Genomic DNA, 144,179 nt, shown 5'->3' with positions numbered 1-144,179 from the left:
GCTCTCGATTGTGCATCTGTAAAAGTTTGTGAGTGTTTTTGGTGACAAGCCGAATTTCTACAGCCTCCTGAGGTTGAAGAGGCGCTGCTGCGCCTTCTTCACCACGCTGTCTGTGTGGGTTGACCATTTCAGTTTGTCTGTGATGTGTACACCGAGGAACTTAAAACTCTCCACCCTCTCCACCACTGTCCCGTCAATGTAGATAGGGGGCTGCTCCCTCTGCTGTTTCCTGAAGTCCACGATCATCTCCTTTGTTTTGTTGACATTGACTGTGAGGTTATTTTCCTGACACCACACTCCGAGGGCCCTCACCTCCTCCCTGTAGGTCTCGTCGTTGTTGGTAATCAAGCCTACCACTGTAGTGTCGTCTGCAAACTTGATGATTGAGTTGGAGGCGTGCATAGCCACGCAGTCATGGGTGAACAGGGAGTACAGGAGGGGGCTGAGAATGCACCCTTGTGGGGACCCAGTGTTGAGGATCAGCGGGGTGGAGATGTTGTTACCTACCCTCACCACCTGGGGGCGGCCCGTCAGGAAGTCCAGGACCCAGTTGCACAGGGCGGGGTCGAGACCCAGGGTCTTGAGCTTAATGACGAGTTTGGAGGGTACTACGGTGTTAAATGCTGAGCTGTAATCGATGAACAGCATTCTTACATAGGTATTCCTCTTGTCCAGATGGGTTAGGGCAGTGTGCAGTGTGATGGTGATTGCGTCGTCTGTGGACCTATTGTGGCAGTAAGCAAATTGGAGTGGGTCTAGGGTGTCAGGTAGGGTGGAGGTGATATGGTCCTTGAATAGTCTCTCAAAGCACTTCATGATGACGTAAGTGAGTGCTACAGGGTGGTAGTCATTTAGCTCAGTTACCTTAGCTTTCTTGGGAACAGGAACAATGGTGGCCCTCTTGAAGCATGTGGGGACAGCAGACTGGGATAAGGATTGATTGAATATGTCTGTAAACACACCAGCCAGCTGGTCTGCGCATGCTCTGAGGACGCGGCCGGGGATGCTGTCTGGGCCTGCAGCCTTGCGAGGGTTAACACGTTTAAATGTTTTAATATAGGTTATAGGTTCCACTTTCAGAGGTACATCTTTTGCAGTTAGGATAAATGTCTCTTTTCATTCTATGGAGTCTCATTGGGGTGTAATAACATTTGTAAAAAAAATTGTAATTAGATTCTTTCATCTTTACATTAGTAGAGGAGCAGTATACCCTGACGTAAACCTCTGCCCATAACTCATCACTGATAGTCAGACAAAGATCCTTTTCCCAGATTATTTTCAAAGGAGTAAAGGAGAAGCCCCCTTTCTCAGAAAGGAGTCTATAGATATGAGATTTAGCCTTTAATGGATTGTGCTGTAGCAAGAGGGGTTTCAACTTCATTCAGCTGAGCTCTAAACCTCCTCTTGGAAGTAAATGAGGAAATGATGTCTCTAATTTGAAGATATTTAAATAAAAATTGGATCTTGGCACATTGAATTCACTGCAGAGCTCTTGAAAGGATTTCAGTGTAGTGGTTTTCTGATGAAATAGGTCTGAAAAGGTCCTGATTCCTAGAGTATGCCAAAGATTACAGTTGGCATCACTCAGGGCTTTTGGCAAGTCTGGGTTGCATACTATAGGCGAGTGAGAACATATTTGGGAGCAAATGCCCAGATATTTCTTACAGTCCCTCCACGCTAGTAGGGTGCTGTAAATCACAAAGGTTTTGGCTATGTTGCCCACTTCACTAAAGTTATTAATGAATATAATTGAGCTTAGGGGCAATGAAGCACAGGATTGGGCTATCTGAATCCACGTTGAGTCTTGTCTCTTTGTGATCCATGTTAGCATGTTGCGGATTTGGGCAGACCAGTAGTACAATTGAAGGGAAGGAAGGGCAAGACCACCCTTAGATTCAGGTTTCGATAGAGTAGAGAACTTGATGCTAGGTTTTTTATTGCCCCATATAAATTTGGTGATGCTTTGGTTAGTTTTTTTGAAAAAGGAAACTGGGAGATAGCATGGGAGCATCTGAAATAAATAGTTCAATCTAGGGAGGATGTTCATATGGATGACATTAATTCTTCCGAATAAGCTAATTGGGAGGGAGATCCAGGTTTGGAGATCGTTCTTGATTCGATCCAAGAGTGGGAGATCATTTTCCTTGAAAAGGCAATTCAGATCTGGTGTTACGAAGATCCCAAGGTATTGAAACCCTTGTGTCTTCCATTGGAACGGACAGAGTGTCTTCATAGAGCTGGTGAGTGTAAGATTGAGAGGGCAAACAGGGGATTTGTTAAAATTTATGTTATATCCTGAAAACTTGCCATACTGAGCAATCGTGTCTAAAATGGGAGGGATTTCTAAGGGTTGGATATGTAGAGCAAGACATCATCCGCGTAGAGCAAAATCTTGTGCTGCAGGCCGCCTGCAGAAACACCCATAATACTTGGATTGCTCCTTATCAACTCTGCCAGAGGCTCCGCCCCCAACAAGTAGAGCAGGGGAGACAGAGAGCACCGTTGTCTTGTGCCCCATCCCAAAGGGAATCTGTCAGAGTTCACCATGGCATTTGGGTGAGAGTATAGGGACTTAACCCATTTAATAAAGTTTGGGCTCAAATTCAACTTTTCTAAGACTGAGAACAGAAAGCTCCACTCCATCCTGTCGAACGCCTTCTCAGCATCCAGTGAAGCCAGCAGGACAGGGGTCTTCTGTGAGTTTACTTGATCATTAATATCAAAGAGACGGCGAATGTTAACAGAAGAGTACCTGTCTCTTATAAATCCAGTTTGGTCCGCTTTTATAATTTTGGGAAGAAGAGTGTTTAGTCTTTTGGCGAGCAATTTGGTAATTATTTTGTAGTCGAAATCCAACAAGCTTATGGGCCGGAAGGACGAGCAGGATAGAGTGTCCTTGTCTTTTTTGAGTAACACTGTAATGCGAGCTGTGTACATAGAGTCTGGGAGAGCTCCGTTTTTGCAAAAATCATCCAGCATTGGCATGAAAATAGGGTTAAAACCTCTTATGGATACGGGGCAGTATTTTCACGTCCGGATGAAAAGCGTGCCCAGAATAAACTGCCTGCAATTCAGGCCCAGAAGGTAGGATATGCATATTATTAGTAGATTTGGATAGAAAACACTCTGAAGTTTCTAAAACTGTTTGAATGATGTTTGTGAGTATAACAGAACTCATAGGGGCAAAAACCTGAGAAAAATCCAACCAGGAAGTGGGAAATCTGAGGCTTGTAGTTTTTCAAGTGATTGCCTATCCAAACTACAGTGTCTGTGGGGTCATATTGCACTTCCCAAGGCTTCCACTAGATGTCAACAGTCTTTTGAATGTTGTTTCAGGCTTCTACAGTGAATGGGGAGTGAATAAGAGCTGATGGAACTAGGTCTCTGAAAAAAGGCATGAGCTCACTAACGCGCGCTACCTTGGGAGCGAGCTGAGTTCATCTTCATTCCTAAAGAGAAAGGAATTGTCCGGTTGGAATTTTATTGAAGATTTATGATAAAAACATCCTAAAGATTGATTCTATACATCGTTTGACATGTTTCTACAAACTGTAGTATAACTTTTTTGACTTTTCCTCTGGACTTGGTAAGCGCGCGCCTTACATTTGGAATAGTGAACCTAACACGCAAACAAAATGGAGGTATTTGACATAAAGATGAGCTTTATCGAACAAAACGAACATTTACTGTGGAACTGGGATTCCTGGGAGTGCATTCTGATGAAGATCATCAAAGGTAAGTGAATATTTATAATGTAATTACTGACTTCTGTTGACTCTACAATATGGCAGGTATCTGTATAGCTTCTTTTGGTTTCTGAGTGCTGTACTCAGATTATTGCAAATTTTGCTTTCGCCGTGAAGCTTTTTTGAGATGTGACACAGCGGTTGCATTAAGGAGAAGTGTATCTTTAATTCTGTGCATAACACTTGTATATTCTGTCAAAGTTTATGATAAGTATTTCTGTAAATTGATGTGGCTCTCTGCAAAGTCACCGGAGGTTTTGGAGGCAAAACATTACTGAACATAACACGCCAACGTAAACTGAGATTTTTGGATATAAATATGAACTTTATCGAACAAAACATACATGTATTGTGTAACATGAAGTCCTATGAGTGCCATCTGATGAAGATCATCAAAGGTTAGTGATTAATTTGAGCTGTATTTCTGTTTTTTGTGATGGCTCTCCTTGCTTGGAAAATGGCTGTGTGGTTTTTCTTGTCTTGGTGCTGTCCTAACATAATCTAATGCTATGCTTTCGTCATAAAGCCTTTTTGAAATCAGACATTGTGGTTGGATTAATGAGAATCTTATCTTCAAAATGGTGTATAATACTTGTATGTTTGAGGAATTTGAATTATGAGATTTTTGCTGTTTTGAATTTGGCGCCCTGCACTTTCACTGGCTGTTGTCAAATCGATCCCACTAAAGGGATTTGATCCGTAAGAAGCTGGGGCCAAAAAGCTTTGTAGAACTCTCTGGGGAATCGATCTGGGCCTGGGGACTTATTAGGTGGCATGGAGGTAATTGCCTCCAGGACCTCCTCAGGAGTGAAATGGGAGTTGAGGTCTTCTTGGTCGGTCTCTGATAGTTTAGGTAGCGAGATTCCCTCTAGGGAGGAATGAAGTTCTGCATCCGTATGGTTTCTCTCAGAAGTATATAGTTTGCAGTAAAAATCATGAAAAGTTAAATTCGCTTTTTTGGGTCATGTGTGACCTCGTCCTCTGCTGTTCGGATGGCCATGATTGTATGCTCTGACTGCTCTTTTTTTAATTGGTAAGGCCTATTGCTATACTCATAGTATTTCTGTTTAGTAAAGAAGAAAAAAAAGTTCTCTCCCGAGTATATTCCAAGTTCAGTTTGGCATTGGCTGCTTTAAGTTGACTCCAGGAGGTACTGTATGGGGATTGTTTATATTACTTTTTCACAGCGTTCCAGCTCCCTCTCAAGATCTAGCCTGTGTGCTTCCATTGCTTTTTTCTTAGAGGAAACATATGCAATTAGATGACCTCTTAGTGTGGCTTTGGCAGCGTCCCACATTGTGGTCGGAGAAACAGGAGAGTCTTTGTTGTCTTGTTTGTAGTTGTCTATCCATGTAGTTACCAATATATGGAACGCTTCGTTTGATAACATGGAGGTGTTGAATTTCCAGCTCTTTGACCTCGGAATGTTTTTGCAGAGGTCAAAACGGAGGTGGACAAAGGCGTGATCTGAAAGTGCTATAGGTCCGATTGTACACGTGGCTGAATTTATGAAAATCTTTGGGATAAAAATGTAGTCTATATGGGAGTAGGTGTTATGGACATTAGAGTAGTATGTATAGTCCATAGACAAGCTATTAGTCTCTCTCCAGATATCTATCAGTCCCATCTCTTTAGTAAGAGACTTCAACATTTTTGCAGATCTAGGATTTGTGATGGGGACTTGATTTGTCTAGGGTTGGGTTGAGGGTACAATTAAAATCTCCAGCCAGCACGCCAAAGGAAACACAATGGTCATTGAACATGGTTATAATTTTTGACATGAAAGCAGGAGTATCTGTGTTAGGGGCATATATGTTTAAGATAGTAATTGGTTGCCCATACAGTGACCCAGTTATCAAAATAAATCTCCCCTCTGGGTCAGATGTATTTTTGTCAATTATGAATGGAACATTCTTTTGGATAAGTATGGCTGTACCTCTACTGCTTGATTTGAAAGATGGGAAATACACCTGTCCCACCCAAGCTCTGCGGAGGTGGCATGTTTGGCATCACAGAGGTGGGTCTCTTGTAATAGCACAATGTCTGCTTTTTCCTTTTTTAGAGCACATAGTATCTTTTTCTGTTTTATTGCATGACTTAGACCATGTCAGTTCCATGTAAATATATTTAAAGGTACTAGTCAATGTCATTGAACAGTAATCGAACTCTAGTGCACGTCATCTCTGGGTAAAAGGTGGATAATAGTTACAGCTGTGATCACATAAAAGAAAAATACATGGTTTACATAAAAGAACAATGTCTGAACACCCCAGCCGAGTTCCCAAACAACTCAACATATCCCGTTGGATCTATTACCCCCACGCTCGGTCTCAATTCTGTGTTCCGAAAAAAAAAGAAAACCGGGAACAGTTAGCGACGCACAACGTCTCCCCCTCCCCACCAAAGAAATGCCTCATCCTCTCCATCCCGCATTGAGTAAGTGACAATGTAGCCCCCGACAAGACCACATTAAAAAAGAGGGGGAAAATAAAATCAATAGCCCAGCCTACATATACCTCCCCCAAAGGACGTAGGGATAATCGTTTGGACCAAATAAAACAGAAATGTTGGGGCAAGTCCTTAAGAGGGATCTACAGGATAAGCTGTTTGTTTTTATTAAAACATAATATCAACAGGATAAGGCCATAGGCATGAAATTGACACATTGAGCTTCTCATTAGGTCTGTAAATGTGTCGTATTCAACAGCCTATAAATGGTGGAGGCCTATGTGAAAATTATTTCTACAAATAATAATAATAATAATAAAAAAGGGAGAAATAAAAGTAGGCTGAAATGTTAGTAAGCTTAGGTTAGGCTATAGAGCCTATCCCTCTCTCAGCTAAAAGAAAATAAATATAAATTAGACGGTTATAACGACATTTAGCGGGGTGGGTGGGTCTTTGGATGGCCGCTAGATGTTGTCTTACCTCCATTAGTAATAACAGTAATCGCTTTTAGTCATTGGTCCATTTCTCAGTGACTAGAATTGTCCTTCAAAAAACGTTTTGCCTCTTTGGGAGTTTTGAAGTGTCGCAGGGCTCCTTGGTGAAGAATCCTGAGCTTGTTTGGGTATTTCAATCCCGTAAAGATGCCTCGGTCAATGGAGTACTTCTTCACCTTGTCAAACCCTCGGCGCTTTCGGCGTATTCCAGCTGACAGGTCCTGGTGTAAAGTGAGTTTGGCATTTCCCACTGTAATGGTGATTGGGTGCAGTGGTTGTCTGGCTGCTGGTGGGGGCCTCAGTGCTCGGTGAGCTCTCTCGGGTTCTATGGGCCTGTCGGTGGACAGGTGGAGCCACTCGGGAATTTGTCTTGCAGGTAACGGATCAGTGGCATGTTCCCCTCTTCTTTTTCGCCCAGATTTAATAGAACACAATTATTCCTTCGCCCCCTGTTTTCCAGGTCCTCTGTTTTCTCTTCCAGATGCTCTATTTTCTTTTTAGTATATGCTATTGCTTCCATGGCGTCTGTCAGTGAGTTTTCCATGGATAGGATTCACCCCTCTGCCTCATCCAGGCGCCCTGCGTTAATGGTTATCTTGTTGTTGATGTCAGGCAAAGCATTTTCCAGGGTTGTCACCTTGCCCCCATCGCACTGAGCTGAGAGTTAATGCCATCTAATTTGATGTTGAGTTCTGTACGTTGGGATCTCAGCTCAGAAAGGATGTCTTCGACAGAGTTACAGGTTGGCATTTGTTGGGGGACGGGTCCTCTTGCTCCTGGATAATGGCGCTAGCTTTTTCTGAAGCTAGCTATTTCTTAGAGGCTTTTTCCGTGGCTAATGCTCGAGTCCGGGTAAAAATGTCACCTGTAATGGTCGCCTTTTGTAGCCGCCATGACTTTTTGACTAAAGCTAAATGAGTTTTAATTTGAAGTGGAGGTAAGATTAAGAATTGGAAACTACTTGTGCGGAGCTCTTAGTTCATGATCCTAGATTTGTCACATTTTCAAATGTTACATCTTCTACTATACTTGATTTTCTTAGTCAAAGTAAAGTGAAACAGGATGGTCATAATGCTTCATGACACAGTGTCAGAGACACAGTCACACTCCCAATAAACCCTGCTCCTATTTTCTAACCATCATCTGTGCATGTGGCCAATTTATGTTTAGAGGTAGGGCATGTTAATATTTTAATATTTTAATATTCAGCTCCCCTACTTCTTAATACATTTTAACACTTAATTTACCTACAACCTCTGGGTGACTGCTTGTTCTCGGATAGAGCAGTACCACAAGATGTCCCTACTGATTCACACAGAGATAAGGGATGTGTGCACTTCACATTTCTAGCTGGCTTGTTTGCAATTTGGACAGCAGCAAGTGTGTCTGAGCTGGGCTGTTTTACTTCGAGAAGAGACACCTCATAGTTTGTCTTTTATCACAAGTATATCACAAAAGTGAGTACACCCCTCACATCTTTGTAAATATTTGAGTATATCTTTTCATGTGACAACACTGAAGAAATGACACTTTGCTACAATGTAAAGTAGTGTGTACAGCTTGTATAACAGTGTAAATTTGCTGTCCCCTCAAAATAACACAACACAGCCATTAATGTCTAAACCGCTGGCAACAAAAGTGAGTACACCTCTAAGTGAAAATATCCAAATTGGGCCTAAAGTGTCAATATTTTGTGTGGCCACCATCATTTTCCAGCACTGCCTTAACCCTCTTGGGCATGGAGTTCACAGGTTGCCACTGGAGTCCTTTTCCAGTCCTCCATGATGACATCACGGAGCTGGTGGATGTTAGAGACCTTGCACTCCTCCACCTTCCGTTTGAGGATGCCCTACAGATGCTCAATAGGGTTTAGGTCTGGAGACATGCTTGGCCAGTCCATCACCTTTACCCTCAGCTTCTTTAGCAAGGCAGTGGTCGTCTTGGAGGTGTGTTTGGGGTCGTTATCATGTTGGAATACAGCCCTGCAGCCCAGTCTCCGAAGGGAGGGGATCATGCTCTGCTTCAGTATGTCACAGTACATGTTGGCATTCATGGTTCCCTCAATGAACTGTAGCTCCCCAGTGCCGGCAGCACTCATGCAGCCCCAGACCATGACACTCCCACCACCATGCTTGACTGTAGGCAAGACACACTTGTCTTTGTACTGCTCACCTCACACGCTTGACACCATCTGAACCAAATAAGTTTATCTTGGTCTCATCAGACCACAGGACATGGTTCCAGTAATCCATGTCCTTAGTCTGCTTGTCTTCAGTTTGCGGGCTTTCTTGTGCATCATCTTTAGAAGAGGCTTCCTTCTGGGACGACAGCCATGCAGACCAATTTGATGCAGTGTGCGGCGTATGGTCTGAGCACTGACAGGCTGACCCCCCACCCCTTCAACCTCTGCAGCAATGCTGGCAGCACTCATACATCTATTTCCCAAAGACAACCTCTGGATATGACGCTGAGCACGTGCACTCAACTTCTTTAGTCGACCATGGCGAGGCCTGTTCTGAGTCGAACCTGTCCTGTTAAACCGCTGTATGGTCTTGGCCACCGTGCTGCAGCTCAGTTTCAGGGTCTTGGCAATCTTCTTATAGCCCAGGCCATCTTTATGTAGAGCAACAATTCTTTTTTTCAGATCCTCAGAGAGTTTTTGCCATGAGGTGCCATGTTGAACTTCCAGTGACCAGTCAGTATGAGGGAGTGTGAGAGCGATGATACCAAATTTAACACACCTGCTCCCCATTCACACCTGAGACCTTGTAACACTAACGAGTCACATGACACCGGGGAGGGAAAATGGCTAATTGGGCCCAATTTGGACATTTTCACTTAGGGGTGTACTCACTTTTGCTGCCAGCGGTTTAGACATTAACCTCTATGGGACCCCTTCCCGTTCTCATCCCGGTAACGGGATTGCTTGACAAGATAGCAAAAATCGAATAATTTCAATTTCTCAAACAATCAACTATTTTACAACCTTTGAAAGATAAACACCTCCTTAATCTAACCACGTTGTCCGATTTCAAAGAGGCTTTACGGCAAAATAATAAAGTTAGATTATGTTAGGACAGTACAATGACAGAACATTACACAAAGCTATTTTCAATGCAAAGACAGGCGCCACCAAAAGCAGAAAACCAGCTAAAATTATGCACTAACCTTTGACAATCTTCATCAGATGACACTCCTAGGACATCATGTTACACAATACATGCATTCTTTTGTTCGATAAAGTTCATATTTATATATAAAAACAGCATTTTACATCGGCGCGTGATGTTCAGAAAATATTTTCCCTCAAATGCTTCCGGTGAATGAGCGCTACAATTTACAAAATTACTATTCGAAAACATTGGTAAAATCTAATATTGTCATTCAAAGAATTATAGATTAACATCTCGTGAATGCAACCGCATTGCCAGATTTAAAAATAACTTTACTGGGAAATCACACTTTGCAATAAACGAGGTGCTATGCTCAGAAAAATAGGCTAGGCGATACAGGTTAGCGCCATCTTGGAACCATCAACCATCAAATATACTATTGTAAATATTCCCTTACCTTTGATTATCTTCATCAGAAGGCACTTCCAGGAATCCCAGGTCCACAACAAATGTAGTTTTGTTCGAAAAAGTTAATAATTTATGTCCCAATAGCTCCTTCTTGTTAGCGCGTTCCGAAGGCTACTCAAAATGTACTGTAGCGCGCAGGACTTGTCGTCACGAATGTGCAAAAAAAATGTATTTACGTTCGTTCAAACATGTCAAACGTTGTATAACATAAATCTTTAGGGCCTTTTTCAATCAGACCTTCAATAATATTCAAGGTGGACGATTGCATTGTCTTACTAAACGTTTCGGAAGGAGAGGGTACCCACGGGCGCCCGCGTCATAGTAGTAATGGCCCTCCCTCTATGACCAACTTTCCAGGCCTCTCGTTCGGTCAGTTTCTACCGGCGAAGACTCAAACCACTTTGTAAAGACTGTTGACATCTAGTGGAAGCCTTAGGAAGTGCTAAATGAATCCTAACTCACGGTGTGTTTCATAGGCAAAGTGTTGAAGGTGATTCCACAAATCAGATTTCCACTTCCTGCATGGAATCTTCTCAGGTTTTGGCCTGCCATATGAGTTCTGTTATACTCACAGACGCCATTCAAACAGTTCTAGAAACTTTAGAGTGTTTTCTATCCAAATCTACTAATTATATGCATATTCTAGTTTCTGGGCAGGAGTAATAACCAGATTAAATCGGGTACGTTTTTTATCCGGCCGTGAAAATACTGCCCCCTAGCCCCAACAGGTTTTAATGGCTGTCTGTTGAGTTATTTTGAGAGGACAGCAAATTTACACTGTTATACAAGCTGTACACTCACTACTTTACATTGTAGGATAGTGTCATTTCTTCAGTGTTGTCACATGAAAAGATATACTTAACCTGTTAGGGCTAGGGGGCAGTATTGACATGGCTGGATAAAAAACGTACCCGATTTAATCTGGTTACCACTCCTACCCAGTAACTAGAATATGCATATACTTATTACATATGGATAGAAAACACCCTAAAGTTTCTAAAACTGTTTGAATGGTGTCTGTGAGTATAACAGAACTCATTTGGCAGGCAAAAATCTGAGAAGGTTTCATTCAGGAAGTGGCCTGTCTGACAAGGTGTCGTTCTTCTTGTCTCTGTTTATTGAAGAGTGAGGATCTTAGCTGTCCCGTGACACTTCCTACGGCTGCCATAGGGTCTCAGAAGGCGGTAAAAAGCTGAATCGTGGCTTTGCAGGCTCTGGCTGAAAAAAAGTAGCGCGTTTGGGTAGTGGCTGGTTACAGTACTGTGAGACTCAGGCCCGTGCCCGCGTCGACCAAAAGCTTTGTTTACTTTCCTCTGTTTAGCTAAATGGACATTCCCGGTCGGAATATTATCGCATTTTTACGAGAAAAATGGCATAAAAATGGATTTTAAACAGCGGTTGACATGCTTCGAAGTACGGTAATGGAATATTTAGATTTTTTTTGTCACGAATTGCGCCATGCGCACGACCCTGATTTACCATTTCAGATAGTGTCTGGGACGCATGAACAAAACGCCGCTATTCGGATATAACGATGGATTATTTTGGACCAAACCAACATTTGTTATTGAAGTAGCAGTCCTGGGAGTGCATTCTGACGAAGACAACAAAAGGTAATCAAACTTTTATAATAGTAAAGCTGATATTGGTGAGTGCTAAACTTGCCGGGTGTCTTAATAGCTAGCCCGTGATGCCTGGGCTATGTACTTAGAATATTGCAAAATGTGCTTTCACCAAAAAGCTATTTTAAAATCGGACATATCGAGTGCATAGAGGAGTTCTGTATCTATAATTCTTAACCTGTTGGGGCTAGGGGGCAGTATTTGCACGGCCGGATAAAAAACGTACCCGATTTAAACCGGTTACTACTCTTGCCCAGAAACGAGAATATGCATATAATCAGTAGATTGGTGGGTGTCAAATTAGCTAGCCTGTGATGGCCGAGCTATCTACTCAGAATATTGCAAAATGTGCTTTCGCCGAAAAGCTATTTTAAAATCTGACACCGCGATTGCATAAAGGAGTTCTGTATCTATAATTCTTAAAATAATTGTTATGTATTTTGTGAACGTTTATCGTGAGTAATTTAGTAAATTCACCGGAAGTTTGCGGTGGGTATGCTAGTTCTGAACATCACATGCTAATGTAAAAAGCTGTTTTTTGATATAAATATGAACTTGATTGAACAAAACATGCATGTATTGTATAACATAATGTCCTAGGAGTGTCATCAGATGAAGATCATCAAAGGTTAGTGCTGCATTTAGCTGTGGTTTTGTTTTTTGTGACATTATATGCTAGCTTGAAAAATGGGTGTCTGATTATTTCTGTCTGGGTACTCTGCTGACATAATCTAATGTTTTGCTTTCGCTGTAAAGCCTTTTTGAAATCGGACAGTGTGGTTAGATAAAGGAGAGTCTTGTCTTTAAAATGGTGTAAAATAGTCATATGTTTGAAAAATGGAAGTTTTCGGATTTCCGAGGACTTTGTATTTTGCGCCACGCCCATCATTGGATATTGGAGCAGGTGGTCCGCTAGCGTAACGTCTAGATGTAAGAGGTTAAAATAATTGTTATGCTTTTTGTGAACGTTTATCGTGAGTAATTTAGTAAATTCACCGGCAGTGTTCGGTGGGAATGCTAGTCACATGCTAGTCACATGCTAATGTAAAAAGCTGGTTTTTGATATAAATATGAACTTGATTGAACAAAACATGCATGTATTGTATAACATAATGTCCTAGGGTTGTCATCTGATGAAGATCATCAAAGGTTAGTGCTGCATTTAGCTGTCTTCTGGGTTTTTGTGACATTATATGCTAGCTTGAAAAATGGGTGTCTGATTATTTCTGGCTTGGTACTCTGCCGACATAATCTAATGTTTTGCTTTCGTTGTAAAGCCTTTTTGAAATCAGACAGTGTGGTTAGATTAACGAGAGTCTTGTCTTTAAATAGCTGTAAAATAGTCATATGTTTAAGAAATTGAAGTAATAGCATTTCAAACGTTTTGAAAATCGCGCCACAGGATTCAACTGGCTGTTACGTAGGTGGGACGAATTCGTCCCGCCTAGCCCAGAGAGGTTAAATATTTACAAAAATGTGAGGGGTGTACTCACTTTTGTGATATACTGTAAGTGCAGAAGCACAGTAGAGCAGAGGTCACTAGTGCCTTGTCAGAAGGAGATTATGCTTGTCATCCCAGAGCCATAAAGAGCCTTCAAGATTTAAGGAACAGAATAATAAAGCTCAGTATCTCTGTTAGTTTATGGGTAAAGTGCAGTGCACTAGAGCTGGGTACCATCTCCAGTTATGTTTGATTATGTCAACACATTCATACTGCATCATACTTTATCACTCTGTCTAAAAATGAACACTTCCATCACTGTAGCAATTATCTGATATGACAATCATTTATAAATACATTTCTAAATGCAGTGATTGCACTGATTTGTAAACCATTTACCATTTCGTGCTATTTGCAGGAATATAAAACAATATTCATAGAACTATATTCACATAAAACTGTGCCTTGCCCACAGTGGTGGAAAAAGTACCCAATAGTCCTACTTGAGTAAAAGTAAAGATACCTTCAAAGAAATTGACTCAAGTAAAATTAAAAGCCACCCAGTAAAATACTACTTGAGTAAAAGTCTAAAAGTATTTGGTTTTAAATATTCTTAAGTATCAAAAGTAAAAGTAAAAATAATTTCTAATTCCTTATATTAAGCAAAGCAGATGGCCACATTTTCTAGTTTTTATTTATTTACAGACAGCCAGAGGCTCAAGCCAATACTCCGACATAATTTACAAACAAAGCATGTGTTTTGTGCGTCTACCAGAACAGAGGCAGTAGGAATGACCAGAGATGTTCTCTTTAAGTGTGTGAATTAGACCATTTTCCTGTCCTTCAAAATATAACGAGTACTTTTGGGTGTCAAGGCAAAATGTATGGAGTAAAAAGTACATCATTTTCTTTAGGAATTTAGTGAAGTAAAAGTTGTCAAAAATATAAATAGCAAAGTAAAGTACAGATACCCCAAAAAACTTCTTAAGTAGTACTTGAAAGTATTTTAAGTATTTTTTGAAAGTATCTTCGTTAAGAAGGCACGACAACACCTTTTCCCCCTCAGGAGACTGAAAAGATTTGGCATGGGTCCTCAGATCCTCCAAAAGTTCTAGAGCTGAACTATCGAGAGCATCCTGACAGGTTGCATCACCGCCTGGTATGGCAACTGCTCGGCCTCCAACCGCAAAGCACTACAGAGGGTAGTGCGTATGGCTCAGTACATCACTGGGGCCAAGCTTCCTGCCACCCAGGACCTCTATACCAGGCATTGTCAGATGAAGGCCCAAAATAATTGCCAAAGACTCCAGCCACCCTAGTCATAGACGGTTCTCTCTGCTACCGCATGGCAAGTGGTACCGGAGGGTCAAGTCTAGGTCAAAAAGGCTTCTTAACAGCTTCTACCCTCAAGCCATAAGACTCTTGAACAGTTAATCAAATGGCTACCCTGACTATTTGTATGGTCCCCACCCCCCATTTTTACACTGCTGCTACTCTGTTTATTATCAAGGCATTATCAAGACTTTCCCTCTTCCTACATGTACAGTACATATTACCTCAACTAACCGATGCCCCCGCACATTGACTCTGTACCAGAACCCCCTTTATATGGCCTCGCTACTGTTATTTTATTGTTGCTTCTAATGATTTGTTATATTTCTATTAATTTTTTTCTTAAAACGGCATTGTTGGTTAATGGCTTGTAAGTAAGCATTTCACTATAAGGTCTATACTTGTTGTATTCGGCGCATGTGACAAATATAATTGGATCTGATTTGAATTGATGCCATTTCAGGCTATTTTAGTTTTTATTGAACCTTTAACTAGACAAGTCAGTTAAGAACAAATTCTTATTTACAATAATGGCCTACCAAAAGGCCTCCTGCGGGGACGGGGGCTGGGATTAAAAATCAAATAAAAATACAGGACAAAACACATAACAACAAGAGAGACACCACAACACTACATAAAGAGAGACCTAAGACAACATAGCATGGCAGCAACACATGAAAACACAGCATGGCAGCAGCAAAAAACATGGTACAAACATTATTGGGCACAGACAACAGAACAATCAATTAAGTTAAAGTAGATTGTCTAACGATCTTAGCTAGCATGCCTACTGGCAAGGTTGCTAGAAAAGCAAGCAATTACAAAATGTACTGAATAAGATTGAAAAGATTTTTAATCTTTTACCCAGATTTTAGCAGAGCTGAAAAAAAGAACCACTGGTCAGGAGGATACAGACAACTCAAGAGGTATGTTTGGGTATGCCGAAGAATACTTTATGATATAATATCATGATATTTTTGTATTAATTAGGATTTTATTTTTTATTTAGCTTTTATTTAGTCAGGGGAAACCCATGTTCAAATATGCCCTGAGCACAGCACAGCTATACAATACATCAGTACTAAATTATCTCTAACAAAGATACGGTCACATTTCAGGTATGACCCAGATGCAGACAGTGTCAAGGAAACAAACATTTCTTTCTAATACAGGGGCAGGCAAAGGACAGGTCAAAGGCAGGCAGGGGTCAATAATCCAGAGAGGGTGCAAAGGGTCCAGAACGGCAGGCAGTCTCAGGGCAGGCAGAACGGTCAAAACCGAGAAGGACTAGAAAAACAGGAGCAAGAAACAGGCAGGGGCAGGGAAACAGACCCATGTACAAACTGCAAACAAGGCAGCTAGAAATGAGAAGTGCAAACATCCCTTATCTCTATGTGAATCAGTAGTGACATCTAGTGGTACTGCTCGATCAAAGAACAAGCAGTCACTCTAGACGTTGTAAGAAAATGAAGTGGTGTTAAAATGTAGTAAGAAGTAGGGGAGTATAATATTAATATTGAAGGTGCTATACGCAGAAATCGCGTAGCAATTTCCTGGTTGCTAAAATTCTAATAGTTCGCCTAATTTCAGTGTGTGAAAACAAGCAACAAGTGTAGATAATCATTGTACCATCTAAACCACTGTGAAATATATTTTAAAATGCAAAAATATTGTATTTTTCAGCTGTTTTAAACTAGTGTACAAAACCGAAAATAAAAGACGCAAAAACAAACTTAAGAATGGGAAGCACCTGAAACAGCTTTTCTGCATATCGAATCATACCGCTTGAGATGTCTGTACCCTCCTGACCAGTGTTTTTTTTATAAACTAAATGGTGTTTCTCTGCTAAAATCTGGGTAAAAGATTTAAAGGAATGCAAGTCTTATTCAAAACATGTAGTTATTGCTTGCTTTTCTAAAGTCTAGCAACCTTGCCAGCAGGCTTGCCAGCTATGATAGTTATACAAGCTACTCTAACTTGATTGATAGCCTGAAATTACTTGCTAGTCATGAGGTTGGTTGATTGGGAATTTATCTAGCTGGTTACCTAAAGCCAACTTTATAAAATTGCTAGGTGACTCTTTTTACAGAGAAACAAAACATTGTTTAATTTCTTCATCAAGAAGGAATGAATAGGCTAAATAGCTTAATCAAATTAATTTGCAAACATACCTCCTGCCCATCACCAGGAGCTAAAATCAAATTGGACACTGAGTGTCTATTTGTCTGTTTATTGCAATCCCCATTAGCTCTTCCAGAAGCAGCAGCTACTCTTGCTTGGGTCCACCAAAAAAAAACATGACTAGCAACAAAACACTGATAGACAAGGAAAGTCACACAAATTTAAAAATACAACAATATTATTTTTTTAGTTGTGTTGTTTGTATGTTTGTTAAAATGTCTGTGTGTGTGTCCCTGCCATTAAATGGGTTGTTTTTTAATTAATGTTTTAAAGGTAATTTTGCTCTTTGCTTGAGTAATTAAAGATGGAAGGGAGTTCCATGTGATCATGGCTCTGTATAAAACTGTGCGTTTCCGTGAGTTCGTTCTGTACTTGGGGACTGTGAAGAGACCCCTGGTGGCATGTCTTGTGGGGTATGTATGGGAGTCTGAGCTGTATGTTACTTGATTATTCAGAAAATCTGGAATTTTCAACACAGTAATATTTCTCATAAAAACCAGGAGAAGCAGTTAATCTCTCGTCAACTCTCAACCAGGAAGACTGGCATGTATGCTGTTGATATTAGTTCTGTATTGGCAGTTAAGGGCAAGGCGTGCTGCTATGTTTTGTCACTCTCTCTCCTCCTTCACTGACGTTACTGCATGCACTAGAGTATCTAGCGTCCTGCCTAGGCATCTCTTTGCTCAGTGCATGGTCCAGGTTGGATCATACAGCTACCTGGATCAAATCAAATTGTATTTGTCACATGCTCCGAATACAACAGGTGTAGACCTTATCGTGAAATGATTACTTACAAGCCCTTAACCAACAATGCAGTTCAAGAAAGAGTGAAGAAAATATTTACTGAATAAACTAAAAGTAAAAAATTATAGAAAGTAACACAATAAAATAACAATAACGAGGGTATATACAGTGGGTACTGGTACCAAGTCAATGTCCGGGGCTACCAATCGGATTCCACGCTTCAGGATTGCTTCAATCACGTGGACTGGGATATGTTCCGGATAGCCTCAGACAACAACATTGATGTATACGCTGAGTCGGTGAGCGAGTTTATTAGCAAGTGCATCGGAGATGTCGTACCCACTGACTATTAAAACATTTCCTAACTAGAAACCGTGGATTGATGGCATCGCTTTTAATCATGGCAAGGCGACTGGAAACACGATCAAATACAAACAGTGGAGCTATTCCCTCGCAAGGCAATCAAACAAGCAAAGCGTCAGAATCGATACAAAGTAGAGTCGCAATTCAACGGCTCAAAACACGAGACATATGTGGCAGGGTCTACAGTCAATCACGGATGACTTAAAGAAAACCAGCCCCGTCGCAGACATCGACGTCTTGCTCCCAAACAAACGAAACAACTTCTTTGCTCGCTTTGAGGACAATACAGTGCCACTGACACGGCCTGCTACCAAAGCCTGTGGGCTCTCCTTCTCTGTGGCCAACGTGAGTAAAACCCACGCAAGGCTGCCGGACCAGGCGGCATCCCTAGCCGCATCCTCAGAGCATGTGCATACCAGCTGGTGTGTTTACGGACATATTCAATCAATCCCTATCCCAGACGGTTGTCCCCACATGCTTCAATATGGCCACCATTGTTCCTGTTCCCAAGAAAGCTAAGGTAATTGAACTAAATGACTATCGCCCCGTTAAACTCACTTCTGTCATCATGAAGTGCTTTGAGAGACTAGTCAAGGAGCTTATCACCTCCATCCTACCTGATACCCTAGACCCACTCCAATTTGCTTACTGCCCCAATAGGTCCACTGGCGATACAATCGCCATCACACTGCCCTATCCCATCTGTTCATTGACTACAGCTCAGCATTTAATACCATAGTACCCTCCAAACTCGTCATTAAGCTCGAGACCCTGGGTCTCAACCCGCCCTGTGCAACTGGGTCCTGGACTTTGACGGGCTGCCCCCAGGTGGTGAAGGTAGGAAACAGCTCCACTCCGCTGATCCTCAACACTGGGGCTCCACAAGGATGCGTTCTCAGCCCTCTCCTGTACTCCCTGTTCACCCATGACTGCGTGGCCATGCACGCTTCCAACTCAATCATCAAGTTTGCAGACGACACTACAGTGGTAGGCTTGATTACCAACAACGACGAGACGGCCTACAGGGAGGAGGGGTGGGCCCTCGGAGTGTGGTGTCAGGAAAATAACCTCTCGCTCAACGTCAACAAAGCAAATGAGATGATCGTGGTCTTCAGAAAACAGCAGAGGGAGCACCCCCCCACCCACATCCATGGGACAGTAGTGGAGAAGGTGGAAAGTTAAGTTCCTCGGCGCACACATCACGGACAAACTGAAATGGTCCACCCACACAGACAGCGTGGTGAAGGCGCAACAGCGCCTCTTCAACCTCAGGTGGATGAAGAAATGTGACTTATCACCTAAAACCCTGACAAACCTTTACAGATCCACAATCGAGATCATCCTGCTGGGCTGCATCACCGCCTGGTACGGCAACTGCACCGCCCTCAACCACAAGGCTCTCCAGAGGGTAGTGCGGTCTGCACAACGCATCCCCGGGGGCAAACTACCTGCCCTTCAGGACACCCACAGCACCCTATAGCACCAGAAGGGCAAAATTGCTCATCAAGGTCAACAACCACCAGAGCCACTGCCTGTTCACCCTGCTATCATCCAGAAGGCGATGTCAGTACAGGTGCATCAAAACTGGGACCGAGAGACTGAAAAACAGCTTCTGTCTTTAGGCCATCAGACTGGTAAAACCTCTCTGGGGTATGTGGGACGAAACCCGCGGGACACACTATTCAACAGCCAGTGAAAGTGCAGGGCGACAAATTCAAAACAACAAAAATCTCATAATTCAAATTTCTCAAACATACAACTATTATATCCCATTTTAAAGATACACTTCTCGTTAATCCAACCACATTGTCCGATTTCAAAAAGGCTTTACGGCGAAAGCATAACATTAGATTAATGTTAGGACAGCGCCGAGACAAGAAAAACCACACAGCCATTTTTGAAGCAAGGAGAGGCGTCACAAAAACCAGAAATACAGCTAAAATTAATCACTAACCTTTGATGATCTTCATCAGATGGCACTCATAGGACTTCATTTTACACAATACATGTATGTTTTGCTCGATAAAGTTCATATTTATATCCAAAAACCCCATTTTACATTGGCGTGTAATGTTCAGAAATGTTGTGCCTCCCAAAACTTCTGGTGAATGAGCACATCAATTTACAGAAATACTCATCATAAACGTTGATAAAATATTCAACAGTTATTCAAAGAATTATAGATACACTTCTCCTTAATGCAACCGCTGTGTCAAATTTCAAAAAAGCTTTACGGCGAAAGCAAATTTTGCAATAATCTGAGTACAGTGCTCAGATATCAAAACAAGCCATACAGATACCCGCCATTTTGGAGTCAACAGAAATGACAAAAATTACATTAAAAATATTCACTTACCTTTGATGATCTTCATCAGAATGCACTCCCAGGAATCCCAGGTCCACAATAAATGTTTGTTTTGTTCGATAAAGTCCATCATTTATGTCCAAATACCTCCTTTTTGTTCGCGCGTTCAGTACACGACTCCAAATGAAGGAAGCACGCGCAAATGTCACGACGACATTTCAAAAACAAGGACATTTCTAAGTGACCCCAAACTTTTGAATGGTAGTGTAGGTATGGGTAAAGTGACTATGCATAGATAGAGCACATAGCAGCAGTGTAAAAACAAATGGGGGGGGTGGTGGTCAATGTAAATTGTCTGGGTGGCTATTTGATTAATTGTTCAGCAGTCTTATGGCTTGGGAGAGAGAGCAGCCTATGACTTGGGTGATTGGAGTCGTTGACAATTTTCCGGGCCTTCCTCTGACACCATCTAGTATATAGGTCCTGGATGGAAGGAAGCTTGGCTCCAGTGATGTACTGGGCCGTTCACACTACCCTCTGTACTGTCAGATGCCAAGCAGTTGCCATACCAGGCGGTGATGCAACCGGTCTGGATGCTCTTGATGGTGCAGCTGTATAACTTTGAGGATCTGGGGACCCATGCCAAATCTTTTCAGTCTCCTGAGGGGGAAAAGGTGTTGTCGTGCCCTCTTCATGACTGTCTTGGTGTGGTTGGACCATGATACTTTGTTGGTGATGTAGACACTCAAAACTCTCGTCCCACTCCACTACAGCCCATCGATGTTAATGGGGGCCTCTTCGGCCTGCCTTTTCCTGAAGTCCATGATCATCTCCTTTGTCTTGCTCACATTGAGGGAGAGGTTGTTGTCTTGGCACTACACTGCCAGGTCTCGAACTTCTCACTATATGCTGTCTCATCGTTGTTGGTTATCAGGCCTACCATTGTTGTCATCAGCAAACTTATTGGTGTTTGAGTCGTGTTTGACCACGCAGTCATGGGTGAACAGGGAGTACAGGAGGGGACTAAGCACGCACCCCGGAGGGGCCCCAGTGTTGAGGATCAGCGTGGCAGATGGGTTGTTGCCTACCCTTACCCCCTGGGGGCGGCCCGTCAGGAAGTCCAGGATCCATGTACAGAGGGAAGTGTTTAGTCCCAGGGTCCTTAGTTTAGTGATGAGCTTTGTGGGAGCTATGGTGCTGAACGCTGAGCTGAAGTCAATGAACAGCATTCTCACATAGGTGTTCCTTTTGTCCAAGTGGGAACGGACAGTTTGGAGTGCGATTGTGTCGTCTGTGGATCTGTTGGTGCGGTTTGCGAATTGGAGTTGATCTAGGTTTTCTGGGATGATGGTGTTGATGCGATCCATTACCAGCCTTTCAAAGCACTTCATGGCTACCAACGTGAGTTCTGCGGGGCGGTAATAATTTAGGCAGGCAGGTTGCAGGATCGCATGGAAGACAGAGGCGTCATAACCATAAGGGGCACGTGCCCCCTCAGATTTGTCCAGTTTTTTTTATTTTTCAGATGTTAAATTAATTACTAAACAGAATTTCTAAGCCCACGTTTTGTCATAATTATTTATAAAAAAAGACCTGTCAGCTATATTTCGCGGTGGGGCCACACCAACTGGACCAGTCAGGAGGATACAGATAGCTCAAGAGGTATGTGTCAATATGCAGAATAATACTTGGCTTAAATGTAATCTAGCACCTTATTATAATATCATATATCTGTATTATGATTTTATTTAATTATTTAGTTACCCCGCCAACTACCCCACCATGGTGCTTGCCTACGGAGCTGTGAGGGGAACGGCACCTCCGTACCTTCAGGCTCTGATCAGTCCCTACACCCAAAGAAGGGCACTGCGTTCATCCACCTCTGGCCTGCTGGCCCCCCTACCTCTACGGAAGCACAGTTCCCACTCAGCCCAGTCAAAACTGTTTGCTGCTCTGGCACCCCAATGGTGGAACAAGCTCCCTCACAATGCCAGGACAGCTGAGTCAATCACCACCTTCCGGAGACACCTGAAACCCCACCTCTTTAAGGATTACCTGAGATAGGATTAAGTAATCCTTCTAACCCCCTCCCCATCCTCCCCCACAACAAAATTATAGATGTACTATTGTAAAGTGGTTGTTCCACTGGATATCATAGGTGAATGCACCAATTTGTAAAAACCCACCTATAAACAGAAAACCCAAAACCACCCAACACAACCATCTGTCACGCCCTGACCGCTCTACTATGGCAAATGACCTCTTACAAGGGTCAGGACATGACAGTACCCCCCCAAAGTTGCAGACCACGACTGCACCCAAACAAAAACCCAACAAAAACAACCCCAAACACAAAGGGAGGGAAGGGAGGCTGACAAACGTCTATGGCGGCTCATGCGCTACACCCAGACCCTTCTTCTGCCTCCAATCCTCCAGCAACGGAGGTGGCTTCGGATCAGGGCGTAACCCCCGTTCCGCCCGCAGATCCCTCCACTTCTGTAACCCTTGCCTGTGGATCGGACTGTAGATCCTTACCGGACGCTCTGTGCTGTAGACCACAGCTGGAGGACCTGGGCTGCAAGCCGCCGCTGGAGGCCCCGGGCTGAGGGGCGCCGCTGGAGGCCCCGGGCTGAGGGGCGCCGCTGGAGGCCCCGGGCTGAGGGGCGCCGCTGGAGGCCCCGGGCTGAGGGGCGCCGCTGGAGGTCCCGGGCTGAGGGGCGCCGCTGGAGGTCCCGGGCTGAGGGGCGCCGCTGGAGGTCCCAGGCTGAGGGGCGTCGCTGGAGGCCCCGGGCTGAGGAGCGTCGCTGGAGGCTCCGGGCTGAGGAGCGTCGCTGGAGGCTGGAGGTTCCGGGCTGAGGAGCGTCGCTGGAGGCTGGAGGCTCCGGGCTGAGGAGCGTCGCTGGAGGCTGGAGGCTCCGGGCTGAGGAGCGTCGCTGGAGGTTCCGGACTGGGGACCTTCGCTGCAGGCTCCGTGCCATGGATCATCACTACTGGTTCCGCGCTCCAGGCTTCATGCCATGGATTATCACTGGAGGCTTCGTACCATTGATCATCACTAGAGGCTTCCTACAGGGAGCTGGAACTGGTCTCACCAGACTGGGGAGACGCACTGAAGAACGAGTGCTCAAAGCAGGCACCGGCCGTACTGGGCTATAGAGGCGTACTGGAGGAAGAGTGCGAGAAGCAGGCACAGGACGTGCTGGGCTGTGGTGGCGCACTGGAGGGAGAGTGCGCGGAGCAGGCACAGGGTACACTGGGCATTGGAGGCACACTGGAGGTCTGGCGCTTAGGGCTGGCACAACCCGTCCTGGCTCGATGTTGATTATAGCCCGGCAAGGGCGGGGCGCCCCCCCCAAAAAAAATGTTTTTGCCGCTGCCTCTCGGCCTCTTCTTACCTGCCTAGCCGTTCCTCCCAGTACCGTCGTTCCGCCTTCGCTGCCTCTATCTCCCACTGCGGAAGGCGATACTCCCCAGGGCTTGTCCAGGGTCCTGCCCCATCTAAGATCTCCTCCCAGGTCCACTCCTCTGAACCATACTGCTTGGTCTTGCTCTTCCTCCTCGAGAATGCACGCTGCTTGGTCCGTTGGTGGTGGGTAGTTCTGTCACAGGGGTCGTCGAAAGGGGACGTAGGCACAGCGTGTAAAGTGCTCATTTCTTTTATTAATGATAACACTTCAACAAAATAACAAAAAACGACAGCCAACAGTTCCATCAGGTACGTAGACAAAACGGAAAACAACTACCCACACACCCCAAAGGAAAACAGGCTGCCTAAGTATGGCTTCCAATCAGAGACAATGAAAGACACCTGCCTCTGATTGGAAACCATACCCGGCCAAAACCTGGAAAACAAAACATAGATATAGAATACTAGAAAAAACCCACCTATAAACAGAAAACCCAAAACCACCCAACACAACCACCTGTCACGCCCTGACCGCTCTACTATGGCAAATGACCTCTTACAAGGGTCAGGACGTGACACCCAATTTAAATCTTAGCTTTTTAACTAGCTCTTCTGTATATATCTTTGTCAATCCAAACATCCGGATATTTATGGCAGGAACCCGCTCGATGAGAGAACGATCCAATGAGTAAACATGTAGTCATGTAGTAGAGAACATACAGTATATATAGTTTTCCCGCATTAAGTACACGTTTTAAATCAACAAGGGCATTCCGTAATGTAACAAAATCAGATTGCATCTCTAACATAGCTTGGTAAACAGTTGGTGCAATGATATACAAAAACGTATCGCCTGCATACGGATGAATATTACATTGGTCTATCTATATTGATATATAGACCAATATTATTCATAGAAATAGTAAAGAGAACAGGTCCCAAAACCGACCCCTGCAGTATCATGATGCCATGATATGTGCCTGTGTTGATGATGTGTGGTATTATCCCATGTACTGTTGTAATTTGGATGTAATATCCTAGACATGTTTGTGCAGTATGAGATAAAATGCAATTGAACATATACCACCACCCCCATCCATCCATCCTCACATACTTTGTGCTCCCTCTAAAACAATGGGTGCATGACGCGCTTGGAAAGCATGGTCGGTCTGTAGCCTTTTTCTTCCTCACAAATATCGTATTTAATTCACCAGAATATGTTACGTCTTCATCCCATCAATATTGAAGGCAGTACAATGTTACTGGCTATATGTCTAAAGATAGCTGTAGGCCTACCCACCACTGAGGTATATAATTAACCCACCCAAACTAGGCCTATCTGAAATATGAAAATTATCGAAAGACATCACCACCTATTGTTCTGTGAAAGATGCCTTCGTAACAGATTGCTAAACTGTATTTTATATGGATAATATCAACAGTTTTGCCAGGCAAAACCGGAGAAAATGAAACAAGCACCTTCTGGTAACTAATCTGGATATGTGCACCTGCCTTTGCACGCCAATAGTCAAGCTGTTTTTGAGACAATAATTTGGTGCAAAGCCGTAGGCCTATGTTAGTGGCCAGATCGAATAGGCAAAAGTATAACTATATTTCTTCCCCATTTAATTTTGTAATGGTGCGTCTTAATACATGTCTACAGTGGGTGCATTGATATGTGTACTACCATGCTTGGGGGAGGGGGAGGGGGGGTACTGTAATAAAGCATGGGTTAACTAAAGCCACGGTTGCCAGGGCAAGAGGAGACGGGGACAGAAGTGAGGGAGAGGCTGAAAGCTGTGAATGGGTCAGAGAGGGTGATGAAGAAAAAAAATGAAGCAAGTATGGAGCATAGTGGTACAAATAAAGGGGGGAGTTACAGGCTGACTATACCGCGAGTGTATCGTGCGCGAGTGTTGCAAAATAAATTTTGACATACATGTTATTCAATTATTGCACCCACAATGCTCACGCGCGCCAACGAGTGTCTGCGTTGCCAAGGGTTAGAATAGATGTCAGTTCTATTTCTGACACAGATCGTACTGCAAGTCCTGCCTCTCCCATCTCCTCATTGGTTTATAGAAGCAGTAACCCACGTGCCATCTCCTCATTGGTTATACCCACGTGGGTGACTGAAAGACGAACAAGGTCAGTGGCGGTTAATGCACCTAATTTATGAAAGTTGCCAATCGAAATACAAAGTCAAGAGAAGAAAAAGCCTGGAAGGAGAAAAGATGACTAGAAACGAGTCGGTTGACCATTTTATGTGTGGATTAATTGGCGGAGTAGAGGACCTTGTGCATTTCAGGTAAAATAACAACTCAATGTTTATATCCCAGGACAAATTAGCTAGCAACAGCAAGCTAGCTAAATATGTCAAATTAGCTAGCAAGTACAAGCTAGCTAGCTAAATTGCCATAAATGTTTAATGCTTTTCGACCTGTCCCCAAGTTAATATAATTGGTTCAGAGTTTGTTTTGATATTTTCACCTGCGTGTCGTGATCGCGTTTGGTGTGGGAGGGACAAAATGCATTTATGCACGATGGCGCACGCACGCAGCCGGTTTGGGTTCCGTGACAAAAGACAAAAAGAAAGCGGGAGAGAAAGGGAGTAAGGGTTTGAAGGGGAGTGAGAGGTCTATAGAAGCAGAAATGGTAGTTTGAGGAGAGCAACAGTTTCCAATGCTAGCAGCAGTTCGGAGGTGGAGAGTGCTGATGAAGGGCAAGTCGCAAGGGTAGTATGGAGGTGAGGAGGAGCATTAAGTGATTCTGAAGTTTAGGGAAGAAGGGGGAGTTGGGGCGATGAGTCCGATAAGGTGGACGGCTGTGATATAAAAAAAAAAGAGTTGATTGGGGAAGTTGTCAATGCTAAATTGTTAAGACATGGGAGCTTGTTGGTGTTCTGTTAGGACATGGCATGGACAGGACATGGTCCAGGTCATGGGAGATAAAAACGAGAGATGGGTAGGTACATCTAGACCGGGATTACGGGGCAGGTGGGCGGCGATATGGTATACATAGATAAGAGAAAGCTGGTGACGTTAATAGCAGGAGCTATCAATAGCACTGGTAAAGTAGAGTCTAGAACAGAGGAAACCTGATGGGAGACATCAGTATACAGTGGGGGAAAAAAGTATTTGATCCCCTGCTGATTTTGTACATTTGCCCACTTACAAAGAAATGATCAGTCTATAATTTTAATGGTAGGTTTATTTGAACAGTGAGAGAAAGAATAACAACAAAAAATCCAGAAAAACGCATGTCAAAAATGTTATAAAATGATTTGCATTTTAATGAGGAAAATAAGTATTTGACCCCTCTGCAAAACATGACTTAGTACTTGGTGGCAAAACCCTTGTAGGCAATCACAGAGGTCAGACGTTTCCTGTAGTTGGCCACCAGGTTTGCACACATCTCAGGAGGGATTTTGTCCCACTCCTCTTTGCAGATCTTCTCCAAGTCATTAAGGTTTTGAGGCTGACGTTTGGCAACTCGAACCTTCAGCTCCCTCCACAGATTTTCTATGGGATTAAGGTCTGGAGACTGGCCAGGACCTTAATGTGCTTCTTCTTGAGCCACTCCTTTGTTGCCTTGGCCGTGTGTTTTGGGTCATTGTCATGCTGGAATAGCCATCCACGACCCATTTTCAATGCCCTGGCTGAGGGAAGGAGGTTCTCACCCAAGATTTGACATGACATGGCCCCGTCAAATGATGCAGTGAAGTTGTCCTGTCCCCTTAGCAGAAAAACACCCCCAAAGCATAATGTTTCCACCTCCATGTTTGACGGTGGAGATGGTGTTCTTGGGGTCATAGGCAGCATTCCTCCTCCAGCATTCCTCGTCCTCCAAACACGGCGAGTTGAGTTGATGCCAAAGAGCTCCATTTTGGTCTCATCTGACCACAACACTTTCACCAGTTATCCTCTGAATCATTCAGATGTTCATTGGCAAACTTTAGACGGGCATGTATATGTATTCTTGAGCAGGGGGACTTTGCGGGCGCTGCAGGATTTCAGTCCTTCACGGCGTAGTGTGTTACCAATTGTTTTCTTGGTGACTATGGTCCCAGCTGCCTTGAGATCATTGACAAGATTCTCCCGTGTAGTTCTGGGCTGATTCCTAACCGTTCTCATGATCATTGCAACCCCACGAGGTGAGATCTTGCATGGAGCCCCAGGCCGAGGGATATTGACAGTTCTTTTGTGTTTCTTCCATTTGCGAATAATCGCACCAAATGTTGTCACCTTCTCACCAAGCTGCTTGGCGATGGTCTTGTAGCCCATTCCAGCCTTGTGTAGGTCTACAATCTTGTCCCTGACATCCTTGGAGAGCTCTTTGGTCTTGGCCATGGTGGAGAGTTTGGAATCTGATTGATTGATTGCTTCTGTGGACAGGTGTCTTTTTTTTTTTTACAGATAACAAGCTGCGGTTAGGAGCACTCCCTTATAGAGTGTGCTCCTAATCTCAGCTCGTTACGTGTATAAAAGACCGGGGAGCCAGAAATCTTTCTGATTGAGAGGGGGTCAAATACTTATTTCCCTCATTAAAATGCTAATCAATTTATAACATTTTTGACATGTGTTTTTCTGGATATTTTTGTTATTCTGTCTCTCACTGTTCAAATAAACCTACCATTAAAATTATAGACTGATCATTTCTTTATCAGTGGGCAAACGTACAAAATCAGCAGGGGATCAAATACTTTTCCCCCCCACTGTAACAGGGTTGCCATGGGAAGAGGTTTGAGATGACCTCAATCAGCCGAGAGTGGAGTCAGGTATTATTGGATCGTAGTTATGGTGGTAGTACTAGTTTATTTTATTTAAATAAAAGGTTAACTAGGCATGTTACTACAATGGAATGCTCGAAGCCTGTTGGCTAATGGGCAGGAGTTCAAGCAATTCATTGTGGATATGCCAGCTAAGCCCGATGTGATTTGTGTGCAGGAAACATGGTGGTTGAGAGGAGGGGTTCTAGTGGTAGTTAACTACATTAATCCATGTCAGTTTAAGGATTCTTTGAAGATTAGTTCAAATGGGGACTAAAAGAGATCCAAATAAAAATCAAAAATCAAATCAGTTATTGGACCTGGGAAGTGCTGGAGAGGGTGGAGGGCCAGGATAGAAGTAAAGTAATGTGGTGTGGGGATTTTAATACCCACAATACGCTCTAGTGAGGGGGGAAACGGATGGATGGAAATTGCCAAGTGATGGAAAATCTGATAGAAATTAAAGATCTGGTGTTTCTGAATGATGGCCAAGAGACCGGGATTGATGTAGCCACAGGGAAAGAGTCTGCCTTGGACCTCACTCTAGTATCGAGTGCGATGGCAGGAATCTGTGAGTAGGAGGTATGGAAGGAGTCGACAGTAGGGAGTGATCATTACCCCATAGTATGCACAGTAGGCCCGGAGGGAGGAGGCGTCAGTGGATGGAGTAGGCAGGTGGGTGTTTGGAAGGGCAAAGTGGGATCAGTTTCAGGAGCAGGCGATGGCTCGGGTGGACATGAGAGGGGATGTGGATAGTATACCTAAGAGTTCAGGGAGGAGGAAAGCAGTCCCATGGTGGACGGAAGAGTGTGGGCAAATGGTGAGGAGAAGGAATAGGGCATTTAGAGTACTGAAAAGGACAAATATCTTTCAACATCTGATTCAGTATAAGCCCAGGCCCTGGTGAGGAGAACTATCCGTCAGGCAAAGAGGTCACGTTGGCGTCGGTTCTGTGACACCATTGGAAGGGCGACACTTATGGGAGAAACGTGGGAGATGATTAAGAGGACGAGTGGGGTCAGAAGGGAGTGGGATCATCCAGTGTTGACGAGTGGGAAGGATGTGGCAGTAACAGATGAGGAGAAGGCAGATATGATGGCCAATGCGTTTGTCCAAGTGCATAGCTCTGCAAATTTATCAGAGGGGCAGAGAGAGAACGAGAGAGGAGCATTCTGGAGTGCTAGATAGGAGGGAGGATGTAAATGATACGTTGAATGCACCATTTACCATGGCAGAGGTGAAAAGCGCAATAGGTGAGGATGGGTTAACTTCACCTGGTAAAGATGAGGTGTGCTATGTTATGTTGGCCCATCTTATTGACGAAGCACTGGATAAGGTATTAGTGGTGTACAACAGAGTGTGGGAGGAGGGGAAGCTACCAGGCAGCTGGATGGAGGCAGTAGTGGTACCAATCCGGGAGCCAAGGAAGGACCCAACGAGGCCAACAAGCTACCGGCCGATAGCTTTAACATCACATGTATGTAAGATTATGGAACGTATGATTACGGAGAGGCTAAATTACTTCCTGGAGAGCAGGGGGGCTAGTATCAGGAAGGGTATGTGAACTATGGACCCAGTGCTCTGCTTAAAAGCAGAGATCATGAAGGCTCAGGTGAGCAAGGAGACAGTTATAGCTGTCTTTTTTATGTGGAGAAGGCTTATGATATGATGTGGATGGAGGGGTTGTTAATCAAGCTTGATAATATGGGGGTATGAGGAAGAGCGTACAACTGGATAAAGGATTTCCTGTTTGGAAGGTCCATCCAGGTGAGGAAGTCTATATCAGGCAGTTACCTGGTGGATAACGGTACACCACAGTAGAGCCTGATTAGTCCTCTGTTGTTCTCAATCATGATCTATGATGTTTACTCTCAGGTACGAAAATATATTGGGAGGCCGTTATTTGCAGATGGGGCCTTAAGGAAGAGGGGAAGAAATGTGCCATTCCTAGTCAGGAAGGTACAGGAAGCAGTTGATGAGGTAGAGCGGTGGGCATTCAGGTTCTCTGTATAGAAAACTCAAGATAGTGTTCTTTACCAGGAGAAAGATGGGAGATGAGGTATACCTGATGTTATATAGGAGAAACTTGGAGAGGGTGGGGCCCTTCAGGTTCCTTGGTGTATACTTTGACACTATACTGACCTGGGCAGAACACATTGAGAGAGTGGTGCTAAAGTGTAAGAAGGTGCTAAATGTGATGCGCAGTCTGACTGTGAAGGAGTGGGGGGCTGGGCGTTCCTCATTGAGGACCATGTATGTTGCATTGATCCGATCTGTAATAGACTATGGCAGTATAGCGTATGGTTTGGCATCCCGGACCTCATTGGAAAGGCTAGATCTCAGAATATGTAGTGGGGCATTTTGGACCTCCCCAGTGGCTGCACTACAGGTGGAGATGGGGGATATGCCATTGCAGATTAGAAGACAGCAGCTGGCAATTAATTATTGGGTAAACCTACAGGGACAAAGGGGTGTCTCATCCTGCGAAAGGGATTTTACAGGCATGCCGGTAACATGAGCGAAGACAGACATGAGCTTTGGGTGGGTGGTTAATACCCAGGTGAAGGGACTGTATGGAAGGGAGTTTAGTCCAACGGTAGATATTCCTTTAGATCCACCATGGCTAATCCTGCCTCCAGTAGTTGATCTAGAACAGTTGGAGAGACTACAGAAAGATAGGGTGTTGATCCATCTGATTTCTTTTAAGAGACGTCTGGATACTGTGTATCAAAATTTTGTGGCCATTTACAGAGATGGCGCAAAAGATCCAAGGACAGGACGTATTGGGTTAGCATTTGTAGTGCAGGAATGTGGGGTGGCTGTCAGGAAACATATTACAGATCATCTGGCTGTATATACGGTGGAGCTGATGGCCATACTGTTAGCCTTGCAATGGGTGGAGGAAGTCAAGCCAAGGCAGAGCAGTTGTTTGCTCTAATTCATGTGCAGTGTTGAGTCTCTAGTCCTTTAGCTCACGTAGCAGACAAGACCTGCTTTATGAGGTGCTACAACCCATGGCAGGATTAGACAGATGGTATACAGATAAGATTTACTTGGGTCCCAGCCAATTTGGGGGTGAAGGGGAATGAGGCAGTTGATGTACTGGCTAAACAGGCACTTAGTAGTGGGGATGTTGATGTTGTAGTTTCAATGAGCAAAGCAAAAAGCCTGATATGGACAGTGATGGTGCAGAGGTGGCAGGAGCAGTGAAATAGAGATACTAAGGGCAGGCATTTATTTCAAGTAGAGAGAAAAAGTCGGGGAGGGGCCAAACTCCCCTAACCACGATGCGCCGCCCTATGGGACTCCCGATCACGGCAGGTTGTGATACAACCCGGGATCAAACCAGGATCTGTAGTGACACTGCTAGCACTGTGATTTCCCACTCGGGAAAGTGAGAGGCTGAGATCTAGTATTAGTTTAAAGAGTATATTGAGTAGAACGTCATTAGATATAGTCTCAAATATTTTATATTTTTTAAGAGCAGCAGGGCTGGCAGGTAGGATTTAGTTTCTCCCAGTCTCTGGCCCACACTCCAGTACAGTAGGTGGCGGTAATGCACCATAACGTTGAATGCCAACCGCCGATAAACCCCACCGAAGAAGCCACAGTTGCCTGTGTCTCTGTTCAGTCCTCACATCTTAACATGGTGTCAGAAATGAACAAACCTCGCCAAGTATTGAATTGGAACAACGTTGGAGTTGAGTGGAATGTTTATTTTGCAGAAAATAATTATGTAAAGTGAGTTTAGAGAGTTTAAAGCTAGCTAACAGCAGCAAATGATATCCCTCTCGTCATGGTAGATTTCCACATAACACGATAATTCGGAGAGCCACTCTAGCTTCGCCCTCATGTTGGTGCTAGGAAGCAGGCTAGGTATCAACAGCCAACCCACTAGGGTCTGGAAGCTATATTGAGCTTCGATTGGTCAACAGCGTTGCGATGTCCCAGAGAATTTGCATACTCAGCTTTCCCCAACTTTTGTCTTGCCCTGTTCATGCTCCCTCACCCATGGAAGTTAGGATTTGCCATTTAGTGCTACAGTCGTGCACCCACGACTGTGTGGCTGCACGACTCCAACACCATCATTAAGTTTGCTGACGACATGACGGTGGTAGGCCTGATCACCGACGACGATGAGACTATAATAGGCAGGAGGACAACAACCTCTCCCTCAATGTCAGCAAGACAAAGGAGCTGATCGTGGACTACAGGAAACGGAGGGCCGGGCACACCACCATCCACATCGACAGGGCTGTAGTGGAGCTGGTCGAGAGCTTCAAGTTCCTCGGTGTTCACAACACTAAGGAATTAACATGGTCCACACACACCAACACAGTCATGAAGAAGAAGCGGCAACGCCTCTTCCCGCTTAGGAGTGTGAAAAGATTTGGCACGGGCCCTCAGATCCTCAAAAAGTTATACATCTGCACCATTGAGACCATTTTGACTGGCTGCACCACAGCCCTGGTAAGGCAACTGCTTGGCATCTGACCACAAGGCGCTACAGAGGGTAGTGAGTACGGCCCAGTACATCACTGGGGCCGAGCTCCCTGCCATCCAGGACCACTATACCAGGCTGTGCCAGAAGGCCTGAAAAATTGTCTCGACTCCAGCCACCAAAATCATAGACTTCTCTCTGCTACCGCACGGCAAGCGGTACCAATGCACCAAGTATGAAACTAATAGGACCCTGAACAACTTCTACCCCCAAGCCATAAGACTGCTAAATAGTTAACCAAATAGCTACCCAGACTATCTGCATTGACCTGTTCTGGAGACAAAGGGGGTCTGACCGGGTACCTAATAAACTGGTCACTGAGTGCAGGTAGGGGTAAAGTGACAAGGCAACAGGTAGATAATAAACAGTAGCAGCAGCATATTTAATGAGGTAAAATAATTATTGCAAAAAAGGTCAATGCAGATAGTCTGGGTAGCTATTTGGTTAACTATTTAGCAGTCTTATGGCTTGGGGGTAGAAGTTGTTCAGGGTCCTATTAGTTTCATACTTGGTGCATTGGTACTGGTGCATTAGCAGTATGCTTAGCGTCATTGTCCTGCTGGAAAGTGAACCTCCGTCCCAGTCTCAAGTCTCTGGAAGACTGAAACAGGTTTCCCTCAAGAATATCCTTGTATTTATCACCATCCAACATTCCTTCAATTCTGACCAGTGTTTCAGTCCTTGCCGAGGAAAAACATCCCCACAGCATGATGCTGGGATGGTGCTCTCGGGGTGATGTGAGGTGTTGGGTTTGCACCAGTGTTTTCCTTGATGGCCAAAAAGCTCAATTGTAGTCTCATCTGAGCAGAGTACTTTCTACCATATATTTGGGGAGTCTCCCAGATGCTTTTTGGCGAACACCAAACGTGTTTATTTATTTCTTTAAGCAATGGCTTTTTTTCTGGCCACTCTTCCATAAAGCCCAGCTCCGCGGAGTATATGGCTTAAAGTGGTCCTACGGACAGATACTCCAATCTCCGCTGTGGAGCTTTGCAGCTCATTCAGGGTTATCTTTGGCCTCTTTGTTGCCTCTCTGATTAATGCCCTCCTTGCCTGGTCCGTGAGTTTTGGTGGGCGGCCATCTCTTGGCAGGTTTGTTGTGGTGCCATAGTCTTTCCATTTTTAAATAATGGATTTAATGGCACTCCGTGGGATGTTTAAAGTTTCTGATATTTTTTTATAACCCAACCCTCACCTGTTTGGAGAGCTCCTTGATCTTCATGGTGCCACTTGCTTAGTGGTGTTGCAGACTCTGGGGCCTTTCAGAACAGGTGTATATATACTGAGATCATGTGACACTTAGATTGCACACAGGTGGACTTTATCTAACTAATTATGTGACTTCTGAAGGTAATTGGTTGCACCAGATCTTATTTAGGGGCCTCATAGCAAAGGTGGTGAATACATATGAACGCACCACTTTTCACATTTTTATTTATTATTTGAAACAAGTAATTTATTTCATTTAATTTCACCAATTTGGACTTTTTTGTGTATGTCCATTACATGAAACCAAAATAAAAATATATTTAATATTACAGGTTGTAATGCAACAAAATAGGAAAAACACATAGGGGATGAATACTTTTGCAAGGCACTGTAACCAAGTTATCATTACTCATTGTGTATTTATTCCTTGTTAGAATTTTATTCTATTATTAAAAAAAAAAAAATCTGCATTGTTGGGAAGAGCCATTAAGTAAGCATTTCACTGTTAGTTTACACCTGTAGTTTACGAAGCAAGTGACAAATGTATTTGTTTTTGTTGATTTTAACTCCAATTGTTATTTTGTGGAATTCAAACAGCAGCGTTCTATATGTATTAATCAATCATTATTTTGGTTTATCTAAAAAGTTTATCTAAAAATTTCTAAAACAAGAGAACCAGTAAAACAGCCTCATAGAAGTCTGGTGCACTTTTTATTGGTTCAGAGACAAAACATTTGCTGTGTGTGAAAATCTTTAGGGCACTTGTTCCTCCTTGTACCATATCCAATCTTAAAGAGACCTTCTTGTCCATCTCCATTTCAAGTCGTGAGAACATTATGAAAAAGACAGACAAAAAAAGATTGCATCTTTTTTTCCTCCAAAAATATAAAGTAAAAGAACTTAAACAATAATTACTTTCATAGTTTAACAAAATAATAAATATGGAGCACTTCTCCGTACATTGACATTACATTGACAAATCTTTTTTTATAAAAAAATATGACTTCAGTGCATTTTCTTTGCAAAGCGCTCACTGTTCCTCCAATATACCACCTCATATACCATATTTAAAATACCCTGACCTCAATGCAATGGCCTTAAAGGGATAGTTTGGGGTTTTGGAAATTCATTTTTATGTCTCTGCATCCAGTATGAATGAAGGTAGAGGTACTGTAGTTTCGCAAGCCAATGCTAACTAGCTAAGTGCAAAGACTGGAAGTCTTCGGGTACAGCTAGTTAGCATTGGCTCGCGAAACTACCTCTAACCCTTAACTATCCCTTTAAGGATACAAACAGTCATCACGCCACACAGGAACCCCCTTCCTGGAAACACAGAGTGCATATCAAAACTTCACAGCCTTTTATCTTTGTCGTCATCTCAAGACACAAACCCAGACAGAAAAGGCACAAGTAACTACAGTTTGAGTAATACTGGACAAAGAGACAAAACAACATGTGCATTTATTGTTGATTAAAGATTTTGGTAATTTACAAATGTATTCATATTTATTTTACATATATATTCAAATATATATTAAGATAGCAGTATCAATAGAGATACAGAAGGTAAGATCGAGAGATTTAAAGAAATCTTCAAAAAGAAAAAAGTGCATTTTATAACAAACCTGAATATTGCAGAAGAACTAACATTTAAGTTAACAATTGTATTGAAAACGGTATAAAAACAAAGCAATACAAAACCCAAAAACAAGAGTAGCAACAAAAAACGTAAAGGACGCATGACGTATCAAAGGGTGGCTAAGTGCTCTGGCCTTGATTGGTTGAGTCTCCGCCTTTAGCTCCTCCCTCTACCAATTCTGAACCAGTCGCTCTGAACCGCAACCCTGGTGGCTCCTGCCTCTCAAACAGCTGTCCAATCCTGTGTGTGGGAGGGGGGGGGGGGGGGGGGGACTGGCTGACTAGGTGGATGGTCCTGCCTGGCCATGTGAGGGCCATCGTTCTCTGGTCTCTGCCTCAGACCTGTGTGAGTGGGAGGAGCTGTCATATTGCTTTGTGTTTATCATCCCTGGGTCGATCCTACCCTGCTGCGAGATGGAGGGTTTGGAACGTATGGGTGGGGTAAAACTGGGAATGCACAGCCCTGATTGGCTGGCTCCTACTACTTCCTGGCTGTCTGACCAGTGGTCCCCAGGAGTTCTGAGCCCTTGAGTTCTGGGGGTCCTGCACCAGGGGGCTTCCCTCCTGGTCTGGCCCAGTAGAAGCCTCTCCATCGGGGGAGAGGAGGCCGAGGTGGGGGTAGTGGGGTGGGAGTGGGGACGAGCCTGCACCATCTGAATGCCCCCAATGGGAATCATCAGGTAGGTCACCCTGGCCTGCTGGGAGTGCAGAGGCAGGTGGCTGAAGATGCAGTCCCTGGACTGGGACTGGGCTTTAGGGCTGTCACTAGGGGACAGACGGAAAGCTGGGGGGAATGACAGGCAGGGCTCTGGACCAATCTGCCCTTCACTTGGTGTTCCTATCCTCTCCTGTTGGGGGAGCAAGGACCTCATCATTACTTCACACAGTAGAACAAAACACTGAACTTGTTTTCACATTGCCTTTGGCTAAACTGGGCTTCCAATGCAGGTTTTAAAACACAGGGGAGGGATGCAAGCAAGATGCAACCACAGGCATTAAACATCATCAGCCATCAAAAGTAAATTTACAAAGTATAGTATAGTTACGTATTTAGGCCTCTGCTATTCTCATATAGTAAGTGTTAGCTTAGTACCAAAAAGGAAATTACTCTGCAATGAGATGTGTTTACTACTGACCATTACTGACAATGTAGTTATGTGGAGGGATGGCTAATTACATCTCATTTTGTAACTGACAAGAATAACTGTGGATTAAAATAACATGAAAAACTACAGGATCAGAAAGTGAATTAAATACATAACTTACCATTGAACCCACCTGTATGCGATCGCTGTCCCATGGCAAACGACTGGGTGAGCTGCAAGGTCTATGCTGCACCCCCAGGGGCGAGGGAGAGGCAGGAGCCCACAACATCCGATACTGGCTAGGGGACATCGGCCGGAGAGGGGAGAGAGGCCGCATGGAGTACAGGGGGGATAGAGCTCTGATGGGGGATGGTCCTCTCTTGGGGGAGGGCGAGAGGTGTCGGTTGTGGGAGTCCAGCTCCCGTCTGGGGGAAAGGCTTTGGATGGGAGAGCTCTCACTGCTAGGGGAGAAGGCCCTGAGGGAGGTGTCCCAGCCCCGGCGGGAGAACAGTGCCCTCCGGCTTTCTGGAGAGGAAGCATGCCCGCTGTGCCACAGTCTACGGGTGGGAGAGAGCTCCTGGCTGGGCCAGGGGCTGGGATCTAGCTGGGGTTCTGGGGCTGAGGGGTCAGGCGTGCCCTGCTGGGACCGTCTTCCGCTGCTGGAATGCCCCCTTGTTGACAGACTGCGGTCGGAGGAGCAGGATGAGGGCGGCTCGTCGTGAGATGAGGACTCTTCCTCATCATCGTCCTCCTCTGAATCATCCACGTCAGAGCACTGGTGCTCATCCTGGTCCTCGAACCCAGACAAATGCTCTTCAATACCTCCTGATGAGAAGAGGGGGAAACTTACACTAAGCCTAATTCTCCAAACTCCAGTCCCCCAGGCTACACCTAAATTAACACAGTTGTGTTCAATAGTCACAAAATGGAAGAAAGCAGTCAGAAACGGGGAGGTACTATCAGAACTTGTCCAATACGAAACGCTTGGTCTAAACTAGTTCCAGATTGAAAGGCAAGACTGAAAACCAGCAGACAATGCAGCTCTCGAGATACAGAGTTCACCTAAGTCACTCTGGACTTACAGTGAGCTCTAAAAGTATTGGGACACTGACATTTGTTGTTGTTTTGGCTCTGTACTCCAGCACTTTGGATTTGACTATGAGCTTCAATAAAAATAGAATATGTTTCTAAACACTTTTACATTAATGTGGACGCTACCATGATTACAGATAGTCCTGAATGAATCGTGAATAATGATGAGTGAGAAAGTGAGACGCACAAATACGCTAACCTCCCCTTCTATTGTAATGGTGAGAGTTTAGCATGTCTTGGGGGTATAACATTTGTGTCTAGCTTTCTCACTCATCATTATTCACGATTCATTCAGGACTATCCATAATCATGGTAGAATCCACATTAACGTAGAAGTGTTTAGAAAACATTTTTCTTATTGACAATAAAAGTGACTCCAAAATGACACAATACATTATTTACCATTCATTACTCTTGGGCAAAAACATTTCTGAACACAATCAAAAACAGAAACTGCATCCAACAAGTTTGTAGAGTCACAAGCCTGATGTAATCATTGCATGCTAGGAATATGGGACCAAATTCTAAACTTTGACTACTTTAAAAACACATAACAAAATTTGTCCCAATACTTATGGTCCCTGAAAATGAGGGGACTACGTACAGAAAGTGCTGGAATTTCTAAACGGTTCACCAGATTTGGATGAAATGACCCTCAAATTAAAGCTGATAGTCTGCACTTTAACCTCATAGTCATTGTATCATTTCAAACCCAAAGTGATGGAGTGCAGAGCCAAAACATAAAAAATTGGGCACTACCACAATACTTGGAGCTCACTGTATATAAACACACATTCATACACACAAACACATGAAATGGGCACAAGGACCAGGACAGGCTGGCTTCCTATCCAACATAACATTCTATCAACCTGATGTTATAAATAGCAAGCAGACGGACAAGGTTTGATTTAATGGGATCGTGCTGCTGTTTCCATTCATGAAGTCTAACAGCTGGCTTTTGAATGGAAGGGTTATTTGAATGGGCTGTCCTTGGCTCAGTGTTGAGTGCAGTCTGCTACCGGGAGGGATTGAGAGAGAGATGGGAGGCATTGAGCCTGCACAGAGAGGGGGTGGATGTGAATGTCTGGCATTCTGTTTTTTAAAGGCCAGGACTGCAGCCTTGAAAACAACACTGTACATCTCTCCCATCCTGCACCAGAAACAGACTCTATATAATGTATTTGGCCATGTATTCTTTATAAATTAATTTTATATTTTTTTTATTTCTCTTTAGCGCGACAGAGGAATGAGAATAGCAACATATTGCCTTACATATCCAACATACATGTCATGCCCAGTTCCAGTTTCTTTAGAGGAGCAGATATAGCTACAAGGCCAGCTATCGAGTCAAGTTTGAGGAAAGATGTTTGATGGGTGAAGTTTCCTCTCTATGGTATTGTACCTGCTTCCTCGGTCTCTGGCTCGTCCAGTGAAGACCCAGACGTTCCCATTGACTGGCACTTCTTCCCATGAGCCTTGGACTTCATGTGCTTGGTAAGGTTCCCTATGAAGACAAGGAAAACAAGAACAGCAAAGCCACATTAGACTGAACTGGGGCAGGGTAGATGAGGAATAATTGATTGTGCGGGGAGAGACCAGAGTACAAACAAATAGTCAAGCATTCTGGGAATTTAATAAATTCCCAGTTTTTTCCCAAAATCCCAGTTGGATGATTCACGGAATCAGGAGGGAATCCAGAAACCTCCAACCAGGATTTCTGTAAAACCAGGGAATTTATTTAAAAGTTCCCTGAATTTTGCAACCCTAAGCATAGTCCAAGTAATTTTTAGATGGAATGTCACAGCCCGCCCGTGAGGAAAACCACCCGTTGTTACCTAGGTTACCCCATTGGCTCACAGCAAAAACGTGACCTTTTTAAAACTGAATTTTCTTGTCTGCTTGTTTTACTCAACTACAAAATTACATTTAAGTACAACATGTCTAAAGATTACTTTTCAACATTGCCTACTCCCAAGCATTCTCATTACTAAAAGTAATATTGTAGGGCTTCCCTCATGCCCCTTTTTATGACGCAGGAGGCCTTTTGTCTTCTGGTAGGCCATCATTGTAAATAAGAATTTGTTCTTAACTGACTTGCCTAGTTAAATAAAAAATAAATAAAATGACGGTGCTAGCAGCCACGTAAGTGAGTGCTAGCTACCTACCGACTGGAATATTATAAGCTAACCAAAACCAAAACCAACAACATAAACAAACAGACTATACAGTTACAAATAGTGAGTGGAGTTATAAATGGACTACACTAAACAAGTTAAATGTCTTACCTGTGATGAAAAGTTTAACACACACATAGCTACAGTGCATTCGGAAAGTATTCAGAACCCTTGCCTTTTCCCACATTTTATTACATTACAGCCTTATCCTAAAATTGATTAAAAAAATTCCCTCATCAATCTACACACAATACCCAATAATGAAAAAGCGAAAATATGTTTTTATACATTTGCAAAAAAAATTTAAACCTATGAACCTTATTTAAAGACCATTAGCTATGAGACTTGAAACTGAGCTCAGGTGCATTCTGTTTCCGTTCATCATTCTTGAGATGTTTCTACAACTTGAACTTGAATTAAATTGATTGGAAATGATTTGGAAAGGCACACACCTGTCTATATAATCTCCCACAGTTGACAGTGCATGTCAGAGCAAAAACCAAGCCACAAGGTTGAAGGAATTGTCCGTAGAGCTCCGAGACAGGATTGTGTTGAGGCACAGATCTGGGGAAGGGTACCAAAACATTTCTGCAGCATTGAAGATCTCCAAGAACACAGTGGCCTCCATCATTCTTAAATGGAAGAAGTTTGGAACCACCAAGACTCTTTCTAGAGCTGGCCACCCAGCCAAACTGAGCAATCGGGAGAGAAGGGCTTTGGTCAGGGAGGTGACCAAAAACCCGATGGTTACTCTGACAGAGCTCCAGAGTTCCTCTGTCGAGATGGGAGAATCTTCCAGAAAGACAACCATGCAGCACTCCACCAATAAGGCCTTTATCATAGAGTGGCCAGACGGAAGACACTGCTCAGTAAAAGGCACATTACAGCCCGCTTGGAGTTAGCCAAAAGAAACCTAAAGGCCTCTCAGACCATAAGAAACAAGATTTTCTGGTCTGATGAAACCAAGAATGAACTCTTTAGCCTGAATGCCAAGTGTCACATCTGGAGGAAACCTGGCACCATCCCTACGGTAAAGCATGGTGGTGGCAGCATCATGCTGTGGGGATGTTTTTCAGCGGACAACGCAGGAGTAGCTTCGAGACAAGTCTTTGAATGTCCTTGAGTGGCCCAGCCAAAGCCCAGACTTGAACCAAAGAAGGCTACGTCCCTTCCGTCTTCAAGGGAGCGAGAGTTGCACCCCTTCTGAAAAAACCTACACTCGATCCCTCCGATGTCAACAACTACAGACCAGTATCTCTTCTTTCTTTTCTCTCCAAAACTCTTGAACGTGCCGTCCTTGGCCAGCTCTCCTGCTATCTCTCTCAGAATGACCTTCTTGATCCTAATCAGTCAGGTTTCAAGACTGGCCATTCAACTGAGACTGCTCTTCTCTGTGTCACGGAGGCTCTCCGCACTGCTAAAGCTAACTCTCTCTCCTCTGCTCTCATCCTTCTAGACCTATCTGCTGCCTTTGATACTGTGAACCATCAGATCCTCCTCTCCACCCTCTCCGAGTTGGGCATCTCCGGCGCGGCCCACGCTTGGATTGCGTCCTACCTGACAGGTCACTCCTACCAGGTGGCGTGGCGAGAATCTGTCTCCGCACCACGCGCTCTCACCACTGGTGTCCCCCAGGGCTCTGTTCTAGGCCCTCTCCTATTCTCGCTATACACCAAGTCACTTGGCTCTGTCATATCCTCACATGGTCTCTCCTATCATTGCCATGCAGACGACACACAATTAATCTTCTCCTTTCCCCCTTCTGATAACCAGGCGGCGAATCGCATCTCTGCATGTCTGTCAGACATATCAGTGTGGATGACGGATCACCACCTCAAGCTGAACCTCGGCAAGACGGAGCTGCTCTTCCTCCCGGGGAAGGACTGCCCGTTCCATGATCTCGCCATCACGGTTGACAACTCCCTTGTGTCCTCCTCCCAGAGTGCTAAGAACCTTGGCGTGATCCTGGACAACACCCTGTCGTTCTCCACTAACATCAAGGCGGTGACCCGATCCTGTAGGTTCATGCTCTACAACATTCGCAGAGTACGACCCTGCCTCACACAGGAAGCGGCGCAGGTCCTAATCCAGGCACTTGTCATCTCCCGTCTGGATTACTGCAACTCGCTGTTGGCTGGGCTCCCTGCCTGTGCCATTAAACCCCTACAACTCATCCAGAACGCCGCAGCCCGTCTGGTGTTTAACCTTCCCAAGTTCTCTCACGTCACCCCGCTCCTCCGCTCTCTCCACTGGCTTCCAGTTGAAGCTCGCATCCGCTACAAGACCATGGTGCTTGCCTACGGAGCTGTGAAGGGAACGGCACCTCCATACCTTCAGGCTCTGATCAGGCCCTACACCCAAACAAGGGCACTGCGTTCATCCACCTCTGGCCTGCTGGCCCCCTACCTCTGAGGAAGCACAGTTCCCGCTCAGCCCAGTCAAAACTGTTCGCTGCTCTGGCACCCCAATGGTGGAACAAGCTCCCTCACGACGCCAGGACAGCGGAGTCAATCACCACCTTCCGGAGACGCCTGAAACCCCACCTCTTTAAGGAATACCTGGGATAGGATAAAGTAATCCTTCTAACCCCCCCCCCCCTTAAAAGATTTAGATGCACTATTGTAAAGTGGTTGTTCCACTGGATATCATAAGGTGAATGCACCAATTTGTAAGTCGCTCTGGATAAGAGCGTCTGCTAAATGACTTAAATGTAATGTAAATGTAAGACTTAAGGCTATAATCGCTGCCAAAGGTGCTTCAACCAAGTACTGAGTAAAGGTTCTGAATACTTATGCAAATGTGATGTCAGTTTTTATTTTTATTTTATACATTTGCAACAATTTCTAAAAACCTGTTTTTGCTTTGTCATAATGGGGTATTGTGGGTAGATTGAGGGGAATAAAAAAAAAAATCCATTTTAGAATTCATTTTAGAATAAGTAAAAAAGTGTGGAAAAAGTCAAAAGGGTGTGAATATTTTCTGAATGCACTTTACGTGTAGCCTACTTGGGAACCGGATCCCATATTTTTCATGTCGAATAGCCTGAGGCCACATGGCTCTTCTCGCAGGCTCTATTTCCTTATGTTGTTTATACCTGGTTATATGTTCATTGAACAACACAGCAGTTTGTCGGCATGTTTTGTAATTTCTGTATAATAAGAAAATTGACGAAGTTGGCTCTTTAACAATGGGGGTCAATGGGAAAGAATGTTTGTTTTCTCCAATTTGTGGTCGAGGGGAATTCCTTCTTATGACGTGAATATCGACTTGGAGTATAGCTAATCGTTAAAGAAACTGCTCAACCATATACGAAGGCAGAGCGACACTGAATGCCGTATTATGATTTGGGGGCCTATTTAGGAAGGTCACACCTCCTCTTCCTCACCTTTGGTTTTGAAGGCGAAGTTGCAGTGTTTGCAGATGTAGGGCCGGAGATCCGTGTGTGTTCGAATGTGCTTCCTTAGCATGCTGGGCTTCTTACAGCGGATCCTGCACTCTCCGCAGACATACTTTCCTCTGCCGCGACCCCGCACATACACATATTCCTCATTAGACTTGTACCTGATGGGAAAGAGGAGGAGAGGGAGAGAGAGAGGAAGTGGGGGGAGAGGGAGTGAGAGGGAGTGAGAAAAGAAAAACAAAATACATAGTAAGTTAAAAGTAGGTAAAGATAGCTCCCTGGGCCTACTCTACACAAGGCACTCTTTACATCAGAACGGGGTAGCCCCACTAAACCCCGGCTTCCTCTAAGTCCCCCTGTAGTTCACTCTCTCCAGCCTGTCTACGCCCGTAGCAGGCAGGCAGGCAGGTAGACAGAGAACCCAACCTTTATCCTCAGCTTGGTTGGCTCGGCCAACAACAGCAGCAGCTACAGAGAGGGAAGCCTGGCTTTAGCCAACTGCCCCAAAGCTACAATACATACAAAATCCAACTGTACATTTAGCCCTACTCTATAAAAGACTAGTTTATATGTTACGGAAATACTATGCACTACCCAACTCGATGTACACTCATCTTTAAATACAGAATTTGTCATACAGTATACTAGATCAACATGAATAAAGATCAGTATTCGCATTGAGCTTTCCAATGAGGCAACAACAGTACTTTGAAGTGCAGGCACACGGCATACACCCAGCAGGAGAAACAGGACAAAATAAGTGAAAAATTACATCACACTGACAATTTCAATCTGTTTCTGGCTGTGATGAGGCTGGGCATGAATGTGACTGTGAATTATGGTAAACCCTGCATCCTGTTGAACTTCATACAATATGATAAACACACTGATCATGACCTCACAGGTTAACAGTGGAATGAGCTAAGCTGACTATGTTACCAAGCCAATGAGAAAATATGACAATGTATTTACGCCATAAAAATGTATGTCTGGCTGTGTTAAGAGCAACTAGACAGTTGCAGCTGCACTAAATGCAGATTAAGGAGATTAAATCCAATGTTCCGCTGTCACAGAGGACGCCCACGGCTCCTTTAGTTTATGAGAAAAGCGACAGTGAGGAAAAAGCCTGCCATGTTACAGCATCGGTTTCTCCAACTGAATAATGTTAATGTTCTCCAGAGAGCCCCCCAGTCAGTCCCTCCTCTCTCACAGACGTGACTTAATTGGATCAGGATGAAAACATACAAGTCATTAAAACCACAAAACAGAGCTGAGCTGCCTGCATGCCGTGTATTTATAGAAAGTAGTGATGTGTGTTGTGTTCCGATGACGGCAGTCGTGGTTGAGAACACAGAGAAGAGAGGTAGAATGAATGACACACTGTTTCTAGAGTGCTACATGCATTGTGTGTGTGTGTTTGTGTGTTCCCCAATATTTTACGCCTGCTTCGTTAGGTTAATCTGTTGGCTACGGAACCGAGAGAGAAGTCAGCTGTAGCATAGGCTTGGAGTCAGCTGTAGCATATTGTATTTTTTGCTGTGCAACCTGGAAATTGGATTTGTGCACAGTGCTTCTAGAAAAATCTACCAGATGTCTAAATTCTGTTTATGTTATTGTGTTGTTTCCTGACGAGCAGCAGCTGTTCCCCATTCCCCAAGTCAATCTTCCCCGTTTAGCATGTATCACATTTCATGCTCAAATCACCTCTTAAATTGATTGCGTTACTCAATGAATTGGTAAAAAATTATTTTGAGATTTGGGCATCCCAAAATGCTAATGGTGTAAAATCTTTGCAATGGTTAGTTTTAGAAAGCCAAAGTGTGGATTGCAGTCACTCCTTTTCCATAGACTGATTTCAATTTAAACAAATATTTACATATGTAAAATCACTAAACTGTCCCTTTAAGGTCAAAACTTTATGGTTTGTAAATTGTAAACCCCTGTTAGAAACCACTGATGATAGTTATAGATGTGGGGGGGACATAACCTGTCGGTGGGCCATCTATAGCTAAATTCCTGCATTTCTACACAATCCAATATGACGTCTATATTTAGAACAAAAATGCCCACAGTCTTCAAGCTTGGTAAGAGATCATTATTAAATATGTTTAAGTGATTGATAAGACTGAACTAGATCAAAAGAAATTCAATAATCAATGTTGTCTTGCACCTTTAACCAATAACATAACAAATTAACAAAAATACAAAGACTTGATTGTCTTTATTTAGACATCATCTATATAACATTTCTGCCAGACTGCCCAGCCAGCCCGAGCCGCCTGCACCCCTGACCCCCACCAGTCTAGTACATAACTTAACTTTCTCCCAACACAATACACATTAACACAAAGAAACAGCAAATCCTCCATAAAATTAATCTCATAGGCCTAATAGTACTGTAGAGCTCCTTTTACTTGCACACAAAATAGCTGGGTCGCCCCATCCTGTTCCTAGGGGTCCAACACCCTACAGCGCCCCAACCCAACACACCCCACTCAGCTTTAGGATCTTAGAGAAACATAAATTATTGGTTTTGGGTGTGTTAGGCCAAGGCCAGAGTGACAACCCACAAGACGGAAGACCCCCAGGGCCAGGTTTGAACAGTCCAGCAGCTAGGGATTGACAAAAAAGGTATCTCCCCTGACTTGGGCATGTTTTCAATAGACTCCTTTTGTAGTACTACATTCCATATAAGGCATCCAGACCTCATGAAAGTACCCAGTATACCCTTAATCTTGTAATAAATCAAATCTGGTAATACATAACTTGATATTTCTGCCATCCATTGTGACATTGAGGGAGGATAACCAACCTTCCAATTCATGGCAATGCTTAGCCGCTATAAATGCTTGGTTACACAGTTTCTTCTGATAAGTCTCCAGTATCAACACTTCCAAGCAAACAAAAACAGGGTGAAGGGAATCTGTAGACATGCTGAGATAAAATAACATATTCTTTGCCAGAATTCAGCCAGCCCTCACAAGACCATAACTTATGCAAATATGTCCCATTTTGAGTTTTACACCTCCAGCAGAGGAATTACACTTCTGAGTGCATGTAATTAAGTTTCACTGGCATATAGTACGGCCGATGGACGGTCTTAAAACTGCAGTAATTTATGTCTGAGATTATATGAACATGACTGGGCATTCAAACATATCTGTATCCATGAATCATCATCAATAGCTTCCACCAGGTCTTCCTAACATTTCTGTTTTACATGTTTTGTGTCATTGGGGAAAGCCTCTATCAACCCTTGATATAGTTTGGAAATCAACTTGAGGTTTTTCAGACTGCCTTAAAATAGTTTCAATCTTTGAAGTATCTGGCTTGTCCAGTGTTTGCTGCACAGAGAGAATAAAGTCTTGCATCTCTAAATATTCATCTCAGCTCTGTCACAGACTGGGTCTTCCCTGGCTGCCTGACCCTGCTGAGACCCCTGTCACCATCTGATCCTCGTAAGATGAGGCATGACAAAGAATTACCTTGGTGTATGTTTATAAATTATATTATCAAAGAATAGAATCATGGTTTCATCGTTTGAACAAGGTCTAGCGTGATTGCGGCAAAAAATAATAGCTAACGTTAACCAACTTTTGACCAGCTCTCTCTCTAATGGTACACCAACTGGCAAAAGCTATCCCTGTTCATTTACTTCTGTTGAAACGAGACAAAACAAAGGCTACAAAACATTTCCACACAAACCACAACGGCTGTTAGAAATATAGTAATAATAGCCACCTCATATCGCTATCTGATAGATGGCTAGACGCTGGAGCTGAACTGGCTGTGGTAGCTAGCTACTAGCGATTTAATTAATTCATCTCAGTCGAGAGGGGATGAAACATTAGCTAACATTACATATCAGTTACACTAGCGCTACTACCTTACCACTGGGAATTTTCACAAATGTATTATTTTTATAGTAAGTGGCTTGTTTCATCTTGTTTTCGATACCGTTGTCAGAGCTATCCTTGATAGCAGGAAAGGGTTGAGTCAAGTGCAGGAGACTGAGGTCTGTTTGAACAGATGTTTTAAATTAAACAAAAGTTACCTTGCCAGCTACATTAGTACACTAAATATTAGCCAGTTTCTGCTCTGCTTGCTTTTACAATTCGGAGAAAAGAGAACACATACAGTGCTTTCGGAAAGTATTGAGATCCATTGACTTTTTCCACATTTTTCTACGTTACAACATTATTCTAAAATGGATTAAATTACCAAAACTCCTTAGCAATCTACACACAATACACCATAATGACAAAGTAAAAACATTGATTTTTTTGGTGCAAATTTATAAAACATAAAAAAGAGAAATAACTTAAGTATTCAGACCCTTTGCTATGAGACTCAAAATTGAGCTCAGGTGCATCCTGTTTTTATTGATCATCCTTGAGATGTATCTACAACTTGATTGGAGTCCACCTGTGGTAAATTCAATTGATTGGACATGATTTGGAAAGGCACACACCTGTCTATATAAGATCCTACAGTTGACAGTCATGTCAGAGCAAAAACCATGCCATGAGGTCGAAGGAATTGTCCGTAGAGCTCCGAGACAAGATTGTGTAGAGGCACAGATCTTGGGAAGGGTACCAAAAATGGTCTGCAGCATCGAAGGTCCAAGAACACAGTGCCCTCCATCATTCTTAAATGGAAAAAGTTTAGAACCACCAAGACTCTTCCTAGAGCTGACTGCCCGGCTAACCCGAGCAATCAGGGGAGAAGGGCATTGGTCAGGGAGGTGACCAAGAACCCAATAGTCACTCTAACAGAGCTCTAGAGTTCCTCTGTGGAGATGGGAGAACCTTCCAGAATGACAACCATCTCTGCAGCACTCCACCAATCAGGCCTTTATGGTAGAGTGGCCAGACGGAAGCTACTCCTCAGTAAAAGGCACATGACAGCCTGCTTGGAGTTTGCCAAAAGGCACCTAAAACTCTCAGATAATGAGAAACAAGATTCTTTGGTCTGATGAAACCAATATTTAACTCTTTGGCCTGAATGCCAAGCGTCACGCCTGGAGGAAACCTGGCACCATCTCTACGGTGAAGATTGGTGGTGGCAGCATCATGCTGTGGGGGTGTTTTTCAGTGGCAGGGACTGGGAGACTAGTCAGGATCGAGGCAAATATGAATGGAGCAAAGTACAGATACATCCTTGATGAAAACCTGCTCCAGAGCGCTCAGAACCTCAGACTGGGGTGAATGTTCACCTTCCAACAGGAAAACAACCCTAAGCACACAGCCAAGCCAATGCAGGAGTGGCTTTGGGACAAGTCTCTGAATGTCCCTGCGTGGCCCAGCTAGAGCCCGGACTTGAACCCGATCTAACATCTCTGGAGAGACCTGAAAATATCTGTGAAGCAATGCTCCCCATCCAACCAGAGAGCTTGAGAGGATCTGCGAAGAAGAATGGGAGAAGCTCCCCAAATACAGGTGTGCCAAGCTTTTAGCGTCATACCCAAGAAGACTCAAGGCTGTAATTGCTGCCAAAGGTGCTTCAACAAAGTACTGAGTAAAGGGTCTGAATACTTACGTAAATGTGATATTCATTTTTTTCATTTTTTATAAATTAGCTAACATTTATAAAAACCTGTTTTGGCTTAGTCATTATGGGGTATTGTGTGTAGATTAATGAGAGGGGATTTTTTTTTACAAGGCTGTAACCTAACAAAAATGTGGAAAAAGTCAAGGGGTCTGAATACTCCCGAAGGCACTGTACACACCGACAGCAGCTGTGAATGTTCAGCTAGTGGTGGGGAGACGACTCCTTGTACATCGACTCCCATTTCTGGGTGTCAAGCTTAGATTCCGCTAGGAATAGACTCCTCGACTTCTAAGATTCAGTATTTCTGCAAGGAAGGACACCATTTTTTGTAGTCTACTTCGAGAACAAACTCTTGCATCTTTCACAGCAAGAAAAAGCGAGCTACCGAGGGAGAGAGAGAGAGATGGAAGTGGCACAGCCAGGCATAGTTATGCATGTCGGCCACCAGGCAGACAGTCAGAAGTGTGCAGGTAATCAAAATATGTAGGCTATAGGAATGAAACCCTGGCTGGCTGTTGATGTCCTAGATCAGGGCTCTCCAACCCATGAACAGGGTTGGAGAGCCCTGTCCTAGGAAATAGATCGCAAAGCAGGATCCCCCGCTAAACTTTTTAGAAATAGCAAGTTCACTTTCTCATCCATAAACACGGTCAAGTGCAAATATGGTTCAGCAGCTGAAATCAGCAGGATGGGGAGGATTGCTATTAGGAACGACATCTACCATGGATGGATTGCTAAAATAATGATTATGATCACAATTCATTCATTTAAATATTATGGGGAGACCTATACAGTGAGGGAAAAAAGTCTTTGATCCTCTGCTGATTTTGTACGTTTGCCCACTGACAAAGAAATGATCAGTCTATAATTTTAATGGTAGGTTTATTTGAACAGTGAGAGACAGAATAACAACAACAAAAAATCCTGAAAAACACATGTCAAAAATGTTATAAATTGATTAGCATTTTAATCAGGGAAATAAGTATTTGACCCCCTCTCAATCAGAAAGATTTCTGGCTCCCAGGTGTCTTTAATACAGGTAACGAGCTGAGATTAGGAGCACACTCTTAAAGGGAGTGCTCCTAATCTCAGTTTGTTACCTGTATAAAAGACACCTGTCCACAGAAGCAATCAATCAATCAAATTCCAAACTCTCCACCGTGGCCAAGACCAAAGAGCTCTCCAAGGATGTTAGGGACAAGATTGCAGACCTACACAAGGCTGGAATGGGCTACAAGACCATCGCCAAGCAGCTTGGTGAGAAGGTGACAACAGTTGGTGTGATTATTCGCAAATGGAAGAAACACAAAAGAACTGTCAATCTCCCTCGGCCTGGGGCTCCATGCAAGATCTCACCTCGTGGAGTTGCAATGATCATGAGAACGGTGAGGAATCAGCCCAGAACTACACAGGAGGATCTTGTCAATGGTCTCAAGGCAGCTGGTACCATAGTCACCAAGAAAACAATTGGTTACACACTACGCTGTGAAGGACTGAAATCCTGCAGCGCCCGCAAGGTCCCCCTGCTCAAGAAAGCACATATACATGCCCGTCTGAAGTTTGCCAATGAACATCTGAATGATTCAGAGGACAACTGGGTGAAAGTGTTGTGGTCAGATGAGACCAAAATGGAGCTCTTTGGCATCAACTCAACTCGCCTTGTTTGGAGGAGGAGGAATGCTGCCTATGACCCCAAGAATACCATCCTCACTGTCAAACATGGAGGTGGAAACATTATGCTTTGGGGGTGTTTTTCTGCTACGGGGACAGGACAACTTCACCGCATCGAAGGGACGATGGACGAGGCCATGTACCGTCAAATCTTGGGTGAGAACCTCCTTCCCTCAGCCAGGGCATTGAAAATGGGTCATGGATGGGTATTCCAGCATGACAATGACCCAAAACACACGGCCAAGTCAACAAAGGAGTGGCTCAAGAAGAAGCACATTAAGGTCCTGGAGTGGCCTAGCCAGTCTCCAGACCTTAATCCCATAGAAAATCTGTGGAGGGAGCTCAAGGTTCGAGTTGCCAAACGTCAGCCTCGAAACCTTAATGACTTGGAGAAGATCTGCAAAGAGGAGTGGGACAAAATCCCTCCTGAGATGTGTGGCCAACTACAAGAAACGTCTGACCTCTGTGATTGCCCAGAAGGGTTTTGCCACCAAGTACTAAGTTATGTTTTGCAGAGGGGTCAAATACTTATTTCCCTCATTAAAATTCAAATCAATTTATAACATTTTTGACATGCGTTTTTCTGGATTTTTTTGTTGTTATTCTGTCTCTCACTGTTCAAATAAAACTACCATTAAAATTATAGAATGATCATTTCTTTGTCAGTGGGCAAACGTACAAAATCAGCAGGGGATCAAATACTTTTTTCCCCTCACTGTACATTTGGAAACCAAGCACGAGGTATCAGTGTAGCCTATTATCGTCTGGACATGATGTTTAAATATCTTCATGCCTACAAAAAAATAAAATAATTAATTAAATAAAATAAAAAAATGTAGGCTTCCGTCATAATAGTCGATTCATTTCGAAAAATTAAGAATTACATGGGTCAGTTTTGAAAAACTTATCCTGTGTGAATTCCTCTGGAATAATGCACATGCTAGGATAATAATTACAAAACCAACATATCTAGTAATACCTGTCCGAATAGGGCTAGAACATGGCAAAGAATAGCCTTATCAGCATAGAGCGCACCGCATCATCCCATGGGATCGGTCAAGGCGGCACACAGCAGAAATATCACTGAAATATTTGAGTTCCTACACATCACCTTCTATATTCAAACGGACAGCATCATGCTCATGTCAGTCCTCTAGAATGCAAATGTAGTCTTCCTAGTAGGACTCTGCAATAATTAGGTGTATGTGTGTGCGAATCTCTTTCAGCGTGTTTTGGGAGATGAGCAAGAGTCGACTCCTACGACTCCAACCACAGGAGTCGAAGTCGACTCCAAAAATCCTTGAGTCATGCACCACTTTCTAAAACTATCCGCTGCCATTGTTGCAACCCCTATTACCAGTCTGTTCAACCTCTCTTTCGTATCGTCCGAGATCCCTAAAGATTGGAAAGCTGCCGCGGTCATCCACCTCTTCAAAGGGGGTGACAACATAGACCCAAACTGTTACAGACCTATTTCCATCCTGCCCTGCCTATCCAAAGTCTTCGAAAGCCAAGTTAATAAACAGATCACTGACCATTTAGAATCCCACCGTACCTTCTCCGCTGTGCAATCCGGTTTCCGAGCCGGTCACGGGTGCACCTCAGCCACGCTCAATGTACTAAATGATATCATAACCGCCATCGATAAAAGACAGTACTGTACAGCCGTCTTCATCGACCTGGCCAAGGCTTTCGACTCTGTCAATCACCGTATTCTTATCGGCAGACTCAATAGCCTTGGTTTTTCTAATGACTGCCTCGCCTGGTTCACCAACTACTTTGCAGACAGAGTTCAGTGTGTCAAATCTGAGGGCATGTTGTCCCGACCTCTGGTAGTCTCTATGGGGGTACCACAGGGTTCAATTCTCGGGCCGACTCTTTTCTCTGTATATATCAATGATGTTGCTCTTGCTGCGGACGATTCCCTGATCCACCTCTACGCAGACGACACCATTCTGTATACTTCTGGCCCTTCCTTGGACACTGTGCTAACTAACCTCCAAACAAGCGTCAATGCCATACAACACTCCTTGCATTTGGTTTTACTAGTGTTTAAGAGCAGTTAGAGGTCACCTCCAACTGCTCTTAAACACTAGTAAAACCAAATGCATGCTTTTCAACCGTTCGCTGCCCGCACCCGCCCGCCCGACTAGCATCACCACCCTGGACAGTTCCGACCTAGAATATGTGGACCACTACAATTACCTAGGTGTCTGGCTAGACTGTAAACTCTCCTTCCAGACTCATATTAAACTTCTCCAATCCAAAATCAAATCTAGAATCGGCTTTCTATTTCGCAACAAAGCCTCCTTCACTCACGCTGCCAAACTTACCCTAGTACAACTGACTATCCTACCGATCCTCGACTTCGGCGATGTCATCTACAAAATAGCTTCCAATACTCTACTCAGCAAACTGGATGCAGTCTATCACAGTGCCATCCGTTTTGTTACCAAATCACCTTATACCACCCACCACTGCGACCTGTATGCTCTAGTCGGCTGGCCCTCACTACATATTCGTCGCCAGACCCACTGGCTCCAGGTCATCTATAAGACTATGCTTGGTAAAGCTCTGCCTTGTCTCAGTTCACCGGTCACGATAACAACACTCACCCGTAGCACACGTCCCAGCAGGTATATCTCACTGATCATCCCCAAAGCCAACACCTTATTTGGCCACCTTTCATTCCAGTTCTCTGCTGCCAGTGACTGGAACGAATTGCAAAAATCGCTGAAGTTGGAGACTTATTTCCCTCACCAACTTTAAACATCAGCTATCGCTGCAGCTGTACATAGCCCATCTGTACATTGTCCACCCTATCTACCTACCTCATCCCCTTACTGTTTTTATTTGATTTACTTTTCTGGTCTTTTTGCACACCAGTATCTCTACATGCACATCTTCATATGCTCATTTATCACTCCAGTGTTAATCTGCTAAATTGTAATTATTTGCGCCTATGGCCTATTTATTGCCTACCTCCTCATGCCTTTTAAACACACTGTATATAGACTTTCTGTTTTCTACTGTATCATAGACTTGTTTATTGTGTTATTGGCTTGTTTGTTTACTCCATGTGTAACTGTTTTGTTGTCTGTGTCACACTGCTTTGCTTTATCTTGCCAGGTCGCAGTTGAAAATGAAAACTTGTTCTCAACTTGCCTACCTGGTTAAATAAAGGTGAAATAAACAAAAAAAAATAAACCACTATGTTCAACTCTCCCTTGCTGGTCCAGCCAGCCTTCCAGAAGCTTGGCCTTCACAAAGCCCGTTTGCCCGCTTTGTGGTGTCCACACGGTCCTAAATCCAGCCAAACAGTCTACCCATCCATTATGCGTGGGAATACTTGGGAACAGATTACCAAAATGAAAATCACCTGGAGCTGACTTCCTTGTGTTTTTACAGTCTTTCATATTCCCCCCCCCCCCCCCAAATAAAAAAGGTTTCATAGGGGGGCCAAATAAAACAACCGCTATATTCCATTAGTGGAAAACTGTGATCATGCCCCAGAAAACATGCTAGCCTCTCACCATTACCAATAACAAGGGAGGTTATTATTTTTTTGGGGGGGTATGATCTTTATTGTATGCCTCTAACTTTATCACTCATCGTTATTCATGATTATCCGTAATCATGGTAGCATCCACATTAATGTAGATGTGTTCAGAACCAACTATATAGAATTATAATTTTAGTATGACAAAGTAAGCTGTCTAAATTAGATGGTGATTTATGGAAAGCTCTACTCCTGCATATTATTTTAGCTGGAATTATCATTCTTGACAAATGTTATAATAAATCAATGTATAAGTAACAATTTTAATGAGAAATCATTATTAATATCCTAAAATAGTGTCAATAATTAGACAACAAACAGCATTGTGTAAGCTTAATCACCCCCCCCCCGTCCACCCACATGCACTTATGTTGTCCATCTGTTATTCATTGTAAAAACTTCTCTATCACATATCTTTCTATCAACACCTATCTGTTTGTATTTGTCTCCATCTCTTTCGCACACGTCTTTGTCTGTCATAAGGAAACAAAAAATGTTCAACGCTTCCTTCTATTTTTCCCTCTCTCCACCATTTCCCCTCTTTCCCTTTCAATTCCATCTCTATCACACTGTCTTTTACTGTGCTCTTGGCAGATCACTATCTGTTGGCTAGACTGCAGCAGCTGCCACAGGAAAGGCAGCTTTGTGAGTTGCGATCAGAGGCAACAGTGAGAGCAGATACTGCAGTGGGAAGACTGACACACACAACTCGCAGCAATTAGCCTTGTTCAATCCCCACACCCAAATATTGCCTTTACTCAAGAGACTTACAGTGACTTCTTTCCTACATATGTATGTACAGTACAGCAGCTAAACTTCAGTTGCACTCGTGTCATTGAGAGGAAGGTATACAGACAAATGAGAATCTCAAAACAAATCTGCAGGGATGCCTTCTGCTTGTCTGCTGCACCGCACAAATACCAACCCCATTCAACACATTCAGGTCTACATTTTCTACCAGCTGTGAATGGGTAAGGCTCTGCTGTCGGTATAAATGAAGTCCCTGGAGGCTAGCTCACCTGTTTCTCTGTTATTCTGGGAGACTGAAGTGTAAAACATTCTCCACTGTTACTGCCTTTTTTCCCTTCATAAATGTGGCATTTATATTTTGAGACTCTGCATTTGGTGGCAGCCCTGTGCTGCCTGGTACGGCTACCGTATCTGAATACAATGACTCACATCTACTGTATTGTTACATCTCTATCTGTCAGTAACGTTGAATATCTGCATGATGAATTTTGCAGAAAAATCTATCTGCTCATAGAACAAATCCACTAGTATTAGCTGATCAGAGAGGTATGCAGTACTGCTGTGTCCTCTTTCTCTTACCCGCCCTCGAAGATTTGGACGCTTAGAGGTTCGCTCTGTTTGGAGGTGGAGGGCCCTTGCTCTTCTCTCTTCCCCTTCTCCTCCTCCTCAGGCTGCTGTGGTGGCTCCTTCACTTCGACAGGGGTGCTGGGTGGGATAGCATGTACCTACACTCAAAGACAGACACAGGCAAATTCACCAACGCACCCTGACATCTTGGTTGGCAATGACAGTACATTGGAACAACAATTAATGTCAAACATTTAATGTATTGGTTGTAGTATATAATCTAACAGCATAGTGTCTGGTAATTTCCAGCTGTGGAATTGTGGGGTATGCATTATACTATATAATTCATAACTAAAACTAAATCAGTGGTTTTGGTAGTTTTGGTCTAATTGGCCCATGCTGTGTTTTCCTAGATATTGAATATTGCTGTTATATTTACCTCTGAAATGTAGGTCTTTCTGCTGCTGGCAGAGACCACCTTGCCTGTCGCAGGGGTTAGAGCTGTGGCCATGGTGTAGGTCTCCAAGCTGTGCTTCTGCTTGGAGCTCAGCAGGGACAGGGCCAGCTTGGTGGACAGGCCTGGCAGGTTGGGGTTGTGCACGCTGACGCTCCAGGAGGTGTAAACGGAGGTTTGTGACTCCCTCTGGGCAGACGGGTTGGGCTTCACGTAGTTCAAGTAGCACCAGCTGACTGAGGTGGTTGTGTGGAGGCTGGTATACGAGGGGGCTTTGGCTCGCTCTGGACTCTGGGGTACAAAGGAAGCACTCACTCCCTGGCCCTCATTCTCCTCCCTCCCCTTTTCTTTCTTAGGTTCAGCCTTCCCTTGCATCTCCCTCTCTTCCCTGTGCCCCTCTGGGTCCCGTACCTTCTCTTCCTCCTCGACTTTCACAGTAACTACTCCTATCTGTGCCCTTTCCGGCTCTTTCTCTTCATCCTCCCCTGCTTCCAGTTTTCTCCCAGTACCCTTATTTTCCTCTTCCTCTCCCACCTTCTCTTCCTCCACCTCTTCCTCCTTCACTCGTTTCTGCTGACGCTGGGCCTCTGTGCTAAGCTCCAGACTGGCTGCAGGGGAGAGCATGCGTTTGCTCCCTCCAGCCCCCAGTGGCCCGTAGCCCTCCCTGGACACAGAGCCCAGCTCCAGGGGCAGAGACAGGGGCAGGTAGCTCTTGAAGTCCGGGGTGGGGATCTTTAGATAGGCCCTCTGCAGCTTGTCCTGCTCCAGCTGGCCCATGATAACCATGGCCATGCAGCAGATGGGCTCCTGGGAGCGGGCTGACGCCAAGATCTGAGATAGGGTGGTGTACAGGGCACTGGCATAGGTGGTCATGTGGGTCTGGAGGCGCACTGGCACCACCAGTGACACGACTGGCATCAGCTGCGCCAGGCACGTTGCGATGACAGGCGGGGGATGGAGGCAAGGTAGGGGGACTAAGGACTGAGGAGATGGGGACGGGAGAACCACAGTGGGGGGTATGGGGGGCTGTGTGGAGACTTGGATGGTGAGCCCAGGGGAAACGGGGAAGTACACATTCTCGTCAGCCCCGGTGGGGTACTGCAGGGAGAGCAGAGCTGAGAAAGGATGGAGGGGCAGGCCTAAGCATTCTGCCATGTGAAGCTGCCCTGGGTGGACTTGTATGGTTGGAGGAGAAGGGTGTGTGTGTAAGAAGGCTCTGTGGATGATGTGGGTGGAGAGGACATCTGAGATGGCAGTGGTGACCGGGTGGAGCTGGGCTATCTGGCCAAGAGGGAACCGATCATGCCCAGTTGGTTGCATGGGGAATGGGGGTATCCGGGGCTGGTGGAACAGCTGTACGGTCTTCCCTATGGCCTCCGGGCTGAGCCTCGAGGTGCTGGCTTCAGCTGGGTGGAGGGCAGGGTGGCTGGTGTAGGACGGGCCTGGCTTGGGGCTCCCTGGTCGGCCCGAGTGGCTGGCCATGGCCCCTTCCTCGTGGTCTGGCTCACCCAGGGTGGCGTGCTTCACAAGTAGGCACTTCCTCCTTTCCCTCCAGGCTGATGCAGACTGGGCAGCAGCCTCGGCTAGACGGAGACGCTTCTTCTTTGGTGGCAGCTTCTCGGCGGGGAGCTGAGCCATACTCTGGCTGCGCTGAGGCCACTGGAACTCCTCTACCACTCTCTCTGGCTCCTTGGACAAGCATGTCGTCGCCGTGGGCGACACTGGCACCATATCAGCGTCAGGTTCCACCGTCACTAGGATCTCTGGCACTTGGATGTTGTGCTGGCGGACCAGGCGGGACATGGAGGGCGATGATTTTGGCAGCGGCTGTTTTTGCAGTGTTGACTGGCTCTCTCTGAGCTCTATAGACTCCTGGCTCTCCATGGATATACTTTCCTGCTTCTCGAAGGAGCTGGTGTGCTGGATGACAGAGATACCCTTCCTGTCTTGCTGCTGCTGCTCAGTCTGTGAGAGAGCACCTGAGAAGGCCTCACTCTGCTCCACCAGGCTTGGCACTGCAGTGGTGGTTGCGGGGCTGCAGGTCACAACAGCTGTAGGCTCGGGGCTGGGAGGATCCTCCTCCAGACTCTCCTCTTTCCTCCTCTTCCTCACTGCCATGGCCAGTGCCCGGAATTTATAGTGCATCATCTGGGGACGGTCATCCCGGCACGCCCCATCCACCTCACCTCTCTCCAGCTCCTTTATTGGCTGGCCTGTGCAAAGACCCCTGTGGGCCTCGTAACTCTCCCTTTGTTTACAGCGGACTCCGCAGGCCTTGCACTCATAGAGCCTTGGACCTTTGCGTTGCTGCTGTTGCTGCTTCCTGGTTAGGCCGCTTTCTGTTGCTGCGTAGGAGGGGCCAGCCTCCTCCAGGCTGAGTTCAGCCCCGAGGGGCACCTCGATGGCGGGCTGGCGCCTCAGCAAACGGTGCTGCCCGCCCACCCTCATCTCGGCCACCACAGCCTGCTGCTCATCAAAGGAGTGGCTCAGACGACAGAAGCCCCAGGGAGAGGTGGTGGAGTGGTTTCCCTGGCCTGCTGAGGTGGGCATGGAGTGGCTTCTCAGCAGAGGCACTGAAGAGGAAGACTCCTGGACCCCCGATGGGTCCACGTCTTGGACATGGGGAAAGAATGATTGGCCTGCCATACTGGGGCCTGGGATTTCTCCCTTAGGCTCAAACATATAGGGGTATTTGGGGCAGGAGAACTTGGGTAACTCCAGACTACTCTTCCTGGAGAGCAAGGAGCGCCTGGGCTTGACGCTGTCAATCTCGCTGGTGTCCACCACCGCCTCGTTGATGGTGATGAGTTTGGTGATGTGCTCGATGACCTGCGTCTTGGGCACGCTGAAGGGCATGCTACTCTTCTCCTCCATCCCTGGTGAAGAAGAGTGGGTGTGCTGCTGATGGGGACCGCGCTGCTGCCCTCCAAGCCGTCCATACTTGCCCAGAATGATCTCGGCATAGGTTTTGGCGGTGGGAGGGCTCACCTGGGAGTCAGCTCGGCTCATCTCAGTGCTCCTCGAAAGGGAGAAGTAGCCTGACTCTTGGCTGCCTTTACTACTGGGGCCCAGTGAGGAGGAGGTGGAGGAAGAGGGAGGGGCTTCTGGGGAGGCCATGGGGCCACGCTTCCTCTCACTCAGCCTCATGGCCAGTCTCTGCTTCACGGCCTGGGAGTTGTCAGACCTCTGGCCCTCCTCTTGCCCTAACAGCACCAAACTGCTGCTACTCTTCTGCTTGCCCAACTTCTCCTTCCTGTACTGACCCGACTCCTCCTCAGAGTCTGTACTCTCCCCCTCTGTAGGCTCCCCGGGATCCTCTCCCGGGGCGCTCATCGCAGGTCCGCTCAGGCTCAGCTCGTCCCGGCTGGACGCCAGGCCTGCCTTGATTCGGTGGGCGTGGGACTTGCGGTGCTTGTACAGGTTACTCTTGGTCTTGAAGGAGAAGCCACAGGGGACGCAGGGGTAAGGCCTCTCCCCTGTGTGAGAGCGGATGTGTTTCTGGAGAACGCTGGGTTTGGCACATGGACGGCCGCAGTAAGTGCACACATACTTCCCCGGTTTCTGGGGCTTCCTCTCACCTCTTTTAGATGGGCTGCCCTCTGGGGCTTCCTGATTGGGCTGGGACTGGACCCCATGAGTGTTATGGCCTTGGGTAGAGGAGGATTGTAGGGATGAGATGGAGGGGATGCTGCCTCCTGAAGGACCTGGGGTGTCTGTTGAGTGCTGCCATGCTGCTGCTTGGGTCTTGTGCTGATGCTGAAGCCTGAGGAGCAGGTCGCTACGCTTGGGCTTGCGGTGGTGGAGGCGTCCCAGGCCACCGTGGACGGGACGGGGGTTGGATGGCGGCTGCTGTGGATGGGACCCTGTGGGGGACTCAGCGGCCCCAGCAGACAGAGGCTGCTGTTGCCTTCCGGATCGCTCACCATCAGCAGGATGGCTGGGCTCCGCCTCCATAGAGTGGGGAGGAGGCCTTACAGACACACAGGGAATGCCTCTGGGAGCAGTGTGCCACACAGCCTCATGAGGCTAGCCGCAGTGCCGCAGAGATGCCTGGGACGAGGGAACATCTAATGGAGTACCTTTTTTATGAGCAGGCCAAAAGTCATTCAAGAGGATCAAATAAGACATAATTAAAAAGTGCCCCAGAGCAGCATAGAGGATGTAGGTAAACATAGATCCTCTCTTATCACGGAGTAAGCCTGTTCCCATCCGGCCTGAGCCATTGTGACAGGTCTTCACTGTGGACTGGGAGCTAGACGAGGTTTTGGCTTGGCATACTGCTGGACCGTTCTGACACTGTGGCACTGCTGAGTAGAAACCTCTGGGTCTTCTCTTGTTCCTCTTAGGCCGTCACTGGTCAATCCTAGCACCTCACTGGATCTGCAGAAACACAGAAATAAATCAGAAGTGAGTCACAGAGCTTAGGCAGACCCGACAAAATACACCTAGGCATTTGTTTCATTGGTTATGACTCGTGACACTATCAATGACTAGGTGGCCAGTCCCTACAGACACCAAAAACAGACTGTTTGTCATGGGGTTAAGGCCTAGTCAATGCCCTGTGACCAAACACTGACTCTCACGTTGATATTGCTGCCACATATCATACCCTGACAAATAAGGCCACATTTCCTTGGCCTGATGAGTGGGGGAAGTGTTCTAATGATCACATTAGCGAGGTAATTGCGGTAACACTGTTATTGCTCTGATCTGTTCTTGGCCTACCTGTGTGCTGAAGGGTCTCTGCCACATACAGAAAAAGTCTATTTCATTGTGCTTCTACCCTGTAATGTTGGTTCTGTATGTGGAAATGTGCTTGAATGGTCTCAATGCACTAATGTGCAATATCCAACATAAAACCTAGTTCCAAAAAGAGATCAGACACAGTAAGAGGGAAAAGTCTACCACACCACTGTTTATCTATCTCTGACTCCAAACCATCTGGCTAGAGCAGTCTGCACGAGACACCACTGCTCTGACAAGGCCAAGCAAGGTCAACATCCAGGGAAGCAGCGCCAACAGAGAGGGTAAAAGTGTGACACAATGTCATGGCACTAAGTCTAAACAAACATTTGAAATTCAGCCTGAGCTTATTTGATCTTGTTCTAAAGCTAGGGAAAGGGGGGGCTATCTTCTTGTAATGAGTAAAGATGAGTTGACAGCAATGGGTGAAGTAGTTGAAGATAGAAAAAAGACTGCAGGCAGATGAGGAAGTGCTCCCCTCTTTTATCAAGACATATCTGTTGTTATATTTCCCACATTAGGAGAAACCCAGGTCTCAACTCCACACACAGAAATCTTGTACTGCAGCCAATCAAAACACATTCTGGGAGCAAATGTCACTGAGCTGCCGTAGCCAACTGCTGACAGTCCGGGCTGAGGCCCATCCACTGACATCCATCATCATCAGAGCAGAGCCATCAACACACACTTCTCAGGATAGCTTACTCTCTCTGCTTATGTGCAGAGTGGTCTTTGGCATTTTAAACTGTGTTCTCCTCCCTGCTGCAACAGCTCTGTATAAAGATATTCATCTCCATATCTCTGGTGTTCATAATAGGCCACACTATTAGGTAATCAGGTGCATAAGTATAACCATCAATAATAGCCTGAGAAAATCAAAATATATAATACTCAACTTTTCAATAAGTTTTATTTTAAATCAATTGGGAGTAAATCATAATTTAGTCTGAATAATGAATCATATTTCAGAAGACCACTTTTCAGGGAGGGAATAGATGTAGGGGTTATAAGCTAGTGCATTTAACAGTATGTAAGACAGTCCAGTCCCACCTTCCCTGGGTAAGGCAAAAGCAGTGGCAGAGGCTGACAAGTTGACAGGGTGAGTGAGTGTGCGAGAGAGAGAGATAACTCTGAGAGGCTGTGTGGAGTCATTCAGTGTTCCAGCGGCTGGCTAAACAGGCCTAGAAGAAGACTAGTCTGAAAGACTCCAGCTGGGGCAGCGGTGACTTTTTTTTTTAATGAGCCCGGGTTTCTCTCTTTCTCCATATGCTCCTGAAAAACACAGCACAGTTCATTACAGTGGAAAATAAAACAGAAACACTCTTCCTTTTTGGAAGTGAATTGACAGATTATCAGCTCCATTTCCACGTTCCCCCACATATGATGATCATCCATTTAGTCTGTTTCGCCAAACAGAAGTTAACTTTGTTTACAGCAGAGTACCATCAACAGTAGCAATTATTAATAATAACAGACTGAAGTGGCGGCATTAAAATGAACTCAAACGCCTCACAGTAAGAGAGGTAGACGAGAAAATGTTCTGAGCTGTCCAGCTACATTGTGGTGTTAGCCTTGGGAATTAGCTAGAATAGTTAGAAAAGGGATTGTTTTATACTGTAGCTAGGTCATGTACCAATGTGGTCTCTTCACACACAATTCCCAAGAAAGAAAAGTGAGTGGGAGAATACTACAGGAGTGTGAGACTGAGAAATAAAAAAGGCATGAGTGGGAGAGACAGGAAAAGACAGGTAAAGAGTGGGAAGATGAATGGGGAGAAAAAAGACACCACTATGAAGCCAGAGTGCGTAGGAGGGCGATACATACTGTATATAGAAATATCGAGAGAGAGAAAGAAAAAAGAAAGGAAAGTGTCTTCCCCCTTCCTACTTGTGTTGTTTGAACTGAGCACACATTACCCATCACAGTGTAAGGCTTAATAATCTCTGGCATAGTATTGATGCAACCTTTAAACAGAATGATTAGGCGGTTTTAGGGTGGGGGAGAGCACCGTCTGAATTATGCATGGCAGTGTAGTCTAGACTCCAGCTCAGAGCAGGGAAACACACATTAGGGCTTTGCCAGGACGACAAGGGGAAAGCCTGCCAGAGTGAGCAAGCACATCATAATCTCTCACGCAAGCACACACACACACACACACACACACACACATCTAAACAAGCATGCATACAGTACGTACGTGCCCACACACATACAGACATATGCACACTCAGGCTATGCCTGTCTGAGGGTCGCTTTGCCATCCCCCGGAACCCCTGGGTTTCCGCGGCTGGGGCAGTCGCAGGCCACCACCGGTTCTCAGGGTAAAGCTCAGGGTTAGGTTTGGGCCGCTGAGCTCTGACCGCCGACCTGAACCGGATTGAAAAGGTGAGCCCGGGTGCCCAGCCACATTACATTCACTTTGACTACGACCTCAGATCAGACCCCCTGAATTTAAGCATACTACTAAGCGGAGGAAAAGGGCTGGGGGCAAAAGGTGGCTACCGGTTTCGGCCGTGCACTTCACAGCACCCCTGCTCCATACTCGCCGCTTCCCGGGCCCGAGGACTTAGTACCCGCTGCATCATGTCCCCCTGCAGGGGGGGGGGGGGGGGGGGCACAGGGGCAGGGGGTCGGACTGTCCCCCGGCACGGCTGTCAACCGGGTCGGACTGTCCTCAGTGCGCACCCGACCACGTTGCGTCACTAGGGCGGGGATCGGCTCACGTAAACTGGTGCCAGGGGTCAGCGGTGATGTCGGCAACCCACCCGACCAGTCTTGAAACATGGACCAAGGAGTCTAACCCGCAAGTCAGAAGGTTCTCTCTGAACACACCACGTGGCACAATGAAAGTGAGGGTTGGTGCGTGCCGGCTGAGGTGGGACCCCGGCCCTGTGGGAATCCCATCTCGCCCGCTCTGTCAGGGAGGTGAAGCGTGAGATAGGACCCGAAAGATAGTGAACTATGCCTGGGCAGGGCAAAGCCAGAGGAAACTCTGGTGGAGGTCCGTAGCAGTCCTGACGTGCAAATCGGTCTTCCGACCTGGGTATGGGGCGAAAGACTAATCGATCCATCTAGTAGCTGGTTCCCTCCGAAGTTTCCCTCATGATAGCTGGCACTCGAAGTCTCGCAGTTTTATCTGGTAAAGCGATTGATTAGATGTCTTGGGGCTGAAACGAACTTAACCTATTTTCAAACTTTAAATGGGTAAGAGCCGGGCGTGGAATGCGAGCCGCTTAGTGGGCCACTTTTGTAAGCAGAACTGGCCTTGCGGGATGAACCTAATGCCGGGTTAAGGCGCCCGATGCCGACGCTCATCAGACCCCAGAAAAGGTGTTGGTCGATATTGACAGCAGGACTGTGGCCATGGAAGTCGGAATCCGCTAAGGAGTGTGTAACAACTCACCTGCCAAAACAACTAGCCCTGAAAATGGATGGCACTGGAGCGTCGGGCCCATACCTGGCCCTCGCCGGCCACGGGAGCCTCGAGGGCTACGCCGCAACGAGTTTTGAGCATGTCAAATTCGTGATGGTAAATGCAGTGAGCACGGAAGCCTAGGGCACGGGCCCGGGTGAAGCCTCCGCGGGTGTAGATCTTGTTGGTAGTAGCAAATATTCAAATGAGAACTTTGAAGACCGAAGTGGAGAAGGGTTCCATGTGAACAGCAGTTTAACATGGATCAGTTGGTTCTAAGAGATGGGCGAACGCCGTTCGGGAGGGGCGATGGCCTCCATCGTACCCATATCCACATCAGGTCTCCAAGGTGAACAGTCTCTGGCATGTTAGAATAATATAGGTAAGGGAACACCCCACTCAAATGGACAAAAATTAATGGGATCTTATTGGCACCATACGAAACATATACACAATGTACAATACCACTCAAATGGACGTCGTTTCATTCAAAACTGATTGCAAATGCCATATGGCAAATGCCAAGTGGCACACAGCAAAAATCCAATAGATGGCGAGTGCGCTCCACCGTAAATTTTCTTATTGCAAATGTAACACAAGTCAAGACCCAGGAGTAAAATTTTGAAAAAAATAAAATAATTATCACCCCCTTAAAAAAGTGATTTCTGGACCATTTTTCTGTCAATTACACATGTATAAGAACTGTATGAACATACTTTTGTCATCATTTTTTTTTTTACTTGTCCATAAGGCATATAATTTGCCCATTTGCATTATGCTTTCATAGGAAGTCAAAAGTCGAAGTCAAAAGTCAGTGAACCATTGCCAAATGCAATACGAAATGTCCAAATGCACTATGAAAGCATTGAATGTGCCAAATCAGGATGTTTGTCCATTTGCAATATGATATCATAGGAAGTCAAACGTCGAAGTCAAAAGTAATTTTTCCCCCTTTTTTGCCAAATGCCATAAGAAATGTCCAAATGCAATATGAAAGTGCCAAATCAGGATGTTATGTCCATTTGCCATGTACAATCATAGGAAGTCGGTTTCCAAACCCAAAAGTCAGTGAACCATGTGCTGAGCACATGTGGGAGTGCTCCCTACCCAACCGTAGACCCCTTGCACCCCCCTAAAGGCATTAAAAACCATTTTAATGTGCTCCTGGTAACGCATTCCAATCATCAGGCGCATGGCTGTCCATTTGCAATATGTTTCAATGGGCATTTACCATCACGAATTTGACATGCTCAAAAATACTGCAGAAATGCAAAACTGACTGGCCCGATGAACTCAGGATGGCCTGGCAGTGATTCTGGTTCCTCTCCATTGCTCATTGGTGTTGATTTCAGAATGTCAATTTGGTGATGGTCTATCACTGTTTAAACATATTGCAAATGGACAAAAGTCAGCCAGCAAGTCACCGTCCATCAGTCAATTAGATATCATTCTGACACCAAACTGATACAAACTGAATCCACACCCACTTTTTCAAACTCGTTCAGAAGCCAACTATCACATATTTCAGAGCAGGCCAAAAATTCACAGAACCTTCTGTTTAAACCATAATAAAGCAGCGACCTTAATTGGTGGTGAAAATCCACTTTTTTCCAGGCGTTGTTACAGGGTCCTTGAATGAGCTATCGGACATAAACTTTAGGGTCCATCTCTATGATCCGAGGCGGTTTCAATGCACATAGTCTTGCGACTCTGGGACATTTTAAATGTCGTCATTCTCGTGATGTCAAAATAAATTGATGTTATTGCAAATGTACGAGGCTGTTTCTTGGTCTGAGAACCTTCTAGAGCCACATAACTCACCATACACTATCGACTTGAGCTCTAGGTTTCTAAAGTTTCAGAGCTCTAGGTCTGACGGTTCTTTGATAGTTCGAACAAAGGTAACTATTGCAGGCTCTGTGTGTCTCTAAGCCCCACACTGTCACTCCATCCTTGCTGTGTGTGTGTGAGCTTTCTTGGAAATCTGATGGGAGAAATGACTGATTTACAGTTCATGAGGGTTGCCTAATCACACGTATGAAGTTTTGGAAAGATCTGACCTTTTTAACACTTCGAAACAGCCCCTATGACACAATTTTAAGGCACTTCCGGTTGACACAGGAAGCTGAAAGTGAACACATATCCTGATTGGGGTAGGCTCTTACAGAATCCTGAGTTTAGAGTCTTTATGTTAAGAATTGACTGATCTACATAGGGTTGAATGCAGTGATTTTCACAAACTGCAGGTTCGGTATATCAAAACACCTTTGGGGTGAATTTAATCACTTCCAGTTTCCCCAGGAAGCTTAGAATCAACGCAGGTAGACCTCATAGTGGCCTGATGGATAGTCATCAAAGACAGGTTCATAAGGCATTCATAACCCGCATAGGCTTCAGGTTGAATTTATGGGAGCAGGCAATGTAATCCTATGGGGAGAGAAGTCATTGCAAACTGTTTGATGTAAACACCTTTTCACTGTTAACCTCTTGGGGCTAGGTGGGACGCTAGCGTGCCACCCGTGGTGCACTCCATCAACAGCAGGTGCATTTCAAGAGCGGCAAATTTGAATCCAAATAAATGTCAAAATTCAAATTTTTCAAAAATACAACTATTTTACACCATTTGAAAGATAAACATCTCCTTAATCTAACCACGTTTTACGATTTCAAAAAGGTTTTACGGCGAAAGCATAAATTTAGAGTATGTTAGGACAGTACATTTACAAGAGTTGTGTGTAATGTTTTGTCAAGTCAAAGACAGGGTCACCAAAACCATAAAACCAGCTAAAATGATGCACTAACCTTTTACAATCTCCATCAGATGACACTCCTAGGACATTATGTTAGACAATGCATGCATTTTTAGTTCTATCAAGTTCATATTTATATCCAAAAACAGCGTTTTACTATGGCATTGATGTTGAGGAAATCGTTTCCCTCCAATAACCGGCAGTCAAGTCAGCGTCACAAATTAAATAATTAAAATTAGAAAACATTGGTAAAATATTATATTGTCATTTAAAGAATTATAGATTTACATCTCTTGAACTCAATCAACTTGCCAGATTTAAAAATAACCTTACTGGGAAATCACACTTTGCAATAATCTGAGCACTGCGCCCAGAAAAATACGCGTTGCGATACAGACTAGACGTCATGTTGGGGAGATCTAAAATCGAAAATACTATGTAAATAATCCATTACCTTTGATTCTCTTCATCAGATGTCACTTCCAGGTATCACAGGTCCATAACGAATGTAGTTTTGTTCAAAAAAGCTCATCATTTATGTCCAAAAATCTCCGTCTCGTTAGCACATGATGTAAGCCAGCCGGACTTCTCGTCATGAACGAGGGGAAAAAATATATTTCCGTTCGTTCAAACATGTCAAACGTTGTATAGCATAAATCATTAGGGCCTTTTTTAACCAGAACATGAATAATATTCAAGGTGGACGAATGCATACTCTTTTATAACGTATTGGAACGAGGGTACCCAACATGAACTCGCGCGCCAGGTGTCTAATGGGACATCATCGTTCCATGGCTCTTGTTCGGTCAGATCTCCCTCCAGAAGACTCAAAACACTTTGTAAAGGCTGGTGACATCTAGTGGAAGCAATAGGAAGTGCCAAAATATTCCTAAGCCCCTGTGTTTTTCAATGGGATAGGTTTAAAGTCAATACAACACATCAGGTATCCACTTCCTGTCAGAAAATGTCTCAGGGTTTTGCCTGCCAAATGAGTTCTGTTATACTCACAGACACCATTCAAACAGTTTTAGAAACTTTAGAGTGTTTTCTATCCATATATAATAAGTATATGCATATTCTAGTTACTGGGTAGGATTAGTAACCAGATTAAATCGGGTACATTTTTTTTATCCAGACGTGCAAATGCTGCCCCCTAGACCCAACAGGTTAAGGGTTAACCTGTTGGGGCTAGGGGGCAGTATTTGCACGGCCGGATAAAAAACGTACCCGATTTAATCTGGTTACTACTCCTGCCCAGTAACTAGAATATGCATATAATTATTGGCTTTGGATAGAAAACACCCTAAAGTTTCTAAAACTGTTTGAATGGTGTCTGTGAGTATAACAGAACTCATTTGGCAGGCCAAAACCTGAGAAGATTCCTTACAGGAAGTGGCCTGTCTGACCATTTCTTGCCCTCCTTGATCATCTCTAACAAATACAGGGGATCTCTGGCATGACGTGACACTTCCTACGGCTCCCATGGGCGCTCAGAAGGCGGGAAAAAGCTGAACGATGTAATTCCATCCCCAGGCTGAAACACATTAGCGCGTTTGGCAAGTCAGAGGGCCATTAGACTGAGGCTCGTGCATGAGGGGATAGCATGCTTTTACTTTCACTCTCTTTGTAATAAAAACCATTTCCCGGTCAGAATATTATCGCTTTTTTACGAGAAAAATGGCATAAAAATTTATTTTAAACAGCGGTTGACATGCTTCGAAGTACGGTAATGGAATATTTAGAATTTTTTTGTCACGAATTGCGCCATGCTCGTCACCCTTATTTACCCTTTCGGATAGTGTCTTGAACGCACAAACAAAACGCCGCTGTTTGGATATAACTACGGATTATTTTGAACCAAACCAACATTTGTTATTGAAGTAGAAGTCCTGGGAGTGCATTCTGACGAAGACAGCAAAGGTAATAACATTTTTCTTATAGTAAATCGGAGTTTGGTGAGTGCTAAACTTGCTGGGTGTCTAAATAGCTAGCCCTGTGATGCCGGGCTATCTACTGAGAATATTGCAAAATGTGCTTTCACCGAAAAGCTATTTTAAAATCGGACATATCGAGTGCATAGAGGAGGTCTGTATCTATAACTCTTAAAATAATTGTTATGCTTTTTGTGAACGTTTATCGTGAGTAATTTAGTAAAATGTTAGCGAATTCCCCGGAAGTTTGCGGGGGGTATGCTAGTTCTGAACGTCACATGCTAATGTAAAAAGCTGGTTTTTGATATAAATATGAACTTGATTGAACAAAACATGCATGTATTGTATAACATAATGTCCTAGGGTTGTCATCTGATGAAGATCAAAGGTTAGTGCTGCATTTAGCTGTCTTCTGGGTTTTTGTGACATATGCTAGCTTGAAAAATGGGTGTCTGATTATTTCTGGCTTGGTACTCTGCTGACATAATCTAATGTTTTGCTTTCGTTGTAAAGCCTTTTTGAAATCGGACAGTGTGGTTAGATTAACGAGAGTCTTGTCTTTAAATAGCTGTAAAATAGTCATATGTTTGAGAAATTGAAGTAATAGGATTTTTAAGGTTTTGAAAATCGCGCCACAGGCTTCAAGTGGCTGTTACATAGGTGGGACGAATTCGTCCCACCTAGCCCAGAGAGGTTAATCTGACTTGCCTAGTTAAATAAAGGTGTAAAATAAATAAAGGTGTAAATAAAAAAATAAAAATAATAAATAAATTAAAAAAAATAACATTTTTTTTATTTTTATTTTTTAAATCGGCGGACAAAAATACCGATTACCGATTGTTATGAAAACTTGAAATCGGCCCTAATTAAATCGGCCATTCTGATTAATCGGTCGACCTCTAATGGCGAGTATTGAGGACTTTGCTTTTCAGCGATGCTCTTTAACAATGTTTTCGAATAGTAATTTTGTAAATTGTAGCGCTGATTCACCGGAAGCATTTGAGGGAAAATATTTTCTGAACGTCACGCGCCGATGTAAAATGCTGTTTTTATATATAAATATGAACTTTATCGAACAAAAAATGCATGTATTGTGTAATATGATGTCCTAGGAGTGTCATCTGATGAAGACTGTCAAAGGTTAGTGCTGCATTTAGCTGTGTTTTGGGTATTTGTGATGCATCTAGTTGCTTTGAAAATGGCAGTGTGATTTTTTTTGGCAGGGTACTCTCCTGACATAATCTAATGTTTTGCTTTTGCTGTAAAGCCTTTTTGAAATCGGACAACGTGGTTCGATTCAGGAGAGGTGTATCTATAAAATGGTGTAAAATAGTCATATGTTTGAGAAATTGAAGTTATAGCATTTATGAGGTTTTGTATTTCGCGCAATGCGATTCCACTGGTTGTTGACTAGGGTGGGACGCTTGCCCAGACAGGTTAAACACTCCCATTTGGCTGCACTCAACCATGAAAGAACTAGAACTCCTAGAATCCAGGTAGCTGCTACACTCACATCTAGTACATAACACACTCAAGCAAACTGGAGTAAAGAAGACAAAATCAGGAACGGCAACCCATTCAGAGAAAGCACACACAGATAGAAACACTACCTACGGTACAGCAGCAGATCACACAACAGACAGTTATGAGGACTTTCAATCCAAATCTAACAGACTAATCCCATTACAGTGGCCATTTAGCCTCAGGGTGTATGAGAGAGAAAGTTGTGAGAGCGGAGAGTGGAGAGTGAGAGAAAGAGAGCTAGTGAACGAGGACAGAGAGATTGAGGAAGGAGAGAAAGAGAGAAAATGAGCGAGGGAGGATTGAGAGCAGTATACCTGGGATAGTAGCCTGGTTTCACCCCTCAGAGGAGCTTCAGAGTCACAGAGACATGCGGGGAGAGAGCGAACGGATGAGTGCTTGAGAGGGTGTGTTTCTTAGAGAGGGAGGGGGTGAGGCGAAAAATGAGTGATGGAGAGAAAGCGTTAACAAGTGTTAGCCCTGTAATGGAAAGTAGAGGAATGAAAAAAAAGAGTTAATAGAGAGCTAGGAGGGACCTACAAAGTTGCCACCTTAGAATAACCATCATCATTACAAACATCATCATCGTTGTAACATCGAAGCATATTAACTAGGGATGCACCGATATGACATTTTTGTCCGATACCGATATACAATATTTTCCTTGCCAAAAAACCCGATACCGATATTTAAAATGTTAGCAGCCTTTTAAAGCATTCTAGTAGTTAAATAGTTCAAACACAAAAAAAAGTTATTATATTTGCATTCACGTATGTCCCTGTTACCAGTAAAACATAATCAAAACCTATTTATTTCCCTTACTTTCTGTGCTGTTTCGTTGTTCATTTGTTTAGTCGTATCGTTCAACCAGGATTTCATCATACATGTCAAGCAGTGAAGTTTCAACTCTGCCTGTCCGTGGCCTCTCTTTCTCAGTACGCACTGTCACGGTGTCCGTTTCCAACTTGTCTAGCTATGTCTAACATTTCACGTAAACCCGGTTTCTTGTCTGCATCGAAGTAGCGGTCCTTGTACCTAGTATTGAGCTTCGAGGCGACACAGTAAAGAGGCTCAGAGAGAAAGCCCACCGAATCGCTTGTTCACAGCCTCTAGTAGAGTACTTTTGTTTTAACCCTACGGTCTGTGTCGGCAGTTTTGTTGAGTAGGCGTTTCAATGCCATGTCAGATGGTATCACGTCTGCTGCAGACGTTGAGCTCAGAGCAAGAGTCAGTTGTTCGAATGGAGCTAGGTGTTCATGTTTCCAAGTTTCAAACATGTTCTCAAATGCCATTGACATGGCAGCAGCGGTATAAGAACCAGCACATTCTTGAGCATGCAATATGGCTTTCCTCCGTATGAAATCCTTGTCGACCTACTGTGCGGTCAGACTCAGCATGCTCATGGGGCTGACATCGCTGGTCCAAATGTCAGTCAGGAAGCTAATAGCAGTGACGCCCATAGCAAGTAGCTCACGGATGTGCGTTTCAACAATACTGTGTAACTCCGGTAGGGCAACATCTGAAAAATAGCGCCTACTTGGTAGTGTGTACCGGGGCTTGAGGTGCTCGACCAGTCGGCGAAAGCCAACATCATCCACAGAGAACGGTTGATTTTTAAGGGCAATGAATTCCATTATCTTGGCGTTAATGGATTCTGCCTTTGAGTTGTCTCGCTGAAATGTTCTTATTCTTTCAAATGACTGCGCGACTTGAACTTGTTTAGTTGTTGGAAGTGCGCTTAGTTTTTTTCTGCTTTTGTTCTAAGTAGTCGCTGAACGTTTGGGGGTGATTCACTTTCAAATGAGTAATTAGGTTTGTGGTATTGAACGATTTCACCTTCTCCCCTCCTCGGGAAACAATAACAGCACAAACGTTGCATATGGCCTTTTTGCTATCTTCCTTTGAAACTTCAAAATAGATCCACGCAGCAGACATTGTGTGCTAGGTTAGGAATTGCTGTGTTGCACATGTAGCGCTGTATTTTTCGTGGTGTCATTACGTCGTCTACCTACGTTATATAGGTATGCATGTCAGCTTTGACATCGGTTTTGCACATCGGCGTTAAACTAGACATCGGGCCAATGCCGGTGTTGGCATTTTTAGCTAATATCGTCCGATTCTGATATGCTTAACGATATATCGTGCATCCCTAATATTAACGTTTGTGGTCAGACTTTACGAGCAAAATAAATATAGTGCCAGGACTATGAATGAAAACACACTCATTCAAACCAGGTCTGAATCCTCTTGCTTTGAGACATTTCATCACAATTACTCTCCTGTGCACCTTTAATAAAGTGGCACAGTGGCTCAGTTGGCTGTAGATTCCATTATAAACAGGTCTTTCCACCAGAGAGCAGGCAGGACACCGAAGGGAGACAGATCCTGTGGAAAAACCTAGCAACCCGTCATCATCGCCAACCATTATTGACTAAGTAAGCGGAAGTAGTGATGATGGCGTGATGAATTCCCAGAAGATTTCACTCAAGAAACACTAGAACGTACAATGACTGTGTCTAACGGCGGTCTTTTCCTGCTAACAAAATGCCAGTCGTGGTGCTCTATTCTTTACATAAAAAAAAAATCTACCTTCCAAAGGAATCTACCGCGGTCCCTGTGCACTAGTAAATGAATTCCAGAGCCACCTCATTCATTCAAGTACCCCGCACAGCTTGAAAAATATTATTGCTGTGTGGAATTGAGAATGAAAGGAGGCCCTGCTGTTCCATTGAGGCCTCACTGGTAGGGCACAGGAAGTGTGAGTCATACTCGAAAATAAACAGTCGCACACAGCGAGCTCAACCGGCACACATACAGACAAGGGAGGGAGTGCTGTCTGATAATTATTAGCCAGTGGGACAGTTACCATTCACCTTACTGGGTGGCAGGCATGAGATACAGTGGAAGACACAGTGGGGGTCACTACAGGGGTTTCTACAGTCTCTAAACCTTGGTCAAAAACAACTTTTCCCCCTCTCTCTATATCATTTGCTATCCTTTGTCCCCTTGCTACTTTTCCTTTATCCACCTTCTCTTCACCCATCTCTGTCCCTCTCTCTTTTTATCCACGTTTTCCTCAACCCTTTTGCTGTCCCACTCTCTATTTTTTGTTGTTGGTGCTAACCCTAACCCCCAGCTCTGTGTAGCAGGCAGGCGTTGTGGTGCTGTGCTGGCCTGGGGCCGGTCCTGTCCTGGCCGAAGGGGCTCTATAGTATTGTACTGTATTGTGTTTGGGTTGAATGTGATCTTTGTGGCCGTCGTACGGCAGCCCCAGCACACACCTCTCATACTGTACTCTCCAGAGAGGGAGTTTCACCCATCCGTCATCCTTTTGTCCTCTGTTCTTCAAACTGGGGGAGGAGTGGAGCTTACAGTGGATGGGCGGTAGGTAGGGACAATACAGCCTCTGTGGACACGATTGACAGGGAAGCTGCTACACTTTGACATGATGATAAGAAGGGCTGGGGACCAGGCTGCAAGCTCAGTTACTCTCTGGAAAATAGGATACAGCAAGTAGGAAATTCAATAATTCCACACATAACAAAGGAATCAGATAGATTCAAGTTGTGAGTTCCTGGACAAGAGCTTGGATTACTTCAATCCTTGTCAGTTCAATTGGACATCATGGAAATACTCCATAAGAGCACAATTCAATTATTTAATAAATGGATTGAAATTGAGATAATAACCGCAAACCAGAACTGGATAGTATTGTTGGAGAATGGCGCTGGAGGGAATAGCGTCCGTTTCTATGGTCTCCTGACCAATTCTCCCTCTAAACTGCGTGTGTGCTGGGGCGTGCAGCTCCCCTCAGACTGCAGAAATATCAGCCAGCACAAAGAAGCACAGCCAGCACAAAGAGTTTTCCCCTTTAGTTAACACTATCAACGTTGTGCTCTACTGTGGGAATTGTGATCGAATTATGTAATATTAGCCACTTTCAATGTAACATATCGTAACAAAACGAACTATGCAAAACTATCTTTGCAAGAGATTTTCTTGTAGGCAGAGCACATTGGAGTAGGATTCTATTGCATTGACAGGCATGACTCAGGCCCGTACTCTACACAGACTGGTGTGTCATAACCAATCAGGGTTGCAGTAGGCCTATATGCAAATACCCATTCCCATATATAGATCTGTGCCATTTACTTTGAACTTGTGTATTGATATTCTAGTTTGTCCCTTTAGGGCACCTGTAACACCTGCCCTGCTTACGTACATTGGAATGCTTGGAATGTTTTGTCCTGTGAAACACATTAAACAACGCCCACGTTAATTTCTACTCCGGTCTCATGTCCTGTGCTTATATTAGTTGTATAAGTAATACAGTGTGCTATACAACAGAACTGGACTGTGTTTAAAATACAGTATGAGAGGTCATGAGTAGATGCGCTTGTTTTGAGATCAAAGCGAGAGCTGCATGTAGCCACTTGTGCACATTTGTTTATATACTTTGCTAGTTAGTGAGTTATTAGCCCAGTTATAGATAATTTCTAGTCAACAATGGGGGAGTAGTTACTTCCAACAAGAGCACAAAATGTGTGCATTTCTAGCTATCTTTGAAAAGCCAGTCAGGTAAAGAGCGGTTTTATCTTGAAGGTTGTATTTTGAGACTACTTGAATAAGCTAAGTAGACAATAGGCAGAGCGTAGCATCATTCGTCTGATTCTCTGTAATAATGGTACGGGTATAATAATGAATTTTATTTTGTAAAGTGGTTTCTTGCATTGGACACCACACAGTGGCTGCTCCTGTAGGCTGAATGATAGAACAGCTATTTCGATGTTAAAATGTTACAGGATGCATTTTCTCCATTGTTTTTGATTGGTAGGCCACTCTGGTAGGCCTACATTATAATCATATAGCCACAGTAGCATACTTGGCCACTTAAAACTAACTTAAAGCTGGTACAGCCTTAGTGTTCACAGTAAACGTGCACTGGAAGTTGCACAGAATTTTCACAACGTTCAAGTTTGTGCTGAGCAGACATGAAATTTGCTCAGTGCTGAAAACAATGAGGGGAACATCGCTCCTGACCAATTGTGCTATTTTGTGTATTTTTTCACGCTGATCTTAACTTTTTTTTTACATAACGTTCCGCCATTGTTACCTATAACAGAAAAGAGCTTCTGGACACAGAACAGCCATCACTAACCTACATTTGAACGAGGACTTCTACTTCAATGAGTCGTAGGCAAAAGACATTGATTATCCCGGACCAGGCCCAAATCACCAGACACTCAGAGGAGACGGCGTTAGAGGCCGGCGTGCTGGATACCTGACGAGATTACGTTGGAGAGTTGATAAATTGTTTCTACCCTCCGTTCTACTGGCGAACGTGCAATCATTGGAGAATAAACTGGATGAGCTCCGTTCGAGACTATCCTATCAACATGACCTAAGGAACTGCAATATCCTATGTCTCTGAGTTGTGGCTGAACAAGAACATGGTAAATATAAATGTAGCAATTTTTTCTATACATCAGCAGGACAGAACAGAAGCTCAAGGGAGGTGGTGTGTGTCTCTTAATAACAACAGCTGGTGTGCAATCTCTAACAGTAGGGAAGTCTCGAGGTTCTGCTTGCCTAGGTTAGAATACCTCATGATAAGCTGTAGACCATACTGAACAAAAATATAAATGCAACATGTAAAGTGTTGGCCCCATGTTTCATCAGCTGAAATAAAAGATCACAGAAATGTTATATACGCACAAAAAGCTCTCTCTCAAATGTTGAGTACAAATTTGTGTTAGTGAGCATTTCTCCTTTGCCAAGATAATCCATACACCTGACAGGTGTGGCATATCAAGAAGCTGAATAAACAGCATAATCATTACACAGGGGCACCTTTTGCTGAGGACAATAAAAGGCCACACTAAAATGTGCAGTTTTGTCACACAACACAATGCCACAGATGTCTCAAGCTTTGCGGGAGCATGCAATTGGCATGCTGAGTGCAGGAATGTCTAGCAGAGCTGTTGCCAGAGAATTGAATGTTAATTTCTCTACCATAACACGCCTCCGTCGTTGTTCTAGAGAATTTGGCAGTACGTCTAACCGGCCTCACAACCGCAGACCACGTAAAAAAATAAAAAAATAAATATTAAAAAATTAAAATAAAGAGAAAATAAATTAATAAAAAATAAAAACAAATAAAAAAATAGCTGAAATTGCTGCATGTTGCATTTATAGTTACCAAGAGAGTTTTCACCTATATTTTTTGTATCTGTCTTTTTACCAACACAAACTGATGCTGGCACTAAGACCGCACTCAAGGAGCTGTATAGGGCCATAAGGAAACAAGAAAACGCTCACCCAGAGGCGGCGCTCCGGTGACTTTAATGCAAGAACACCGAAATCAGTTGTACCTAATTTCTACCAGCATGTCACCTGTGCAACTAGAGGTGAAAAAACCTTTACTCCAAACAGAGTTGCATATAAAGCGCTCCCTCGCCCTCCATTTAGCAAATCTGACCCTAAGTCTATCCTCCTGATTCCTGCTTACAAGCAAAAACTCTAAACAGGAAGTACCAGTTGCATGCTCAATACGGAAGTGGTCCAATGAAGCGGATGCTAAGCTACAAGATATTTCGCTAGCACAGACCAACTGGAATATGTCCGGGATTCATCTGATGGCATTCGGGATTTTACCACATCAGTCATCGGCTTCATGAATAAGTGCATCGAGGGCATCATCCTCACAGTGGCCGTACGTACATATCCCAAACAGGAGAGAGCTGCCCCTCTCAAGAAGCGGAACACTAATCAGGACGCTTATAAGAAATCCCGCTACGCCCTCGGATGGACCAAGTGTCAATACAAAACCAAGATCGAATCCTACTACACCGACTCTGTCACTAGTCGGATGTGGCAGGGCTTGCAATCTATCACAGACTACAAAAGGGAAACCCAGCTGTGAGCTGTCCAGTGATGTGAGCCTACCAGACGAGCTAAATACCTTCTATGCTCGCTTCGATGCTAACAACATTGAACCATGCATGAGAGCACCAGCTGTTCCGGACGACTGTGTGATCACACTCTCCGTAGCCGATGTTAGTAAGACCTTTAAACAGGTTAACATTCAAAAGGCCACAGGGCCAGACGGATTAACAGGATGTGTACTCAGAGCATGCACATGTGCTGACCAATGTCTTCACTGACATTTTCAACCTCTCCCTGACCCAGTCTGTAATACCTACATGTTTCAAGCAGACCACCATAGTCTCTGTACCCAAGAACTCCGGTGTAAATTACTATCACCCCGTAGCACTCACATTTGTAACCATGAAATGCTTTGAAAGGCTCGTCATGTCTCACATCCACACCATCATTCCAGACACACTGGACCCACTCCAATTCGCATACCACCCCAACAGATCCATAGATGACAATCTCTATTGCACTCCACACTGCGCTTTCCCATCTGGACAAAAGGAACACCTACGTGAGAATGCTGTTCTTTCACTACAGCTCAGAGTTCAACACCATAGTGACCTCCAAACTCATCACTAAACACCTCCCTCTGCAACTGGATCCTGGACTTCCTGACAGGTCACCCCCAGGTTGTGAGGGTAGGCAACAACACATCCGCCACACTGGTAGGCCTGATCACCGATGATGAGACAGCCTACAAGTAGGAGGTCAAAGAACTGACAGTGTGGTGCCATGCCAACTCTCCCTCAACATCTGCAAGAGAAAGGAGCTGTTCGTGGTTGAACAGGAAGCGGCGGGCCGAGCATGCCCCCATCCACAGCCATGGGGCTATAGTGGAGCAGGTTGAGAACTCCACATCACTATGGAATTATCATGGTTCATACACCAACACAATTGTGAAGAGGGCACAACAACACCTGGACCCATAAAAATCAGCTGGGCTAGACAATCTGGACCCTCTCTTTCTAAAATTATCTGCCACCACTGTTGCAACCCCTATTACCAGTCTGTTCAACCTCTTTTTCGTATCGTCCGAGATCCCTAAAGATTGGAAAGCTGCCGCGGTCATCCCCCTCTTCAAAAGGGGGTGACACTCTAGACCCAAACTGTTACAGACCTATATCCATCCTGCCCTGCCTTTCTAAAGTCTTCGAAAGCCAAGTTAATAAACAGATCACTGACAATTTCGAATCCCACCGTACCTTCTTCGCTGTGCAATCCGGTTTCCGAGCTGGTCACGGGTGCACCTCAGCCAAGCTCAAGGTACTAAACAATATCATAACTGCCATCGATAAAAGACAGTACTGTGCAGCCGTCTTCATCAACTCTGTCAATCACTGTATTCTTATCAGCAGACTCAACAGCCTTGGTTTCTCAAATGACTGCGTCGCCTGGTTCACCAACTACTTCTCAGACAGAGTTCGGTGTGTCAAATCGGATTGCCTGTTGTCCGGACCTCTGGCAGTCTCTTTTCTCTGTATATATCGACGATGTCGCTCTTGTTGCGGGTGATTCCCTGATCCACCTCTACGCAGACGACACCATTCTGTCTACATCTGGCCCTTCTTTGGACACACCCTGGATAGGGGGTGGTATTTTGACGTCTGGATGAAAAGCGTGCCCAAAGTAACCTGCCTGCCACTCAGGCCCAGAAGCTAGGATATGCATATAATTGGTAGATTTGGATAGAAAACACAAAAGTTTCTAAAACTGTTAAAATAATGTCTGTGAGTATAACAGAACTGAAATGGCAGGCGAAACCCCGAGGACAAACCATCCCCCCCAAAAATAAATTCATCCTACCACTGATTTCAGTGGCTGGCACTTATAATAGGGCGAAATCGTGCCCGATTGCAGTTCCTAGGGCTTCCACTAGATGTCAACAGTCTTTAGAAAGAGTTTCAGGCTGGTTCTTGGAAATTAGACAGAAATTGTACTTTTTCTAGGTGGCTCCCATTTTGGCTGTAGTGTTTCCAAGCGCGTGAATGAGAGCTGGTTCTTTTGGATTTTTCTCCGGTAAAGACAATAACGATTCTCCGTCTTAAATTTGATCAATTATTTGCGTAATAGGGTACCTAAAGTTTGATTATAAACATTGAGTTGTTTGGATAAGAATATTGTTAACGTTTGTGATTCATTTTGTATGCATATTGAAGGAGGGACACCGAGTAGATTATTGACTGAAGCGTGCCAGCTAAACTGAGTTTTTATGGATATAAAAAAATACTTTATCGAACAAAAGGACCATTTGTAATGTAACTGGGACCTTTTGGAGTGCCAACATAAGAAGCTCTTCAAAAGGTAAGGCATATATTATATGCTATTTCTGACTTTCGTGTCGCAACTCCCTGGTTGAAAATTATTTGTTATGCATTTGTGTGCTGGGCGCTGTCCTCAGATAATCGCATAGTTTGCTTTCGCCGTAAAGCCTTTTTGAAATCTGACATGGCGCCTGGATTAACAACAAGTTAAGCTTTATTTTGATGTTTTGCACTTGTGATTTCATGAAAGTTTAATATTTATAGTAATGTAATTTGAATTTGGCGCTCTGCAATTTCACTGGAAGTTTTTGCTAGCGTCCCACTAATCCACAAGTTAACAAACCTCCAAACAAGCTTCAATGCCATTCAACACTCCTTCTGTGGCCTCCAACTGCTCTTAAAACGGTAGTAAAACCAAATGCATGCTTTTCAACCGTTCGCTGCCCGCACCAGCCCGCCCGACTAGCATCACTACTCTGGATGGTTCTGACTTAGAATATGTGGACAACTACAAATACCTGGTGTCTGGCTAGACTGTAAACTCTCCTTCCAGACTCATATTAAACATCTCCAATCCAAAATTAAATCTAGAATTGGCCTCTTATTTCGCAACAAAGCCTCCTTCACTCACGCCACCAAACATACCCTCGTAAAACTGACTATCCTACAGTCGTGGCCAAAAGTTTTGAGAATGACACAAATATTAATTTTCACAAAGTCTGCTGCCTCAGTTTGTATGATGGCAATTTGCATATACTCCAGAATGTTATGAAGAGTGATGAGATGAATTGCAAAGTCCCTCTTTGCCATGCAAAGAATTCCACTGCATGCAAAAAATTCCACTGCATTTCAGCCCTGCCACAAAAGCACAAGCTGAGATGTCAGCGATTCTCTCGTTAACACAGATGTGAGTGTTGACGAGGACAAGGCTGGAGAGCACTCTGTCATGCAGATTGAGTTCGAAAAACAGACTGGAAGTTTCAAAAGGAGGGTGGTGCTTGGAATCATTGTTCTTCCTCTGTCAAACATGGTTACCTGCAAGGAAACACGTGCCGTCATCATTGCTTTGCACAAAAAGGGCTTCACAGGCAAGGATATTATTGCTGCCAGTAAGATTGCACCTAAATCAACCATTTATCGGATCATCAAGAACTTCAAGGAGAGCGGTTCAATTGTTGTGAATTCAGGGCACCCACAAGAAAGTCCAGCAAGCACCAGGACCGTCTCCTAAAGTTGATTCAGCTGCGGGATCGGGGCACCACCAGTACAGAGCTTGCTCAGGAATGGCAGCAGGCAGGTGTGAGTGCACATGCACGCACAGTGAGGCTAGGACTTTTGTAGGATGGCCTGGTGTCAAGAAGGGCAGCAAAGAAGCCACTTCTCTCCAGGAAAAACATCAGGGACAGACTGACATTCTGCAAAAGGTACAGGCATTGGACTGCTGTGGACTGGGGTAAAGTCATTTTCTCTGATGAATCCCCTTTCCGATTGTTTGGGGCACCCAGAAAAAAAGCTTGTCCGGAGAAGACAAGGTGAGCGCTACCATCAGTCCTGTGTCATGACAACAGTGAAGCATCCTGAGACCATTCATGTGTGGGGATGGGCCCACTCACAATTTTGCCTAAGAACACAGCCATGAATAAAGAAATGGTACCAACACATCCTCCGAGAGCAACTTCTCTCAACCATCCAGGAACAGTTTTGTGACGAACAATGCCTTTTCCAGCATGATAGAGCACCTTGCCATAAGGCAAAAGTGATAACTAAGTGGCTCGGGGAACAACGTTGATATTTTGGGTCCATGGCCAGGAAACTCCCCAGACCTTAATCCCATTGAGAACATGTGGTCAATCCTCAAGAGACGGGTGGACAAACAAAAACCCACAAATTCTGATAAACTCCAAGCATTGATTATGCAAGAATGGGCTGCCATCAGTCAGGATGTGGCCCAGAAGTTAATTGACAGCATGCCAGGGCAGATTGCAGAGGTCTTGAAAAAGAAGGGTCAACACTGCAAATATTGACTCTTTGCATCAACTTCATGTAATTGTCAATAAAAGCCTTTGACACTTATGAAATGCTTGTAATTATACTTCAGTATTCCATAGTAACATCTAACAAAAATATCTAAAGGCACTGAAGCAGCAAACTTTGTGGAAATTAATATTTGTGTCATTCTCAAAACTTTTGGCCATGACTGTCCTGATCCTTGACTTTGGCGATGTCATTTACAAAATAGCCTCCAACACTCTACTCAGCAAAGTGGATGCAGTCTATCACAGTGCCAAAAAGTCTTTGCTAGGTAACGCTCTGCCTTATCTCAGCTCACTGGTCACAATAACAACACCCACCCGTAGCACGTGCTCCAGCAGGTATATCTCACTGTTCATCCCCAAAGCCAACACCTCCTTTGGCCGCCTCTCCTTCCAGTTCTCTGCTGCCAATGACTGGAAAGAATTGCAAGAATCGCTGAAGTTGGAGACATATTTCCCTCACTAACTTTAAACAGCAGCTATCTGAGCAGCTACCCGGTCACTGCAGCTGTACACAGCCCATCTGTAAATAGCCCATCCAATCTACCTACCTCATCCCCATATTGTTTATATTTACTTTTTTGCACACCAGTATTTCTACTTGCACATCATCATCATCTGCACATCTATCACTCCAGTGTTAATTTGCTAAATTGTAATTACTATGGCCTATTTATTGCCTTACCTCCTCATGCCATTCGCACACACTGTATATAGACTTTTTTCTATTATGTCATTGACGTTTGTTTATTCCATGTGTAACTCTGTGTTGTTGTTGTTGGTGTCGCACTGCTTTGCTTTATCTTGGCCAGGTTGCAGTTGTAAATGAGAACTTGTTCTCAACTGGCCTACCTGGTTAACCTGTTAGGGCTAGGGGGCAGCATTTGCACATCTGGATAAAAAAAATGTACCTGATTTAATCTGGTTACTAATCCTACCCAGTAACTAGAATATGCATATACTTATTATATATGGATAGAAAACACTAAAGTTTCTAAAACTGTTTGAATGGTGTCTGTGAGTATAACAGAACTCATTTGGCAGGCAAAACCCTGAGACATTTTCTGACAGGAAGTGGATACCTGATGTGTTGTATTACCTTTAAACCTATCCCATTGAAAAACACAGGGGCTGAGGAATATTTTGGCACTTCCTATTGCTTCCACTAGATGTCACCAGCCTTTACAAAGTGTTTTGAGTCTTCTGGAGGGAGATCTGACCGAACAAGAGCCATGGAACGATGATGTCCCATTAGACACCTGGCGCGCGAGTTCATGTTGGGTACCCTCGTTCCAATACGTTATAAAAGAGTATGCATTCGTCCACCTTGAATATTATTCATGTTCTGGTTAAAAAAAGGCCCTAATGATTTATGCTATACAACGTTTGACATGTTTGAACGAACGGAAATATATTTTTTCCCCTCGTTCATGAAGTGAAGTCCGGCGGGCTTAGATCATGTGCTAACAAGACGGAGATTTTTGGACATAAATGATGAGCTTTTTTGAACAAAACTACATTCGTTATGGACCTGTGATACCTGGAAGTGACATCTGATGAAGAGAATCAAAGGTAATGGATTATTTACATAGTATTTTCGATTTTAGATCTCCCCAACATGACGTCTAGTCTGTATCGCAACGCGTATTTTTCTGGGCGCAGTGCTCAGATTATTGCAAAGTGTGATTTCCCAGTAAGGTTATTTTTAAATCTGGCAAGTTGATTGCGTTCAAGAGATGTAAATCTATAATTCTTTAAATGACAATATAATATTTTACCAATGTTTTCTAATTTTAATTATTTAATTTGTGACGCTGACTTGACTGCCGGTTATTGGAGGGAAACGATTTCCTCAACATCAATGCCATAGTAAAACGCTGTTTTTGGATATAAATATGAACTTGATAGAACTAAAAATGCATGCATTGTCTAACATAATGTCCTAGGAGTGTCATCTGATGGAGATTGTAAAAGGTTAGTGCATCATTTTAGCTGGTTTTATGGTTTTGGTGACCCTGTCTTTGAATTGACAAAACATTACACACAACTCTTGTAAATGTACTTTCCTAACATACTCTAAATTTATGCTTTCGCCGTAAAACCTTTTTGAAATCGTAAAACGTGGTTAGATTAAGGAGATGTTTATCTTTCAAAGGGTGTAAAATAGTTGTATGTTTGAAAAATTTGAATTTTGACATTTATTTGGATTCAAATTTGCCGCTCTTGAAATGCACCTGCTGTTGATGGAGTGCACCACGGGTGGCACGCTAGCGTCCCACCTAGCCCATAGAGGTTAAATAAAGGTGAAATAAAATATATATTTTTTTTAAACCATAATTAAGTCACATTACTTTAATAAAATATTTCAGTTGTTGTGTATATTACATTTGTTTAATTTGATTACTTTATTTACTTACTTCCAAGTCACCATCTCAGTTATTATTGGGCTCTCGAGTGGAGCAGCGGTCTAAGGACCTGAATCTCGGTGCGAGAGGCGTCACTACAGACACCCTGGTTAGAATCCAGACTGTATCAGAACAGCCGTGATTGGGAGTCCCATAGGGAGGCGCACAATTGGCCCAGCGTCGTCCGGTTTTGGCCGGTGTAGGCCGCCATTGTAAATAAGAATTTGTCCTTAACGGACTTGCCTAGTTAAACAAAGGTTACATTTCAAATAAATCATTTTAAATCTCATCTCTATAGAGCTGCTGCCTATGCTGTCTGACAAAATCACAAAGTAAATAAGGAAGATTTTTATGCTGAATACCAACTATCAATCACGTCGATCCTGATTTTTCTGGTAGATACCTGGTTAAGCAACTGCTCTCTATCCCTCTCGATATCAAATTTTTCGGTCTCTTCTATCCCTCTCTGTGTCTGCCCCACACAACCTAACGTAGCAGGAGTAAAATAAACCCCACATAGACCGGACAAGTAAGAGCACAATGGATTATGCTTATTGTAGTAAATTACCATGTTTTCTGGGCTAAACTATGTAGAATATTGGCCTGTTGGAAACTACAACTCCCTACTTCATTGCACAGTTCGGGTTTGATTGGGTTTCTCTCTAGAGAAACTGTGCATTTACCTCACAAAAAAAATTACAAAATGAAATTCAAATAATTTAACCGACGTTGTTCAATTAGTTAAACAACAAAAAATTGCTCAGGACTAAAACACCCTAAAGCTGGCTTATGACAAATATGATGAAATTAGGTTGTTTGACTCTTTATAGATCTACACTTGGTGGTGAATGAATACATAGTCCTCCTACTGTAAGAGGGATTCTCTCTAGTGCCCCATTGGTAAGAAAAAACAAGGTCTAATAGCAGACACTGTAGCTTTAGTTTACCTTTGCTGGCCTAGGTATGAAATAAACTGCCTGAGGAACAGGAGCTGAGAAATGACTCCCTTTTGCATCCCTTTGATATTTTAAGTGGAAATTGTGCACCAATATTTAATTTTAAAAGCCCTTAAATTAAGTACCCTTTAATGTAGACCACATGGAGAATTCAATAATTTTCACATGTCCCTCCAACAACCGTGTCACTTCAAGGAAGACTAACCCACTTAATCCCAAACGTCTCCAAATTTCTAATAATTTTGTTGCTTTGACAAAGTCAATTCTGACGATTATGTATTTATTTCAAGTGATTAGTGATACATTTACATCTGTCCCTCATTTTAAGGTCAGCCCTGTTACGTGAACTGAACACTCGTTTTAAAATGGTGAAACTATTCCTTTAAAAATGTTTTAAAAAATAAATGTAAAAAAACATTGAACATCTTATCATAGACTAAAAGCAGGTGAGCTGGTTCTACTCTTTTTGGCAATTGTCTGGTGTTTGTGGTAGAAAACTGAGCGGGTCGTGCATAACACATCAACCATAGACAGTGTTACGACGTGGCCTTTTGGGGGTGTATATCGTGGCACTCCCCCTCTTCCTCTCCCCACCACAAGTTTTATGACTTTACGACAGGTCATAAATACCTAGTAGAAACTGCCATGCAGTAGTGAAAGAGAGAGTTGACCAGAACAAAGAGCTTCTCTTAGTTCAAAACTCCTAATTCTCAAAATGGGAGAAATAAAGTATATTTCTATTTTTGAGAATGTGGGAATGGTCCGTGGACACTTAAGGGACAGTCATGACGAGTGCGTTTCATTTGGTGATCTCATGACGGACAGGAAACACACAACTGTATCTCTTAAAGTGTATATTTCCCAGCTGTCAAGTTTACATCTAAATATTGTGAAACGCATGTGATTAAATATGAAACTATTTGTGAAAAGATGTAATGTGATGTTAATTCATACTTTCATTTAGAAGGTTTTCATATAAAGTTGAACTAGTCAGTGGCCACACCCCGGTGAGCCCGGACATCACATTAGGCGTCATAGAACCGCCCCTTCTTTCAGAGTATAAAACAACATCCTACAAAATATACATTAAGTCAGAGAACGCCGGGACAGAGCTCCCATGTTGGAATGGCTACAATTCAAGAGGCCATCGGAGACCATACAGCTGTAGTTTTGGCTACACGGCTGGAAATGGTTAAACTCAGACTAATCGATCACTACAGAATAGGAGCAAATCAGACTTATAATTACTAGTCTGCAGCTAGAAATTACATACGTCTAGAACGAGAATACTGTCAACCGCCAAAGCATCTATTCTATGAGAACATTTCCAAATGGTACGCTGAAGTATCCATTCAAACCACCTACAACCACGAAAGACATTGTGACTACTGGGAAAGTTAACCAAAGACTAACGTCTACAGGACGATCAAGGATTCCAACAGAGAAGACAACACTGACATACGGGCGTAAATATATACATTGTAATTACTCTCGATTGATTGGACGTTCATGTGCAAAGGATTAGTATTTCAATTATTATAATTATCCACTGTGTGTAGTGACTCCATTTTGTCTTTCCCGCTCTCTCAGTCCCCACCCCTTTCCTTTGTCTACCAAGCCATCATATTGGCTAAGCCCACTGGGGACTTGTCTATCATTATTAGTAACCAATATCTACTGCTTGTTTGTTATGTATTTCTGTGATTAGTTCGTAAATAAATAGACAATTTGAATATTGCTGATTCATGATGGAAACTAGGGTTCGTGCAGATATCCAAGGGTTTGCGATGTTCAGTAATGAGAACTGATGAGGTAATAATAATTAATTAATAGAAGACTAATAGATCAGATAATAAAATATGAAGCGTTATATTCTGAGAATAATGAGTCTGTAAAACTCAACATTTTCCGAGGTGCCCCGACATAGTTAATGTTTACATGATTAGTTTAACCTGTTATGGATAGGGGGCAGTATTTTCACGGCCGGATAAAAAAAACGTACCCGATTTAATCTGATTATTACTCCTGACCAGAAACTAGAATATGCATATAATTATTAGCTTTGGATAGAAAACACTCCAACGTTTCTAAAACTGTTTGAGTGGTGTCTGTAAGTATAACAGAACTCATTTGGCAGGCCAAAACCTGAGAAGATTCTGTACAGGAACTACCCTGTCTGACCATTTCTTGGCCTTCTTGATTATCTCTATCCAAAACAGGGGATCTCTGCTGTTACGTGACACTTCCTACGGCTCCCATGGGCTCTCAGAAGGCGGCAAAAAGCTGAATCGTGGCTTTGCAGGCCCTGGCTGAAAAACATTAGCGCGTTTGGATAGTGGCCGGTCAGAGTACTATGAGACTGAGGCTCGTGCACGAGTCGACTCCATGTTTACTTTCTCTCTCTTTGAACGAAAACAACCACTCCCGGTCGGAATATTATCGCTTTTTTACGAGAAAAATGGCATAAAAATTTATTTTAAACAGCGGTTGACATGCTTCGAAGTACGGTAATGGAATATTTAGAATTTTTTGGTCATGAAACGCGTCGGGCGCGTAACCCTTCGTCACCCTTGGATAGTGTCTTGAACGCACGAACAAAACGCCGCTATTTGGATATAACTATGGATTATTTTGAACCAAACCAACATTTGTTATTGAAGTAGCAGTCCTGGGAGTGCATTCTGACGAAGAACACCAAAGGTAATCAAACTTTTCTAATAGTAAATCGGAGTTTGGTGAGGGTCAAACTTGGTGGGTGTCAAAATAGCTAGCCGTGATGGCTGGGCTATCTACTCAGAATATTGCAAAATGTGCTTTCACCGAAAAGCTATTTTAAAATCGGACACCTCGATTGCGCAAAGGAGTTCTGTATCTATAATTCTTAAAATAATTATGTTTTTTGTGAACGTTTATCGTGAGTAATTTAGTAAATTCACCGGAAGTGTTCGGTGGGAATGCTAGTTCTGAACGTCACATGCTAATGTAAAAAGCTGGTTTTTGATATAAATATGAACTTGATTGAACAAAACATGCATGTATTGTATAACATAATGTCCTAGGTGTGTCATCTGATGAAGATCATCAAAGGTTAGTGCTGCATTTAGCTGTGGTTTTGTTTTTTGTGACATTATATGCTAGCTTGAAAAATGGGTGTCTGATTATTTCTGGCTGGGTACTCTGCTGACATAATCTAATGTTTTGCTTTCGCTGTAAAGCCTTTTTGAAATCGGACAGTGTGGCTAGATAAAGGAGAGCCTTGTCTTTAAAATGGTGTAAAATAGTCATATGTTTGAAAAATGGAAGTTTTGGTTTTTTGGAGGAATTTGTAATTCGCGCCACGCCTATCATTGGATATTGGAGCAGGTGTTCCGCTAGCGGAACGTCTAGATGTAAGAGGTTAATCACGTAATAATTATTTAATTATTAATTACGTAATATTTTGTTTTGTGAAGCTTGCATTCAATTGCCACTCCCAGTTTGTATTAGTATTTATTAGGGATCCCCATTGGTTGCTGCCAAGGCAGTAGCTACTCTTCCTGGGGTGAAGAGACCTCTGGTGGCATGTCTTGCATGGATGTCCGAGCTGTGGGCTAGTAGTTTAAAAAAGACAGCTCGGTACAGTCGGCATGTCAAAACTTCTTACAAAAACAAGTAGTGTTGATGTCAATCTCTCTTCCACTTTGAGCCATGAAAGATTAACATGCATATCATTAATGTTAGCTCTCCGTGTACTTTTAAGGGCCAGCCGTGCTGCCCTGTTCTGAGCCAACTGCAATTTTCTTAAGTCCCCCTTTGTGGCACCTGACCACACGACTGAACAGTAGTCTAGGTGCGACAAAACTAGGGCCTGTAGGACCTGCCTTGTTGATACCGTTGTTAAGGCAAAGTAGTGCTTTATTATGGACAGACTTCTCCCCATCCTAGCTAATGTTGTATCGATAAGTTTTGATCATGACAGTTTACAATCCAGGGTTACTCCAAGCAGTTTAGTCACATCAACATGCTCAATTTCAACATTATTCATTACGAGATGTAGTTTAGGTTTAGTGAAAGATTTGTCCCAAATCCAATGCTTTTAGTCATCTGCATACATACACACTGGCTTTACTCAAAGCTAGTGGCATGTCGTTAGTAAAGATTGAAAAATGTAAGGGGCCTAAACAGCTACCCTGGGGAATTCCTGATCCTACCTGGATTATGTTGGAGAGGCTTCCATTAAAGAACACCCTCTGTGTTCTGTTAGACAAGTAACTCTTTATCCACAATATAGCAGGGGGTGTAAAGCCATAACACATACGTTTTTCCAGCAGCAGACTATGATCAATAATGTCAAAAGCCGCACTGCAGTCTAAAAAAACAGCCTCCACAATCTTATCAATTTCTTTCAGCCAATCATTAGTAATTTGTGTAAGTGCTGTGCTTGTTGAATGTCCTTCCCTATAAGCATGGTGAAAGTTTGTCAATTTGTTTACTGTAAAATAACATTGTATCTGGTCCCCCCCAAAAATTCAGAAGTTTACTAAGGGTTGGTAACAGGCTGATTAGCCGGCTATTTGAGCCAGTAAAGGGGGATTTACTATTCTTGGGTAGCAGAATGACTTTTGCTTCCATCCAGGCCTGAGGGCACACACTTTATAGTAGGCTTAAATTGAAGATGTGGCAAATAGGAGTGGCAATATCGTCCGCTATTAGTAGTTTTCCATCCAGATTGCAGACCCCAGTGGCTTGTCATTGTTGATAGACAACAATACTGTTTTCACCTCTTCCACACTTACTTTACGGAATTCAAAAAGACAACGCTCGTTTGAAAAAATGTTGGTCAGATATACTTGGATGAAAAGTGTCAGCATTTGTTGCTGGCATGTCATGCCTAAATTTGCTAATCTTGCCAATGAAAAAGTCATTAATGTAGTTGGCAATATCAGTGGGTTTTATGATAAATGAGCCATCTTATTCAATGAATGATCGAGCCGAGTTTGCCTTTTTCCCAAAATTTCATGTAAGGCGCTCCAAAGCTTTTTACTATCATTCTTCATAGAATTTATTTTTGTTTCATAGTATAGTTGATTTTTATTTAGTCACGACTTCTTAATTTGCAGTACGTTTGCCAATCGATTGGGCTGCCAGAATTATTTGCCATACCTTTGGCCTCATCCCTCTCAACCACACAATTTTCAAGTCCTCATCAATCCAAGGGGATTTGACAGTACTTATATTAGTTTTTTATGGGTGCATGCTTACTGGAATAAGCAATTTCAGAAATGTGTCAAGTCTGGTTGCTCCTCATTACACTCCACAGACCAGCAAATATTATTTACGTCATCAACTTAAGATTCACGACAAAACTTCTTGTGTAACCTCAACAAGCTTCCATTCCCCCTGTTACAAGGGAATTTATGGCTGATATAAGAAATCGTCAACCCCTTTACTGTCACCCCTGTTACTTTATTTGCACCTTGATAAATCACTTTTTTTTTACCTCTTGATTTGGGAAAACATGCTTTTTTGTGAAGTTGAACATGTGCTCTTTATGACAGCATGTTAAAATTAAGTGAAGTTAAATTAAGTTACACTTGTCAAAAGTCACTGAATTGATGGAACGACCCATCTGTGAACATGTTTTTGTGTCTGCCTAGTTAAATAAAAGGTGAAATATATATATATATATATATATATATATATATATATATATATATAAATAAATAAATAAAGCTGTCAGAAGAAGGCCCACACAGAAAGCAAACAGAAGTAAACCAAACACTCACTGTCGGTCTAAGTCTTTTCAACTGCCACAGCAGCTGTCTGAACCCAACCTAAAACAACCCAGAGCCATAGAACTGACAAGAGAGATGCACAAAGGAAAGAAAAAATGTGATGCATCATGGCATGGGGGAAAGATAGAAGACAGAAATAGAAAGAGGATGTGTCATTTTTAGACGCAAACCCCCCCTCCCTCCACCCACGTTTCACTCATTGTGTGGGCGTCGGGACAGCATGAAAATATTTTTACACTTTCACACTCCTCTACTTACACTCTCTCAGTCTAGAGAGTCTAGAGAAAACTCACACTCAGCCTAGTCCCACAGCGCCCATAGAGTCATTCTAAGGTCACTATAATCTGAGGTGAATGAGAATTTGAAAAGAGAGAGGGAGTTGTATGAAAAATGGAATGACTCACCGAACAACTCAACAACTGAGCAAAGACATCCCATCACTTTCAACTAAAATCCAAAACCTGACAAGACATCAGGAACTGAGTAGTTGAAGCAACGCAATGAAAGGCAGGGAAAGACCAATTCAAATTCCCTCCACAGAGCGGGCGCCATATCAGCGGATCTTTGTAACCACTGTGACTATGATAAACTATGCTAATGATGTATAACCCATTGAGCGCTCCCCTGCACAAACACAGGCTTAAGGGAGAGTCAACAGGTGGGAGCTCTGTTTAAGTGTGCTCAAAAAAGGGCAACAGGTTGATGATGTCAGGGGTCTTCCAGTGGTAAACAGACCTCCCACGGCAGGCAGCCTGCTGAGGAGGGAGTTGACCCACATCACCGCCCTGCCAATCTAAGTAATAACTCTGCCCACAGCGACAAACACCTCAGACCCAGAGTTGATTTACAGTTGACAAAAGCCTCCCATGTGTTCCCGCTCTGCCCAGGCCAGAACACTGCATTGCCATTATGCAAAAATAGTGTTGTACTGTAGGGACTCTCCTATGACCTAAACACCACCATCTAGTGGTCTACTGTGATGGAAACTGGAAGTTTGGGTACAATAAAAAAAAATGCAGACAATTTTTTTGTTCGACATGTTGGGATGTTTTTGTGTCTGTAAACTTAATTACGCGAGAAATGGCAGTGGAAGCTCCTTTGTGCGCATATATTGAAATAATAACCATCATGTCACGCGACAATATGGTGTGTGGTCCTCCCACTACAACTCCAGACACCATGCAGTTTACGGATCATAAGTTATGATGCTTCACAGGGTGGTGAAAGTGCATGGTGATGAGCTTGATGCTCCGTTCCAATAAATATTGAGTGTCTTTTTCTGGTGACATGACAATCAATGCTTGACTGCCGTTTGACAAATAAAAATATTATTGCTCTTATCCACAATAGTCTCATAATGTAGACTTACTTGCCTACCCGGTGTATCTGCGAGCTGTTTTTCTAGAGTGCACGTGCCAAGACTAGAGTAGGCATAATTGCTTTTTCACGCAACAGTTTTTGTGAATAAACTACCAGTAGAGTTGAAAAAGTGATGGAAACACATTGAACTTGGATGTTTATTCTGTACATTAAATAGTACCCGCAAAACACCAGTCTCAACATCAACAGAGAAGAGGCGACTCCGTGACGCTGGCCTTCTAGGCAGAGTTGCAAAGAAAAAGCCATATCTCAGACTGGCCAATAAAAAGAAAAGATTAAGATGGGCAAAAGAACAGACAATGGAACTCTGCCTAAAAGGCCAGCATCCCGAAGTCGCCTCTTCACTGTTGACATTGAGACTGGTGTTTTGCAGGTACTATTTAAGGAAGCTGCCAGTTGGACTTGTGTTTCTCAAACTAGACAATCCAATGTACTTGTCCTCTTGCTCAGTTGTGCACTGGGGCCTCCCACTCCTCTTTCTATTCTGGTTAGAGACAGTTTGCACTGTTCTGTGAAGGGAGTACTACACAGCGTTGTACGAGATCTTCAGTTTCTTGGCCCCTTCTTGCATGGAATAGCCTTCATTTCTCAGAACAAGAATAGACTGATGAGTTTCAGAAGAAAGTTCTTTGTTTCTGGCCATTTTGAGCCTGTAATCGAACCCACAAATGCCGATGCTCCAGATACTCAACTAGTCTAAAGAAGGCCAGTCTTATTGCTTCTTTAATTAGCACAACAGTTTTCAGCTGTGCAAACATAATTGCAAGAGGGTTTTCTAATGATCAATTAACCTTTTAAAATGGTAAACTGGATTAGCTAACACAACGTGCCATTGGAACACAGGAGTGATGGTTGCTGATAATGGGCCTCTGTTCGCCTAGGTAGATATTCCATGATTTTTTGTATAATTTTTTGGAAAATCAGCCATTTCCAGCTACAATAGTCATTTACAACATTAACAATGTCGACACTGTATTTCTGATGAATTTGATGTTATTTTAATGGACAAAAAAAGTTTCTAAACTGTTGAATGGTTGTGCATTTCAAACATGAGCTTGTCTGAGGTGTTGACTCAGTTGTTATCCATTGGCGCGCTGTGATTCGTTGCCCAAAATTCTGGGGCGGGACTTAGCGAAGAGTCAATAGAATTGGCTACAATCAATGGTAAATCATAGTCGTCACAAACCACAGTTTGGTTCACAACTTTGGACGGCACAGTACGATAAAGTATAGTGAAAATAATAAAAGTAGAGTATAGTTCAGTACAGTTCACAGTAGTTGAGCACACTAGAGTTGATTACACGATAAGGTACTGTACTCTACTTTGATATCCAAACTTGTTAAACATACAATACCGGTCAAAAGTTTTAGAACACCTACTCATTCAAGGGTTTTTCTTTATTTTTACTATTTTCTACATTGTAGAATAAAACTGAGACATCAAAACTATGAAATAACACAAGTGGAATCATGTAGTAACCAAAAAAGTGTTAAAAAAATCAAAATGTATTTTATATTTGAGATTCTTCAAATAGCCACCCTTTGCCTTGATGACAGCTTTGCACACTTTTTGCATTCTCTCAACCTGCTTAATGAGGTAGTCACCTGGAATGCATTTCAATTAACAGGTGTGCCTTGTTAAAAGTAAATTTGTTGAATATCTTTCCTTCTTAATACATTTGAGCCAATCAATTGTGACAAGTGTGGGGAGGGCGGGGGTTATACAGAAGTTAAAAGACCAAGTCTATATTATGGCAAAAAAAAACGCTCAAATAAGCAAAGAGGAACGATTGTCCACCATTACTTTAAGACATGAACTTTGAAAGTTTCTTCAATTGCAGTCACAAAAACCATCAAGCGCTATGATGAAACTGGCTCTCATGAGGACCGCCACAAGGAAGACCCAGAGATACCTCTGCTGCAGAGGATAAGTTCATTTGAGTTACCAGCCTGAGAAATATCAGGCCAAAATAAATGCTTCAGAGTTCACGTAGACGACACATCTCAACGTCAACAGTTCAGAAGAGACTGTGTGAATCAGGTCTTCATGGTTGAATTGCTGCAAAGAAACCACTACTAAAGGACACCAATAATAAGAAGAGACTTGCATGGGCCAAGAAACACGAGCAATGGACATTAGACCGGTGGAAATTTCTCCATTGGTCTGGAGTCCAAATTGGAAGTTTCTGGTTCCAACCGCTGTGTCTTTGTGAGACGCGGTGTAGGTGAACGGATAATCTCCACATGTGCATTTCCCACCATAAAGCACGGAGGAGGTGGTATTACAGTGAGGGAAAAAAGTATTTGATCCCCTGCTGATTTTGTACGTTTGCCCACTGACAAAGAAATGATCTGTCTATATTTTTAATAGTAGGTTTATTTGAACAGTGAGAGACAGAATAACAACAAAAAATGCAGAAAAACGCATGTCAAAAATTGATTTGCATTTTAATGAGGGAAATAAGTATTTGACCCCTCTGCAAAACATGACTTAGTACTTGGTGGCAAAACCCTTGTGGCAATCACAGAGGTCAGATGTTTCTTGTAGTTGGCCACCAGGTTTGCACACATCTCAGGAGGGATTTTGTAGATCTTGCAGATCTTCTCCAAGTCATTAAGGTTTCGAGGCTGACGTTTGGCAACTCGAACCTTCAGCTCCCTCCACAGATCTTCTATGGGATTAAGGTCTGGAGACTGGCTAGGCCACTCCAGGACCTTAATGTTCTTCTTCTTGAGCCACTCCTTTGTTGCCTTGGCCATGTGTTTTGGGTCATTGTCATGCTGGATTACCCATCCACGAGCCATTTTCAATGCCCTGGCTGAGGGAAGGAGGTTCTCACCCAAGATTTGACAGTACATGGCCCTGTCCATCGTCCCTTTGATGGGGTGAAGTTGTCCTGTCCCCTTAGCAGAAAAACACCCCCAAAGCATAATGTTTCCACCTCCATGTTTGACGGTGGGGATGGTATTCTTGGGGTCATAGGCAGCATTCCTCCTCCTCCAAACACGGCGAGTTGAGTTGATGCCAAAGAGCTCCATTTAGGTCTCATCTGAACACAACACTTTCTCCCAGTTGTCCTCTGAATCATTCAGATGTTCATTGGCAAACTTCAGGCGGGCATGTATATGTGCTTTCTTGAGCAGGGGGACCTTGCGGGCACTGCAGGATTTCAGTCCTTCACAGCGTAGTGTGTTACCAATTGTTTTCTTGGTGACTATGGTCCCAGCTGCCTTGAGATCATTGACAAGATCCTCCTGTGTAGTTCTGGGCTGATTCCTCACCGTTCTCATGATCATTGCAACTCCACGAGGTGAGATCTTGCATGGAGCCACAGGCCGAGGGATATTGACAGTTCTTTTGTGTTTCTTCTATTTGCGAATAATCACACCAACTGTTGTCACCTTCTCACCAAGCTGCTTGGCGATGGTCTTGTAGGCCATTCCAGCCTTGTGTAGGTCTGCAATCTGGTCCCTGACATCCTTGGAGAGCTCTTTGGTCTTGGCCATGGTGGAGAGTTTGGAATCTGATTGCTTCTGTGGACAGGTGTCTTTTATACAGGTAACAAGCTGAGATTAGGAGCACTCCCTTTAAGAGTGTGCTCCTAATCTCAGCTCGTTACCTTACATTTAAGTCATTTAGCAGACGCTCTTATCCAGAGCGACTTACAGTAGTGAATGCATGCATTTTTTTTTTGTACTGGCCCCCCGTGGGAATCAAACCCACAACCCTGGCGTTGCACACACCATGCTGGCGTTGCAAACACCATGCTCTACCAACTGAGCCACAGTTACCTGTATAAAAGACACCTGGGAGCCAGAAATCTTTCTGATTGAGAGGGGGTCAAATACTTATTTCCCTCAATGTATGGCGTGGGGGTGCTTTGCTGGTGACACTGTCTGATTTATTTAGAATTCAAGGCACACTTAACCAGCATGGCTACCACAGCATTCTGCAGCGATACGCCATCCCATCTGCTTTGCGCTTAGTGGGACTATCGTTTTTTTTTTTTTCAACAGGACAATGACCCTACACACATCCAGGCTGTGTAAGGGCTATTTGACCAAGAAGGACAGTGATGGAGTGCTGCATCAGATGACCTGGCCTCCACAATCACCCGACCTCAACCAAATTGAGATGGTTTGGGATGAGTTGGACAGCAGATTGAAGGAACTCGGGGCTCCCAAAAGGGTGGCTACTTTGAAGAATCTTGAATATAAAATATATTTTTAAGTTATATACTTTATTATATATTTATTTTAATTTAACACTTTTTTTTAGTTACTACAAGATTCCATGTGTTATTTCATAGTTTTGATGCGTCACTATTATTCTACAATGTAGAAAATAGTACAAATAAAGAGAAATGAGTAGCTGTGTCCAAACTTTTCACTGGTACTGTATATCTGACCAAATTATGAAAGACAAGCACTGTAATTTTGAATTCCATAACGTGAGTGTGGAAGAGGTGAAAAAAATATTGTTATATAGCAACAATGACAAGCCACCGGGGTCTGACAAGTTGGATGGAAAACTACTGAGGATAATAGCAGACAATATTGCGCCTCCTATTTTCCATATTTTCAACTTAAGCCTACTGAGAAAGTGTGCTTAGGCCCCTTACTTCCTTAAATCTTTACACACTTTGAGTAAAGCCAGTGTGTCTATGTATACGGATGACTCAACACTATACATGTTAACTACTACAGCGACTGAAATGACTGCAACACTTAATAAAGAGCTGTAGTTAGTTTCAGAATGGGTGGCAAGGAATAAGTTACTCCTAAATATTTCTAAAACCAAAAGCATTGTATTTGGGACAAATCATTCACTAAACCCTAAACCTCAACTCAATCTTGTAATAAATCATGTGGAAATTGAGCAAGTTGAGGTGGCTAAACTGCATGGAGTAACCCTGGATTGTAAAACGGTCATGGTCAAAACATATTGATACAACAGTAGCTAAGATGGGGAGAAGTCTGTCCATAATAAAGCACTGCGCTGCCTTCTTAACAACAAGGCAGGTCCTACAGGCCCTAGTTTTGTCGCACCTGGACCACTGCTCAGTCGTGTGGTCAGGTGCCACAAAAAGGGCCTTAGGAAAATTGCAATTGGCTCAGAACAGAGCAGCAGGCCTGGCCCTTGATTTACACAGAGAGCTAATATTAATAATATGCATGCCCTGGCTCAAAGTGGTTGACTTTATCACTACTTGTATTTGTGAGAGGTATTGACATGTTGAATGCACCGAGCTGTCTGTTTAAAAAACTAGCACACCCATGTATACCCCACAAGACATACCACAAGAGGTCTCTTCGCAGTCCCCAAGTCCAGAACAGACTATGGGAGGCGCACAGTAGTACATAGAGCCATGACTACATGGAACTCTATTCCACATCAAGTAAAGAATGCATTCAGGGAAATTTGATTTTTTTTAAAGAAAAGAAAAAGACACCTTATGGAACAGCGGGGACTGTGAAGCAACACAAACATATGCATACGCACTATACACACACATGGATTTTGTATTGTAGATATGTGGTAGTGGTGGAGTAGGGGCCTGAGGGCACACCATGTGTTGTGAAATCTGTGAATGTATTGTAATGTTTTTAAAATTGTAGAACTACCTTAATTTTGCTGGACCCCAGGAAGAGTAGCTGATGGGGATCCATAATAAATACAAATGTGATACTGAAGCCCAGGGACATTATACCTGCTTTCTATCAAACACTTTTTCTAGCATAGGCCTTAGGCTTAACGCACAGCACCAGCTTGTGTCATATGAAGTGCAGTGTACCTTGAGCGTTGCTTTAGTACACTACCACGCTGTGTTCTGCCCCGAGCTGAGCAAAAACACTTTCTGTAGGAATGCTCATGCAAATATTGACCTTCAATTAGAGAGTGCAGCGGAGAAACAGATGCCCTTGCATGGCTTTGCAGTACGGAGGTCTCAGCAGAAAAAACTGAATATACATAAACACATACATACCTACAGATAGAGTAGACAAACACAAACCTACGGTGGAAATATCCCAAAACCGCCCGCCCGCCCGCCCGCGCACACACACACACACACACACTTGTTTTACTATTCTTGTGGAGCCAAAACAATTGATTCCCATTCAGTGCAAGAGGCATCACTACAGTACCTGGTTCGAATCCAGGCTGTATCACATCCGGCCGTGAATGGGAGACCCATAGGGCGGCGCACAACTGGCCCAGTGTCGTCCGGATTTGGTCGGGGTAGGCCGGCACTGTAAATAAGAATTTGTTCTTAACTGACTGGCCTAGATAAATAAAGGTTAAATTAAAAAAATGGACACCTACTCATTCAAGAGTGTGCAAAGCTGACATCAAGGCAAATAGTGGATATTTGAAAAATGTTAAATATATTTTGATTTGTTTAACACTTACATGATTCCATATGTGTTATTTCATAGTTTTGATGTCTTCACTACTTTTCTTCAATGTAGAAAATAGTAAAAAATTAAGGAAAACCCTGGAATGAGTAGGTGTCCAAACTTTTGACTGGTACTGTATAGTGTCCATCCGGTCTAATCACACACCATTATATATTATGTGAGTATTGGTAGGTTTTTATGACTGCACTGTTGGAGCTAGAAACAAGCATTTCACTGCACCTGCAATAAGATCTGCAAATCTGTGTAAGCGACCAATAAACTTTGATTTGACCCCTAACCTAATTCTAACCCTAAAATAGCCTTTTTCAATGTGAGGACCTGTCTAACGTCCCCACAAGGATAGTCAACAAAAAAAGCACACAAAAATATATCTGCAATACATCTTAAATATACTGTACCTTAAAGCCCAAATATACTCAAACCAGAGATGCGGAGGCGGGTAAACGCGCTAAAATGTCATTCACACACTTTTTTTGTTTTTCGCGACCTTTTACCCACCTTTCCTGGAAAAATGCATTGAAAGTATAGGGAGGGTTACTTTAAACACCGCGATCAGCATTTATCCACATATTTTAATAACACTACATCCCTGCTCACAACCCCATGTGCACAGATATTAAGTAAATAACCACACACACACACACACAATCTATTTCTGTGTGCTTTTGAATAGGGTGACGAGCGCATGACCTTCCATAGTGATGGCAGTCCAGTCCACCACCCTCCTGCATAATTCAAAGCAGGGTCATTCCATGTAATTTCAGCAAGCCATGACACTCCCACCATCTCAGATGGTTCCGAAATCATTTCTGTAGTTCGAAACATAAGACAGGCATTCCGGAAACATTATTTTGTTGAACAGAGAAATTAAGATAATTGATAGGATTTATAATATTCAGTTGAGGTCAGAAGTTTACATAGACCTTAGCCAAATACATTTAAACTCAGTTTCACAATTCCTGCCATTTTATCCTAGGTGAAATTCCATGTCTTAAGTCAGTTAGGATCACCACTTTAGTTTAAGAACGTGAAATGTCAGAATAATAGTAGAGGAAATTATTTATTTCAGCTTTTATTTCATCACATTCCCACTGGGTCAGAAGTTTACATACACTCAATTAGTATTTTGTAGCATTGCCTTTACAATGTTTAACGTGGGTCAAATGTGTTGGGTGGCCTTCCACAAGCTTACCACAATAAGTTGGGTGAATTTTGGCCCATTCCCCCTGACAGAGCTGGTGTAACTGAGTCAGGTTTGTAGGCCTCCTTGCTCACGCACACTTTTTCAGTTCTGCCCACCAATCTTCTATAGGATTGAGGTCAGGGCTTTGTAATAGCCTTGTTGTCCTTAAGCCATTTTGCCACAACTTTGGAAGTATGTTTGGGGTCATTGTCCATTTGGAAGACCATTTGTGACCAAGCTTTAACTTCCTGACTGATGTCTTGAGATGTTGCTTCAATATATCCACATAATTTTCCTCCCTCATGATGCCATCTATTTTGTGAAGCGCACCAGTCCCTCCTGCAGAAAAGCACCGCAACAACATGATGCCCGGTGCTTCACTGTTGGGATGGTGTTCTTCGGCTTGCAAGCGTCCCCCTTTTTCCTCCAAACATAATGATGGTCATTATGTCCAAACAGTTTTATTACCGTTTCATCAGACAAGAGGACATTTCTCCAAAAAGTACGATCTTTGTCCCCATGTGCAGTTGCAAACTGTTTATGGCGGTTTTGGAGCGGAGGCTTCTTCCTTGCTGAGCGGCCTTTCCGGTTATGTCGATATAGGACTTGTTTTACTGTGGATATAGATACTTTTGTACCGGTTTCCTCCAGCATCTTCACAAGGTCCTTTGCTGTTGTTCTGGGATTGATTTGTACTTTTTGCACCAAAGTACATTCATCTCTAGGAGACAGAACGCGGAGCGGTTTTATTCTGTATATATGAATTACAAAATCAGCCTTTACTTAAATCATGTTTCTAGTCTATTGCATAGTTACAATGTGCAATCATTGATGTCCCAGAAGCAGGAGTGGTAAACACTGTTGAAGTGTACAATTGTAATACATACATGCAGACATAGCATCATTCAAGGAATGGAGTTTGTTACACCTGGTATTGGATATGACTGAAAAAAAAACATGCTAAATAGTGATTTTCGTAAATGAATTTAACCAAGAAATATGCACAATCGTTTGTCTCTACACTAACATATTCCTCTCAATTGTACATTTTTTGTTTGAGTCGTTATAACTACCTAAATTAGCTTCCACCGTAATGTTTTGTAAGCCATCTTTGCTGAAAAAAAGTCACCAGGGGTGGGTGACTCGTCAAATTCGTTATTGGAACCACTCGATATGATAGGCCATATAAAAACCTTGGGACCCAAATGCATAAGGAGTGCTCCATCTGCCCCTTGTGGTGGTCTGGAGCAATGAAGCCGTGACGCTGGGTACCGCTAAGTCCCGCGGTGTAAGCTCGCAACTTTTAAAGGAGGAACCACTGTAGGCTCGCATGGTCAAGGCATCCATGACCCAACATTGAATTGACAGTGGTGATGTTCTGGGGACTTGGGTTGGAGAAGGGCTGAATGGCTCCAAAAGAAGCTGAGCGGTATTAGAAGCCTTCAGCCTTACATGTAGAGGTGTGTTGGTGACATGCAAATGCAGGGATTTTTCTGTCATTGTAATCCTTGGGTGTGAAAATAAACTACTTTTCGGGATGGAAAAACACTGTCAACTTAAACCGTGTTGAATATAAAAAAGAGACCTATATATTTTTTAAAATAATATTATCTTTCAAAACTAACAATCATCAAAATAAAAGCTAGACAGTGAGGGAGAATTGAACATTCTCAAAACAATGAATTTAGCCGTATTGATTTTGTTATTATGTTTGAGCATAAGATTAGCTTTAAAACGGCAACATTTTCGCTCAGCTCCATGGCAAAAATGTGAAGAATTGCAGGACATACTGAACAAAAATATAAACGCAACATGCAACAATTTCAATGATTTTACAGAGTTACAGGTCATATAAGGAAATCCGTCAACTGAAATAAATTCATTTGGCCCTAATACAGATATGCATCGGTTGGTCACAGATGCCTTAAAGAAAGGATCAGAAAAACAGTCAGTATCTGGTGTGACCACCATTTTTCCTCTAGTGCGACATCTTTTTGTTTAATTTAACCTTTATTTATCTACAATGACGGCCTAGGAACAGTGGGTTAACTGACTTGTTCAGGGGCAGAATGACAGACTTTTACCTTGGGGATTCGATCTAGCAACCTTTCGGTTACTGGCCCAATGCTCTAACCACTAGGCTACCTGCCACCCCTCCACACCTTGCCTCTCCTTCGCATAGAGTTGATCAGGCTGTTGATTATGGCCTGTGGAATGTTGTCCCACTCATCTTCAATGAGTGTCACCCATTGAGCAAACGTGCTCAATGGGGGACCTGTCTGGTGATGCAGGCCATTGAAGAACTGGGACATTTTCAGCTTCCAGGAATAGTGTACAGATCCTTGCGACATGGAGCCATGCATTATCATACTGAAACATGAGGATCTCAGCACTGTCTCTGTGCATTCAAATTGCCATTGATAATATGCATTTATTTATTTATTTAACCCTTATTTTACCAGGTAAGTTAACTGAGAACACATTCTCATTTACAGCAACAACCTGGGGAATAGTTACAGGTGAGAGAAGGGGGTGATGAATGAGCCAATTGGAAGTTGGTGATGATTAGGTGGCCAGATTGAGAATTTATCCAGAACACCGGGGTTAACACCCCTTCTCTTACGATAAGTGCCATGGGATCTTTAGTGACCACAGAGAGTCAGGACACCCGTTCAAAGTCCCATCCGAAAGACGGCACCCTGCACAGGGCAATTTCCCTAGTCACTGCCCTGGGGCATTGGGATATTTTTTTTTTAGACCATAATAAAGAGTGCCTCCTAATAGCCCTCCAAAACCACTTCCAGTAGCATCTGGGTCTCCCATCCAGGGACCGACCAGGGCCAACCCTGCTTAGCTTCAGAGGCAAACCAGCAGTGGGGTGGTATGCTGCTGGCAATTGTGTTTGTTGTCCATTGCTTATGCCTGCCCAAACCATAATCCCACCACCACGGGGCACTCTGTTCACGGGCACTCTGTTCACAACGTTGACATCAGCAAACCACTTGCCCACACGACGCCAGTCATCTGCCCGGTACAGTTGAAACCGGGATTCATCCTTGAAGAGCCCACTTCTCTAGCGTGCCAGGGGCCATCGAATGTGAACATTTGCCCACTGAAGTCAGTTACCATGCCGAACTGCAGTCAGGTCAAGACCCTGGTGAAGACGACGAGCTCGCAGATGAGCTTCCCCGAGACGGTTTTTGCAGACATGTTTTGGTTGTGCAAACCCACAATTTCATCAGCTGTCTGGGTGACTGGTCTCAGACGATCCCATAGGTGAAGAAGCCGAGTGTGAAGGTCCTGGGCTGGTGTGATTACATGTGGTCTGCGGTTGTGATGCCGGTTGGACGTACTGCCAAATTCTCTGAAATGAAGTTGGAGGCGGCTTATAGTAGAGAAATTAACATTTAATTATCATCTGGCAACAGCTCTGGTGGACACAGTCAGCGAACACAGTCAGCATGCTAATTGCACTCTCCCTCAAAACATCTGTTGCATTGTGTGTGCATTGCACATTTTAGAGTGCACCTTTTATTGTCTATGTAAGTATCATGCTGTTTAATCAGCTTCTTGATATGTTACACCTGTCAGGTGGATGGATTATCTTGGCAAAGGAGACATGCTCACCAACAGGAATGTAAACAAACTTGCACAACTTGAGAGAAATGTTTTTTGTGCTTATGGAAAATATCTGGGATCTTTTATATTTCAGCTCATGAAACACAAGGTTTATCTATACTTTACATGTTGCGTTTATATTTTTGATGCCCTTTATCTACTCCCCCAGAGTCAGATGAACTCGTGGATACCATTTATATATGTCTGTGTCCAGTATGAAGGAAGTTATAGGTAGTTTCGCAAACCAATGCTAATTAGCGTTAGCGCAATGATTGGAAGTCTATCGGTATCTGCTAGCAGAGATATAAAAATGGTATCCGCGAGTTCATCTGACTCTGGGGGAGTAGATAAAGGGAATCAAAAATATAGAAATAAAGGGCCTCATTGCCAAAATCCCGAAGTATCGCTTTATAAAACTGAAAACAATCTTCTCAGCTCTATGGAGAAAATTGTAGCATTGCAAAAATGCAAAAATTTCTCTACAATGCCAAGATGAGAGTGTAAGATAAATGTAGCTGTGACAATTGGTTGACTGCGCCCATTGCCACACCCCGTCACTCCCACCACCGACCCTACAAATGTGTGGTTGGGTTGCACCAACATGGATTAACCCTTAAAACGGTGTTAAATCAAGGTTTATCTATCAATCTAAACTAACTATAAACCTAGTTTTACATTGTCATTGTTCAATGTAATACTTCTTCTAAAATAAGTTTAATTGACTTCAAACCAAGATCAAATGTAATATTTTTTGCTCCATTGTTTTAAAATGAAATTTAAATTGAGTTTAGAGATGAAATCTAAAACTGCCACTGGAGGAGGTTCAAAGTATCAGTGCAGTTTTTTTTTACCTTTTCACGCTTGAGTTCCAAATATCTAACGGTCGCCCCTGCATGAGTTTTCTTTTATGCGCATGATGTCAGAATGCACTCACTGTTCCAAAATGTGATTGTTGCACAACAGGGCAGTTAACCCCCACTGATCTCAAACCAAGGCATGATGCCTGCTAATTATCTATAGCTGTTACAACTTGTCAATTTCAAATGATTTTCTGACTAAGTTTTATTTCATAATAACAGTGTGAATTGAGGTGTGTTCCACCTCCTCATATGATATATGTAAATACTTTTTGAATGTTGTACTGATTATGATGAGCTAATGTTAAGCTAACGATTTGGCCTTTATGGCAATGTACTCTTATAATCTCCACCCAGCACAGCCAAAAGGGGACTGGCCACCCCTCAGAGCCTGGTTCCTCTATAGGTTTCTGCCTTCCTAGGGAGGTTTTTCTAGCCAATGTGCTTCTACATCTGCATTGCTTGCTGTTTGGCATTTTAGGCCGAGTTTCTGTATAAACACAATCTGCTGATGTAAAAAGGGCTTTAAAAATACAGTTAATTTGATTAAATTGGCAGCTGTGTGTGGCGCCATGTTTGTTGACATCATGCAATGCATTCTGGTTGTCACAAAAGTCGGTCAGACCAAAGATGTTATCACAAAACGAGGTGAAGGGATGGTTCACTCGTCTTTCGAGTAAACCTCCGTAAGTGAATGAAGGAAGTGAATGATGGTAGACGACACACCCCCTTCAACATGCATACTGCAAAACAGACCCATCTCATCTTGTAACCACTTATCTTTGGTGGTTGCGGAAAAACAAACATGGGTGGTGTGCACAAACTACCCATCGTCAGATTACTTTAGATTTTTAGAAAGCGTTTTACTAAATTATTTAGATCACTGGTGAGCTCACCCGTGATGAACTGTAAATAGTAATTGCTATTAGCTAATTCATATTATGGTTTCTGTCAGCCGAGAGTTAGCTAAATATGACTGCTTGTGTTAGGTCACTCTATCCTCAGTTAGTGCAATGACTAATGTAGCCTACGTTTTCCGGTTTAGGTGAGAACTGTGTTATGCTGTCGCTACTTCTGTGAATGTCTTAACATTGCATCCAAAAATAAACTGCTCACATTGACGTAACGCTGTAAAGACTATTTGTGCAAAATGTTTGTGAAAAACTGTGGCCAGCTAAAAACGCTGACTGTTGCATCAATCGTAACTGGACATTCTAAATAAATGTTCTCATCACACCGGTTTGAGCATATGCTGCAGGGACCACTCTGGAATGATCACACCGGAGAGTTCTTACGTGTCAAAAGGGTTAAATTATGTATTTCCACCCTATGAGGTTGAAATAAAACTTAAAATTGTGAAAATGATGATTGTCCTTTCTGTGTAACTCTCAGCCTGTTCAGGGTGGGATGGAACTTTTGGCGCACATATTGACATCACAACAGACCAATGACGGTTCATCTGTATAAAGGGGTGAGCTCTAGACTTGCCTGTGTACCCAGACTCCTTGCAAACGCTACGCCACGCCCACCGACGTCAGTTTCTTCTCCGCAATGAGTCTGGATCTGAGTACATCTCCGACCCTTTACCGAATGCTAACACATTCGGGGCCGTCTGATTAGTCCAGAAACCAATGGGTTGGGCTAGAGCCAGAAAACATGTGGGTAAAGCGGCAGTTTGAAAATTCGTTATGGCTTTGATACTGGTTAGAGACAATCAAATCGCTGATTAATTTGTTTTGTACAACACCCCTCATCACCACAAACGACTTCAATGATGGCAGTCTTAGAATAAAGTATGTAGGGAACGACAGAACAGCAGAAGAATGTAGTGTGAGTCAGGCTAGCTCTAGACCATCCTTTCAGCCAATCAGGGCTGTGTAAATAAATATCTTCAAATTTGTTTCCTAAAGCCCACACGAAATAATAAACACACAAACTACTGATTAAAAGTTTTAGAACACCTACTCATTCAACGGTTTTTCTTTATTTTTAATATATTTTCTACATTGTAGAATAATAGTGAAGACAACAAAACACATATGGAATCATGTAGGAACCAAAAAAGTGTTAAATTAAAAATGTATATTTGAATAGCCACCCTTTGCCTTGATGACAGCTTTGCATACTCTTGGCATTCTCTCAACCAGCTTCATGAGGTAGTCACCTGGAATGCATTTCAATTATTAGGTGTGCCTTGTTAAAAGTTAATTTGTGGAATTTCTTTCCTTCTTAACTTCTTGGGGCTATGTGGGACGCTAGCGTGCCACCCGTGGTGCACCCTATCAACAGCAGGTGCATTTCAAGAGCGGCAAATTTGAAACCAAATAAATGTCAAAATTCAAATTTTTCAAACATACAACTATCTTACACCCTTTGAAAGATAAACATCTCTAACCACGTTGTCCGATTTCAAAAAGGTTTTACGGCGAAAGCATAAAGTTAGATTATGTTAGGAGAGTACATTGACAATAGCTGTGTGTAATGTTTTGTCAATTCAAAGACAGGGTCACCAAAACCATAAAACCAGCTAAAATGATGCACTAACCTTTTACAATCTCCATCAGATGACACTCCTAGGACATCATGTTAGACAATGCATGCATTTTTAGTTCTATCAAGTTCATATTTATATCCAAAAACAGCGTTTTACTATGGCATTGATGTTGAGGAAATCGTTTCCGTCCAATAACCGGCAGTCAAGTCAGCACCACAAATTAAATAATTAAAATTAGAAAACATTGGTAAAATATTATATTGTCATTTAAAGAATTATAGATTTACATCTCTTGAACGCAATCAACTTGCCAGATTTAAAAATAACCTTACTGGGAAAATCACACTTTGCAATAATCTGAGCACTGCGCCAAGAAAAATATGCTTTGCTATACAGACAAACGGCCATGTTGGAGAGATCTAAAATCGAAAATACTATGTAAATAATCCATTACCTTTGATTCTCTTCATCAGATGTCACTTCCCGGAATCCCAGGTCCATAACGAATGTAGTTTTGTTCAAAAAAGCTCATCATTTATATCCAAAAAGATCCGTGTTGTTAGCACATGATCTAAGCCAGCCGGACTTCTCGTCATGAACGAGGGGAAAAAATATATTTACGTTCGTTCAAACATGTCAAACGTTGTATAGCATAAATCATTAGTGCCTTTTTTAACCAGAACATGAATAATATTCAAGGTGGACGAATGCATTCTCTTTTATAACGTATTGGAACGAGGGTACCCAACATGAACTCGCGCGCCAGAGTCTAATCGGCCATCACCGTTCCATGGCTCTTGTTCGGTCAGATCTCACAGTAAAAGACTCAAAACACTTTGTAAAGGCTGGTGACATCTAGTGGAAGCAATAGGAAGTGCCAAAACATTAATCAACCCCTGTGTGTTTCAATGGCATAGGCTTAAAGGTAATTCAACACATCAGGTATCCACTTCCTGTCAGAAAATGTCTCAGGGTTTTGCCTGCCAAATGAGTTCTGTTATACTCACAGACACCATTCAAACAGTTTTAGAAACTTTAGGGTGTTTTCTATCCATATATAATAAGTATATGCATATTCTAGTTACTGGGTAGGATTAGTAACCAGATTAAATCGGGTACATTTTTTTTATCCAGCCGTGCAAATACTGCCCCCTAGCCCCAACAGGTTAATGCGTTTGAGGCAATCAGTTGTGTTGTGACAAGGTAGGAGGGGTATACAGAAGATAGCCCTATTTGGTAAAAGACCAAGTCCATATTATGGCAAGAACAGCTCAAATATGCAAAGAGAAACAACAGTCCATCATTCACAGATGTAGAAAATAGTAAAAATAAAGAACAAACATTGAATGAGTAGGTGTCCTAAAACTCTTGACCGGTAGTGTATCTTGGAGTTATTTTCATTAAATAAACAGTGATTTACTAGACATACAGTGATGATTTAAAAATACAAAGACTGCATAGGGGTTTTAAGTTCATCAAATGTCAGTGTATTTTTTTTATTTTAACCTTTATCTAACTGTGTAAATACAGTATTTTTGGTGTGATTAACACCATCATTTCCTTTAGCTTATCATGTATGTAAAACTCAACTAGCCAGCAAACTAATTTGACAAATAAGTGAAAACTCACTTTGCTAGCTAGCCAGCAACCAAGCTAGCAATGCGGGTTTGTTTCCACAGAAAAAGAATTAGAACAAATTGCTATGGTGAATCCTTTATGACATGTGTATTGATTTAACCTTAGATTAGGCTTAAAATTAAATTGTGCATCATATATCTGATTAATTATAAACTTACATTTACAAAGTATAGATTAGGTCTAATCTAAGATTAATTTACACCATGTTGGTGCAACCCACCCTGTGCTGCACACACACACACACAACCCTGGAGTTAACAATTAAAAGTGAATGTATCTGTTTACATTCTTGGCTCTGTCATATCCTCACATGGTCTTTCCTATCATTGCTACGCAGACGACACACAATTAAATCTTCTCCTTTCCCCCCTTCTGATAACCAGGTGGCGAATCGCATCTCTGCATGTCTGGCAGACATATCAGTGTGGATGACGGATCACCACCTCAAGCTGAACCTCGGCAAGATGGAGCTGCTCTTCCTCCCGGGGAAGGACTGACCGTTCCATGATCTCGCCATCACGGTTGACAACTCCATTGTGTCCTCCTCCCAGAGTGCTAAGAGCCTTGGCATGACCCTGGACAACACCCTGTCATTCTCCGCTAACATCAAGGCGGTGACCCGATCCTGTAGGTTCATGCTCCACAACATTTGCAAAGTACGACCCTTCCTCACACAGGTCCTAATCCAGGCGCTTGTCATCTCCTGTCTGGATTACTGCAACTCACTGTTGGCGGGGCTCCCTGCCTGTGCCATTAAACCCCTACAACTCATCCAGAACGCCGCAGCCCGTCTGGTGTTCAACCTTCCCAAGTTCTCTCACGTCACCCCGCTCCTCCGCACACTCCACTGGCTTCCAGTTGAAGCTCGCATCTGCTACAAGACCATGGTGCTTGCCTACGGAGCTGTGAGGGGAACGGCACCTCCGTACCTTCAGGCTCTGATCAGTCCCTACACCCAAAGGAGGGCACTGCGTTCATCCACCTCTGGCCTGCTCGCCTCCCTACCTCTGCGGAAGCACAGTTCCCGCTCAGCCCAGTCAATGGTGGAACAAGCTCCCTCACGACGCCAGGACAGCGGAGTCAATCACCACCTTCCGGAGACACCTGAAACCCCACCTCTAAGGAATACCTGGGATAGGATAAAGGAATCCTTCTAACCCCCCCCCCCCCCCAAAAAAAAAGATAGATGTACTATTGTAAAGTGGTTGTTCCACTGGATATCATAAGGTGAATGCACCAATTTGTAAGTCGCTCTGGATAAGAGCGTCTGCTAAATGACGTAAATGTTTATGTCATACAAGCAAACCGAGACAGACAGCATTGCTGTGGGCTGAACATGGTGCACCACAGACAGTAGTGTTAGAGAGACTGGATAACGCATCTGGATTCCACTGGAAACCTTTATAGGGATTCTAAGCGCTTTTTCAGACTATGCGTGTGTGTGTCTGTTTTCACAGACAGAGGCAAGGCTGTGGGGGCTTTTCTGGAGCGTCTCCCATCAGCAGAATTCACTCGGCAGATCCCAGGCACGGCTGGAGGATTTTCCGCCAAAACCCTCTTCCGCTCGTCCCCCCCGTCCCCATCCCCCCCATGAAGCAGAATCCCCCCAGAGCAAGGCACACAGGGGTCCAGCACTGGAAACCACCTAGACGGCTTCCACACAAGCACAAAGGAACACAGACACAGCCTTGCTCACAGCACTGCTACTCTCACAGGGGAGACAGGTTACAGAGGAGTGGAAAACTTGATTGGGAAATAGAGAGATGTGGAGAGATACTGGTGTGGCTCCTGCATGTTTTTAATCACTTCTCCTTTTTTTCTCTGGTATACACACACACAGGCACAGACAGACAGACCTCCCTCACTTAACCACTGAGGTGTGACCAGGCTGAGCCTAAAAAGGACAGGCAGATACCACACATGGGCAGAAAAGAGGGGGTGGGGGAGAAGGGTAGAGGGAGAGAGTGTGGCAAAGAGAAAGAGCAGGGAGTAAGAGGAAAGAGAAAATCGAGAAGAACAGACATTTGAGAAGAACAAATTAGGGAGGTAAAGTACAAGAAAGCTGACATATTTGGTTTTGAAGTTTTGGCTTCGAAACAAGCTTTAAACTTGATTTTTTTTGTTATAAATAAGCACTAAAGATTGCTTTACTTGATTTTCAGCCACTATCTTCACTGAACAGTGTGTCACTCATCAGGAAGTTAAATGTTACAATTAAAATGAACAATGAAGTCTTGTTAAAAAGTTCTGGGACGTTGTGAAAACAGGGTGTACCCTCCAACACACTCAGCTGAGGGCCTGTGTATCCTGGGACCTATAAAACCTCTGTGTCTCTCTGTGTGTGTGTGTGTGTGTGTGTGTGCCCCACCACTGAAATGCAACGCCTTGCCTGCAAGACCAATCGATAAATATGAAAGTCATGCATCTGGCCTGATCTCTAAATGCAACACAGAGTGGCCCCAGCACCTCACACAGGAGCAATAAAGCAACGGACACCCTGTCCAGACCAGCGATACTCACTCCAAAACTTGCAAGACCAACACTCCAAAACTTGCAAGACCAACTCCTGAAGGACCTGAACAGAGAACCCATGCAAAAAGGACCTACACCCAGACCAGAGCATCACAAGCCACACCCAAACCAGCTAAGACCAACCCGAGCAAACTCTGGCCGCACCCTATATACAGTTGAAGTCGGAAGTTTACATGCACTTAGGTTGGAGTCATTAAAACTCGTTTTTCAAACCACTCCACAAAATGTCTTTTTAACAAACTATAGTTGTGGCAAGTCGGTTAGGACATCTACATTGTGCATGACAAGTCATTTTTCCAACAATTGTTTACAGACAGATTATTTCAGTTATAATTCAATGTATCACAATTCCAGTGGGTCAGAAGTTTACATACACTAAGTTGACTGTGCCTTTAAACAGCTTGGAAAATTCAAGAAAATTATGTCATGGCTTTAGAAGCTTCTGATAGGCTAATTGACATCATTTGAGTCAATTGGAGGTGTACCTGTGGATGTATTTCAAGGCCTACCTTCAAACTCTGTGCCTCTTCTTTTGATTTTCCCATGATGTCAAGCAAAATCAGCCAAGACCTCAGAAAATGTTTTTGTAAACCTCTACAAGTCTGGTTCATCCTTGGGAGCAATTTCCAAATGCCTGAAGGTACCACGTTCATCTGTACAAACAATAGCACGCAAGTATAAACACCATGGGACCACGCAGCCGTCATACCGCTCAGGAAGGAGACGCACTCTGTCTCCTAGAGATGAACGTACTTTGTTGCGAAAAGTGCTAATCAATCCCAGAACAACAGCAAAGGACCTTGTGAAGATGCTGGAGGAAACAGATACAAAAGTATCAAAAGTAAAACGAGTCCTATATCGACAAAGATCGTCCTTTTTAGAGAAAAATCCTCTGATCTGATGGAACAAAAATAGAACTGTTTGGCCATAATGACCATTGTTTTGTTTTGAGGAAAAGGGGGGATGCTTGCAAGCCGAAGAACCACATCCCAACCGTGAAGCACAGGGGTGGCAGCATCATGTTGTGGGAGTGCTTTGCTGCAAGAGGGACTGGTGCACTTCACAAAATATATGGCATCATGAGGGAGGAAAATTATGTGGATATATTAAAGCAACATCTCCAGACATCAGTCAGGAAGTTAAAGCTTGGATGCAAATGGGTCTTCCAAATGGACAATGACCCCAAGCATACTTCCAAAGTTGTGGCAAAATGGCTTAAGGACAACAAAGTCAAGGTATTGGAGTGGCCATCACAAAGCCCTGACCTCAATCCTATGGAAAATATGTGAGCAGAACTAAAAAAGCATGTGCGAGCAAGGAGGCCTACAAACCTGACTCAGCTACACCACCTCTGTCAGGAGGAATGGACCAAAATTCACCCAACTTATTGTGGAAAGCTTGTGGAAGGCTACTCGAAACGTTGGACCCAAGTTAAACAATTTAAAGGCAATGCTACCAAATACTAATTGAGTGCACGTAAACTTCTGACCCACTGGGAATGTGATGAAATAAACAAAAGCTGAAATAATTATCTGTACTATTATTCTGACATTTCAAATTATGAAAATAAAGTGGTGATCCTAACTGACCTAAAGACAGGGAATTTTTACAAGGATTAAATGTCAGGAATTGTGAAAAACTGAGTTTAAATGTATTTGGCTGAGGTGTATGTAAACTTCTGACTTCAACTGTAGCCCCCCCATATCAGACCTATGCCCCTTCTGGCCACCCAATGCCCCCCGCCCCTGCGGCAAGGACCTCAACATGACAGCAGGACATACAGTTGAAGTCGGAAGTGCCAGAACTGGACAAGAACCTGACAACACCCTCAACACACAACGGGAAAAACACCTACCTGGAGGATACAGCATTCCCTCCCCCATATACCCCCCCTAAACACAACTACGACAACATAACCAACAAAAACGTGTCACAACTGTCGGACGCTGGGTATGTACATAGTCAATGGTAGTCTTTGAGGGGACTCCTATGGTAGGTACACCTATAGCTCATCTCTTGGCAGTAGTACTGTAGACTACTTTATCACTGACCTCAACCCAGAGTCTCAGAGCGTTCACAGTCAGTCCACTGACACCCTTATCAGATCACAGCAAAATCACACTACTTGAACAGAGCCATGGTCAATCATGTGGCATCAATGCCAAAGGAACTGAATGATATTACAAAATGCTATAGATGGAAGGAAAGTAGTGTGGAAATCTACCAAAAAACAATTAGGCAACAACAAATTCAATCCCTTCTAGACAATTTCCTGGACAAAATGTTTCACTGTAAGAGAGTGAAGGTGTAAACTTGGCAGTAGAAAACCTAAACAGATTATTTGCTTTCTCAGCTTTCCTATCAAATCTATGTGCGTATCAAATCAAATGTCAAGCAAACAACGTAAGGAAATTAACAATGGCAAATGGTTTGAAAAATAATGCAAAAACCTATGTAAGAAATTGAGAAACCTATCCAACCAAAAACAGAGACCCAGAAAACCTGAGCCTACGCCTTCACTATGGTGAATCACTATAACACAGACATACACTAGGGAAAAAGAAGGAACAGCACGTCAGAAATCAGCTCAAATGTAATTTAAGAATCCATAGAAGAATCCAACCATTTCTGGGAAAATTGTAAAACTCTAAACAAACAACAACACGAAGAGGTATCTATCCAAAACGGAGATATGGATAAACCACTCTTTTTGGCTCTATAACAAATAACAAGCAGCAAAAACATGATCAAATACAAATCTTAGAATCAACTATTAAAGACTACCAGAATCCACTGGATTCTCCAATTACATGTAATGAACTACAGGACAAAATACAAACCCCCCAACCCAAAAAGGCCTGTGGGGTTAACGGTATCCTAAAGGAAATTATAAAATATACAGAACAAATTCCAATTGGCTATACTTAAACATCATCCTCAGCTCTGGCATATTCCCCAATATTTGGAACCAAGGACTGATCACCCCAATCCACAAAAAAAAAAAAAGAGACAAATTTGACCCCAATAACCTGAGCAAATGTCAAATAAGATTTTTATCAAATTACCATACGACAGACCACATATTCACCCTGCACATCCTAATTGACAAAAAAAAGAAAAAAAAAGAGGCAAAGTCTTTCAACTCAATTTGGTATAAGGGCCTGCTATACAAATTGATGGAAAGTGGGTTTTGTGGGAAAAGCATACCACATAAATTCATGTAAATAAACAAGTGTGTGGTTAAAATTGGCAACAACAAAAAAAGTCTGTCTCATGAGGACCGCCATAGGGAAGGAAGACCCAGAGTTACCTCTGCTGCAGAGGATAAGTTCATTAGATTTACCAGCCTCAGAAATTGCAGCCCAAATAAATTATTTACAGAGTTCAAGTAACAGACACATCTCAACATCAACTGTTCAGAGGAGACTGCATGAATCAGGCCTTCATGGTCAAATTGCTGCAAAGAAACCCCTAATAAAGGACACCAATAAGAAGAGACTTATTTTGGCTAAGAAACACGAGCAATGGACATTAAACCGGTGGAAATTTGTCCTTTGGTCTGGAGTCCAAATTGGAGATTTGGACATCTAGGCTGTGTCAGGGCTATTTTACTAAGAAGGAGAGTAATGAGTGCTGCATCAGATGACCTGGCCTCCACAATCCTTCGAACCTCAACCAAATTGAGATGGTTTGGGATGAGTTGGACCGCAGAGAGAAGGAAAAGCAGCCAACAAATGCTCAGCATATGTGGGAACTCCTTCAAAACTGTTGGAAAATAATTCCAGGTGAAGCTAGTTGAGAGATTGCCAAGTGTGCAAAGCTGTCATCAAGGCAAAGGGTGGCTATTTGAAGATTCTCAAATATAAAATATATTTTCATTTGTTTAACACTGTTTTGGTTATTACATGATTCAATGTGTTATTTCATAGTTTTGATGTCTTCACTATTATTCTACAATGTAAAAAAAGAAAAACCCTTGAATGATTAGCTGTTCTAAAACTTTGGCGAGGGCACTAGAACAGTCTGCTGCAGCACCCTAACCCTCACCCTACAATAATCTGAAGTCAAATGTCTACTGTTTGCTGATGATCTGGTGCTTCTGTCCCCAACAAAAGAGGGCCTACAGCAGCACCTAGATCTTCTGCACAGATTCTGTCAGACCTGGGCCCTGACAGTAAATCTCAGTAAGACAAAAAATAAGGGTGTTCCAAAAAAGGTCCAGTTGCCAGGACCACAAATACAAATTCCATCTAGACACTGTTGCCCTAGAGCACACAAATTATACATACCTCTGTGCCACAGGTAACTTCCACAAAGCTGTGAACGATGAGACACAAGGCAAGAAGGGCCTTCTATGCCATCAAAAGGAACAGAAAATGTGACATACCAATTAGGATCTGGCTAAAAAAAAATACTTCAATCAGTTATAGAACCCATTGCCCTTTATGGTTGTGAGGTCTGGGATCCACTCACCAACCAAGAATTCACAAAATGGGACAAACACCAAATTGAGAGACTGCATGCAGAATTCTGCAACAATATCCTTGGTGTACAATGTAAAACACCAAATGCATGCATGCAGAGCAGAATTAAGCCGATACCCGCTAATTATCAAAATCCAGAAGAGAGCCGTTAAATTATACAACCACCTAAAAGGAATTGATAGCAAACCTTCCATAATAAAGCAATCACCTACAAATAAATTAACCTGGAGAAGAGCCTCCTAAACAAGCTGGTCCTGGGGCTCTGTTCACAAACACAAACAGACCCCACATAGCCCCAGGACAGCAACACAATTAGACTCAACCAAATCATGAGAAAACAAAGAAATAATTTACAAAAAAAGAGCAAACTAGAATGCTATTTGGCCCTAAGCAGAGAGTACACAGTGGCAGAATACCTGATGACTGCGACTGACCTAAAATTAAGGAATTCTTTGACTACGTACAGACTCTGTGAGCATAGCCCTGCTATTGAGAAAGGCCACCTAAGGCAGACCTGGCTCTCAAGAGAAGACAGGCTATGTGCACACTGCCCACAAGATGAGGTGGAAACTGAGCTGCACTTCCTAAGCTCCTGCCAAATGTATGACCATATTAGAGAGACATATTTCCCTCAGATTACACAGACCCCCAATGAATTTGAAAACAAATCCAATTGTGATAAACTCCCATATCTGTTGGGTGAAATACCACAGTGTGCAATCACAGCAGCAAGATTTGTGACCGGTTGCCACAAGTGAAGAACAAACACCATTGTAAAAAACAGATACATAGCTTTCCCTTTTGTACTTTAACTATTTTCACATCATTACAACACGGCATATAGACATAATGACATTTGAAGTGCAAGTGTAATGTTTACTGTTAATTTTTTATCGTTAATTTCACTTTTGTTTATTAACTATTTCACTTGCTTTGGCAATGCAACATATGCCAATAAAGCCCCTTAAATGGACCTTCTCTACAGTCTTTATTGAAGGATCAACACACAAGTCCACACAGCACTATCTAGCCATGGTCATTTGGACCCTGCATCCACTAAACACATTAAGGCTACAGGATTCCATGAAAAATGTGAATGTGTGAAGGTTACAGCTAAGCTTCCATTTCAATGGTATCCCATGTCAATGAGATGAAAGAGACTAGTCACCAGCTCTGGACAATGGACACTGCATGGGCAGTAGCTTTCTTATCCATTCCTAAAACAAGACACTAGGGATGCACCGATATTACATTTTTGTCTGAAACCGATATCTGATAAAAACAATGTTGCTGCCTTTTAAGCATTCTAGTACAGTTAAACACACACACACAAAAAAGTTATTTTGTTGGCATTTACATATGTCCCCATTACCAAAACCTCTCTCACTTATTTGCTGTGCTGTTTCATTGTTCAGTCTCAACCAAGATTACATCATACATGTCAAGCAGTGAAGTTTCAGCTCTGTCTGTCCGTGGCCTCTCTTCCTCAGTGCGCACTGTCACTGTGTCCATTTCCATCTTGTCCAGCTGTGTTTAACATTTCATGTAAACCCTTTTTCTTGTCTGCATCGATAGTAGCGGTCCTTGTACCTAGCGTCAAGCATGGTGGCGACACAGTAAAGAGGCTCAGAGAGACTGCCATGAATTGCTTGTTCACAGCCTCTTGTAGAGTACTTTTGAAAGTTTTAACCCTACGGTCTGTGTCGGCAGTTTTGTTGAGCAGGCGTTTCAATGCCATGACAGAGGGTATCACGTCTGCTGCAGAAGCAGTTGAGCTTATTTCGAGTCAGTTGCTCGAATAGAGCTAGGTGTTCATATTTCCATGTGCGTTTCAACAATACTGTGGAACTCTCTGGTAGGGAAACGTCTGAAAAAAATAGCGCCTACTTGGAAGTGTGTACCGGTGCTCGACCAGCCGGCGAAAGCCAACATCATCCACGACAGAGAACGGTTGATTGTCAAGGGCAATGAATTCCATTATCTTGGCGTTAATGGATTTCGCCTTTGAGTTGTCTCGCTGAAATTTTTACTCTTTCAAATGACTGCTCAAATTGAACTTGTTAGAAGAGTGCGCTTAGTATTTTTCTGCTTTTGTTCTGTGTAGCACTGTATTTCTTGTGGCGTCATTATGTCATCTGCCTACATTATATAGGTATGCACGTCAGCTTAGACATCGGTTTCGCCCATCGGCGTTAAACTAGACATCGGGCCAATGTTGGCATTTTAACCTAATAGCGCTCAATTCTGATATGCTAACCGATATATTGTGCATCCCTACAAGACACCCCTCTAAACACTGTTCTTACCAATAATAGCATGCCACCACAGACATACTGTACTTGTGGTGTATGACACTGCAGCCACACTGCCACTGTTGCACAAGAGACCACACACACACCTGAGGTTCTCTACATTCCCTCTCCCAAAAGGAGTGTATAACATGAGGGATTGTCACAGCCAACTTCAGTTTACACATAAATCTATAGCCCAGGCAGAAGTAGTACAGACAATATTCCCCACACACTAAACCTCAGTGAGAGAGCTGTTACCTAAAGGCCTTGTGTGGTTACAGGCATTGGGTACTATTAAGACCATTTCATGTAGGGAGCTATTTGACAACTGCACCATGCAAAATCCCTCATATGAGCCCATGTTCTGTTGGTAAATATGAGCACATGTAATGATTAACTACTTTGGGAGTAAGGAGTGTTACAGTAACAACATCCTCCCCATCTACACCTGCCCTGTGTGTGTGTGTGTCTATTGTGTAATCACCATTGGCACTGGAGCCAACCGCAATAACACATCAGTCGAGTCTGCTACCAAATACTTTTTCGTTGAGGTAGCCAACACACAAAGCTGGGTCTGGGCCAGGGACATACAGTGCATTTGGAAAGTATTCAGACACCTTCCATTTTGTTACATTACAGCCCTAGTCAAAAATGTATTAAATAAAATGTTTTCCTCATCAAACTACATACAATACCCCAGTGAAAACAGGTTTTTGGGAATGTTTGGCCCATGGCTAAATCTAGTTGATGATCCCTGGTCTACATAGTAAGTATGCATGTTGTGCCTTTACAATTAATTAATGACCTTACTGAAATAATCAGGCTAGTGGGCCAGTTGGCTTCCTGACCAGTGCTCCGGGTCCCTGTTTTCAGCCCCTCCACAAAAAGTGTGTGTCCAGGGCCTTGTTCCTGGCTCCCTCTTCTCTGAGGGACACAGTGGTTCTATTATTCCCTTGTGTTTCAGAGAACAGGATTAATGACCTGCGGCAGGGACATGAAACGGTTGTGTCCGCCTGTTTACTTCTGTCCCTAGGACCAGTCTCTGGTATTAAACACCCTGTGTGTGTGTGTGTGTGTGTGTGTGTGTGTGTGTGTGTGTGTGTGTGTGTGTGTGTGTGTGTGTTTCAATGACCACTGGCAGGCCAAAGCAAGGGTAATGCACAACTACAATAGCAGCCACAGAGTCATGGTCACCGTTAGGGTTGCAAAGGGTCTGAATTTTTCCATACGAAGTTAAGCATTGGAATTTGGGGAATTTTGCTTAAATTCATCAAAAGAAGTTAACATTTAACCTTTTTTTGTGGGATACACATAAGGTAATTCTAGGCCTTGTGGCATATGTTGGTTAAACTATCCCAATGCAACGGAATTGCAACCCCCTGCATACACAGTGCATTCTTCCATGTACAGCTGATTCTCAAGATCTTGCACACTAATGAGATGCTATTGAGCCCACACTACTACACTGTCTGAGCCAAGGACTACATGCTTTCTGGTAAGTTTTGATTACAATACTGGGTGTGGTGAATATATTTTATATGACATGATTTTTAGTTAACTAGTAAATAGTAGCATACAGCAAAGTGTGTTTAAATAATTTCTAACTTGTTAACAATTTCTGCTAGTTAGTTTTTGCTACCATGTGGGTTAAGGCTTGCTTAAGCCTGCAAACTGAGGAGTGTTAATTCACCTGTTTCCATAAAGGTTTCATTTTAAAACATTTATCTTTCATTTTAAAACATTTATCTTTCAAAAGGAGTTATTTAATCTAACTGTACATGGAATTGTATATTTATTTTTTTGAATAATCTTTTCTGATCTTTACAGGAAAATGCCAGGGGCACTATCTGATGTGTGGAGACAATTCACGGCAGCTAATGAAGAAGGAAAAGATGTGTACATTTGCAAATACTGTACCAAATCATATGTGAAGAATGCAACAAAGATGCAGAATCATCTGGCCAAGTGCATAAAGTACCCTCAGCTACCCTCAGCTAGCAACCTCTGACAAAAGTCCCTCTACTTCTATTCGAGGTGAAAATTATGAATCAGACACCTTATCGATAGCAACAGCTCATGGTCTTCCTGGAATTAGAAGTTTTTTTTACTCGATGGAGGAACATAGTCAGAAAAATGCTGATGAATATCTTGCTTGAGCTGTGTATGTAACTGGTTTACCTCTGATGCTCACAGGCAATGTGTATTGGAAGATAATTCTGAATGTTCTTCGCCCAGCATACACCCCTCCAACCAGACATGCTTTATCTACTTATTTGCTGGATGCAGAGTTCAACAGAGTTCAGGTGAAGGTCAAGAAAATCATAGAGAAAGCAGACTATATTGCAATCATCTCAAATGTTCGTGGGCAAGGAATAATTAACTACATCATCTCCACCCCTCAATCAGTATTCTACAAGAGCACAGACACAAGGGACAACAGGCACACCGGTCTCTACATTGCAGATGAGCTGAAGGCAGTCATCAATGACCTTGGACCACTGAAGGTATTTGCACTGGTGACAGACAATGCTGCGAACATGAAGGCTGCTTGGTCTAACGTGGAGGAGTCCTACCCTCACATCAAACCCATTGGCTGTGCTGCTCATGCATTGAATCTGCTCCTCAAGGACATCATGGCACTGAAAACAATGGATACACTCTACAAGAGAGCCAAGGAAATGGTTAGGTATGTGAAGGGTCATCAAGTTATAGCAGCAATCTACCTCAACAAGAAAAGTGAGAAGAATAACAGCACCACATTGAAGCTGCCCAGCAACACCCGTTGGGGTGGTGTTGTCATCATGTTTGACAGTCTCCTGGAGGGGAAGGAGTCTCTCCAAGAAATGGCCATATCACAGTCTGTCGATACGGACAGCCCCATCAAGAGGATCCTCCTGGACGATGGATTTTGGGAGAGGGTGGTAAGCAGCCTGAAACTCCCAAAACCTATAGCAGTAGCCATTGCACAAATTAAGGGAGGCAATGCCATCCTCTCTGATGTTCAGACTCTGCTTGCAGATGTAAGAGAAGAAATCCGTACTGCCCTTCCCACTTCACTGTTGCTCCAAGCAAAGGAAACTTCCGTTCTGAAATACATCAAAAGCCGTTAAGACTTCTGCCTGAAGCCCATACACACCGCAGCGTACATGTTGGATCCCAAGTGTGCTGGCAAGAGCATCCTGTCTGGTGAAGACATCAACAACGCCTATGATGTCTCACCACCTTGGCCTGGATGAGGGCAAGGTTCTTGGCAGTCTCTCTTAGCACTGCCTCTCATAAAAGGAAACCAAGGCAAGATATCCAACAAGTGGTGTTGCCTGAACCTGTCAGATCACCAATTATTTCCAGTTTCACTACAGAAGGCTCACATGTCCAACATTTTCTTTATTTAACTAGGCAAGTCAGTGAAGAACAAGTTCTTATTTACAATGACAGCCTACACCGGCCAAGCCCTAACCTGGACGACACTGGGCCAATTGTGCATTGCCGTATGGGACTTCCAATCACGGCCGGTTGCGATACAGCCTGGAATCGAACCAGGGCCTGTAGTGATGCCTCTACCACTGAGATAGCAGTTTTGGACTCCCAAGTGGCATAGCAGTCTAAATACAGTATGTGTATACGACCAAAATCAACACGTCAAACAATGAGTGTCTTCTTCAATGTTGCAGTCAAATATTATATAGTTGATCAAATCTTATTTGACACATGCGCTGAATACAGGTGTAGACCTTACAGTTAAATGCTTACTAAACTGCATTGTTGGTTAAAAAAAAATTATAATAAAAGAGCTGCTATAAAATAACAATAGCAAGGCAATATACAGGGGGTACCGGTACAGAGTCAATGTGCAGGGGCACCGGTTAGTCGAGGTAATTGAGGTCATATTTACATGTAGGTAGAGTAATTAAAGTGAACACGCATATATAATAACAGAGTAGCAGCAGCGCAAAAGAGGGGGGGAGGGGGAAGCAATGCAAATAGTCTGGGTAGCCATTTGATTAGCTGTTCAGGGGTCTTATGGTTTGGGGGTAGAAGCTGTTTAGAAGCCTCTTGGACCTAGACTTCGCACTCCGGTACCGCTTGTCATGCGGAAGCAGAGAGAACAGCCTATGACTAGGGTGGCTGGAGTCTTTGGCAATGTTTGTGGCCTTCATCTGACACTGCCTGGTATAGTAGGTCCTGGATGGCAGGAAGCTTGGCCCCAGTGATGTACTGGGCCGTACGCACTACCCTCTGTCGTGCCTTGCGGTCGGAGGCCGAGCAGTTGCCATACCAGGCAGTGATGCAACCCGCCGGGATGCTCTCAATGGTGCAGCTGTAGAACTTTGAGGATCTGAGGACCCATGCCAAATCTGTTCAGTCTCGAGGGAAAATAGGTTTGTCGTGCCCTCTTCATGACTGTCTTGGTGTGCTTGTACCATGTTAGTTTGTTGGTGATGTGGACACCAAGGAACTTGAAGTTCTCAACCTACTCCACTGCAGCCCCATCGATGAAAATGGGGGCGTGCTCGGTTGTCATTTTCCTTAAGTCCACAAACATCTCCTTTGTCTTGATCACATTGAGAGGTTGATGTCCTTTCACCACACGGTCAGGTCTCTGACCTCCCTATAGGCCGTCTCGTCATTCTTGGTAATCAGGCCAACAACTGTTGTGTCATCTGCAAACTTAATGATAGTGTTGGAGTTGTGCCTGGCCGTGCAGTCATGAGTGAACAGGGAGTACAGGAGGGGACTGAGCACGCACCGATGAGGAGCCCCTGTGTTGAGGATCAGCGTGGCGGATGTGTTGTTACCTACCCTTAGTTTTGTGATGAGCTTTGAGGGCACTATGGTGTTGAATGCTGAGCTGTAGTCAATGAATAGCATTCTCACATAGCTGTTCCTTTTGTCCAGGTGTGAAAGGGCAGTGTGAAGTGCAATAGAGATTGCATCATATTAATTTATTTAGCTCCTTTGCACCCCAGTATTTCTACTTTGCACTTTCTTCCACTGCAAATCTACAATTCCAGTGTTTTACTTGCTATATTATATTTACTTCGCCACCATGGCCTTTTTTGCCTTTACCTCCCTTATCTCACCTCATTTGCTCACTTTGTATATAGACTTATTTTTCCCACTATATTATTGACTGTATGTTTGTTTTACTCCATGTGTAACTCTGTGTTGTGTGTGTCAAACTGCTTGCTTTATCTTGGCCAGGTCGCAATTGTAAATGAGAACTTGTTCTCAACTTGCCTACCTGGTTAAATAAAAGGTGAAATAAAAAAATACATAAAAAAAAAAATCATCTGTGGATCTGTTGGGATGGTATGCAAATTGGAGTGGGTCTAGTGTTTCTGGGATAATGGTGTTGATGTGAGCCATGACCAGCCTTTCAAAGTATTTCATGGCTACAGACATGAGTGCTACGGGTCGGTAGTCATGTAGGCAGGTTACCTTAGTGTTCTAGGGCACAGGGACTACAGTGGTCTGCTTGAAACATGTTGGTATTACAGACTGACAGGGAGAGGTTGAAAATGTCAGTTAAGACACTTGCCAGTTGGTCAGCGCATGCTCTTAGTACACGTCCAGGTAATCTGTCTGGCCCTGCGGCCTTGTGAATGTTGACCTGTTTAAAGGTCTTACTCACATCGGCTGCGGAGAGCGTGATCACAGTCTTCTGGAACTGCTGGTGCTCTCATGCATGTTTCAGTGTTATTTGCCTCGAAGCGAGCATAGAAGTAATTTAGATCGTCTAGTAGGCTCGTGTCACTGGGCAGCTCTCAGCTGTGGTTCCCTTTGTAGTCTGTAATAGTTTGCAAGCCCTGCCACATCCGACGAGCATTGGAGCCGGTGTAGTACGATTCGATCTTAGTCCTGTATTGACGCTTTGCCTGTTTGATGGTTTGTCTGAGGGCATAGTGGGATTTCTTATAAGATTCCAGGTTATAGTCCTGCTCCTTGAAAAGCGGCAGCTCTACCCTTTAGCACAGTGCGGATGTTGCCTGTAATCCATGGCTTCTGGTTGGGGTATGTACGTACAGTCACTGTGGGGAGGACTTCGTCGATGCACTTATTGATAAAACCAGTGACTGATGTTCTGGGATTCTTCCGATGGAGTTGAGGAATACACCACATATTCCAGTCTGTGGTTGCAAAACAGTCCTGTAGCTTAGCATCTGCTTCATCTGACCACTTTATTGGCCGAGTCACTGGTGCTTCCTGCTTTAATTTTTGCTTGTTAGCAGGAATCAGTAGGATAGAATTACGGTCAGATTTGACAACTGGAGGGCGAGATTTGTACGTGTTTGTGTGTGGAGTAAAGGTGTTCGAGTTTTTTTTCCCTCTGGTTGCACATTTACATGCTGGTACAAATTAGGTAAAACAGATTTAAGTTTCCCTGCATTAAAGTCCCCAGCCACTAGGAGCACCGCCTCTGGATGAGTGTCTTCCGGTTTGCTTATGGCCGTATACAGCTCATTGAGTGGGGTCTTAGTGCCAGCAAATCAGTTTGTGGTGGAAAATAGACAGCTACGAAAAATATACACGAAAACTCTCTAGGTAGATCGTTCAGTCTACAGCTTATCATCAGATACTCTACCACAGGCGAGTAAAACCTTGAGTTTCTTCGATATCGTGCACCAGCTGCTGTTTACAAATATTCTTAGACCACCACCCCTTGTCTTACCAGAGGCTGCTGTTCTATCCTGCTGATACAGTGTATAACCCGCCAGCTGTATGTTATTCATGTCATCGTTCAGCCATGACTCAGTGAAACATAAGACATTACAGATAATGTCCCGTTGGTAGGATATTTTTGCTTTTAGTTTGTCCACTTTATTATCCAGTTAATGTACGTTGGCCAATAGTACTGATGGCAAAGGCGGATTAGCCACTCGAAGCCGGATCCTCACAAGGCACCCAGACCTCCTTCCGTGAAACCTCCGTCTCTTTTTCCTGCGAATGACGGGGATGAGGGCTTGTTCGGGTGTCTGGAGTAAATCCCTGTTGTCCGACTCATTAATAATGAAAAATTCTTCATCCAATTCAAGTTCAGTAATCGCTGTTCTGATGTCCAGAAGCTCTTTTCGGTCATAACCTGTTGGGTCTAGGGGGCAGCATTTGCACGTCTGGATAAAAAAAATGTACCCGATTTAATCTGGTTACTAATCCTACCCAGTAACTAGAATATGCATATACTTATTATATATGGATAGAAAACACTCTAAAGTTTCTAAAACTGTTTGAATGGTGTCTGTGAGTATAACAGAACTCATTTGGCAGGCAAAACCCTGAGACATTTTCTGACAGGAAGTGGATACCTGATGTGTTGTATTGACTTTAAACCTATCCCATTGAAAAACACAGGGGCTTAGGAATATTTTGGCACTTCCTATTGCTTCCACTAGATGTCACCAGCCTTTACAAAGTGTTTTGAGTCTTCTGGAGGGAGATCTGACCGAACAAGAGCCATGGAACGATGATGTCCCATTAGACACCTGGCGCGCGAGTTCATGTTGGGTACCCTCGTTCCAATACGTTATAAAAGAGTATGCATTCGTCCACCTTGAATATTATTCATGTTCTGGTTAAAAAAGGCCCTAATGATTTATGCTATACAACGTTTGACATGTTTGAACGAACGGAAATATATTTTTTCCCCTCGTTCATGACGAGAAGTCCGGCTGGCTTACATCATGTGCTAACGAGACGGAGATTTTTGGACATAAATGATGAGCTTTTTTGAACAAAACTACATTCGTTATGGACCTGTGATACCTGGAAGTGACATCTGATGAAGAGAATCAAAGGTAATGGATTATTTACATAGTATTTTCGATTTTAGATCTCCCCAACATGACGTCTAGTCTGTATCGCAACGCGTATTTTTCTGGGCGCAGTGCTCAGATTATTGCAAAGTGTGATTTCCCAGTAAGGTTATTTTTAAATCTGGCAAGTTGATTGAGTTCAAGAGATGTAAATCTATAATTCTTTAAATGACAATATAATATTTTACCAATGTTTTCTAATTTTAATTATTTAATTTGTGACGCTGACTTGACTGCCGGTTATTGGAGGGAAACGATTTCCTCAACATCAATGCCATAGTAAAACGCTGTTTTTGGATATAAATATGAACTTGATAGAACTAAAAATGCATGCATTGTCTAACATAATGTCCTAGGAGTGTCATCTGATGGAGATTGTAAAAGGTTAGTGCATCATTTTAGCTGGTTTTATGGTTTTGGTGACCCTGTCTTTGACTTGACAAAACATTACACACAACTCTTGTAAATGTACTGTCCTAACATACTCTAAATTTATGCTTTCGCCGTAAAACCTTTTTGAAATCGTAAAACGTGGTTAGATTAAGGAGATGTTTATCTTTCAAATGGTGTAAAATAGTTGTATTTTTGAAAAATTTGAATTTTGACATTTATTTGGATTCAAATTTGCCGCTCTTGAAATGCACCTGCTGTTGATGGAGTGCACCACGGGTGGCACGCTAGCGTCCCACCTAGCCCCAAGAGGATAAGGTAGCAGCAACATCATGTACAAAAGAAGTTACCGTAAATTCCGGACTATAAGCCGCAACTTTTTTCCCAGGCTTTGAACCTCGCGGCTTAAACAATGACGCGGCTAATATAAGGATTTTTCCCGCTTTCAATTTTTCTTTTCCAGAAAAAACACATTCTGTGACGTGCTCAGTTTTTTGGCGGCATGAAGCTTTCATTAGACCAATGAAATTGCCGAACGGGTTAAGGTCAAACAACTTTTTTGTTTACTGTTTAGATTAAATTGAGCGCTCTCAAACTTCCCATCATTCTGATTACGGTAGTCATTTTGTCACCCTCATCATGGCAAAGACACAGAGAAATGCATATGATGCAGCTTTCAAGTTGAAGGCGATTGATCTGGCTGTTGGAAAAGGAAATAGAGCTGCTGCACGGGAGCTTGTCGTAATGAGTCGATGATAAGATGTTGCAAACAGCAGCGTGAGGAATTGACTCAGTGAAAAAAGACAACTAAAGCTTACTGCTCATTTTTATTTTTGTTACAAGCCGTGTTTCGTTAAAGCCTATTTATTTTTGTTACAAGCCGTGTTTCGTTAAAGCCTGTGTAAAGTTCATTTGTTTCAATGTACCGGTAGGCACCTGCGGCTTATAGACATGTGCGACTTATTTATGTTCAAAATATTTTTTTGTTTGTTTTTAATTCAGTGGGTGCGGCTTATATTCAGGTGCGCTTAATAGTCCGGAAATTACGGTACACACAATGCAACAAAAAAAATCGAAATCAAAAATAGCACGGTTGGATTTGGATTTTGGATCCAGCGAATCAGTTGCTATGAAACGCTACTATAGTGCATTCAGAAAGTATTCAGACCCCTTGAATTTTTCCACATTTTGTTATGTTACAGCCTTATTCTAAACTGGATGAAATAAAAAACATTTCCCCTCAATCTACACACAATACCCCATAATGACAAAGCCAAAACAGGTTTAGATTTTTTTGGAAATGTATTAAACATAAACAGAAATACCTTATTTAAATATGTATTCAGACCCTTCGCTCGGAGACTCATAATTGAGCTCAGGTGCATCCTGTTTCCATTGATCACCCTTAAGATGTTTCCACAACTTGATTGGAGTCCACCTGTGATAAATTAAAATGATTGGACATGATTTGGAAAGAAAAACCACTGTCTATATAAGGTCCCACAGTTGACCGTGCATGTCAGAGAAAAAAAATCAAGCCATGAGGTCAAAGGAATGGTCTGTAGAGCGCCGAGACAAGATTGTGTCGACGCACAGATCTGGGTAAGGGAACGAAAACATTTCTGTAGCATTGAAGGTCCTTAAGAACACAGTGGCCTCCATCATTCTTAAAATGGATGAAGCTTGGAACCACCAAGACTATTCCTAGAGCTGGCCGATTGGCCAAACTGAGCAATCGGGAGAGAAGGGCCTTGGTCAGGGAGGTGACCAAGAACCGATCATCACTCTGACAGAGCTCTAGAGTTCCTCTGTGGAGATGGAAGAACCTTCCAGAAGAACAACCATGCAGCACTCCACCAATCAGGCCTTTATGGTAGAGTGGCCAGACGGAAGCCACTCCTCAGTAAAAAGGCACATGACAGCCCACTTGGAGTTGCCTAAAGGCACCTAAAGGAAACAGGATTCTCTGGTCTGATGAAACCAAGATTGGAACTCTTTGACCTGAATGCCAAGATTCACATCTGGCAGAAACCTAGCACAATTCCTACGGTGAAGTAATGGTGGTTGCAGCATCATGCTGTGGGGATGTTTTTCAGCGGCAGGATCGAGGGAAAGATGAACGGAGCAAAGTACTGAGAGATCCTTGATGAAAACCTGCTCCAGAGAGCTCAGGGCCTCAGACTGGGGGGAAAGTTCACCTTCCAGCAGGACAACGACCCTAAGCACACAGCCAAGACAATGCAGGAGTGGATTCGGGACAATTCTCTGAATGTCCTTGAGAGGCCCAGCCAGGGCCCAGACTTGAATCCGATCGAACATCTCTGGAGAAACCTGAAAATAGCTGTGCAGCTACACTCCCCATGCATCCTGACAGAGCTTGATAGGATCTGCAGAGACAAATGGGAGAAACTCCCCAAATACAGGCATGCCAAGCTAGTAGCATCATACCCAAGACAAATTAATGAGTAAAGGGTCTGAATACTTATGTAAATGTAATATGTTTATTTAAAATGTTATCTTCAGGATTGGTGGTTCCCCTGCAGGACGGTTGAGCTAACGTAGGCTAATGCTATTAGCATGAGGTTGTAAGTAACAAGAATATTTCCCAGGACATAGACATATGTGATATAGGCAAAGCTTAAATTATTGTTAATCTAACTGCACTGTCCAATTTACAGTAGCTATTACAGTGAAAGAATGCCATGCTATTGTTTGAGGAGAGTGCACAGTTTCGAACATGTAAAGTTATTAATAAACAAATTAGGCACATTTGGGCTGTCTTGATAAAACATTTTGAACAGAAATGCAATCTTTCATTGGAACAGTCTAAAACGTTGCACATACACTGCAACCATCTAGCAGCCAACATCTAAATTGCACCTGGGCTGGAATAATACAACAACAAACAAAAATATTTGTATTATCATTTACCACATCTAATGTGTTATATTCTCCTACATTCCTTTCACATTTTCCCAAACTTCAAAGTGTTCTTTCAAGTGGTACCAAGAAAATGCATATCCTTGCTTCAGGGCCTGAGCTACTGGCATATAGATTTGGGTATGTCATTTTAGGCGGAAATAGAAAAAAAAAGGGGCCGATCCTTAAGAGATTATACATTTTCTACAATTTCTAAATACCTGTTTTTGCTTTGTCATTATGGGGTAATGTGTGTAGATTATTTAATAAATGTTACAATACGGCTATAACAAAACAAAATGTGGAAAAAGGCAAAGGGTCTGAATACTTTCCGAATGCACTGTACACGCACACACACTCCAGACATTTCTCCTCCTAATATTTCTAAATTCCATTATTTTACTTTTTTATTTTTTTCTGTGTATTGTTAGATATTACTGCACTGTTGGAGCTAGGAAGACAAGCATTTCCCTACACCCGCAATAACATCTGCTAAATATAGTATGTGTATGAGACCAATAACATTATTTGATTTTAGTTACTAGAGGAACAAGATTTTTGTTTTAAAATACCATGTTTATGTTTCAATGCAGTACACATTGTAAGTAAAATAATATATTTCAACACATTATTGAAGTGTCATCCTCTACTTTGCCATTAGGAGAGGAGGCAGAAATCAATTATAAATCGAATCGAACAACAAAACGAAGCAACCAACCAATTGCAGAGGGCGATCAGAGAGCATCTTGGACACATGTCAGAAAATGTCTTGGTGGTGCTAGTTAGTATTACACTTAAGCTGTAATTACACTTGTACAGGGAAAATAATAAAAGATGCAGGCAACAGATTACATAAAAGGGCAGGTTTTTGAAACCACTGGACCGGTCACTGACCTGATTGAAATTAGTAGATTCATTTGCTAATGAAACGGTGATGGGTTGTGAATGACATTATTAGGAATGTGCACAGTGAAACTTCTAAACTTCCAAAAGAGTAAGCTACTTCTCTCTGAATGAAGGACAGTATAAAAAAAATGAAAGAAATGTATGCAGATTTTAAAGTTATCCACACTAATGAGTAATTCACATATGGGGTAATAGAAAATATGAAGGAAATAAGGAATAGATGCAAAGCAAATGCTTCAGGATTCCATGCAAACATATTTTTATATCATGGGCATGTCATGTAGGCCTACAGTATAGTCTAACTGTTTGCCCTAAAATGCCCTTGATGGCAGTACCTTTTAACGTGTAGAAAAAAGAACCAAGACCGCATCGTGTCAAACGCGGACAATAACAAAAAAAAATATTGACCATGTCCTATGACCAATGCACAGAAAATGTCATACCACCATATTAAGGAGGAGATCAAATACGATCAACATTACTGTAATGTGTGTTTTCTGACAGGTGACCCACTACAGTGCACTGACTCAAGCTTTCCCAACAAAGCAGACCATCACTAGGCTATGCGTAATTTCATTCTGGGCAGTGGGCGCTCTCCAGAATTCATAATCAACAGATGGCTGGCATATAGGCAAGCCACAACTGGATGAATGCATGCTTTGCTTTCACATTTCAAGATGATATTTCTAGAAATCGCATCTTGGCAGATGTATGCCTATGAAATTCTATTCTAAGCTATTATTTCACTGTATAACATGATCAACTGCAATCATCAAGAATATATTGAGCAAGTTATCACATTAATTCATATAAATGGTCAGACTTTACGTTGGTGAATGAAGGCAGGTAGACCTAACGATTTTTGCCACCCTTCTTTTTCCCCATTGCACAAGAATGTAACCAAGAAAAATTAAACTTTTGCCTGGCTGGAGTTTATGCAAACAAATATTTTGCGCACGGTTATTTTACGCACACAATTGATACTAGAAATGCACGATATTAGGCTATATTACAACAAACAAGTATTTTAAACAGATAGCTGCACGTATGTCAAATATATAGCATATTCTTATTTTAACCCATGTCAAAATACACATTCAAAATTCTTATCAATAATAGCATAGCATATTCAGAATTTGATCAAAGACAGTACAATATGAAGATGGGGATCTCTACTGAAGAGGCAGTTTCTGCCTATAACACTTGGCGATGTCATGGCGATGTTTGTTTGCGAAACTCATGCGCAGAAACACGTAAATGGGTCAAACGGTCGTCTCGCGCCAAACTGCGCATGTGCAGGCCGTAAGATAAAGGCCCTCCTTCGATATTAAGTTGTTTCTGAATTAAATGAAAACGTGTCAATGTGTCACCTTCCAGAGGCTGGAGTGATCAACTACTTAAGACATTGGCTCGAATCAAGGTTGTGCCTTTAGATTTCAGAAAATTAACTAAGTAACAATTACTCTAACTGACTTCTCAAACCTGGACCTGGACTGCTTGGTCTGTTTCGCAAGCGTTCCCGAAAGTCTTGCGATGTTGTGCCTCTGGGTTTAGAAACTCTGTGATTTGGCAGTCAGGAAGTGCAATTCAATTCACGGCATGTACTAGAGTTCCAATACCGTTACAGTAGCAATAATATACTGTGTACTTTATACTGAGATTGGGAAACATGAATGTTGAGCACCTCAACTATTGTAAAAATAAACAGAGTGAGTGCCAAAGTCCTCCACTTCACAGCATTAGCCTACAACTGCCATATTTCTTAATAGTTCCTAGAGCTTGGACATAATGCCATCATATTATTCACTAACCCGGTCATTCGAACGACTAAAATACATAGCGTGAAGTTACACCGTTTAGCACTACTTACCAGCTTGCTACGGTGTGGGTGCTGCAGCCATTTAACCCGTAGTGAAAGGGCTAGAAGTCCGCATTTCCTCGGCTGTGTCACTGTGTGTAGTGCAGATCTTGCAGCGATGCTTGAAGGCAAGCTGAAACAAATTGGGGGGGGCTTTCCCTACGCCTTGTCAAACGAACTACGAAGCCATATTCAGAAGATTAGAACAACAAAAACATCATCTCGCGCTACACAAACATTCGCGCCGCCGCACCAGACGTCAAGAGGATCCCGCCCCCTTTCGTCGTCTCTCATTGGCCTGGCTTAACAGGACATTTTACATCGATGGGACTTGTGAAGCAAAAGTCCCAACTTTAAATCTTTTTCATACTGGGGCTTGCAAAGCGAGAGTCCCCACTTGAAATATTCAACATACTTCTTATTATTGCTACTATCTGGAAAACGAATCCTCTTACACCGTTTAAAGATGCACTATGCAGAAATTGCTCCGCCATTTCTTGGTTGCTAAAATTCTAATAGTTCACCTAATTCAGTTTGTTATAAAAAAAAACATGTATATTGTAGAAAATCATTGTACCATCTAAACCGCTGTAAAATATATGTTCTATAATAAAAATATATTGCATTTATCTGTTTGGAGCTGGTGTACAAAACCAAAAGTAAAAGATGCAAAAATGAAACTTAATCAAGGAATCATAGAAATAGCACACATAGAACATATCTATCACTTCTTAGACTTGCTTTCAATGAGAATGACATCCATAATTCACATTTCTGTGTGAATTTGAGCGGCCCAAAAAGTTACATATTGCAGCTTTATGCTAGACATCTCATTCAAATTTTAAAATGTGCAGAGCGGTCAGGACCAGTGTGTGTGCATACAACTTTTTGATACTGTATCTTTTATACTTTTAAAACTATTACGTTTTTTGTCCATCTTCATTCACTTTCTTCAACATTCTAAAGTTCCCATTGTGACATCAACTCCCAGACTTCCAACATTCCATTCACAGTGAACATGTAACGCCCTGGCCATAGAGAGGGGTTTTTGTTCTTTATTTTGGTTAGGCCAGGGTGTTACATTGGGTGGGCGTTCTATGTTCCTTTTTCTATGTTTCTGTTGAGTGTTTTGCACCTGACAGGACTGTTTGGCTGTCAGTTTTTCTTGTTTTTGTATAGTGTTCTCTTCGTTGTATTAAAATTCAAGATGAACACTAACTCCGCTGCACCTTGGTCAACTCTCTCTCCCGACAGGCGTTACAGAACAATGCAACTTTTGACAAAGATACGCTACTCTGACCACTTTCCCATCAATTTTAACAAAAAGTTAAAGCATATGAAATCTTCCTCTACTTCCAAACAATTTACATTTTTACAACTTTAGACAAAACCTTAGAGGGTATGACATATTGGTCTACTTCTCTGCTATTCAAATCGGGAATCAGAACATAATTAACTGATACCAATAAAAAAAGACAGCTAAATTACCACATTAACTACTTTGTCTCAACTTTTACAAACTGACATTTTCACCACTTTAGACAAAAACTTAGAGGGTATAACATATTGGTATACTTCTCAGCTATTTAAGGGTGAAAATAGCTGTGCAGTGACGCTCTCCATCCAACCTGACAGAGCTTGAGAGGATCTGCGGAGAAGAATGGGAGAAACTCCCCAAATACAGGTGTGCCAAGCTTGTAGCGTCATACAAAATAAGACTCAAGGCTGTAATCGCTGCCAAAGGTGCTTCAACAAAGTACTGAGTAAAAGGTCTGAATACTTATGTATATGTGATATTTCAGTTTTTTTAATATAAATTTGCAAAAATGTCTAAACTTGTTTTTGCTTTGTCATTTTGCAGTATTGTGTGTAGATTGAGTGGGGAAAAAACAATTTAATCAATTTTAGAATAAGGCTGTAATGTAACAATGTGGAAAAAGTCAAGTCATATGAATACTTTTCCGAATGCACTGTAATAATTGTAATCAGAAGATACTATTAACATTGGTAACAGAATTATAGCAATATAATTACTGCATAATAAATAATGCTGTAATTGAAAATTGTACACCCAAGGTAATGTAGGCTACTGCCCCTTTAAGACAGAGAATACATTTTGTACCCTATGTTGAGATTCTCACCAAATATGTTGTCTTCTAACACTATTCAAATCACACAATAAATAAACAGCTTATAAAGCTCTCTTTGCCTATGATGCACATATTGCAAACAAATAATCTGAACTAAAAACTTGACACATTTTGGAATATGTGCGTCCTTGACAATCGCTAATCAATATGCAAAAACCGCACACATCTTCTCTCTTTTGTGGCACCAATGTGAAGGTTTATGGCAGGGGAAATGGGGTTGCAGTAGTCTAGTGTGTGGTGCACGAATTATGACAAGCGAACCTGGGGAGCTTTGCATTCACATTGTACTCAAAAAGGGAACCTGACCCTGGAATAGGAACTCAGACCACTTTTCGAGATGGTCTCAGTTCGGTTTGCTTCGGGGGCTCTTTTGAGGGGTCTTAGTTCCTTTGGAGTGTTCACACTGCACAAAAAAATAAGCGTTGCTGTTTTTCTATTTAAAAAGTGTGATTTTCAGAGCGAAACCCCCCCCCCAAAAAAAGGAAACCTGGAAAAACTAAACAGCGAAAAAGGAATCAGGCAAAACATTAAATGGATTTTATATGGCCCTGTGTATGCTATGCTCAGTTAACTTGTGTCCCTGGGGGCAGAGGTGCAGAGGGTCCCTCTTCCCACTGATCCCCCCTCCAGCCCAGAGAGGACTTCCAAGAAATCCTGCTGTTGTCGAAATACATTGTGAAAAAATGTATTTGTTTATTTAAAACTTCAACAATGCCTCATTGTCCTCAGTGCTCTATTATTACACTTATTCCTCTACGACAGCATTTTTTTAAAGTGCTAAACAAGCCTCACAACTTTACTCCATGTAAAGTTTCCATCTACAGATGTCGGATCTTAACTTGATCACTCTTTTGTCGCTGAGAATTTTTCTGATGCATCAGGAAATTCAAATGAGCCTTGTGAGTGGCTGAAAATGAGCAGCACTCTTTCTCTCCATGCGGGGGCAATCGAGTCACTGGGATCAGGGCTATCAAAATAATGTTCTCTCTCGCTCACTCAAAGGCTAGGCCTAGGTCCTATTACTGCAACATTGAAATGTACTGAAATGTACAAAAATGTATCTGAAATGCAGCCATACACATCAACAATTGTTGTTTTATATAGCTTAACCCATTACAGTAAAAGCCCTGTCTATGTTTTACTAAGCTATATGGAATTGTTTTAAGGTCATACCAAGGATAATTTTTCCTTCACAGCTTTGCACACTCGTGGCATTCTCTCAACCAGCTTCACCTGGAGTGCTTTTCCAACAGTCTTGAAGGAGTTCCCACATATGCTGAGCACTTGTTATTATTCTTTACTCTGCAGTCCAACTCATCCCAAACCATCTCAATTGGGTTGAGTGATTTATTTTTGTACCTTTATTTAACTAGACAAGTCAGTTAAGAACAAATTCTTATTTTCAATGACAGCCAATGAACCGTGGGTTAACTGCCTTGTTCAGGGGCAGAACAACAGATTTTTACCCTTGTCAGCTCAGGAATTCGATCTTGTGACCTTTCAGTTACTAGTCCAACGCTCTAACCACTAGGCTACCTGCTGCCCCATGACTGTGGAGGCCAGGTCATCTGAAGCAGCACTCCATCGCTCTCCTTCATGGTCAAATAGCCCTTACATAGCCTGGAGGTGTGTAGGGTCATTGTCCTGTTGAAAAACAAATGATAGTGGGACTAAGCGCAAACCAGATGGGATGGCGTATCGCTGCAGAATGCTGTGGTAGCCATGCTGGTTAAGTGTGCCTTGAATTCTAAATAAATCACAGACAGCACACCATCACACCTCCTCCCATATGCTCCATGGTGGGAACCACACATGCGGAGATCATCCGTTCACCTACGAAGACACAGAGGTTGGAAGCTAAAATCTCAAATTTGGACTCATCAGACCAAAGGACAGATTTCCACCGGTCTAATGTCCATTGATTTTCTTGGCCCAAGCAAGTCTCTTCTTATTATTGGTGTCCTTTAGTAGTGGTTTCTTTGCAGCAATTCGACCATGAAGGCCTGCTTCACGCTGTCTCCTCTGAACAGTTGATATTGAGATGTGTCTGTTACTTGAACTCTGTAAATCATTTATTTGGGCTGCAATTTCTGAGGCTGGTAAATCTAATGAACTTATCCTCTGCAGCAGAGGTAACTCTGGGTCTTCCTTTCCTGTGGCGGTCCTCATGAGAGCCAGTTTCATCATAGCTCTTGATGGTTTTTGCGACTGCACTTGAAGAAACTTTCAAAGTTCTTGAAATGTTCCGCATTGACTGACCTTCATCTCTTAAAGTAATGATGGACTTTCGTTTCTCTTCGTTTCTCTTTGCTTATTTGAGCTGTTCTTGCCATAATATGGACATGGTCTTTTACCAAATAGGGCTATCTTCTGTATACCACCCCTACCTTGTCACAACACAACTGATTGGCTCAAATGCATTAAGAAGGAAAGAAATTCCAGGCACACCTGTTAAATGCATTCCAGGTCACTACCTCATGAAGCTGGTTGAGAGAATGCCAAGAGTGTGCAAAGTTGTCATCAAGGCAAAGGGGGGCTATTTGAAGAATCTCAAATCTCAAATATATTTTGATTTGTTTAACACTTTTTTGGTTTCTACATGATTCCATGTGTGCTATTTCATAGTTTTGATGTCTTCACTATTATTCTACAATGTAGAAAATTGTAAAAATACAGAAAAACCCTTAAATCAGTAGCTGTGTCCAAACTTTTTACTGGTACTGTACATGTTAGTGAGTGTCACCTTTCCACAGACAGATGCTACAGACAGAAGTTTGCAGATCGGTGGTACCGAGTCCCACGACACTTGTGGGGGGTCATAGAGCAAAACAACCAATATGTTCAAGTTGGTGAGAATCTCATCTTTCCACAGAGGGGTAATAATAGTTTGTAGGCCAAACCATTCGGACACTACAGAAGACGATTGGAGAAAAACGATTTTCAGGATGTCTCATCATAGCCTCGGGAAATAGGGTAGTGCACTGGGACTTTAATAGTCCTGTATTAGCTGACTGATATAGCCGTCTGCAGCACAGGCAAAACTTTAGGTATGAATTTTAAGTCAAATGTTGAGTAACTGATGTTTATCAGCCGTTGCCAACCAAGCTAGGAGACATGTAGGACACGATAGCTAGCTAGCAGGCGATATCATCCTGCTAGCATTGTGCTTTCATTTGTGTTTGGAACTTATTATCAATTAAGTTAGAATGTTAGCAAGCTAAATGTCCCTTACCTTGAGCTAAGAGCTCATGGGTCAATTAAGCTTTATTGGGACATTTAGATCCTGAACAATGCCTGACATGCAACACTGTCTCCAAGGCTGTGTGCCACCCGCAAGACCACAGCCAATCACATGCAAGCAACAATGCAGCTAACTTGGCTAGTTTTGTGAGCGAGCTAATCTGCATGTAGTTTACATTAGGATGAAGTAGCCTTCCAATCTAAGATTGCATCATATCACCTTTCAATATTAGTTATCTTGAACATCAGTGTCATTTAATAATATGCATGGGTGTGATGTTGTATAAATTAATCACAATGCATGCCTACTCATTAGAAAAAAACATCAGCAGCTCTAATGCAATATTACTTTCACATTGAAACACCACTATTCTGGCTTTTAATCATTCTTAACAGTCAGTAAAATAGTTTATTTAGCTATTTTAAAAAATCATGGCCTGTATGATATGCATGCAAGCTTACCTGTCGTGTCCATAACGATGGAGCAGCAGACCAGGCAATATGCCAGAGGAGGACTCTATACCGTAGGATAATTATTCTGGTCGGTGTCAACTTCACTCATTAACAGGTACTCAAGAGATTGATTGTTACTTGTTTATTTGTTATTCATGTCAGATATTTCCATTTTGGGATAGTTGTTCACTGAATTGCTAGCCGCCTCCACAGAAGTCAGAGCATTCTTACTTCTTGCTCTTCTGGCAGCAGTCATAGGCATCCAATAAAATGCATCCAATAAATTGGTCTGCACCGCACCACTCGTAGTGATTCAGGGCTAATCTGTATAGCCATCCAGCTAATTACAAGCAACTGGCTAAATAAAAAGACAAGAACTTTCTTCTTCTGAGAGTCTGTTTCCCGGTGCTTGACATAGGAGCTCAGCCAAGATAGCATGAAGTAAAAATACTGCACCATTCTCCCACCTAAATCTCCATCCTGAATCTCCCCATTGCCCCCCTCAGCACGCTAAGGTACAAATTGAAGAATAATGCTTGTATGGATGTCAATACATGTTCATGTCATCGTCATCATTCAACTGCATTACAATTAAAAACTACTTTGACTACCACCACCAATTTCTGTATGCTAGCTATGCTACCAGTTTATACGAATTCTAAATGTTATGCAGCCAAATATATCCAAATCGGATTTTAGTAACCACATTGTGGGCCTGTTACAATACATCAATCATTAAGGATTTGACAAATATCCACTTTGTTAGATCAGATTTGTTGAATGTGCACCAATCCATTGTCCTATCCCCCACAGTGTTATTTCTACAGCAGGATTAATACATGCTCTTCCGGCTCTGGAGACGTGCTCCGACCAGCTACTGCCTATCATGTGCGCATAGGGAAGAACATGCATGTTTAGAACTGATAATTGATCGCATGGTGCAATAATGAATACAATTAATTGATTGTTGTATGTTATGATGGACACAGCTTTGTAGAACCAAACTCGAGAACGAATTGTTTGGGGGGGCTGCATTTCGCAAACAATATTTTGCATATCTAGCCCAGTTTATCTTACCAATAAACACTCCGTTAGGTTGTGCTGGATGTCATGCATTTCATATGGCGAAGTTAACAGAGTGGAAATACAACGCCCCCTTTCGAGAGAAGGCTCCGCTGCTAGACGGACGCCGCATACTTTTACATTTGTCAAACTTTGCATCGTCTTCAGTCCAGCCAAACCACCGAAGAAGATGAAAATATGAGGTTTTTGGTGATGGCTTATGGGATAGCAAGCAACTTGTAAATAATTACCCTTTCCTATTGGTGAGTACTATTTTAATAGTAATGTTAAATGCTTTCTGTTAAGCCAATTATATGATATGACTGTTGTCTCCCGTTTAAGTTTGTGATGGTAATGATGTTTGTTTTTGATGATAATTATTAGGTTGTGGTCGCTAGCCACAATGTTATCTAAATAAAGGTTAAATTAAATAAATCTTCAACCTGCTCAGAATTGCAAGCTAGCTTGACTTTCTATAAAGTTAGAGAAACAAGTTGAGGAAAAAGTAACTAAACAAAAAATGTTTTATTATCTTGAGTGAAAAGGTCATATTTTGCAATCTCCCAAAATAAATGTGATTACTGATGAGAAACAGGCTCTCCTCCATTTTACGCTACAAACAGTACACTTGTCCATTCAGTAGCGGGGCAAGACTCTGAAGATGAAGTACTGGTGTAATGAAATACGTAACAATGTAAACGGGAATCACTCTCACCGCAGTCAAGCCATGCATTCCCGCCAAGAGCCGTTCACAATCTAGTCTGGTTGCGGCCACAACTAGACCTCCTTTCAAATGTATCAAGAAATATTCTTATTTGTATGCCTAGCTATCAACACATGTACATTGTTTAAAGTACAATTTTACCAGTTTCAGTCACAAATGACAGCTCCAATAAGCGCACTATGGTAAAGGACATGTGAACGAGAGGTTTGTGCATGACTCTTTCGAGTTGTAAATTCATAATTTGTCGGTAGGACTCATACTTCTTATTAGGTGGGACTTGTTAAGCAAAAGTCCCGACTTTAAATCTTCATCATATTTCTTATTAGGTTGGACTTGAGAAGCAAAAGTCAGGACTTTAAATCATCGTCATACTTATTATTATGATTATTCAGCGCTCTACTCTGTCCTAATCCATGATGACGTAGCAGTGCAGACGTGGTTTGTCGTTCTCTCGTTTACTTATTGTATTTTTTGTATATATTTAAATTTATTTTCAATCTCTTTTCCATTTTTCAATTAAATATACCTTGCGGTAACCCGCCTCACCCAATGTGACACGGATCCGCAATTTTTTAGACCTTATAGCCAGAACCTCCATCAGAAGCTAGCCATCAGGAGCTAACCAGCTAAATAGCTACTAGCTATTTAGTCATTGTTAGCCACTGCTAGCGGCCTTTACCTTCTGCACAGACACGAGCCATTTTTTTTTTGCCTGAATAATACTTGCCAGCCTGCCAGTATCGGACTGTTTTCTTCACTACAACGCCGGATTCCTGCCGTAAACCCTGGACCATTACTCCTGATCATCACAGCTAGCTGCCACCGAGTGACCCAGCCCCGAAGCTAGCCCTGAGCCAGGCCCACCTCCCGGGCTACTCTGTGATCACTCAGCCGATGCCTCCCGCCTTTCCTTTCCCTCATTAAAATGCTAATTAATTTATAAAATTTTTGACATGCGTTTTTCTGGATATTTTTGTTGTTATTCTGTCTCTCACTGTTCAAATAAACCTACCATTAAAATTATAGACTGATCCTTTCTTTGTCAGTGGGCAAAGTAGAAAATCAGCAGGGGATCAAATACTTTTCCCCCCCACTGTATATCTCACTGGTCATCCCCAAAGCCAACACCTGCTTTTGCCGCCTTTCCTTCCAGTTCTCTGCTGCCAATGACTGGAACGAATTGCAAAAATCGCTGAAGCTGGAGACTTATATTTCCCTCACTATCTTTAAACATCAGCTATCTGAGCAGCTAACCGATCGCTGCAGCTGTACATAGCCCATCTGTAAATAGCTCACCCAACCTACCTACCTCATCCCCATATTGTTTTTATTTACTTTTCTGCTCTTTTGCACACCAGTAGTTCTCCTTGCACATCACCATCTGCTCATCTATCACTCCAGTTTTAATTTCCTAAATTGTAATTGCTTCGCTACTATTGCCTATTTATTGCCTTACCTCCTGACGCCATTTGCACACACTGTATATAGACTTTTTTCTATTGTGTTATTGACTGTACGCTTGTTTATTCCATGTTTAACTCTGTGTTGTTGTTTGTGTCGCACTGCTTTGCTACCTGGTTAAATAAAGGTGAAATAAATAATAAAATAAAACATTACACAGTTTAAGCTAGAAACGCCATTTAAACTTCTACGGATCAAACGATAGAGCTTTTTTAGTAACCGCATCAACAACATTTTCTAATTTATTTTCAAACAACTGATGTTTTGACCACTTTCCTAGCACTTTAGACAAAAACTTAGAAGGTATGAAATCTTCCTCTACTTCTCTGCTATTCAAATGTGGAAATGAGAACATAAATATCAACTACCAATCAAGAGGTGCAGCTGTTTTAGTTACCACAAACTAATTTAGCTAACTGTTGAATGAATTGCCATTATTTAAAATTATAACAATGGGGGAGCAGATTCTAAACATGAGACTAAGAGTAAATATTGTGACTTGTGACACAAATCAGCTACCTTGACCACGTTTCCCAACAACCTGTAGTAAACAAAAACTTAGTGTATGACACCTTGGTCTACTTCTCTGACAATCAAATCTGAAATCAGAACAGCAATAACTACTACCAATTCCCCCCCCCCCCATACACACACACCATCCACACCTTCAACTTGTGAATATTCCTTCAATCATACATGAATTCCTTTCACACTAATCAGTCCAACATCACCTCCTTTCATCCCTCCATCCATTAGCTCTTCCTGTATCATTACTTTATTTATTTATTTATCTATACTATTTATTTATCTATCCAGTCATAACGTTATTTTAGAAGCTTTATCGTTTGATTAAGACATTTCTGTATGGTTGAAGTAAGGGATAAACAGTTAAATAATGTTTTTTATTTTAAACTTCAACAATGCCCCCTTGTCTTCTGGATACACTACCGTTGAAAAGTTTTGGGTCACTTAGAAATATCCTTGTTTTGAAAGGAAAGCTAAAAAAATTGGTCCATTTAAAATAACATGTAATTGATCAGAAATAGAGTGTAGACATTGTTAATGTTGTAAATGACTATTGCAGCTGGAAATTGTAGATTTTTAATGGACTATCAACATAGGCGTACAAAGGCCCATTATCAGCAACCATCACTCCTGTGTTCCAATGGCACGTTGTGCGGGGGCACCGGTGTCAATGTAATTGAGGTAGTATGTACATGTAGGTAGAGTAATTAAAGTGACTATGCATAAATAATAACAGAGAGTAGCTGTCACAGGCGCAAAGTGAGTAGACCAAGGTGCAGCGTGGAATATGTTCATCTTGTCGTTTAATGCAAAAGAATGAACACTTTACAAATTAAACAAAAAATGACAGCAGACAGTTCCGTCAGGTACTTACAACTAAATGGAAAATAACTACCCACAAAAAACAAAGGAAAAACAGGCTGCCTAAGTATGGCTTCCAATCAGAGACAACGATAGACACCTGCCTCTGATTGGAAACCATACACGGCCAAAACATAGAACACAAAACAGAATGCCCACCCTGGCCTAGCGAAACAGAGAAAACACAGCTCTCTTAGGTCAGAGCGTGACAGTAGCAGCAGCGTAGAAAGGGGGGCAATGCAAATAGTCTGGGTCGCCATTTGATTAGCTGTTCAGGAGTCTTACGGCTTGGCGGTAGAAGCTGTTTAGAAGCCTCTTGGACCTAGACTTGGCATTCCGGTATCGCTTGCCATGCGGTAGCAGAGAGAACAGTCTATGAGTAGAGTAGCTGACGTCTTTGACAATTTTTAGAGCCTTCCTCTGACACTGCCTGGTATAGAGGTCCTGGATGGCAGGAAGCTTGGCCCCGGTGATGTACTTGGCCATACGCACTAACTTCTGTAGTGCCTTGTGGTTGGAGGCCGAGCAGTTGCCACACCAGGCAGTGACGCAACCCGTCTGGATGCTCTCGATGGTGCAGCTGTAGAACCTTTTGAGGATCTGAGGACCCATGCCAAATCTTTTCAGTCTCCTGAGGGGGAATAAGTTTTGTCGTGCCCTCTTCACGACTGTCTTGGTGTGCTTGGACCATGTTAGTTTGTTGGTGATGTGGACCCCAAGGAACTAGAAGCTCACAACCTGCTCCACTACAGCCCTGTTGATGAGAATGGGGGCGTCCCCCTTTTGTTGTAGTCCACAATCATCTCCTTTGTCTTGATCACGTTGAGGGAGAGGTTGTTGTCCTTGCACGACACGGTCAGTTCTCTGACCTCCACACGGTCAGGTCTCTGACCTCATACCTTATAGGGTCCAGAGTTTTCTTAGTTTGGTTAACACCTAAGGTAAAACTCCAGGCCCCAGGGGGTAAAAATTGCCCCACTGCTCTGGGACCTATGGTGCCACCAGTCTGCTTACAGTTGTCAGTTATTGTCAGGTATGTAGATGATCAGGGCTTTATTCAGGAAAGTTTATTGGGCTACTTTGATGTGTGAAGTGGGCAAGATGCACAGTCTGTGTTTGACTTTATGAATTTTGAGAAGTCTGAGTGTAACTTCATAGAGAAACTCGTTGTCCAAACCTACCATGGCGCAGCTGTAATGGAATGTACAGTTGAAGTCGGAAGTTTACATCTTTGCCAAATACATTTAAACTCGGTTTTTCACAATTCCTGACATTTAATCCAAGTAACAATTCCCTGTTTTAGGTCAGTTAGGATCACCACTTTATTTTAACCTCTCTAGGGTATGTGGGACGAAATCATCCCACCTAGTCAACAGGCAGTGGAATCGAGTGGCGCGATATTCAAATACCTTAGAAATGCTATTACTTCAATTTCTCAAACATATGACTATTTTACACCATTTTAAAGACAAGACTCTCGTTAATCTAACCACATTGTCCGATTTCAAAAAGGCTTTACAACGAAAGCTAAACATTAGATTATGTCAGGAGAGTACCCAGCCAGAAATAATCACACACCCATTTTTCAAGCTAGGATATAATGTCACAAAAACCAAAACCACAGCTAAATGCAGCACTAACCTTTGATGATCTTCATCAGATGACACTCCTAGGACATTATGTTATATAATACATGCATGTTTTCTTCAATCAAGTTCATATTTATATCAAAAACCAGCTTTTTACATTAGCATCTGACGTTCAGAACTAGCATTCCCACCGAACACTTCCGGTGAATTTACTAAATTACTCACGATAAATGTTCACAAAAAACATAACAATTATTTTAAGAATTATAGATACAGAACTCCTTTGTGCAATCGAGGTGTCCGATTTTAAAATAGCTTTTCGGTGAAAGCACATTTTGCAATATTCTGAGTAGATAGCCCAGCCATCACGGCTAGCTATTTTGACACCCACCAAGTTTAGCCGTGACCAAACTCCGATTTACTATTAGAAAAGTTTGATTACCTGTTCTTCGTCAGAATGCACTCCCAGGACTGCTACTTCAATAACAAATGTTGGTTTGGTTCAAAATAATCCATAGTTATATCCA

General features: G+C 42.9%; 1 protein-coding gene and 1 pseudogene across 3 annotated transcripts; one reads left to right on the top strand and one right to left on the bottom strand.

The window, feature by feature from the left end:
* Positions 1-34,835: 34,835 nt before the first annotated feature.
* Positions 34,836-131,852, bottom strand: LOC106605009 (transcription factor HIVEP3). 3 transcript variants are annotated; one of them, XM_045718289.2, is made up of 8 exons: positions 131,600-131,852; positions 98,334-98,438; positions 56,070-60,464; positions 55,643-55,788; positions 43,519-43,694; positions 39,362-39,463; positions 37,046-37,689; positions 34,836-36,627 (listed from the first exon to the last, which is right to left on the bottom strand). In XM_045718289.2, the coding sequence occupies exons 3-8, from the start codon at positions 60,036-60,038 to the stop codon at positions 36,061-36,063; spliced, it is 5,604 nt and encodes a 1,867-aa protein (XP_045574245.2). In that variant the 5' UTR covers positions 60,039-60,464; positions 98,334-98,438; positions 131,600-131,852; the 3' UTR covers positions 34,836-36,060. The 3 variants fall into 3 exon arrangements, with proteins under 3 accessions (XP_045574245.2, XP_082831360.1, XP_014055676.3); XM_082975234.1 differs by having other exon boundaries at positions 37,058-37,689; XM_014200201.3 differs by lacking the exon at positions 98,334-98,438.
* On the top strand, positions 63,614-64,604 carry LOC145879615 (uncharacterized; annotated as a pseudogene).
* Positions 131,853-144,179: the final 12,327 nt, after the last annotated feature.

This window comes from Salmo salar, chromosome 05, assembly GCF_965601325.2.
Source record: "Salmo salar chromosome 05, fSalSal1, whole genome shotgun sequence".
NCBI lineage: Eukaryota > Metazoa > Chordata > Actinopteri > Salmoniformes > Salmonidae > Salmo > Salmo salar.
The sequence above is the reverse complement of the archived record's forward strand: the minus strand, read 5'-3'. Positions and strand labels throughout refer to the sequence as shown.

What these genes read in the sequence shown, in the direction of transcription:
- LOC106605009 (XM_045718289.2), bottom strand. Translation starts at nt 60,038, where the DNA reads ATGGAGGCGGAGCCCAGCCATCCTGCTGATGGTGAGCGATCCGGAAGG. An exon ending in GCCAGAGACCGAGGAAGCAG is followed by an intron (nt 37,690 to 39,361) that starts GTACAATACCAT and finishes TCTTCTCATCAG; the next exon opens with GAGGTATTGAAGAGCATTTG. An exon ending in GCATACAGGTGGGTTCAATG is followed by an intron (nt 36,628 to 37,045) that starts GTAAGTTATGTA and finishes CTCCCCCAACAG; the next exon opens with GAGAGGATAGGAACACCAAG.